The following is a 120297-nucleotide window of genomic DNA, read 5'->3' as shown; positions in this document are numbered from 1 at the left end:
GTGTGTGTGTGTGTGTGTGTGCGCGCGCCCCTATGTGCATGCACACTTGTCTGTTTCTACAATTTTTATTTTTATTGTTTCATAGGTTATTGGCATACAGGTGGTGTTTGGTTACATGAGTTAGTTCTTTGGTAGTGATTTATTTTATGAGATTTTGGTGCACCCATCACCCGAGCAGCATACACTGCACCCTATTTGTAGGCTTTTATCCCTTGCTTCCCTCCCATTCTTCCCCCCAAGTTGCCAAAGTCCATTGTATTGTTCTTATGCCTTTGCATCCTCATAGCTTAGCTCCCACATATCAATGAGAATATACATTTCCATTTCTGAGTTACTTCACATAGAACAATAGTCTTTAAACTAATCCAGGTCACTGAGAATGCCCTTAATTTATTCCTTTTTGTGGCTGAGTAGTATTCCATCTTACATATATATACCACAGTTTCTTTATACACTTGTTGGTCAATGGGTGTTTGTGTTGGTTCCATGATTTTGCAATTGTAAATTGTGCTTCTATTAAATTCTTTTTTTTCTGGAGAGATACCTAGTAGTGGGATTGATGGATCAAATGGTAGTTCTACTTTCAGTTCTTTGAGAAATCTCCACACTGTTTTCCATAGTGGTTGTACTAGTTTACATTCCCACCAGCAGTGTACAAGTGTCCCCTGATCACTGCATGTATGCCAGCTGTGTTTTGATTTTTTGATTATGGCCATTCTTGCAGGAGTAAGGTGGTATCACATTGTGGTTTTGATTTGCAGTTCCCTGATCATTAATGATGTTGAGCATTTTTTCATGTTTGTCAGCCATTTGTATATCTTCATTTGAGAATTTTCTATTCATTTCTTTAGCCCACTTTTTGATGGGATTTTGTTTTCTTGATGATTTGTTTGAGTTCATTGTAGATTCTGGATATTAGTCATTTGACAGATATATAGATTGTGAAGATTTTCTCCCACTCTGTGGGTTGTCTGTTTACTCTGCTGACTGTTCCTTTTGCCATGTAAGTGCTCTTTAGATTAATAAAGTCCCAGCTATTTATCTTTGTTTTTATTGCATTTGCTTTGGGGTCCTTTGTCATAAAATCCTTGCCTAAACCAATGCCTAGAAGGGTTTTTCCAATGTTATCTTGTGTTTATTTTTTATAAGGTGAACGATGAGGCTCCAGTTTTATTCTCCTACATATGGCAAACCAATTATCTTAGCACCATTTTTTGAGAAGGGTGTCCTTTTCCCACTTTGTGTTTTTGTTTGCATTGTCAAAGATTGGTAGGCTGTAAGTATTTGGATTTATTTCTGGTTTCTCTATTCTGTTCCATTGATCTGTGAGCCTATTTTTATACCAGTACCATGCTGTTTGGGTGACTATGGCCTTATAATGTAGTTTGAAATCAGGTAGTGTGACGATGCCATATTTGTTCTTTTTGCTTAGTCTTGCTTTTGCTATGCAGATTCTTTTTTGGTTCCATATGAATTTTAAAATTGTTTTTTTCTAATTCTTTGAAGAATGATGGTGGTATTTTGATGGGGTTGTGTTGGATTTGTAGATTGCTTTTGAAAGTATGGTCATTTTTCAATATTGATTCTACCCATCCATGAGCATGGGATGTGTTTCCATTTGTTTTTGTCATCTATGATTTCTTTCAGCAGTGTTTTGTAGTTTTTCTTGTAGATGTCTTTCACCTCCTGGGTTAGGTATATATCTAAGTATTTTTTTTTTTTGCATCTGTTGTAAAAGGGGTTGAGTTGTTGATTTGATTTTCAGCTTGGTCGCCGTTGGTGTGTAGAAGAGCTGATTTGTCTGCATTAATCTTGTATTTGGAAACTTTGCTAAATTATTTCATCAGTTCTAGGAGCTTTCTGGAGGAGGCTTTAAAGTTTTTGAGATTAACAGTTGTATTGTTGGCAAACAGTGACAGTTTGACATCCTCTTTACCAATTTGGAAGCTCTTTATTTATTTCTCTTGTGTCTTGTCTGATTGCTATGGCTAGGACTTCCAGTACTATGTTGAAGAGGGATGGTGAGAGTTGGCATCCTTCTGTTGTTCCAGTTCTCAGAGGGAATATTTTCAAATTTACCCCAATCAGTATTATGTTTGCTGTGGATTTGTCATAGATGGATTTTATTACATTAAGGTATGTCCCTTGTGTGCTGATTTTGCTGAGAGTTTTAATCATTAAAGGATGCTAGATTTCATTGAATGCTTTTTCTGCATCTATTGAGATAATCATGTGATTTTTTAAAAATTCTGTTTATGTGGTGTATCACATTTATTGACTTGTGTATGGTAAACCATCCCTGTATCTCTTGTATGAAACCCACTTGATCATGGTGGATTATCTTTGATATATTGTTAGATTTGGTTAGTTAGTATTTTGGTAAGGATGTTAGTGTCTATATTCATCAGGGATATTGGTCTGTAGTTTTCTTTTTTGTCCTTTCCTTGTTTTGGTATTAGGATGATGCTGGCTTCATAGAATGAATTAGGGAGGGTTCCCTATTCTCTGTCTTGCAGACTAGTGTTCAAAGAATTGGTACCAATTCTTCTTTGAATATCTGGTAGAATTCTGTTGTGAATCCATCTGGTCCTGAACTTTTTTTGTTGGTAATTTTAAAATTACCATTTCAAACTCACTGCTTGTTATTGGTCTGTTCAGGGTATCTAATTATTCCTGATTTAAACTAGGAGGGTTGTACATTTTCAGTAATTTATCATTCTCTTCTGGGTTTTCTAGTTTATATACATAAATGTGTTCATAGCAGCCTTGAATGATCTTTTGTATTTCTGTGGTGTCAGTTGTAATATATCCAATTTCATTTCTTATTGAGGTTATTTGGATTTTCTCTCTTCTTTTCATGGTTAATCTTGCTAATGGTCAATTTTATTTATGTTTTCAAAGAACCAGTTTTTGTTTCATTTATCTTTTGTTTTTGTTTCAATTTCATTTAGTTCTGCTCTGATCTTGGTTATTTCCTTTCTTCTGCTGGTTTCGGTTTGGTTTGTTCTTGTTTCTCTAGTTCATTGAGGTGTGACCTTAGAATGTCAGTTTGTGTTCTTTCAGTTTATTTGATGTAGGTGTTTAGGGCTGTGAACTTCCCTCTTAGCACCGCCTTTGATGTATCCCAGAGGTTTTGATAGGTTGTGTCACTATTGTCATTCAGCTTGAAGAATTTTTTAATTTACGTCTTTATTTTGTTTTTGACTCAATGATTATTCAGGATCAGGTTATTTAATTTCTATACATTTGCATGGTTTTGTGGGTTCCTTTTGGAGTTGATTTCCAGTTTTATCCTCAGAGAGTGCTTGATATAATTTCAATTTTCTTAAATTTATTGAGGCTTGTTGTGTGACCTATCATATGGTCTATCTTGGAAAAAGTTCTATGCACTGTTGAGTAGAATGTTTATTCTGCAGTTGTTGGATGAAATGTTCTGTTCATGTCTGTTAAGTCCATTTGTTCCAAGCTATAGTTTGAATCCATTGTTTCTTTGTTGACTTTCTGTCTTGATGGCCTGAGTGGTGCTGTCAGTGGAGTACTGAAGTCCCCCACTATTATTGTGTTGCTGTATATCTCATTTCTTAGGTCTATTAGTAATTGTTTAATAGATTTGGGAGCTCCAGTGTTAGGTGCATATATGTTTAGGATTATGACATTATGCTGTTGGACAATGCCCTTTACCATTATATAATATCTCCATTTGTCTTTCTTAATGGCTGTTGCTTTAAGGTTTGTTTTGTCTTATATAAAAAATAGCTATCTCTGGCCGGGCGCTGTGGCTCACGCCTGTAATCCCAGCACTTTGGGAGGATCACGAGGTCAGGAGATGGAGACCATCCTGGCTAACACAGTGAAACCCTGTCTCTACTAAAAATGCAAAAAATTAGCTGGGCACAGTGGTGGGCGCCTGTAGTCCCAGCTACTCAGGAGGTTGAGGCAGGAGATCCAGCCTGGGTGACAGAGTGAGACTCTGTCTCAAAAAAAAAAGAAAAAAATAGCTATCGCTGCTCACTTTTGGTGCCTATTTGCATGAAATGCCTTTTTCCACCTCTTAGCTTTAAGTTTATGTGAGTTCTTATGTTAAGTGAGTCTCTTGAAGGCAGTAGATACTTGGTCTGTGAATTCTTATACATTCTGCAGCTCTGTATCTTTTAAGTGGAGAATTTAGGCCATTTACATTCAATGTTAGTATTGAGATGTGAGGTACCATTCCATTCATTGTGCTATTTATTGCCTGTGTACCTTTGTTTTTGGTTTTTGTTTTTTTCTTTTTAAATTGTATTTTTGTTTTATAGGTTCTCTGAGATTTTTGCTTTGAAGAGGTTCTGTTTTGATGTGTCTCCAGAATTTGTTTCAAGATTTAGAGCTCCTTTTAGTAGCTATTGTAGCGGTGACCTGGTAGTGGTGATCTGGCACTGGTGAATTTTCTCAGCATTTGTTTGTCTGAAAAAGATTGTATCTTTCCCTCATATATAATGGTTAGGTTCACTGGATACAAAATTCTTGGCTGATAATCATTTTATTTGAGGAGACTAAAATAAGACCCTAATTCTTTCTAGCTTATAGGGTTTCTGCTGAGAAATCTGCTGTTAATAAGATAGATTTTCCTTTATAGATTGCCTGGGGCTTTTGTCTCACAGCTCTTAATATTCTTTCCTTCATTTTAATGTTTGTGGAATTTGTAGTGGTATCCCATCTGTTATTTCTAATAATAGTAATTAGTGTTTTTTCTCTCTTTTTTCCTTAGTTAACCTGGTTAGAAGCCTAGCAATTTTATGGACCTTTGTAAAGAACCAGTCTTCAGTTGTGTATATTTTCTCTATTGAATTCCTGTTTTGTTGTTGTTGTTGTTGTTGTTGTTGTTGTTGTTGTTTCACTCTGTCACCCAGACTGGAGTGCAGTGGCACGATCTCGGCTCACTGTAAGCTCCATCTCCCAGGTTCACACCATTCTCCTGCCTCAGCCTCCCAAGTCGCTGGGACTACAGGCACCTGCCACCATGCCCGGCTAATTTTTTGTATTTTTAGTAGAGACGGGGTTTCACTGTGTTAGCCATGATGGTCTCTATCTCCCTGCCTCGTGATCCACCCGCCTCAGCCTCCCAAAGTGCTGGGATTACACGCATGAGCCACCACACCCAGCCCTTGAATTCCTGTTTTTAATGTCATTGATTTGTGTTCTAATTTTTATTATTTCTTTACTTCTTGCTTTGAATTTCATTTGGTCTTCTTTTTCAAGTTTCCTAAGGTGAAACTTAGACAGTGATTTCAGATCTTTCCTCTTTTCTCATATATGCATTCAGTGCGGTAAACTTCCCTCTAAGCATTGCTTTTGTGACCTCTCACACATTTTGATGAATTGTGTTTTTATTTTTATTTAGTCAGACTATTTAAAAATTTATCTTGAGATTTCCTTTGACCTATGTGTTATTTAAAAATGTGTTTTTTAATCTCCACATATTTGTGGATTTTCCAGTTATCCTTCTGTTACTGATTCTAGTTTAATTCCATTGTGGTCTGAGAACAAATGTTATAACATCTTTTTTTTTTTAATAAGATATATTTTATGACTTAGAATGTGGTCTCTTTTGGTGAACCTTCCATGTGAGCTTAAGAAGAATATCTATTCTACTGCTGTTACTGAAGTAATATACAGATGTTTATTATATCCAGTTGATTAAAGGTGTTGTTAAAGTCATCTGTGTTCTATCTGTTTCTGCCTGCTGGATCTGCCCATTTCTCTTAGAGGAGTGTTGATGTCTCCAACCATGATAGTGTATTCATCCATTTCTCCTTGCAGTTCTACTTCCCAGAGTTTGATGATCTATTGTTGGGTGCATATATGTTAAGGAGTATTGTATATTTTTTGAGAACTGATCTTCTTATCGTAATGTAATATCTCCCACCCCCTTTTTTTAACTTCTTATAACTTTTCTTGCTTTGAGGTTTGCTCTATCTGAAATTAGTTTTGCTGCTTCTGATTTCCTGTGACTATTGTTAGCATGGAATATTCTTCTCCATCTATGTACTTTTAATCTATATGTGTTTTTATATTCAAAGTGAGTGTCATGTACACAACATATAGTAAGCTCTTGTTATTTGATCTACTGTGATGCTCTCAATCTTTAAATTGCTGCATTCAGATCATTGATGTTAACATTCATTACTAATACACAGTCATGTGACATTTAATGACAGAAATGCATTCTGAGAAGTGCATTGTTAGTCTTTATTTTTCAATTTTTCACACATCATAAAGTGTACTTACATAAACCTAGTAAGTATATCCTACTACACAATTAGGCTATATGGCATAGCCTATTGCTTTGAGGCTACAAACCTGTACAGCACGTTACTGTACTAAATACTGCAGGAATTGTAACACAATGGTATGTATTTTTGTATCTAAACATAGAAAAGGTATAGTAAAATATAGTGTTATAAGCTAATGGGACCACTATCATATATGCAGTCCATTGATGACTAAAATGTCATTATGTGGTGGTTAACTGTAGTTGAATTAATAGCTGCCATATTTCTTACTGTATTTTTATCTGTTCTTGATCTTTGTTTCTATATTTGTCTTCCACTATTTTTGAGCTTTTTGTGGTTTTTTTTTTTTTTTTTTTTTTTTTGGTTGTCTGTGCCTGGCTTTTTTCTTTTTTTTTTATTTATTTATGTATTATTATTATACTTTAAGTTTTAGGGTACATGTGCACAATGTGCAGGTTAGTTACATATGTATACACGTGCCATGTTGGTGCGCTGCACCCACTAACTCGTCATCTAGCATTAGGTATATCTCCCGATGCTATCCCTCCCCCCTCCCCCCACCCCACAACAGTCCCCAGAGTGTGATGTTCCCCTTCCTGTGTCCATGTGTTCTCATTGTTCAATTCCCACCTATGAGTGAGAATATACAGTGTTTGAAGAAATGTAATGAATATGCCAAGAAAGGAGAAAATATAGTATCATATAAAATGCTTTTTGTCATTTTAAAGGAGCATTTTATATGATACTATATTTTCTCCTTTCTTGGCATATTCATTACATTTCTTTGACTTGTATAGTAGTTGCCCTGATGTTTCCAATATACATTTACAACTAATTCAAGTCTACTTTCACATAACAGCATACTGCTTCATGGGTAGTGTGAGTAGCTTATAAAAACAAATTATTAACCAGATGTGGTAGCTCACACCTTTAATCTCAGCACTTTATGAGGCTGAGACGGGTGGATTACTTGAGGCCAGGAGTTTGAGACCAGCCTGGTCCACTAAAAATACAAAAATTAGCCAGGTATGGAGGTACATGCTTGTAATCTCAGCTACTCAGGAAGTTGAGGCATAAGAATTGCTGGAACCCCAAAGGCAGAGTTTTCAGTGAGCCAAGATCATGCCACGAAACTCCAGCCTAGGTGACAGATTCTGTCTCAAAATAACAAACAAACAAAAAAGGATTCTATTCTTCTATTCTTCTCTCCCATTTATTGTACCATTGTTACATTTTTAAAATTTATATGTAAGCATGCATAATCAAATACATTGTAGAATTATTATTTTAAATAACTATTTCTTAGATCAATTATATATAAGAATAATACTTTTTATTTTACCTTAACTTATTTTTCTGCCATATCTCCCTTTAATTGTGAAGTTCTGAGTTTTTGATCTATAGTATTTTCTTTCTCTAAAAAAACTTCTTTCAACATCTTGCCAGGCAAATAAACTGACAAAAAACTTCTTTAATTTTTGTTGTCTGAGAAATCCTTATTTCTCCTTCATGTTAGAGGATAATTACACAGGGCTTATAATTTTTTCTTTTCTATCAATGCTTTACATATTTTATTCCACTTTTTGTGCGGCCATGGCTCCTGAGAAGTCAGATGCAGTTTCTTATATTTGTTCTTATATAGGTAGGCATTTCTTCCCCTCTAGCTTTATTTGGATTTTTTTCCTTTGTCTGCTTATTTTCTGTAGTTTGAAAATGATATTAATAGGCAGGTTATTTTTGGGCATTTATCCTGCTTGTTTTTCTATGAACTTCCATGATCTGTTGCTTATTATGTCTGACATAAATTTGGGGAAATAGTCAGTTATTATTGAATCAATTATTTCTTCTGTTTCCTGTTTTCTTTTTTCTTTACTGAGTGTGCCCATTATATGTATGTTGCTCCTTTAATAGTTATCCCTCAGCTTCTGGATATTTTGGTTGGATTATTTTCTGTCTTTACTCTTTTTGCTTTTTAGTTTTGAAGAGTTTAACTGATACATCCTGAAGATCATATATTCTTTTGTGAGGCATGTCGAGTATACTAATATGCTTATCAAAGGAATTCTTCATTTCTGCCACAATGTTTTGGTCTCTAACATTTGTTTCCAGTTCTTTTTTTAGAAATTTTATCTTATCTCTGCTTAAATTGCTTAACTGTTCTTACATGCTGTCTTTTTTCTTTTTTTTCTTTTCTTTTTTTTTTTTTTTTTTTTTTTTTTACTGTTACAGCCCTTAGCATATTGCTCACAGTTGTCTTAAAATCCCAGTCTGATAATTCCAACCTCTCTGCCATACCTGAGTTTGGTCCTGATTCTTGCTCTCTCTCTTCTAATTGTGTTATTTGCCTTTCAGGTGACTTGTAATATTTTCTTGATAGCGAGCCAGAATGTATTGGGTTTTAAAAACCTGATATGCATAGGCCTTTAATAATGTCTTGGTAAGGCATGGTCAGGAGAGGAGGCATCCTATAATTCTGTGCTTAGGTATCAATATTTGAATAAACCTGTACCTTTGGACTGTAAATTTCACAAATGCTTCTCGTGGTTTTTTTTTTGTTAGTTTGTTTTAATTTTTCCTTCTTAGGCAGAACAGAATGGCTATACTGGGCTGGAACTGAGTATTTTTCTCTCTCATACGGAAGTCTAGGACTGGCTGAAGTTGGATATTTCCTTTACCTCAGGTCACTTAGGCTCAGATAACACCAGAGCTTATGCGATTCCAATTAACTAACTTCTCCTGAAGGCAAGTCATGTAATCCCTATTAACAACCGCATGCTCTTGCCTTCACACAGATGGAACGAGAGAATTTTTTCTCCAATATTTACTATAGGATCCAAGTTGGGGTCTTGGGGAGAACATTCATAAAAAGTGGGGTCGTCGACTGAGTCCCCCTGGAGTGTTTAGCCCTCAGACTTGTTCACAACTGAGACTCCAGCAATTCAATTATAGTGCAGAATTTCTTTTTTTTTTTTTTTTTTTTTTTTTTTTGCCTTCGCATTGTTTACTTTGTTGTTTCTGTTTATGAGTTTCTGCTCCAGGAAGTCAGCTTATAACTCCCTGTACATGGTTGGTCTCTTCAATCTTGGAGACAGTGGTTTGCTATATGTCATCACCTCTTTTATGGATCCAGGAAGAGTTGTTGCTTTTCAGTCAATTTAGTGTTTTTTCTTGTTGTTAGGACAAAATGGCACCCTCCAACTTCCTTGTCTGCAGAACTGGAAACCAGAAGTCCCAACATATTTTTTTAAATAGTATTCACTTATCTCATGCCTTATTGGTTCTAAACTTTTACTTAAAATTTTATTATAATTTCTTAATTAATGCACAAATTATTAAAAATAAGATTTTCCTTCAAATATATGGGGATTTTTCTTTAGAAATGTTTTCTACTAGTGTTTGCCATAGTTGCATTGTGGCAGATATTGTCTGTATGACACCTACTTTTTGAAATTTGTTGAAATTCTTTTTTTCTAACTTTTATTTTAGGTTCAGTGGGTACATGTGCAGGTTTGTTGCATAGGTAAATTGTGTGTCATGAGAGTTTGGTGGACAGATTACTTTAATACTCAGGTAATATGCACAGTAACCAATAGGTAGTTGATCAGTTCTCAACATCCCTGTACCTTCCACCCTTAAGTAGGCCTCGGCATCTATTGTTCACTTCTTTGTGTCCATGTGTACTGTTGAGACTTTTTTATGTCCAAATATATCATCAATTTTTGTAATTCTCCCTTAGGTACTTGAGAAAAATGCATGTCTTTTGAATTGTTGGATGTAGAATTTTATATGTGTCTAAGTTGTCAGTCTTGTTAATTGTGTTATTTAGGTCTTCTATGTCCTTGCTAATATTTTGACTAGTGACCTATTATAACTGAGAAAACAGACACATTGAAATTTCCTCTAATTACAATAATTCTATTGACTTTTGTTTAATATTTTGCAGCAATTAAGTCGATTATTTTATAATTTTATCCTTCAGGGTGATTTACATATATCAGTATGTAGACACCTCTATCCATTATGATGTTTCTATAAGTCTGGGCTATTATTTATACAGCTATAAGATTTTCTTTTAATTGTTACATTTCTTATTCCTTTAGCATCATCAACACTTCCTCACAATTTAGAATTACCTCTTATAAAGAGCACATATTTAGATTTTTTTGGAAAATATTCAAACTGAAAAATCTCTAGCTTTAAACTAGCAATTTTGTCCATTTATGTTTATTGTATTTTATATAGTCAGATTTTTCTATCTTGGAATATTATGCCAATTTACTCCCTTCTGAGTTGACTTTTAATATTTTCTTATGCTGTTTGAATTGATATATCTATTTTTATAACAAGGCAAACTGTACCATATTGCTATGGTCTGAATATTGTGCCCTCCCCCCATTCAAATGTAGGGATATTGGCAATTGATTAGGTCATGAAATGAGACCCCTCATTAATTGGCTTAGTGTCATTATAAAAGAGGCCCCAGAGAGCTCTTTTTCCCCTTCCAGCATGTGAGATTACAGTGAGAAGATGACCCTCTCCCCAGCTACCAAATCTGCTGGTGCCATGATCACAGACTTTTCAGCCTCTAAAAATGTGACAAGTAAATTGCTGCTGTTTATAACAGTCCCAGTTTCGTTATATGCCATATTTTGCTGTGTTTTCAGTAGAAGTCCCAAACAGACTAAAACATAAGTTCTTAAGTTCTTTGGTATGCCTTCTTAACCTCTATACTCTCTAATACTATCTGGATTTTCAATCTAAATTTTTAAATTTTGGATACTATATCTATTTTCCCTTCTTTTCTATTTTTGGTCTTATTTTTTTAAAGCCAATAACAAAATTACCAAGTATTTTATTCACCTTGTTTTACAAATCTCACACAATATCATCTGTATTTGATTCTTGTTTTATTTAAATATTTCTTCCAAAATGGATTTCAGTGTGAATCTTTTCATGCCAAACTTTTGAGACCTTATATGCTTGATAATATGTTTTCTTATAGTTGAATGACTATTTGGCTAAATACAAAATTATGGATTTCATGTTCTCTTACTTCAATACTGTAAGAGTATTATTAATCTTTTGTATATACACACTTGCTATTAAAAAGTAAAATGCTTTCTTTCCTTAAATATTTCAACATTTTTTATTGCCATTGATATTATTATGTTTTACTAAACTTTCTCCATATATGTATGTGTTCTTGCTTACATCTTTCACTGGGTTTTCAATGGGCAATCTCATCCTGAGGTTTTTACATTTTTGTTCAATATTGGGAAATTAGCAATTATTATTTCTTTCAATATTTATCCTCTTTAATTAATTTGTTTCTTTTTAAGGAATTCATTATTAATTGTTAATTTTAATTAAAATCTTTATATACTTTACACTTTCATGTATATGTATGTATTTCCAAATTTTTAAAATAAAATTCTGTTCCATTTTCTAACTCATACTTTCTTGTTTTTATCCATATATTATTTTAAACTATTACATATTTTGTACTTCATGTTTTACACTTGTACTTTTTAAATCTTATTTTAAGTTTATTCATTTTCCTAATATTTTTCCTTATATTCTTTGTGTATTTATTATATTTACTTTAAATTCCTGTTGTCTTCTAAAACATCTACTTCTATAACGTCTGCATACCAGTTATTTTCTCTCTGTCTCTCTCTTTTGAAGGGATTTGTTTTCCTCAATATTCTTGATATTTTGTCCTGTGTGTTCACATTTACCTAGTTGTGATACTCACTCTTTATAGTAGTGAGCACAGGGGAGGACTGCCTGCCTTTGCGTCCTTACGAATCTCAGTTATTGTAAACCCCAGAAGGTCAGAAAGAGGGGAAGAAGATGAACCTGAAAATGAAAACCAGCTACCAGTAAACCATATTGCTCTGTGGTTTGCCAAACATTATTTTAATCCATGACTTCCTCAGCCACTGAGTGAGAAACTGATTTGGGGGAGATTATGATCCAGTACTGTGGGGATATTGAGGGAATTACCTTTGGAAGAGAATGCCCAAGGCTAATAAGCTCTACATTTTTTACTCAGCTGCTCTGTTGAGCAGGACTTTGGAGCTTCTCTAACTTTACACTGGAGGACACATGGAATGGAAGGCTGAACTGTTATCCCAAATCCATACATTGAGATAGAAAGCAGTGATTACCAGAGGCTGACCTGGATCATGTAACTGCATTGAAGGCAACAAAAATTAGTCTAATAGCTGTGAATTTTAATTTATTTTTGAGATTTTTTAAATTTCATTAGCTTCTGGGATACAAGTTTTGTTGTTGTTGTTGTTGTTACATGGATGAATTATATAGTGGTGAATTCTGAGGTTTCAGTGCAGTTGCTCACCTAGTGTACATTTTACACTAGTTGTACCCTCCCCTTCCAACCTCACCCTTTTCAGTCTCCAAAGTTTATTATCTAACTCTGCCTGACATTGTGTATTAATGCCTGCATCTCCCAGATATAAATGAGAATGTATGGTGTCTGGTTTTTCATTTGTGAGTTACTTCACTTAGATTAACAGCCTCCAGCTCCATTCAAGTTGCTGCAAAAAGATATTATCTTGTTCCTTTTAAGGGCTGAGTAGTATTCCATGGTGCATATATACCACATTTTCTTTATTCATTCATTAGTCTATGAGCACTTATGTTGTTTCCACATCTTTGCAACTATGAATTGTGTTGCTATAAACATATGTGTTCATGTGTGTTTTTCAAATAATGACCTCTTTTCTTTTGGGTATATACCCAATAGTGGGATTGCTGGATCAAATAATAGATATCCTTTTAGTTTTTTAAGGAATCTCCATACTGTTTTCCACAGAGGTTGTACTAATTTACATCCTCACCAGCACATAAGCATTCCCCTTTCATGACATCCACATTGACATGTATTGTTTTTTGACTTTTTAATAATGGACATTCCTGCAGTAGTAACATTGTATTTCATTGGGATTTAATTTGCATTTCCCTCAGGATTAGTGATTTTGAGCATTTTTTCATATGTTTGTTCTCCATTTGCATATTTTTTTGAGAAATGTCTGTTCATGTCATTTTCCCACTTTTCAATGGGATTATTTGGTGTTTTTTTACTTGTTTGAGTTCCTTATAGATTGTGAATACTAGTCCTTTGTCAGGTGCATAGTTTGTAAATATTTTCTTCCATTTTGGTAGGTTGTCTGTTTACTCTGATGAATTTTTTTCTTGTGCAGAGGCATTTTAGTTTAATTAGGTCTCATTTATTTATTGTTTTTGTTGCATTTACTTTAGGGGTTATAGTCATGAATTCTTCACTTAGACCAATGTCTGGAAGAGTTTCCTGAAGTTATCTTCTAGAATTTTTATGGAGGCAGGTCTTAGATTTAAGTCTCTAATTTTTCTTGTGTTGATGTTTGTGTGGGGTAAGGAATAGGGATCTGGTTTTATTCTTCTACATGTGGCTAGCCAGTTTTCCTAGCATCAATTATTAAGTAGGGTGTACTTTCACCAATATATGTGCTTGTATGCTTTGTTGAAGATCAGTTGATATTAAGTATTTGACTTTATTTCTGGGTTCTCTATTCTGTTCCATTTTCTGTAGGCTTACTTTTATACCAGTGTCAAGCTGTTTTGGTAATTACTGACTTGTAGTATAACTTGAAGTCTGGTAATATGATGCCTCCAGATTTCTTCTGTTTGCTTAGGATCGCCTTGGCTATTTGAGCTCTTTTTTGATTCCATGTGAATTTTGAGATTGCTTTTTCTAATTCTGTGAAAAATGATGCTAGCATTTTGTTGGAAACTGCATTGAATCTGCAGATTGCTTTGGGCAGTAAGGTCATTTTTAGAATACTAATTCTTCCAATCCATGAGCATGGAATGTATATGTGTCATCTATGATTTCTTTAAGAAGTGTTTTGTAGTTCTCCTTGTAGAGATCTTTACTTCCTTGGTTAAGTATATTCTTAGATTATATATATGTGTGTGTGTGTGTGTGTGTATATATATGTGTGTGTATATATATATACACACACACTATGTATATGTGTGTGTATATATATATATATATTTGCAGCTGTTGTAAAAGTGATTAATTCTTGCTTTGATTCTCAGCTTAGTCCTTGTTGATGTATAGCACTGCTACCGGTTTGCATACATTGATTTTGTAATCTGAGACTTGACTGAATTGTTTTATCAAGTCTGGGGGTTTTTTGGAGGAGACTTTAGAGTTTTCCTAGGTATACAATCATATCACCAGTGAAGAGTGATAGTTTGACTTCCTCTTTTCCAACCTGGTTCTCCTTTATTTCTTTCTCTGGCCTAATTGCTCTGGCTAGGACTTTCAGAAATATATCAAATAGGACTGGTTATTGTGGGCATCCTTGTCGTCTTTCTCTTGTTAGGGGGAAAGCTTTTGAATTTTCCCCATTCAATACGATGTTGGCTATTGGTTTGTGATATATGGATTTTATTATTTTGAGGCAAGTCCCTTCTACATGTAGTTTGTCTAGGGTTTTTATCATAAAGGAATGGTGAATTTTATCAAATGCTCTTTCTGCATCTATTGAGATAAATTATATGATATTTATTTTTAATTCAGTTAATGTGATATATCACATTTATTGACTTGGTATGTTAAATCATCCCTGCATTTCTGGGATGAAACCCACATAATCATGGTGTATTATCTTTTTGATCTTCTGTTGCATCCAATTAGCTACTATTTTGTTGAGAATTTTTACATCTATATTCATCAGGGATACTGGTATGTAGTTTTCTTTTTTCATTATATAATTTCCTGATTTTGGTGTAAGGGTGACACTGGCTTCACAGAATGATTTAAGGAGAATTTATTCTTTTGTCAGTCTTTTGGAATTGTTTCAGTAGGGTTTATACCAATCCTTATTTGAATATCTGGTAGAATTCAGCTGTGAATTTATCTGGCCCTGGTCTTTTTTTGTTGGTAATTTTTTAAATTACTGATTCAATCTTGTTGCTTGTTATTAATGTGTTCAGGGTTTGTATTTTATCCTGATTTAATCTAGGATGGTTGTATTTTTTCTGGAATTTATCCATTTTCTCTAGGTTTTCTAGTTTGTGTGCATAGAGGTGCTTATAGTAGCCTTGCATGATCTTTTGTATTTCTGTGGTATTGATTGTAATGTCTCCAGTTTCACTTCTAATGGAGCTAATTTGAATCTTCTGTCTTCCTTTCTTGTTTAATCCAGTTAATGTTCTATCAAATTTGTTTATCTTTTCAAAGAACCATCCTTTCGTTTCACTGATCTTTTATATTTTTTTTGTTTCCATTTTATTTAGTCCTGCTTTTATCTTTGTTTTTGTTTTTTTTTCTTCTGCCAGCTTTGGGTTCAGTTTGTTCTTGTTTCTGTAGTTCCTTGAGGTGTGACATTAGGTTGTCTTTTTGTGATTTTTTTATTTTTATTTTTATTCTTATTTATTTATTGTGTCAGAGACTCGCTCCGTTGCTCAGACTGGAGTGCAATGGCACCATCTTGGCTCACTGCAATGTACGCCTCTTTGATTCAAGCAATTCTCCTGCCTCAGCCTCCTGATTACCTGGGATTACAGGCACCTGCCACCTCACTGGACTAACTTTTGTATTTTGAGTAGATACAGGGTTTTACCACATTGGCCAGGCTTGTCTCAAACTCCCTGTCTCAAGGGATCCACCTGCCTCAATCTCCCGTAGTGCTGGGATTAACAGGGAAGAGTCACTGCACCCAGCCAATTTGTGATCTTTCAGACTTTTAATGTAGGAATGTAGTATTATAAGCTTTTCTGTTAGAGCTCCTTTTGCTGTATCCATGGGGTTTTGATAATTTGTATTATCTGACATATTATCGTTTACGTAGTAACTGACGTATTATCGTTTATTTCAAAGAAGTTTAATTTCCACCTTGATTTCATTGTTAACCCAAAAATTATTCCAGAGCATATTGTCTAATTTTCATGTATTTGTATAATTTGGGGGATTCCTTATGGAGTTCATTTCTAGTTTTATTCCACTGTGGTCTGAGAAAATATTTGATATGATTTTGAGTTTCCAAATATTTATTGAGGCTTGTTTTCTGTCTTACTGTATTATCTATGTTGGAGAATGTTCCAAGTGCTGATGACAAGAATGTTATTCCGCAGTTCTTGGACAAAATGTTTTGTAAGATTCATGTGTATCTGTTAGGTTCATTTGTTCTAGAATGTAGTTTAAGTCCATTTTTTATTGCTTTTCTGGCTAGATAATCTGTCTAGTGCTGTCAGTGATGTTTTCAAGCCATCCACTATTATTGTGTTGCTGTCTATCTCATTTCTTAGGTCCAGTAGTAATTGTTTTATGAATCTAGGTGCTCCATTGTTTGGTGCATATAAATTTAATATCTTCTTGTTGGATTGATCCTTCTTTCATTATATAATAATCTTCTATGTCTTTTTTACTGCTGTTGCTTTAAAGTCTGATTTATTTGATATAAGAATAGCTACTTCTGCTGACTTTTGATTTCCATTTCCATGAAATATCTTTTTTCACCCCTTTACCTTGAGTTTTATGAATCCTTATGTATTATGTGAGTCATGTGAAGAAAGTTGATATTTGGTTTGTGATTCTTTATACATTCTGTTGATCAGTATCTCTTAAGTGAAGCATGGACACTTACATTCAACATTAATATTTAGATGTAAGGTATTTTCCCGCTCATCATTTGAATTGTTACTTGGATACTTTTTTTTAAATTGTGTAATTCTTTTAGAGGCCCTTTGAGTTTTATGCTTTCAAATTCTGTTTTGGTGCATATCAAGCTTTTGTTTCAAGATTTAAAACCCTTTTCAGAAATTTTTGTAAGGCTGGTCTGGTAGTAACAAATTCTCTCATCATTTGTTTGTCTAAAAATGACTTTATTTCTCCTTCGTTTATATAACTTAGTTTTACCAGATACAAAATTTCTGCCTGACAGTTATTCTGTGTAAGGAGCCTGAAGATAGGACTCTCATCCCTTCTGGCTAGTAAGGTTTGTGCTGAGAAGTCTGCTGTTAGTCTTATAGGTTTTCCTTTATAGGTACCTAATGCTTTTGACTTAGAGCTCTCAGAAGTCTTTTTTCATACAGACTTTATGTAGCCTGATGACTACATACCTTGGTGATGACCTTTTTGCAGTGAATCTCCAGGAATTGTTTGAGCTTCTCATATTTGAATATCTAAATTTATTGCGAGGCCAGGGAAGTTTTCCTCAATTATTCCCTGAAATATGCTTCCAAGACTTTTTTGTTTTCTCCCTCAGGAACACCAATTATTCTTAGGTTTGGCCCTTTTCCATAATCCCATAGATCTTGAAAACTTCATTTATTTTTATTCTTTTCCTTTATTTTTGTCTGTTTGGGTAAATTTAAAAGCCTAGTCTTTGAGCTTTGATTTTTTTTTTCTTCTACATGTTCTAGTCTATTGTGGAAACTTTTCACTGCATTTTGTAATTTCTAAATTTGTCTTTCATTTCCAAAAGTTCTGATTGGTTTATCTTTAAGATATCTATCACTTTTTAAAATGTTTCCTTCATATCCTGAATTTTTTTTTCATTTCTTAATGTAGGTTTTCACCTTTTTCAAGTATCTCTTTGAGTAGCTTTATAATCAACCTATTAAATTCTTTATTTTGTATTCCAAAGATTTCATCTCGGTTTGGATCAATTGCTGGAGTGCTAGTATAATCTTTTGGGGTGTTACAGAACCCTATTTTGTCATATTAACAAAATCGTCTTTCGGTTTGTTTTTCTCTCATTTGGGTAGAGTATTTCTTCTAATTATTCTTTTTGTTTTTTTTCCGGAGTTTTGCTCTGTCACCAGGCTAAAGTGCAGTGGCACGATGTCGGTTCACTGCAACCTCCGCCTCCTGGGTTCAAGCGATTCTCCTACCTCAGTCTCCCAAGTAGCTGGGATTATAGGTGCTCGCCACCACGCCCAGCTAATTTTTCTATTTTCAGCGGAGGCGGGGTTTCACCATGTTGGCCGGGATGGTTTCGATCTCCTGACCTCATGATCCGCCCGCCTTGGCCTCCCAAAGTGCTGGGACTACAGGTGTGAGCCACTGCACCCGGCCTAATTATTCTTAAATTCATTTTTAATTTGACTTTTTAAAAAAATTTTCTTTCCCCCCTCCAAGTATGTGACTTTAATGTTTGTAGTTTACTGTGGCTTAATTTGGCTCTTTGTACTTTAATGGGTAAAAACTCTGTATGAATTCCTTGGTTATAGAGAGTCTTTGTATGATGGCTTTCTCTGATGCTAGTTGTAGTAGCAATGTGCCCAGTGTGTAAGCAAGTTCACAATCTCCTATAGAGTCGGAATGACAGAGGTCTCTTGAAGCTTATCTCATTCCACTCTGGTGTGTACTTTTTTGTTTATTTTTTCCTATGTATTTTAGTTACTGGGTTAAATAGTTCAGGCTGTAGTCCAGTGTGGGAGGTGTCCATGTTTAAAAACCAGCTGTGGCTAAATTGGGTGGGTAATTGCGATACCCGATGGTAGGCAGAGGTCCTATTCTTGACAAAGGTGGATGAGGGTGATCTCAGTGAAATTCACTGAGGTCTTAACAGAGAGAAGGACCATATCCACCTCAGCAGCTCTCTCAGGTCTACAGGAAAGCTATTCCCATTCCAGACACACCCTTGACCCAATGTTATGGCTATTTATATCAGACAGGTACCTCTTCTCATCTGCAAGAATGTTGATGTTCTACGTAGAGAAGAATTGTGACTCTACCTCTTGTGCAAACCTGTGCCTGGAGGTGTTCCTCCTGTGGGGATGCAATCACCCTGAAGTGTTCCACAAAGGCTGTCTATAGGTGTATCCATACCAAGCTCCTGTGGTAACAGCCCTAGCTATATCTGCAGTAGTGGATGAGAGGCAAAAGAAGTCCCTTCTCCAAGATTCTTCACAAGTACCAGGACTTCCTGACTGTTGGGTTAGAGCTGCAGACTTTCTCTGCCGAGCCATGCACTGCAAATGTTCTGCTGCTGAACAAAACTTCCCAACAGTTGAAAGATCTGGGACTCAAGGCCTGCTGTCTGGGTTCTTTTGTCCCACGGGGTGTTCCCTTGATGTGGTGCACTGCCCCTCGCCTAGGAGGAGTGCTTGAGAGACAGACTATGGTGAATGCTGTAACTCCTCTGGGTCTAGCCACCCAGTGGAGCTCTCATACTCCAGGCTGGTGCTGCAGAATGTCTGCAAGGGAACCAGCAATGTGACCTGCCTCTCAGCAGTGGATCCCAGCACCAGCTCTGATGGGAGTGCAGGGAAATAACATAGACTCTGTGATATTCCTTGGTTATAAGTAGTCTTACTGTGTTGGCTTTCTCAAATGCAGGTTGTAGTAGTAAAAAGCTGGCCACATGGACAGACTCGCCCTCTTGGTTAGCCAGGGTGGTGCAGAAAATGGTGATAGCTGAGGTCATGCACAAGTTTTCTCCTTCCTGGGTGCAGTGCTATTCTGCCTGGAGATGCTGTAAGGGACTATGTTGGTTGGCTTCCAGTCAGGAGGTGGCACTTAGAAACAAGCACTAGCTATGCTAGTGGTGGTGGGATTTGTACTTGCCTTATGTTACTGAGGGAAGGTACTCTGGTTTCTTATGTGATAGGCGAGGCCATAAAGCTCTCAAAAGTGCCTATTCTTTGTGTTAAGCTACCAAGGTGAGTGGAGGGGCCAAGCAAGGTAGGGGCTGATTGGGGCAGGTTAACACTCCGGCTCTTGGTGTGTTAGGCAAGCAGCAGCCATTGTAAGAGTAAGAGGGTGGTTCCTTGGCCACTCGGATAATGTTCCAGAGAGGAGTGTAGCTGCCTCTGCTGCACAGAAGAGTTTGCAAAGCTAGCAGGGTGTAGCAGGCAGGGCAGCAGTAATCTCCACCCTGCTTCCAGGCACTTGGTAAGGCAGATTTCACACCAAAAGTTTTCTGCTGATAGCAGAAATTAAGGCCGTCTTGTCAAAACTGCCTCCAACCATAAACTTTCCCCACAGAGATAGCAACTGAAGCTTTCGGGCCATGCCCCTCCCAGTCTGTCCACACAGCTAGGGAGCCCAGCTCCCTTGCTCATGGCTGCATCACACTTCCAACTTGCCCCCACCCCTGCCGCCCAATTCCGGCCCAGGGAGTTCTCCACTTGAGGGTATATCACAAAATTCATTTGGGAGCTTCTTTCAACCTGTGACCACTGGCTGGATTAGTTAAGAGACTTCCACAGGGTCCCCTGTGAGGCACAATATGGGATGGCTTCCTTAGTACACACTGGATACTGGGAATGCATGCAAGGCACTTTCCACTGCCACTCCTACTTTTCTATTTCTCATTGCTCCCTAAATCAATTCCAGTGCTGTGTAGAGTTATGATCTTCCTGCATGCCCTGAATTTCTAGGTTCCCCGGTGGGAGTGTATACACTGCAGGCAGTGTCACTCTGGGGACTTACAGATTTTTACCTGGCCCAGGCTGCATGCTGCAGCCTGCTGCTGCTTTCAAAGGGTCTGTGGATTTCATTTTCCTCTTAAGTTCCTGAGTTGCTTTTTGGGAAAAAAAAATCGCAGTGTGAATCTCCATACACTATTTTTTCTTTCCAAGTGGTAGAGACGTGCTAACACTGCCTTTAATCTGCCATCTTGGGGAAGAAAAAAAGCTTTGGGGAAAAAAATGTGAATTTTAATAGAATGAATATATAATAGCTGAAGAGGGATACCAAGACTAATACCAGAAGTATTGGTTCCAAGAGACAAAAGTAAAGTTGAAGACATGTTTGTGAAGATTTCAGGTCAGAGTGCTTTGAGTGCTAGGAGCTTACACCTCACGTCTTTAAGCACAGTACAGGTGACTGATTTAAAAATTATGTCAAAGTCTACCATTTTGAAAACTCTAGTGTACTTTAAAACAATGTATTATAATAATTTAAGAAAACAACTTATAACCAAAGAGTGTATTTTTTAAATAAAGCACTTTAAACTTTGTCAGCAACTAAGTCTAATGACACAGACAACTGCTAGGATATCACAAAAGGATGGGATTATGACAGTAAATTTGATCCTAATAAATCAAATTAAAAAGCACAGAAAATACAAATGACAAACACTGTAAAAATGTAAAAGGAATTAAACATAAGAAATTTATTTTGCCAGAGTGACTACTGACAGGCATATAATTGTCATTAGCTAATACAGAAAAAAAAAATCAAAAATTTTATAAAGTGGTTGTCATAATGTAATAAAATGATGTAAAGTAAAATTAAATAAAACCAATGTAGATTTACAAAAACAAGAACTTTAATTTTTAAAGGAACAAGGCTAATAGTTAAACACAGATTTAAATCTTTGTGCAAGGGTACGCAATCCAGTTTTTGTACCAGAAAACTGATTTATAATATTTCACTCTATAATGCATAAATGTAAACTCAGCCTTAATGTATCTTACAGAAACAGCGGGAAGAGCCTTGGCCCTTAATTCTGTTCCTGCTCTTCCTGAAGTGACAAGAAAAAAAAATGTGTAAATGGAGAGTGTGAATAGGGTTCAATTAGTTGATGAACAAATACTTCAAAAAATTTTCTAAACTCAATTATTTTTTACCACATATTTTGCTTTAAAAATTGTTCCAGTCTATATCATAAATTAGTATCTCTTGGCAGAAACCTTATAAGCCAGAAGAGAGTGGGAGCCAATATTGAACATTCTTAAATAAAAGAATTTTCAACCCAAAATTTCATATCCAGCCAAACTAAGCTTCATAAGCAAAGGAGAAACAAAATCCTTTACAGACCAGCAAATGCTGAGAGATTTTGTAATCACCAGGCCTGCCTTACAAGAGCTCCTGAAGGAAGCACTAAATATGGAAAGGAAAAACTGGTACCAGCCACTGCAAAAAAAAAAAAAAAAAAAATTGTAAAGACCATTGACACTATGAAGAAACTGCATCAACTAAAGGGCAAATTAACCAGCTATCATCATAATGAAAGGATCAAATTCACACATAACAAAACTAACCTTAAATGTAAACAGGCTAAATGCCCCAATGAAAGACGCAGACTGGCAAATTGGTTGAAGAGTCAAGACCCATTGGTGTGCTGGATTTGGTCGACCCATCTCATGTGCAAAGACACACATAGGCTCAAAATAAAGGGATGGAGGAATATTTACCAACTAATGGAAAGCAGGGGTTGCAGTCCTAGTCTCTGATAAAACAGACTTTAAACCAACAAAGATCAAAAGAGACAAATAAGGGCATTACATATTGGTAAAGGAATCAATGCAACAAGAAGAGCTAACTGTCCTAAATGTATATGCACCTAATACAGGAACACCCAGATTCGTAAAGCAAGTTCTTAAAGACCTACAAAGAGACTTAGCCTCCCACACAATAATAGTGGTAGACTTTAACACCCCACTGTCAATATTAGACAGATCAATGAGACAGAAAATTAACAAAGATATTCAGGACATGAACTCAGCTCTGGACCAAGCAGACCTAATAAACATCTACAGAACTCTTCACCCCAAATCAACAGAATATACATTCTTCTCAGCACCACATCACACTTATTCTAAAATTGACCACATAAGAAGTAAAACACTCCTTGGCAAATGCAAAAGAACAGAAATCATAACAAACAGTCTCTCAGACCACAGTGCAATCAAATTAGAACTCAGGATTAAGAAACTCACTCAAAACTCCACAACTATATGGAAACTGAACAACCTGCTCCTGAATAACTGCTGGGTAAGTAACAAGATCAAAGCAGGAATAATTTCTTTGAAGCCAATGAGAACAAAGACACAATGTACCAGAATCTCTGGGACACAGCTAGAGCAGTGTGTAGAGGGAAACTTATAGCACTAAATGTCCACAGGAGAAAGCAGGAAAGATCTAAAATCGACATCCTAACATCGCAATTAAAAGAACTAGAGAAGCAAGAGCAAACAAATTCAAAACTTAACAGAAGACAAGACATAACTAATATCAGAGCAGAACTGAAGGAGATAGAAACACAAAAAACCCTTCAAAAAAATCAGTGAATCCAGGAGCTGGTTTTTTGAAAGGATTAACAAAATAGATAGACCGCTAGCCAGACTAATAAGAAAAGAGAGAAGAATCAAATAGACATCATAAAAAATGTTAAATGAGATACCACCACTGATCCCACAGAAATACAAACTACCATCAAAGAACACTATAAACACCTCTATGCAAATAAACTAGAAAATCTAGACAAAGTGGATAAATTCCTGGACACATAAACCCTCTCAAGACTAAGCCAGGAAGAAGTTGAATCCCTGAATAGAACAATAACAAGTTCTGAAATTGAGGAAGTAATTAATAGCCTACCAACCAAAAAAAGCTCAGGACCAGAACAGATTCACAGCTGAATTCTACCAGAGGTAAAAAGAGGAGCTGGTACCATTTCTTCTGAAACTATTCCAAACAATAGAAAAAGAGGGAATCCTTCCTAACTCATTTTATGAGGCCAGCAATATCTTGATACCAAAGCCCGGCAGAGACACAACAAAAAAGAAAATTTCAGGCCAATATCCCTGACAAACGTTGATATGAAAATCCTCAATAAAATACTGGCAAACCGAATCCAGCAGCACATCAAAAAGCTTATCAACCACGATCAAGTTGGCTTCATCCCTGGGATGCAAGGCTGGTTCAACATACGTGAATCAATAAACATAATCCATCACATAAATGGAACCAATGACAAAAAACATATGATTATCTCGATAGATGCAGTAAAGGCCTTCAATAAAATTCAACACCACTTCATGCTAAAAGCTTTCAATAAACTAGGTATTGATGGAACATATCTCAAAATAATAAGATGTTATTTGTGACAAACCTACAGCCAATATCATACTGAATGGGCAAAAACTGGAAGCATTCTCTTTGAAGACCCGCACAAGACAAGCATGTCCTCTCTCACCATTCCTATTCAACATAGTATTGGAAGTTCTTGTCAAGGCAATCGGGCAAGAGAAAGAAATAAAGGGTATTCAAATATAAAGAGAGGAAGTCAAATTGTCTATGTTTGCAGATGACATGATTGAATATTTAGAAAACCCCATCATCTCAGCCCAAAATCTCCTTAAGCTGATAAGCAACTTTAGCAGTCTCAGGACACAAAATCAATGTGCAAAAATCACAAGCATTCCTATACACCAATAATAGACAAACAGAGAGCCAAATCATGAGTGAACTTCCATTCACAATTGCTACAAAGAGAATAAAATACCTAGGAGTACAACTTACAAGGGATGTGAAGGACATCTTCAAGAAGAACTACAAACCACTGCTTAAGGAAATAAGAAAGGACACAAACAAATAGAAAAACATTTCATGTTCATGGATAGGAAGACTCAATATTGTGAAAATGGCCATACTGACCAAAGTAATCTACAGATTCAATGCTATCTCCATCAAGCTACCATTGACTTTCTTCACAGAATTAGAAAACACTACTTTAAATTTCATATAGAACCAAAAAAGAGCTTGTACAGCCAAGAAAAACTAAGCAAAAAGAACAAAGCTGGAGGCATCATGCTACCTGACTTCAAACTATACTACAAGGCTACAGTAACCAAAAACAGCATGGTACTGGTACCAAAACAGATGTATAGACTAATGGAACAGAATAGAGGCCTCAGAAATAATGTCGCTTATCTATGACCATCTGATCTTTGACAAACCTGACAAAAACAAGCAATGGGGAAAGAATTCCCTGTTTAATAAATGACATGGACAAAACTGGCTAGCCGTGTGCAGAAAACTGAAATGAGACTCCTTCCTTATGCCTTATACAAAAATTAACTCAAGATTGATTTAAGACCTAAATGTAAGACCTAAAACTATAAAAACCCTAGAAGAAAACCTAGGCAATACCATTCAGGACATAGGCATGGGCATAGACTTTATGACTAAAATACAAAAGCAATGGCAACAAAAGCCAAAATTAACAAATGGAATTTAATTAAACTAAAGAGCTTCTGCACAGCAAAAGAAACTATCATCAGAAACTATCAACAGGAAACCTACAGAATGGGAGAAAATGTTTGCAATGTATTCATCTGACAAAGGGCTAATATCCAGAATCTACAAAGAACTTAAACAGATTTACAAGAAAAAAAGAAACAACCCTATCAAAAAGCAGGTGAAGGATATGAACAGACATGTCTCAAAAGAAGACATTTATGTGGCCAAAAAACATATGAAAAAATGCTCATCATCACCGGTCGTTAGAGAAATGCAAATCAAAAGCACAGTGAGATACCATTTCACGCCAGTTAGAATGATGATCATTAAAAAGTCAGGAAACAACAGATGCTGGAGAGGATGTGGAGAAATGGAAATGCTTTTACATGTTGGTGGGAGTGTAAATTAGTCCAACCATTGTGGGAGATAGTGTGGCAATTCCTCAAGGATCTAGAACCAGAAATACCATTTGACCCAGCAATCCCATTACTGGATATATACTCGAAGGATTATAAACCATTCCACTAAAAGACACTGCACATGCATGTTTATTGCAGCACTATTCACAATAGCAGAGACTTGGAACCAACCCAAATGCCCATCAATGATAGACTGGATAAAGAAAATGTGACACATATACACAGTAGAATACTATGCAGTCATAAAAAAGGATGAGTTCATGTCCTTTGCAGGGAAATGGATGAAGCTAGAAACCGTCATTCTCAGCAAACTAACACAGGAACAGAAAACCAAACACCACATGTTCTCACTCATAAGTGGGAGTTAGACAATGAGAACACATGGACAGTGGTAGTGGAACACCACACACTGGTGCCTGTTGGGGGAGTGGGGGACTAGGGGAGGGATAGCATTAGGAGAAATACCTAATGTAGATGATAGGTTGGTGGGTGCAGCAAACCACCATGGCACGTGTATACCTATGTAACAAATCTGTACATTCTGCACATGTATCCCTAAACTTAACATTTAATAATAATAAAAACAGAAACTGCCAGAGAGCTAACTTTTTCCTCCCTGTGAAGATACAAGGAGAAGTTAGCTGCCTGTGACCTAAAAGAGGGCCTTCATCAGAACTCAATTATGTTTGCACCCTGATCTCAGACATCCCAGCTTTCAAAACTATGAGAAATACGTGTTTGTTTTTCAAGCCATCCAGTCTATGGTAATCTGTTACAGCAGCCTGAACTGACCAAGACAAGAGTTCAGTGGAAAATTTAAGCAGGCAGAACACAGAATCATCAAACTTTAAGATAGGCCAACTGAACATTTCAGTCTGATAAGTAGAAAAAGAAATATATGAAGAAAAATAAACAAAACTTAAGCACCTGTGATATACCATCAAGTGAACTAACACACAAATTCTAGGAATTCCATAAGAAGAATAGAGAGAGGACAGGGAAATAATATTTGAAAAACGGAATGCTGAAGTGGGTACTAAAAGTTGAAGGAAAAGGATGATAAACAGCAAACACAAAAAATAATCAAACAAAAATGTGTATTGTTGATCTGTAGGATTTTCCCACAACAGTTCACTAAATATATTATCTCATTCGCTTGTATCCTGAAAGAATTCTTGTAAGAAATCTGCTGATACTCTACAAGAAGCTTTTTTTTTTTTTTTTTTTTGAGACGGAGTCTCGCTTCGGCCAGGCTGGAGTGCAGTGGCGTGATCTCGGCTCACTGCAAGCTCCACCTCCCGGGTTCATGCCATTCTCCTGCCTCAGCCTCCCGAGTAGCTGGGACTACAGGTGCCCGCCACCACGCCCAGCTAATTTTTTTTTTTGTTTTTTTTTTAGTAGAGACGGGGTTTCACCATGATAGCCAGGATGGTCTCGATCTCCTGACCTCGTGATCTGCCCGCCTCGGCCTCCCAAAGTGCTGGGATTACAGGCGTGAGCCACCACACCTGGCAAGAAGCTTCTTATACTTCATAGGTAGCTTTTCTGTTGCTGCTTTTAAGATTCTGTTTGTCTGTGACTTTCGACAGTTTGACAACAAAATGTCTTGATGTGGATCTCATTAGATTTATCCTATTTGGAATTTTTTGAGATTCTTAAATTTTTAGGTTCATTACTTTCCTCAGATTGGAAAAATTTGGGGATGTAATTTATTCAAATAAATTCTCTGCACCTTTTTTTTTCTTCTCCTCTAATACTCTCATAATGCATGTGTTGTTCTGATCAATGGTGTTCCATCATTCCTTTAGTTCTTCACATGTTTTTTTTTTTTCTTCTCTGCCACAGTAATTTTCAAAGTTTTTTCTTTGGTTTCACTGATTCTTATATTTGGTCAAGTCTTTTGTTTAAGCCTCTAGTGGATTTTTCAATTCATTTATTTTATTTTTGATTCCAGAGTTTCTGTTTGGTTCTTTGTAGTTACCATATCTTTGTTGATATTCTCATTTTGTTTATTGGTTATTTTTCTAATTTCATTTAGTTGTCTATATGTGCTCTCTTGTAATTTATTGAGCATACTTGACAGTAATTTTGAATTTGTCATATGGCAATTTCTGTATCTTCATTTCTTTCAGGTCATTTTCTGAAGATTTAATTTACTCCTTTGAATTTGTTGGGGGCGTCTCTCTTTATATGCCTTGTTATTTTTTCATGAAAAAAGTCTGCATTTGATAAATCCAACAACTTTTCAGACTTTGTAGTCCAGTTTTCCATAGGGAGAACTTTTTCCATTCTACATGGCTAGAGAGATTCTGGAGCCCTCTCAGGTTTGTCTGGGTATGCATTCCTCTCTCTGTGCTTTGGCTCATACATCATCTTCTATTTGAAAAGGTTTGCTGGTTTCTATTCAAGACCCTCTCTCTGGCCGGGAGAGGTGGCTCACTCCTGTAATCCCAGCACTTCTGGAGGTCGAGGCTGGCAGATCACCTGAGGTTAGGAGTTCAAGACCAGCCTGGCCAATATGGTGAAAGCCCGTCTCTACTAAAAAAACACACACAAAAATTAGCCAGGCGTGGTGGCAGACACCTGTAGTCCCAGCTACTCGGGAGGCTGAGGCAGGAGAATGGCGTGAACCCGGGAGGCGGAGCTTGCAATGAGCCGAGATCGCGCCGCTGCACTCCAGCCTGGGTGACAGAGCGAGACTCCGTCTTAAAAAAACAAAAACAAAAACAAAAAAACAAAAAACAAAACAAAAAAAACCTTCTCTCATCTCTCTGATGTCTGTGATACTGTGACCTCTTTAGTGTCACAGTAAATTATGGTACTGGCTTTGCACCTAGTCTTTCTGTGGTAGTGCAGATTCTGATGCACATTTATTGTCTTTGTTCTGAGAGATACTCATCGTGCTTCTTCATTTCTATCAGTACTTGAATATAGGCAAGACAGAGACTAGGCCTCTGGCAGTCACCCTAAAGGTGAAAACATTGGACATAGGAAATTTAGATGCTTCATCCCCACTGCATGGAACAGTGTGAGATGGGAGGGTCTCTAGTGAGACAGAATAATGAGAATCATGATGTTTCTTTCCATGTTGTATTTATGCTTATTGGTGCAGAAACCTTGTAATTGGTTTCTGGAGTTCCCACAAAGGCATTTAGTTTATTTGTTGTTAAATCTGTCTTATGGGAGAATGAGGGTCCCAGGCTTATTATTCTGTCATTTGGCTGAAATCACTCCCTCCCACATTTTTTCCTTTTTTTTTTTTCATAAGTTTTTTTTTTTAACGTTTATACTAAGTTTGTGTGTACATACACGGCTTACCTTCACGGGTAAATTGCATGTTCCTGGGGTTTGATATACAAATGATTTCATTACCCAGGTAGTGAGCACAGTACTCCATAGGTGGTAGCTTTTAACCCTCACTTTCCTCCCAACTTCCAGCCTCAAGTAGGCCCTGGTGACTATGGTTTCCCTCTTTGCATCCATGTGTACTTAATGTTTAGCACCACTTGTAAGTGAGGGCATGCAGCATTTGTTTTTCTGTTGCTGCATTAATTTGCTTAGGATAATGACCTCCAGTTCAATCCACATTGCTGCAAATAAAATTGTTTTATTTATTATGGCTACATAGTATTTCATAGTATGTCTGTACCATATTTTCTTTATCCAGTCCACCCCTGATGGACTTCTAGGTCCTATATATTTGCTATTGTGAATATAGCTGCAATGAACATACAAATACATACATCATTTGAGTAGAATAATTCATATTTCTCTGGGTATATACCCAATCATGGGATTGCTGAGTCAAATGCTAGTTCTGTTTTAAGTTGTTTGAGAAATCTCTAAACCGTATTCCACAGTGGAAGAACTAATTTACATACTCACCAGCAGTGTATAAGTGTTCCCTTTTCTCGACAACGTAGCGAGCATCCATTTTATCATCGCATGGGTTAGGAAGGAGTCCCTGCTCCTCAATTTTTGGGAATAATTTTAGTAGGATTGGTACCTGCTCTTTTTTATACATTTGATAGAAGTTGACTGTGAATCTCTCTGGTCCAGTTTTTATTTTAGATTGCAGGATTTTTATTAATAATTTAATATTTGCCATGTTATTGGTCTATTTAGGATTTCTCCTGGTTCAATGTTGGGAGGTTGTGTATTTCCAGGAATCCATCCTTTTTTTTTTTTTTTTTTTTTTTTTTTTTTTTTTGGTTTTCTAGTTTGTGTGAAAAGAGGTGCTCATAATAGTCTCTGAGGCTTTTTTGTTTTTCTCTGGGGTTGGTGTCATTTGTCATTTCCTATTGTGTTTATTTGGATCTTCCCTCTTAGCTTTTTTTATTAATCTAGCTAGTTGTCTATCAGTCTTATTTAATATTTCAGGGCCAGGCGTGGTGGCTCATACCTGTAATCCCAGTACTTTGGGAGGCTGAGGCAGGTGGATCATGAGGTCAGAAGTTCGAGACCAGCCTGCCCAATAAGGTGAAACCCCGTCTCTACTAAAAATACAAAAACTAGACGGGCGTGGTGGCACATGCCTATAATCCCAGCTACTCAGGAGGCTGAGGCAGGAGAATTGCTTGAACCCAGGAGGTGGAGGTTCAGGAGCTGAGATCGTGCCATTGCACTCCAGCCTGGGCAACACAGCGAGACCCCATCTCAAAAAAAAAAAAAGGATTTCAATTTATTTCTGGTTTAATGTTGGGAGGTTGTATATTTCCAGGAATCCATCTGTTTTGTTTTTTTTTTTTTTTTTGATTTTCTAGTTTGTATGAAAAGAGGTGCCCATAATAGTCTCTGAAATGATTATGATTGAACAATTTTCATTACTATTCTCTGACACAAAGACTGTATGTACTTCTGTATGTACAAGCTGTCAGAATTGACTCCTCTCAGATGAGAAGATAGATTATTCATGGTCTTGTAGGTCATTGGAAAGGCTTGATATTGCTATAAGGCACATGGGAAGACACTGAGTGGTAGCATGATCTATTTATTTTTAAATTATTTTGAAAGGATTTCTTTAGCTACTGTTTTGAGAAGATGCCATTGGGCAGACTTGTGCAGAACTAGAAAGATGTATCAAGAGGCTATTGCAGTAATTGAGGCAAGACGTGGTGGTGCAAACCACTGGGAATATAGAAGGTGATAAGAAAGGGTCTCTTAATTTAGAAAGGTGGAATAGCAAAGATTGGTAACTAAAGAACAGAACTTTATTTCTCACATTTCTGAAGGCTGGGAAGTCTGAGATCAGGGTGCCAGCATAACTGAATTCTGATGAGGGCCTCTTTCTGGTTTGCAGATGGCTATCTTCTCACTGTGTCCTCATATGGCATAGAGAGAGGGCGAGAATCTCTCATTTCTCTTATTATTAGGGTGTTCTACTCTTGTGACCAAGTACCCCTAAAATGCTCCATCTCCAATTATCACCACACTGGAAATTTGGGTTTCAACATAAAAATTTGGGGGGAACACAAACCTGCAGTTCAGAAGCGGGTAATAGTTTAATAGTAGGGCTAAAGGAATAGCTTAAGGATGTAGATGTGAGCTTTAAGAGAAAGGATGAATCAATACATTTTGTTAAAATAAAATTGGAAATGAAAACATCTATAACCACTACATCTCACATTGATACAGTCACTTCTGTTGGTCATAAAATTCCTCTTTGCCTCCACAAAGTTCAATATTTTAGCTGGCTCCTGGAAATGCTACCTTTGCGAATGTACCACCACCCCCCTCCCAGTTAGCCTATGCTATTCACATGGAAATAAAAAATAGCTCACCATTGTGGCCATCTGAGAACAGTGTCTAGCTTCCTATAAATCAGTTAATGATATTAATTTAAAAATAACAACCCTGATTATACTCCTCTAACAATCGAATACTGTAACCAAGTTAGAAAATCATGCTTTACTAGTGTAATGATAATACTGTTATAGGATATTAGACATTTGTCAGATTGGCAGATTGCAAAAATGTACAACAAAAAATAACCCATCAAAAAGTGAGCAAAGAATATGAAAGACACTTCTCAAAAGAAAACATTTATATGGCCAAGAAACGTGATAAAAAGCTCAACATCACTGATCATTAGAGAAATGCATATCAAAACCACAATGAGATACCATTTCATGCCAGTCAGAATGGCGATTATTAAAAAGTCAAGAAACAAAAGATGTGAGGCTGTGGAGAAATAGGAACGCTTTTATACTGTTGATAGGAAAGTAAATTACTTCAATCATTGTGGGAGACAGTATGACAATTCCTCAAGGATCTAGAATCAGAAATACCATTTGACCCAGCAATCCCATTACTGATTATATACCCAAAGTATTATAAATCATTCTACTCTAAAGACACATGCACAAGTATGTTTATTACAACACTATTTACAATGGGAAAGTCATGGAACCGACCCAAATGCCCATCAATGTTAGACTGGATAAAGAAAATGTGGTACATATACATCATGGAATACTACACAGCCATAAAAAGGAATGAGATCATGTCCTTTGCAGGGACATGGATGAAGCTGGAAGCCATCATCCTCAGCAAACTAACACAGGAACAGAAAACCAAGCACTGTATATTCTCACTCGTAAGTGGGAGGTGAGCAGTGAGAACACATGGACACAGTGAGGGGAACAACACATACCAGGGCCTGTTGGGAGTTGGGGGGCGAGGGGAGAGAACTGAGAGGATGGGTCAATAGGTGCAGCAAACCACCATGGAACACATATACCTATGTAACAAACCTGCATTTTCTGCACATGTATCCTGGAACTTAAAGTAAAATAAAAAATAAATAATAAAAATAAAAACAAGAAAAGAAAATGTGGCATATATACACCTTGGAATACTACTCAGCCATAAAAAGGAATGACATAATGTCTTTTGCAGCAACTTGGATGGAACTGGAGACCATTATTCTAAGTGAAGTAACTCAGGAATGGGAAACCAAATATTGTATGTTCTCAGTTATAACAGGGAGCTAAGCAATGAGGATGCAAAGGCATAGTAGTGGTATAATGGACTCTGGGGACTCGGGGGAATGGTTGGGAGGGGAATGAGGGTGATACTACATATGGGGTACAGTGTACACTGCTTGGGTGACAAGTGTACTAAAATCTCAGAAATCACCACTAAAGAACCTCTCCGTGTAACCAAAACCACCTGTACCCCCAAAACTCATGAACTAAAAAAATCACTAAAAAAAAAGTTATAGGGCTGACAAGTTCCAACTTGTATAGGAAAAAAGATGAGTATGCTTTTTAAGATAAAAATAATGTTTGTAAGTAAAGAAAAAAACTATTTTAATTCCACGTACCTATAAACATTATATAGTTCTTTAATTAATCAATTTTCTCTTTTCTTTCTGCTGTTTTTCAGATCTTCTTGACACTCCTGTCATTCAGCTATGTTGCTAAAGCACTAGCTGGAATTTTTATGAAAATATCAAGCACTCAAATAGAAAGGAGATTTGAGATATCCTCTTCTCTTGCTGGTTTAATTGATGGAAGCTTCGAAATAGGTAGCTTTTTATTTTCTATTTTAGTAACCATACTTGCATATGTTAAAAAAACAAACTGTTTTTAACACTTGGCTCTCAGCCAGGTGTAAATTTGTCCCTCATGAGCAATTTGGCAATATCTGAAGGCATTTTTAGTTGCCATAAATAAGCTGAGGAAGGGAGGATGCTACTGGTACCCAGGGGTAGAGGCCAGGGATGCTGCTAAACATTGTGCAATGCACTGGACAGACTTACCAACAAAGAACAATCCTTCCCAAAATGTCTATAGTGATGATGTTGAAAAACTCTAATCCTACACAAACTCATTGTTTGCAAATTAATGCCTTGTGAAGCTTTACCTCCCTTGCCTCAAGGTGCCCCTGTGTGAAGAAAGGCTGAGGGAGGACTATAATTCTTATGGTTTTAGGAGGGAGGGACTGTATAGGAGCAACCTACACTAGATTCTAGTGTTTAACGGGGTACACAATTGAGGGGTTAAAGTCTTTTTGGGGGAACATTGAAGATATTGCTTTGTTGCCTTCATTTTAATTTGTATTTCTGCAACAATAGTGAAGTTTTAAATAATAATTGAAATTTTTTTCTTATGTATTGCTAGCTCACAGTCTCTGCTAAATTTACCTCTTCTTTTCACTTTCTAATTATTTAGAGGGACCTCCCAATTGTCTGTTACATAAACTGCAAATATTTTATACGATTTTTGTTTCTAATGTAACTGTATTTACAATATGCTTAACTAAATAATATTTAAAAAGTAATTGTCAAAGGAAGACATCTCTTTAAATCAATTCAAAATATTTGTGATTCAAAGATATTACACGTTACATGTCCTTCACTCTTTCACCTCTCAGGCTCAATGAAATCATCAAGGATTTTAGAATTAGAATGTTATTAGTTTTAAAGTTTAATTCACTGAATGTCTCCTTTTGTTAAGAAATTGATCCTTCATATTTTTGTTAAACTTTGCACCTGTTTAACAGCACTTATTTGAACATCATTATCAGTTTTGTTTCTTTGCTTACCTCTGTTTCTTGAATCTTGTGACTTCAAATCTCATCTTTAGTCTTTCTGGAATATAGCTTCATGTGTAGATGACCTTCTGTATACACAGTTCCCACATCCATGGATTCAGCCAACCGTGGATGCAAGATATATTCAAAAAATATAAAAATTAAAAAGTAGCAATACAATTGTAAAAATAATACAAATAAAAGCAACACAGAATAACAACTATTTACATAGTATTTACATTATATTAAGTATTAGACGTTATCTAGATTTGATATAAAGTATATAAGAGGGTATGGATAGGGGATAGGTTATATGCAGTATTACACCTTTTTACTTAAGGAACTTGAACATCCACAAATCTTGGTATCTACAGAGCATCCTAGAAGCAATACCCCATGGACACTAAGGGATGACTGTAATTATTTTTTTAGGAAGAATTTAAAATGTAGCATATTTTCTTGGAAAATGTGCTTATTTGACTACCACATTTAAGTGATAAATTGTCTGGATATGGAATTAAACATTCAAAATCCCTTTTTCTCAAAACGTTTAAATTATTTATCTACTGTTTTATAACATTCAGTGTTGTATATAAGAAATTAATGCCATTGTAATTTTTATGCACTGATATGAATCTCTTATCTCTAAATCTCTGAAAATATACCAGCATATATCTGAGACTGTCTCTTTCTATATTAATTCTGCTGGACAAAAGCAGAAACTTTCATCTTAAGTCTTCCTCTAACACAGGGAATTTCTTCTCTTTTTCTTTTTTTTTTTTTTTTTTTTTTTTTTTTTTTTTTTTTTTTTTGAGACAGAGTCTCGCTCTGTCGCCCAGGCTGGAGTGCAGTGGCGCGATCTCGGCTGACTGCAAGCTCGCCTTCCTGGTTCATGCCATTCTCCTGCCTCAGCCTCCCTAGTAGCTGGGACTACAGGCGCCCGTCACCACGCACGGCTAATTTTATTGTTGTTGTTGTGTTTTTAGTAGAGACGGGGTTTCACCGTGGTCTCGACCTCCTGACCTCGTGATCCACCCGCCTTGGCCTCCCAATGTTTTCTTTCTTTTCTTTTTTTTTGCGGGGGGAGGAGGGGAAACAGTTTTTCGCTCTTGCTACCCAGGCTGCAGTGCAATGGCGTGATCTCAGCTCACTACAACCTCCGCCTCCCGGGTTCAAGAGATTCTCCTGCCTCAGTCTCCCAAGTAGCTGGAATTACAGGCATGTGCCAGCATGCCCGGTTAATTTTGTATTTTTAGTAGAGACGGGGTTTCACCATGTTGTCCAGGATGCTCTCGAACTCCTGACCTCAGATTATCCACCCGCCTTGGCCTCCCAAAGTGCTGGGATTATAGGCGTTAGCCATCTCACCAGACCAGCGAGTTTATTTTCTGTTTTCTGTTTGTTTTTTTCTATTTTATTCTGTAACATATATGATGTAAATAATATATTTTCTGGGTATTTTTGCTTTTAAATTTTTTTCTTCTAAATTTCTACCTATTTTCCTTATGTTTCATCAATCTTCTCTGATGCCATCTTATTATATCAAGTTCTAATTTGTAAATTTTTAATAATATTTTAAATTTATAACAATACTTTATCATTCTTTTGTTACTTTTAGTCTGCCATTCTGATTTTATGGATGCTACATGCCCTTGTACCTCTAAATATGCTAACAGAATTTTTAAAAAAATGTTTTTACTGTTTTTAGTTTAATCTTGTTTAAGTACTTATGCTTATGTTGCTTTATCTGCTGGTCTGTTTTGATGCTCTTCTTTCATGCTACTATTTTCAATCAATGTTCAATAATTATTGTTTGTTGTCTGTTAATTGTTATATATCAGGCTACAGATAAATCTGAATTGGTCTGCTCTGATTGCTCTTCTTCCACGTTTTAATCTAAATAATTTATACTCAACATTAAATCTCAAATGACGTCTCCTCCAGGAGATTTTCACAAAGCCCCTAATTTAAGCTATTTCCGTAACCTAATAGTACCTCTATTCATCTGTTTTATTTTATTACTAATGTGTTTCTAGAGAACAGGTACCATGGTTTATTCTTTTTTTATATTTCTGACTCTGAGCACCATGGTAGGTATATAGTATAAATTTAAAGAATGCTGAAAATAAATTTTAATAATGCCTGAATGATGATAAAAAGATTTCTCAGATTAGGAAGACATTTTTCCATCCCAACGCAATGCAGTAATCTCCAAACTTTCAAGAACATTTTGCTTCTCTCATATTGCCAAATTACCTAAGTGTTTTGTTTGCATATAAAATCTATTCTACTTATCATTAGTACTATACAAATTTCAATTAGTGGTTTAATGCAGGAGAGCTCATCTTCACAATTAAATTACATTGTCTTTGAGGGAAGGTATGATGTCTTGGACTTTATTTGCAGTCGTTCTGGGGCATTCAGTTCTATCAGATACAAAATTGAACTAAGTCATGTCAACATAATTTTGTTCTCTTTCTAGGAAATTTGTTTGTGATTGTATTTGTAAGTTACTTTGGATCTAAACTACACAGACCGAAGTTAATTGGAATTGGTTGTTTTCTTATGGGAACTGGAAGTATTTTGATGGCTTTACCACATTTCTTCATGGGATAGTAAGTGTTAAACAGCACTGAGCGATTCATTATCAGCAACTTGTAAATTAGCAGTAGAATTTTATTTTTATCCTTTAAATAGTTATCTTTTGAGAATATTCACCAAGTATGTCTAGAAATGGAGTATATTTCTTTTATATGATAGTTAGTATATTGCTTTATTCATCATGGCTTTCATAGACTTTGAAATAAGAATAATATTACATAAGGTGTAAAGTTTCAAATGAAATAAATGAGCTATTTATTACATGAAGTATAACACGTGTACTTCATGTCTTTGCCTGTAAGATTTTAATAATAGTAAGACTTCACAGCTTCATCCGCTGCATATAAGTTTGCCCAACAGCATTACACCAAAGTTGTTCTTTCTAAGGTAACTGCATAGTTATGATTAGAGGAAGGTGTTCATAAGAGAAAACTGGAAATAGCTAAAACTTAAATAAGACAGAGCTTATTTTTTACATAAAAGTTAATATAGTTAGTCCAAGGATGATATGATTCTATTCTTTTCATCATAGTGCTATGCCTTGCATGGCCTTGGCCTCATGGTACAAATTGTGGCAATGTATTTTCTGGCAGCAGGATAGAAGAAGGGAAGAAGAACAAGGAGAAGAACCAAAAATGCACACAGACTGAGGCTTAAGGAGCATTTTCAGAAGCAAAATGTTTCCACTGGCTTCACATTTACCAGAAATTGGTTACATTTTACACATAGATATATAGATACTGGGGGGAAAAAGGCTTTATTCCAGGACGCGATTTCCAGCTAAAAATCCCAACTTCTTTTACTATGGAAGGAGAAAAAAAAGGATACCGAGAGACAATGAGCAGTCCCTGTTAGAGATGCCAATTACTTACTCATTGCCGTATCCAGCAATCATGCCTTTTGGTCATCATATTAATTCTGTTCTTTTCCTACATTTGACCCTTATAAGAACTTTCTTCTTGATGGTACTGCTCTAATACTCATCATAGTCCATATCTTGATTCATTTTTCTACCTTTGTGGCCTCTTCATCATGCCCGTCCTTTTTCTCTACTTCTGACACCATAATTTCAGTGTCCCATAATTCCTTCTAATCTTCTTACTATCTTATTCTTCATGATTTTTAAGGAGAACATGCTTAGATGCAACCACCACAGCTTCATCTTGCATTGCTCCCCACATTTGAGGACCACATTCCAGGCTTACAGTTCTCTAAATGTGCCAGAGTATGTCATCTCTTTGCACCTGTTGTTTCTACAGCCTTGAATACTTTTCTTCCTTTGTCTACCAGTTAAACTTCTATCCATCTTCAATATTCATTTTATCTGTTACTCACATTGCGAAGTCTTCTTTGATCTACCCACTACCTCCAAGCAAAGCTGATCATCTCTTCTGTGTGTGTATGTGACAACTTGGGACTTTGCATATTAAACTTATTGTGTCTTTGATCATATGCTTTTATCTCAGAGAGTGTGAAAATCTCTAAAGTACAAAAATTGAGCTTTATTTCTAGTTCATTGAAGCTGAACATAATACCTGGCACACTATGAGCTGCCCTCAGAGCTCACAGAGCTCCTTAGTACTTTTGGATATCAGCATCTGTCTCTAATTCAGCACCATCTCTTTTGTCCTTATTAAGTTCTTCCTCATAAAGTTAAAATAGGTTAGAAATTTTTAATTGAGTTTTGAAGAGTCAAGCATTAGTGTGTGTGTGTCCATGAAAGAAAATCAGACAGACTTACTATCTTTGGCGATAACTCAAAGGGATAAATAGATATAGTTAACAGACTAAAAAAAAAAAAACAGGTGAAACAGGATATTTTACATCTTGACCAGAATATAAGCACTCCTAGGATTATAGGAAAGTGATAACCCACTTTATCCATGGTGTGTTGAATTATCTGTCTTAGTAGATGCTCCCATTCCCGCCCCACCCCCACCCCCACTTATCACCTCCTCTTCTGACATACATGCTGCGAAATTGACAAAGAGAAGTCCGGTAATTCGAAGACAGTGTCAATAAAGGGGAAAATTTTTCTGCATTTTTGGGAAAGGTGAAAATATTCAGCAGATAAGCAAAATGTTCAATCCAGTGTTACTCTTATAGTTACAGGTATTCTAAAGAAACCAATATTGATCCATCAGAAAATTCAACATCAAACTTACCAAACTGTTTAATTAATCAAATGTTATCACTCAATAGAACACCACCTGAGATAATAGAAAGAGGTAAGAATTAATACTGACAGTTAAAAAGTATAAAATTTGTATATCTAATTACATCTATAAAATGTGATTTTTTAGCAAAATTGATTTAAGAACAGATAGGAAAAATATTTAACCGTTACATACAGACAAAATCATACTGTTAATATACACAGTTGACCCATGAACAACGTAGATTGTAGTTGCATCTGTTCACTTATATGTGGCTTTTGTCCAACCAAACAGAAGGAGAAACCCACCCATATGGAGATCTTACTTCTATAGGTAGTTTCCACAGGGCCAACCAGAGGAATTAAGTATGCATGAATTTGGGTACACATGAGTTGTCCTGGAACAAACATCCTACTATATATGTCAAGGGATGACTGTAATATATACGAAGGATATATTTAGGTAGATGAGAAAAGAGAAAAAATTTAATCGGTAACTGGCAAAAAACGTACACATTTAAAATTTAAAAAGCAGGAAGTGGCAGAAATATGTGAATAGTGTAACTTTGCTCTTCATAAAAAATGCAAAATATTATAGCATTTGAAGATTTTGTGCCTATTATAACACAAATAATAAATTATAATTATAACCCAAAAGTTTAATGAAAAGAAATGGAAAGGAGGAAATATAAGATTTCACATTTTATATACTTCTGGAAGTGTGTAAATTTGTAACTTTTTCTGGAGATTAATTTTTAATATATATTAAAGAACAAAAATATACTTGCCTACTTTAGTGATAAATCTTAAGAAAATAATCAGGAATGTGTACAAGGACTTATTTACAATTATAGCCATGACATCTGTGTTTAACAGAATAAAAAATGGAAATATTTTGTAACTAAAAAAGAAGAGATTGTTTAAACAAATGAGGGAATTGTTACTCAACGCACTACTGTACAGTCATTAACATTTTCACATAGAAGAAATCTTAACAACATGGGGAAATTGTGATAATATAGCGATAACTATGTATGCAGCTTAAAAATAACCTAGATATTTAATTATATATTGTACATAATGAATATTATGCATATTTTGTGCACCAAAAATGTAGAAGATCTAGAGTAACATTTGCAATGATCTTCTTTGTGTAGTGTGATTATAGATATTTTTTACTTGTTTTCTTTGTGCCCTTCCTTATTTTCAAACTTTGCAAAGTGAATATGGATCACTTGTAATTAGAAAAAAATAGAATAGCAAAGGGCTTAAAGTAGTTAAATTTCTAATAAGAATGTTAAAAATAATGTTTAAAATAAAACACTCTCTTGTCTCGATAGGTTGTGTGAAGGAATCTGGGTCACACATGTGGATCTATGTCTTCATGGGTAATATGCTTCGTGGCATAGGGGAAACCCCCGTAGTACCATTGGGGATTTCTTACATTGATGATTTTGCAAAGGAAGGACATTCTTCCTTGTATTTAGGTAATAAACAGAACATATTAAATTGCATGGTTAATCCTTAGGTCTACCTTTGGAATAATAGTATCATTAATTGTATTCTTTATTAGAAAAAATATTTGGAGAAATGTATTGTGTAATATTACTTTTAAAAACATGTTGAATAAAAACCAAGTATTTGCGGTATCTGATTAAATTGTTTTGTAATACCGACAGGTACTGTGAATGCAATGGGAATGACTGGTCTAGTTTTTGCCTTTATGCTGGGATCTCTGTTTGCTAAAATGTATGTGGATATCGGATATGTGGATCTGAGTAAGTACAATCGGAACGAGGTACCATGATAGTGCTTTTTAAGTGCAGGACACCATTCTTCCAAATAATTAAATTTACTTTTTTCAATAGTACTTTGCTTACTATTTTCCAAAAGTCACAGGTAGGAAATAAATGCATTAATAATCAGAATAAAAATGAAATTCAGCTCCTTTTTATACTTTGCTTATAAAACTACATGTAAATAGAGATTTTTAACAAACTTATTTTAGATTACTTAAAATGTCCCTCTCTGAAAACTGACTGCCAAGTCCAGTACATTTTATTTTTCAGTTGATGATGACTTGGTTGATGTGTAGAACTCAGAGTTTGCTTTGCTAACATCTCCTTGTGGCTGCTTTATTGGCTTATGGCGTGGGTGGTTTAAGAGACAACAGAGTGCACTTTGGTTATGATCATTTTTCCTGGCTTTCACTCATGGCTTGGCCTACGGCAACATTTAATGAGTGCTTGTAGAATAAATGAATGAAGGAGAGGACACGTAAATAAAATTTATGACTTTTGTCTTCACTCTCGGAGCATGCTTTATTTCTCCTCTCATAGAAGAATGAGAGCCCATGTTGTAATATCTGCCTTGACTTCATGCCCTCCTTCCTACAGATGTACCTGTACTATATCAATATTTATCTTGTTTTACCCATACTTATGAAAAAGTATCTATCTTTAGCTAATATTAATCAATCCAACTGGGGTTTAGATTTCATCTTTCTGCCTCTTGTTCATCTGCATCCTCTCTTTTCCTCAGCAAACACTCTCAAGTCTCTCCCATCTACTTACATATATACATTTTTTATATCCCCAAATGACTTCCCAGTTGATTAACTGTTTCCCCAATTCATCTTCAAAGCCAAGTACCTAGAAAAAAATCATCTAAGTGCCTCATCGTCTCATCTCCCATGTACTTCTCATCTACTATAATCTGCTTCTTACACTAATGGAACACAAAAAAATTCTATGTAATTTACTAACTAATGGATATTTTTCTATAATTTGTTTAAATATATACTTCTACTATTTATTCATTTTTTTCTTAGATTTTTTAAAATAACTACCTAAAACTCAACCTGTCAAATGCTGGTCTTATCATCTTATTTCCAAACCCACTTTGTTCCCTATATTCCTTCTCTTGCTGAGTATCTGTACCTTAATTCAATGATTGACTGAATTTCTGTACCCTGTAATCTCACACTCCCCTTTATTTAAAATTGGAAAAACTTTTCTCTCTTTTATTTTCATAGTTCTTAAAGTCTCTTTCAACGTGTGGCTTTCCTCAGATAACCCTTACTTAATCATTTTCCATTGGTCTCAAATTCGGTGCCCCTATTAATGACCAAGAGCATGTCTTTATTGTAGCCCTTCTCACAACAATCTGTAAATATGTGTGTACTTACCCACCATCTCTTTGAGAACATGACAGAATGTTGTCTGTCTTAACAAATAATAACTGATTAGTGTTTGTGAATAAACGAATATGATTTTCTATCTCACCAGGACTTAAATAGATCTGTCCAATGAGACCAAAGGATTCATTCTGAGAGGAATAGACATCACAGTAGGCCAACAAATTTGAAAGTGCTTTCTAATATAAAACGAAAGCAAACACTTGATGATGATTTATATCTTCCGTTTTAGAAATGTGACTTACTGTAGCTACACATTATATATTATATTTAGTCATTTGATTCCAGTTTCATAATTGCTTTTATCACTGAGTACAAAATAAGTGGTGAAGGGCTTTAGGTCTTTAGGGTAATAGTTTTGCAGTCTCTCTACTCTATTCAGAAATAATTACAGCATTTTAGAATTCATGGTTATTCAATTTCTACTCCTGGCCGTTCAAATATTATCACATCTTCTCTACTCAGTGAGAAGCATGAAGTGCACTTATTATAAAGTATACTTTGGCAAACTTCAACTCCTACACAAGCCAAAGAGATAACACAAATAAGTAAAGAATGTCAAAGACCGGAAATTAGGGTTTGATGGTTAGAATGGGAGGGGTTGTTGTTGGTAAACTGCTATCGCCACACACCCAAAAGCTCAGGCGCCGCCCAGCTCTGGCCTGTACTTTTCAAGCAGAATTTTGGACCCAGCATTGAAAAGACCTCCTGCTTGGTTTTCTAGAACATCCAGAAACTAACATTTTTTTTTTTTTTGGTAGAATTTTCCACCTTTTAACACGGTATGTTACCCAACGGAAACACTGTCAGACAATATCTAGCTAGGTTATGTTCTTTAGTTCCTATACAAAGACCAGTGAAAGAACCAAAAAAGTCCTCAAAATTACATTTCTGGCAGGTGATAAATAAATACTTAGCATGTATATGGAGTTACTGATTTAACCAATCATTTCCTGAATTCAGTCTGTGTTGTTGATTATAAAACAATATGATTATAAAACAATATGATCACATAAATCAATTTTAGAGACAGATTCATTATGGAAAATAATTTATTTCTAGATAGTTTTAAATCAAGACAATATTTTCTTATGTCAATATTTTCTTATGTCAATGAGTTTCCTTATAGATCAGAGTAATGGCATCATTTAATTGTGCTCTGAAGTTTTATGGTGTGTGTTTTTCCGTGTGTGTGTTTTCTCAATTCTTATTATTTTATTATTTTATTGTGGTAAGAACAGCTAAATTAAAATCTACCTTCTTAACAGATTTTTAAAAGTAGAGTTGACCTTTGAACAGCACAGGTTTGAACTGTGCAGATCCACTTACACATAGATCTTTCAATAAATGTATTAGAAGTATTTTTTGAGATTTGTGACAATATGAAGAAACCTGCAGATAAACTACACAGCTTAGAAATTAGAAAATGTTAAGATACAGATATATCATGAATAAGTAAAATATATATAGATGCTAAACTATTTTATAATTTGCTATAATAAAATATGCACAAAATCTATTATTAAAAGTTAAAATTTGTCCAACTTTATACAGAAAAACTCTTATAGATTTTACATGATGCCATTTGCAGTCAAGAGAAATGCAACCAAATATAACCATACAGTATTAAGTCATAACTGAATAAAATTAACTGTAGTGCATATTTTACTGCTGTAAAAATTATGTAACCATCTCCTGTTGTAATTGCAGTTAGCTCAAGTGTTGAGAGTATTTACTTAAAATGTCACATGTCGTTCATCATCTCCATGTGAGTAGTTTTCATCACTCTCCAGTAAGTGATGAATCACTTTAAAAAGTGAACTCCTGTGGCTCCTGTGTATTTTTCATTTTGTTTAGTACAATACCATCAACCTTAAATAACACTGTGTGAGCCATATGAAGTGCTGGAAGTGCTCCCAGAAGCACAGAAAAGTCATGACATTACAAGAAAAAGTCAAGTTGTTTAATATGTACCGTAGTTTGAGCTCTGCAGCTGGCCACTGTTTCAATATAAATGTATCCAGTAGAAGGACCATTGTAAACACACACACACACACACACACACACACACACACACACACACACACACACACAGAGAGAGAGAGAGAGAGAGAGAGAGAGAAATGGAGCAACATGAAGCCTCACTGCAGCTACACCAGTGGGCACAAAACCTGTGCTTTTAGTGAAATAGTTTTTATCTCATATTGAAAATGCAGCTTTTATGTAGGTGCAACACTGCTATTAAATTAAAGACAAGGAATCATCCCAAATGCAGATCAAGGATAGACTGGATAAAGAAAATGTGCTATATATACACCATGGAATACTATGCAGCCATAAAAAGGAAAGAGATCATGTCCTTTGCAGGGATGTGGATGAAGCTAGAAGCCATTATCCTCAACAAACTAACAGGAAGAGAAAACCAAACACTACATGTTCTCACTCATAAGTGGGTACCGAAAAATGAGAATATGTGGACACAGGGAGGGGAACAACACATACTGAGGCCTGTCAGGGAGTGGGCACAGCAGGAGGGAGAGCATCAGGAAAAATAGCTGATGCATGTTGGGAGTAATACCTAGGTGATGGGTTGATAGGTGCAGCAAACCACCCTGGCACACGTTTACCTATGTAACAAATCTGCACACCCTGCCCATGTATCCTGGAACTTAAATAAAAAATTTTTAAAAAGCATACCTGTAAGACTCAAACATGATTTGAGAAAAAGTGAAGTCATTATATGACAACTTAAAGCAAAAGGAAAATGAAGGATTTAAAGCTGGAGAATTTAATGTCACTAAAGGATAATTTGAAAATTTTAGAAAGAGATTTGCCTCAGAAAAGTGTCAAGATAACTGGAGAAGCAGCTTCTGCTAATCAGGAGGCAACAGAAATAGTGTTCTAGATAGCATTAAGAAAATCACTGAGAAGAAAGGACATCTACCCGAACAGGTTTTTAATTAGATGAAAGTTCCCTATTCTGGAAAAAAATGCCACAAAGTACGCTTATTAATAAGGAAGACACGTGAGCACCAGGATTTAAGGCAGAAAGGGATAGGCTAACTCTGATGTTCTACGCAAATGCAGTGGGGTTTAGGATCAGAACTGTTCTTACCTATACAACTGCTAATCCCTAAGCCTTAAAGGGGAAAGATAAAAAACACTTTTAGTGTTTTGGTTGTACAACAAGAAGGACTGAACAATAAGAACATTTTTTTACTAAAAAGTTCTGACAGTTTCCATTGATAGTTTGTTCCCCAAGACAAGGAATATGGCGGCAGAAAGGGTTTGCTTTTTAAAAGTTCTTTTGGTAATAGACAATGCTCTTGGTCATCCAGAACTCCATGAATTGAATACTGAAGGTGCTGAAGTGGTCTGCTTTATCCCAAACACAATGTCTCTAATTCAGCCTATAGATCTGAGGTTATAAGGACATTTAAGGCTCATTGCATGTTACGCTATAGAAAGGATTGTCATTAAAGTATAATAATAATAAAATAAAATAAAAAAATAAAATTTGTTTTATGTAAACCACAAAAAAAAGGATTGTCAATACTGTAGAAGAGAACCCCTATAGAGAGAACATTATAAAAGTCTGAAAGGATTACACCGTTGAAGTTGCCATCATCTTTATAGAAAAAGCCACAAAAAGCCGTCAAGCAGGAAACAAATTTCTACTGGAGAAAACTGTCCTGATGTAGTGCATAACTTCACAGGATTCACAACATGGTCATTCAAGGAAATTACGAAGAGATTGCGGATATGGCAAACAAAGATGCGAAGAATTTCAAAATATGGATCTTGGAGACATTCAAGAGCTAATTGGCACCACATCAGAGGAGTCAGCAGAAGACAACTTGATGAAGATAAGTGCTGAACCAGTCTCAGATGATGAGGAAAAAACATAGAAGAATCAGTGTCAGAAACAAATTGACATTAGACAATCTGGCAGAAGTGTTCTGATTATTCAAGACTGTTTTGGTATATTTTACAACGTGGAACCTTCTGTAATGTGGGCACTGAAACAAAAGCAAACAGTGGAAGAAGGATTGGTATCATATAGAAACATTTTTAGAGAAATGATTAAACATCAAAGTCAAATAGCAATTTTGATGTATTTCTGTAAAGGTGCACTGTGTGTACCTGCCTTTCCTGTCTTCCTTTTTACCCCATCCACTGCCTCCACCTCTACTACCCTACAGAAAGCAAGAACAATGCCTTCCCTCCCTCCTCCACCTACTCAATGTGAAGAGATGAGGATGAAAAACTTTATGAGACCCACTTCTATTTAATGAATAGTAAATATATTTCCATGTGATTTTCTAAACATCATTTTCTCTAGCTTACTTTATAGTAAGAATACAGTCTATAATACATATAACATGGAAAATATATGTTGACCATTTATGCTATTGGTAAGGTTTCTGGTCAACAGTAGGCTATCAGTAGTTATGTTTTGGGGGAACCAAAAGTTATACACAGATTGTCAACTGTGTGAGGGGTCAGCCACCCTAAATCTCATGTTATTCAAAGGTCAACTGTACAACACAGTATTATTAACTATAGGCACAATGTTGTACAGCAGATCTCTAGAACTTATTCATTTTGTATAACTGAAACTTTATACCCATTGACTAGCAACTCCCTATTTCCCCTGTTACTCAACCACTGTAAATCACCATTCTACTTTCTGCTTTCATGAGTTTGACTCTTTTATATGCCTCACATAAATATAATCACTCAGTATTTATTCTTCTGTAATGGGCTTATTTCACTTAGCATAATGTCAGCAAAGTTCATACATGTTATCACATGTTGCAGAATTTCTTTTCTTTTTAAGACTGAATAGTATTCCATTGTTCATATTTATCATATTTTCTTAATTCATCTTTCAGTAGTCATTAGGTTGTTTTCACATCAAGGCTATCGTGAAGAGAGTTGCAATGAACATGCAAGTGCAAATATCTCTGAGATCCTGATTTTGATTCTTTTGAATTAATTCTACACCCAGAAGTGAGGTTGCTGCATCATGTGGTAGTTCTATATTTAATTTTTTCAGGAATCTTCATACTGTTTTTTATACTAGGTGCATCATTTTGCATTCTACCAACAGTTTGTAAGTGTTCAGATATTTCCACATCCATGCCAACATTTTTCTTGTTCTTTTTTTTGATAACACCTATCCTAACGGGTGTATGGGGATATGTAATTGTGTTTTTGATTTTCATTACCATGATAATAAGTGATGTTGAACATCTTTTCATATACCTGTTGTTATTTCTGTGTCTTCTTGGGAGAAATTTCTATTCAGGTCTTTAGCCTATTCTTAAAGCAGATTATTTTAATTTTTTTGCTATGGAGTTATAAGCATGTCTTGTATCTTTTAGAAATTAACCCCTTATCACATAAATGCTTTACAAATAAATTTTCATGTATTCTGTATGCCTTTTCACTCTATTGATTGTTTCTTTTGCTGGGCAGAAGCTTTTTAGTTTGATGGAGTTCCATTAGTTTAATTTTGCCTCTGTTGCCTGTGCTTTTGGTGTTATATCCATGAAATTATTGTCATGACCAATTTAATGAAGCACTTTCCCTAGATTTTATTCTAGGAGTTTTAAAGTTTCTGGTTTTAAATTTTGGTCTTCAAAACAGTCTGAGTTAATTTTTTTGTTATATGTAAGATAATACTATAAATTCATGTAAATATCCAATTTTCTCAACACCATTTGTTGGAGAAACAATCATTTCACCATTGTAGCCCCTTGACAAAGATCAGATGACTGTATATATTTATGTGAGCTCTCTCTTCTGTTCTACTGGTTTCTATATCCAGCTTTGTGCCAGTACCATAGTGTATTAATTACTTTAGCTTTGGAAAATATTTATAATCAGGAAGTGTGAGCTATCAGCTTTCTTCCTTCTCAAGGTTGCTTGGCTATTTGATGTCATTTTTTGGTTTACATGAACTTTAGGATTATTTTTTATATTTTTGTAAAAGTGTCATTGGGATTTTGATAGGTATTGCATTGAATCTATAGATGTATTTAGGTAGTATGGACATTTAACATTATTAGATTCATTAATCCATGGACACAGGATATATCTTTCTAACTGTTTGTGGCTTTTTCAATTTGTTTCATCAGTGTTTTGAAGTATTCAGTGTACAAGTCTTTCACCTGCTTAAATTTATCATGTTTTATTTCTTTTTATTTAATTGTGAATGGGATTGTTTTCCCAATTGCCTTTTCAGATAGTTATTTGTTAGTGAATAGAAAGGCAAACATTTCTTATGAATTTTTTATCCTGCAACTTTCCAGAACTTGTTCATTTAATTTAACAGATGTGTATGTGTGTGTGTGTGTGTGTGTGTGTGTGTGTGTGTGTGAAGTCTAGGGTTTTCTATGTATAAGGTCATATCATCTGCAAATGGAGATAATTTTACTTCTTCCTTTCTAGTTTGATGCATTTTATTATTATTTTTTCTTGACTAATAGCTCTGGCATACAATTCCAGGGCTATATTGAATATAATTGGTGAGAATAGTCATCCTTTCCCTTTTCCTAAAAGCTTTCCTTTTTTCACTCTTGAATTTGATGTTCGCTATGGGTTTCTCATGTATGGCCATGATTATGTTGAGCAAATTTCCCTTTATTTGTAGCTTGTTGGAAGTTTTTGTCATGAGAGTGTTGAATTTTATCAAGTGCTTTTTTGAAATTTACTGATATGATTGTGTAATTTTGTCTTTTATTTTGTTAATGTGGTTTATTACACTGATTGATTTTTGTATGTTGAACTTTGCATTTCAGGTATAAATCCCACTTGGTTATGGCATAATATCCTTTTAATGTGCTCTTAAATTATGTTTGGTAGTATTTTGTTGAGGATTCTTTGCATCTGTATTCATCAGGGATATTGGCTTGTAGGTTTCTTTTGATGATTTTGTCTGGCTTTGATATCAGGGTAATGCTGGTCTCATAAAATGAGTTTGAAGCTGTTCCTTCCTCTTCAATTTTTGGCAAGAGGTTGAGAAGGATTGTCATTAATTTTTTCTTTAAAAGTTTTCTAACACCAGTAAAGCCATCTGATCCTCAGCTCTTTGTTGTTTAGAGGTTGTTGATTAGTGATTTCATCTTTTTACTGTTAGTAGGTCTATTCAGACTTTCTTCATGAATTAGTCACGGTGGATTTTTTTTTTTTTGTATCTAGGAATTTATTCATTCCTTCCCAGTTATTTAATTTTTTATGTATAATTGTGCATAGTAATCTCTTATGATTATTTTATTTCTGTGGTATTAGTTATAATTTCTCTGCTTTCTTTTCTTACTTTAGTTGAAACTTCTCTCTTAGTCTAGATTAAAGTTCATCAATTTTGTTCACTTTTCGAAAAACATCTCAACTCTTAGTTGTGTTGATTTTTTTCTATTCTTTATTTTATTTGTTTGTTTTCTAACCTTTTCTTTCTGCTAACTTTGGGCTCAATTTGGTTTGCTTTTTATATTTTCTTGAAGTGTAAAGTTGTGTTTATTTGACATCATTCTTTTCTTACTGCTATAATTATGTAAAATGTATTGGTGTTTATTGACAATAAACAATTTCTCAGATGCTTCTAGTGACCAGAAATTCGAGAAGTTAACCTCTGATTATAGTCTACAGGAATAAAACTCACCCTATTAACGTAGGATTTATCATTATAAACTTCCCTCTTACTGCTACTCTTGTTGCATCTCATGTTTTCTAATGCTCTGTTTTCAGTCTCGTTTGTCTCAAAATATTTTCTAAATACACTTTTGGTTGATTTGAACAATCAATTTTTCAAAGATGTGTTGTTTAATATGCACATTCATGTGAACTTTCCAGTTTTGCTTCTGCTATTGATTTCTAGTTTTATTCCATTGTGGTTGCAAAAGATAATTAGTATGATTTTAATCTGAAATTTGTTAATACTTGTTGTGTGTTGTAACATGTGATCTATCTTAAAAATTGTTCCATTTCTGTTAGAGAAGAATATGTATTCTACTGTTAATGAATAAAGTGCTCACCGACAATTGGGTCCAGTTGATCTGTAATGTTCTCCATTTCCTCATTGATATTCTCTCTGGTTGTTCTATTATAACTAAAAGTGGACATATTAAGGTCCCCTACTATTACAGTCAGCCTATTATGGAGGGCCACTGCATGTCACCATTTTATATAAGGGACGTGAGCGTCTTTGTGTTTTGGTATCCATGGAAGGTACTGGAACCAATCCCTTGCAGGTACCAAGAGATGACTGTATTTTATTCCTCTGTATGTTTTCCTTCAGTTCTGTCTATGTTTGCTTCATATATTTATATTCTCTGAGGTTGAGTCTATAATATATCCATAATTGTATCTTGTTGGTGAATGAACTTTTAAAAATCATTTTATAATGTCATTTTTTGTCTCTTGAGACAGTTTTGATGTAAAGTTTATTTTGTCTAATATATGTATACCTACCCTTGTTTTATTTTGGTTACCATTTGTATTGAATACCTTTTTCCAACTCTTCATTTTCAGCCTATGTGTGTTATTAGATCTAAAGTGAGTCTCTTATAGACAGCAGGTAGTTTTATCCAATCAGCAACTCTGTATCTTTTGTTTGGAGATTTAATCCATTTATATTTAGGGTAGTTATTGACAAAGAAGGATTAACTTTGCTATTTTTAAGCTGTTTTCCTATGTCTTGCAGTGATTTTCCCCTCTTTTCCTGTGGTGCTGTTTTTCTTTATGGTTTGTTGATTTTTGTAATATGTTTATTTATTTTTCCTTTTTTGCTACTTCTATAAACATTTTCTGGGTATCATGGGACTTACATAAAATATAAAAGTCTCTTTTAAGCTGATAATAAATTAACTTCCATTACATAGAAAAATTCTACATTGATTAGCCTGCTCACACTTTATCTTAATGAAGTCACAGTTTACATCTGTTTATATTGTATATCCATAAATATATTTTAGATATACTTATTTTAATGCTTTTGTCACTTAAATTTTTATAATTTAATTAAAATAACTTACCCACAATTGATATACTAATATATTAATCTGTAGTTGTCTATGTATTTGCATTTACCAATGACTTTTGTCCTTTTAATGCCATTATATTGCTATTTGGCATCATTTTGTATTAAGTAGAAAATTTTCCTTTATTTTATTTATTTATTTTTACACAGGTTTATGGGTTTAGTATTCCCTCAACTTTTGTTTGTCTGGGGCTTTTATGTCTCTTTTTTTTATTGCACAGGTACGTATTGTTTTTATTTTTTAAATTTTAAATTCTTAATTTTCATGGGTACATAGTAGGTGTACATATTTATGGGCACATGAGATATTTTGATAAAGACATGTAATGTGTAATAATCACATCATATAAAATGGGGTATCCATCCCCTCAAGCATTTTATCTTTGTGTTATAAACAATTCAGTTATATTATTTTAGTTATTTTAATATGTACAATTTATTGTTAACTGTAGTCACCCAGCTGTGCCATCAATAAATCTTATTCATCCATTCTAAATACTATTTTTGTACCCATTAACCATCCCCACTTTCCCCCCAAACCCCTACTGCACTTACCACCCTGTGGTAACCATTCTTCTACTCTCTATCTCCATGAATTGAATTGTTTTGATGTTGAGATCCCACAAATAAGTGAGAAAATGTGATATTTGACTTTCTGTCCCTGGCGTATTTTACTTAATGTAATGACCTCTAGTTCCATCCATTGTGTTGCAAATGACTGGATCTCATTCATATTTATGGCTGAATAGCCCTCCATTGTGTATATGTGTAATATTTTCACTTCATCTGGTGTTAGACGCAGGTTGCTTCCAAATCTTGGCTATTGTAAATAGTGCTAAATCAAATGTAGGAGTGCAGATATCTCTCCAATATATTGATTCTTTTCTTTGGGGTATATTCTAAGCAACGGAATTGCTGGATTGTATGGTAGCTTTATTTTTAGTTTTTTGAGGAACCTCCAAACACTTCTCCAGCATGGTTATACTAATTTACATTCCCACCAACAGTGTGCCTTTTTTCCACATGCTCATCAGCAGTTGTTATTGCCTTTCTTTGGATATAAGCCATTTTAACTTCTGTGAGATATCTTATTGTAGTTTTAATTTTCATTTATCTGATGATCAGTGATGTTGAGTACCTTTTCGTATGTTTGTTTATCATTTGTATGCCTTCTTTTGAGAAATGTCCATTCAAACATTTAAAAATTGGCCCATTTTTAAATGGATTATTAAATTTTTTCCTATAGCATTGTTTGAACTTCTTATATATTCTGGTGATTAATCTTTTGCCAGATGGGTAGTGTACAAATATTTTTTCTTATTCTGTGGGTTGTCTCTTTACTTTATTGATAGTTTTCTTTGCTTTACAGATGCTTTTAACTAGATAGAATCCCATTTGGCCATTTTTGCTTGTATTTCCTGTGCTTGTGAAGTATTACTCAAAAATGTTTTGCCCAGCCTAATGTTCTGAAGATTGTCCTTAAGATTTTCTTGTAATAGTTTCACAGTTTGAGGTCTTAGATTTACATCTTTAATGCATTTTGATTTGATTTTTTAATATGGCAAGAAATAGGGGTTTAGTTTCATTCTTCCGCATATAGATATGCAGTTTTCCTAGCACCATTATTGAAGAGCCTATCTTTTTCCCAGTGTGTGTTCTTTGGCACCTTTGTCAAAAATGAGTTTGCTCTATGTGTCTGGATTTGTTTCGGGGTTATCTATTCTTTTCCATTGGTCTATGTATCTGTTTTTATGGCCAGTACCATGCTGTTTTGGTTAGTGTAGCTCTGTAAAATAATTTGAAGTGAGATAATGTGATTCCTTCAGTTTTGTTCTTTTCTGCTCAAGACAGCTTTGCCTATTCTGTGTCTTTTGTGATTCCATGCAAATTTTAAGATTTTTTTTTCTGTTTCTGTGAAGAATGTCATCGGCATTATAATAGAGATTACATTGAATCTGTAGATTGTTTTGGGTAGTATGGACATTTTAACCACATTGAATCTTCCAATCCATGAACATGGAATATAATTCCATTTTTGTGTCTTGATTTCAATTTCTATCCTCAGTGTTTTGAAGTTTTCATTATTGATATCTTTCCCTTCTTTAGTTAAGTTGACCTCCACACATTTAATTTTTTTGTGGCCACTGTAAATGGGATTTAATTATTTTATTCAGATTGTTCACTATTGACATATAGAAATGGTACTAATTTTTATATGTTGATTTTGTATCCTGCAATTTGACTAAATTTGTTTAACAGTTCTAGTAGTTTTCTTTTTTTTGGTGGGGTCTTAGGTTTTTCTGAATATGTGATTATATCACCTGTAAACAAGGATAATTTGACTTCCTTTCCTTTTGGATGCCCTTTATATCTTTCACTTGTCTAATTGCTCTAGCTAGGTCTTCCACTACTATCTTGAATAACAGTGGTGAAACTGGGTGTCCTGGTCATATTCCAGATATTAGAAGAAAGATTTCAGTTTTTGCCCACTCGGTATGCTACTAGCTCTGTGGGCCTCTTATAAGTGGCTTTTATTACATTTGGGTATATTCCTTGTATACCCAGCTTTTTTATGTTTTTTACCATGAAGCATTGTTGAATTTTATCAAATGATTTTTTTAGCTTTAATCGAAATGATTATATGGATTTTATCCTTCATTCTGTTGATATCTGTGTCTTGATTGATTTGCATGTGTTAAACCATTCTTACGTCCCTGGGATAAATCCAACTTGGTTATGATGAGTGATCTTTTTAATGTATTATTTAATTTGGTTTGCTAGTACCACGTTGAGGACTTCTGAATCAATATTCATCAGAGATACTGGCTTGTAGTTTTCTTTTTTTGATGTATGTTTGTCTGGTTTGCATAGCAGGATAATTCCGACCTTGTCTTAGGTTGGTTTTGCCATTAAAACCAATGGCAAATACTGCAATTACTTTTGCACCAACCTAATAGAATGAGTTTAGAAATATTTTCTCCTTATCTACATTTTAGAATAGTTTGAGCAGGATTGATATTAATTCTTCTTTAAATGTTTGGTAGAATTCAGCAGTGAACCCAGCAGGTCCTTGGCTTTTCTTTCCTGGGAGACTTTTAATTACAGCTTCAATTTCATTAGTTGTTATTGGTCTGTTCAGGTCTTGGATCTCAGTTCAATCTTATATATTTAGGAATTTATTCATTTCCTCTTGATTTTCCAATTTATTGACATATGTTTGCTCATAGTAGCCTCTAGTGGACCTTTAAATTTCAGCAATATCATTCGTAATGTATTCTTTTTCATCTCTGGTTTTACATATCTGGGTCTTTTCTCTTCACATTAGTCTGGATAAATTTCTGTCAATTGTATTTATGTTTTCAAAAAACAGATTGTATTATTCATCTTTTGCACTGTTTTATCTCAGATTTATTTATTTCTTCTTTCATCTTTATTATTTATTCTACTAATTTTGGGTTTAGTTTGTTCTTGTTTCTCTAGTTCTTTAAAGTGTATCATTAGATTACTTATTTGAAGTTTTTCTTCTTTTCGACGTGAGCACTTAAAGCTATGAATTTCCCTCTTGGTACTACTTTTACTGTATCTTATCTCATAGGTTTTGGTATGTGCTTCCATTTTCATTCATTTCAGGAAAATTTTCAATTTGCTTTCTAATTTGTTCATTGACCCACTGGTCATTCAGGGGCATATTGTTCAATTTCCATGTGTTTGGATAGTTTCCAAAATTCCTCTATTATTGATTTCTAGTTTTATTCCATTGTGGCCAGAGAAGATGCTTGATATGATTTCTTTTTTTTTCTTAATGTTTTAAGACTTCTTTTGTGACCTAATATATCATCTGTCTTTAAGAATGATTCACATGCTGATGAGAGAAAATGTTTATTCTGGAGCCCTTGAATAAAATATTCTGTAAATATATATTAGGTCCACTTGTTCCATAGCTCAGGTTAAGTCTTTCTCTTTCTTGATTTTCTGTCTAATAGGTTTTTTCAATGCTGAAAGTGAGTTGTTGATATTTCCAGCTATTATTGTATTGAAGTCTGTCTCTCTTTTTCCCTCTAATAATATTTGCTTTATATTTCTTGGTGCTTCAGTGTTGGGTGCAAATGTATTCACAATCCTTTTATTCCCTTGCCGAATTGAACCATTTGTTATTACATAATGACATTATTTGTCTCTTCTTTCAGTTTTTGTCTTGAAATCTATTTTGTCTGATGTAAGTATAGTAACTCCTTTTGGTTTCATTGGCATGTAATAATATCTTTTGCTGTCCCTTCATTTTCAGCCTGTGTTTATCTTTATGGGGAATTGCGTTTCTTGTAGGCAACAGATCATTAGGTCTTGTTTTATCACCCATTCAGACACTCTATCTCTTTTGATTGGTGACTGTAGTTGACTTACATTCAATGTTATTAATAGGTAGGGACTTACTCCTGCCATCTTGTTATTTGTTTTCTTGTGGTGTTGGGGTCTTCTCTTCTCCCTTCTTGTCTGTCTTTTAGTGAAGGTCATTTTCTCTAATGGAATAATTTAATTTCTTCCTTTTATTTTTTAGTTTTTGGTCTGTCATATGTATTTTGACTTGAGATTACCATGAGGCTTGCACATACTTACTTATAACCCACTATTTTAAACTGGTAACAACTTAAAATGATTGCATAAAAAAATAAATATGCAGAAAGAAAACTAACAGGCTGGGCACAGTGGCTCATGCCTGTAATCCTAGCACTTTGGGAGGCAGAGGCAGGTGGGTGATCAGAGGTCAAAAGTTCAAGACCAGCCTTGCCAACATGGTGAAATCTCATCTCTACTAAAAATACCAAAATTAGCCAAGTGTGGGGGCAGGCGCCTGTAGTCCCAGCTACTCGGGAGGCTGAGTCAGGAGAATCTCGTGAAGGTGGAGGTTACAGTGAGCTGAGATTGTGCCACTGTACTCTAGCCTTGGTGATAAGAGCAAGACTATGTCTCAAAAAAAAAGAAAAAAGAAAAAAGAAAAGAAAACTGATAAAACCTCTGTACTGCAACATCATCTTCTTATGTTTAAATATTTTTTCCCTTTTATCTTATTTACTGTGTATGTCTCAAAAAGTTATTGCAGTTATTATTTTTTATTGTTTCATCATTTAGTCTTTCTACTTAAGAGTAGTTTGCACACCACAATTACAGTATTATAATATTTGGTATTTTTCTGTGTGCCTACTATTGACACTGAGTTTTTTTAACTTTGGATGATTTCTTCTTGCTCAGTAACATTATTTTCTTTCAGATTTTAGAACTCCCCTTAGCATTTCTTATAGGACAGTCCTGGTGTAAATAAAATCCCCCAGTTTTTTTTTTTTAATCTGGGAAGGTCTTTATTTCTTATTTATCTTTGAATTATATTTTTGCTGGACATAATATTCTAGGGAAAAAGTTTTTTTCTTTATCCTTCACCTTTGAGTGTTGGGTTATTAAGTGCCTTGAGGTACTTTTCTTCAGGTTATATTTGCTTGGTTTTCATTAACATTCTTGTACTTGAATGTTGATATTTTCTCTAGGTTTGAAAAGTTCTGTAATATTATCCCTTTCAATAAACTTTCTACCCTTTCTCTATCTCCCTTTTAAGGCAAATAACTCTTAGTTTTGCCCTTTTGAGGTTATTTTCTGTATCTTTTAGGTGTGCATCGTTCTTTATTCTTTTGTCTCTTGTGACTGTGCAGTTTCAAACAGCCTATCTTCAAGCACATTATTCTTTCTTTTGCTTGATCAGTTCTGCTCATAAGAGACTCTGAAGCATTCTTTAGTATGTCAGCTGAATTTTTCAACTCTTAAATTTCTGCTTGATGGATTTTAATAATTTTAGTCTCTTTGCTTTGTTTTTAAGATTTTTTTATTTTTAATTTTTATGAGTATATAATAGGTGTATGTATTTATGGGGTACATAAGATGTTTTGATACAGGCATGCAATATGAAATAAACACATCATGGATAATGGGGTATTAACCCCTCAAGCATTTATTCTTTGAGATACAAATAATCTAATTACATTCTTTAAGGTATTTTAAAATATACGATTAATTTATTATTTACTATAGTCACCCTATTGCACTATCAAATAGTAGGTCTTATTCTTTCTATTTTTTTTGTATGCATTAACTGTCCCCACCTCCCACCTCCAATCCTCTACTACCCTTCCCAGCCTCTGGCAACGTCCTTCTTCTCATTATGCCTACAAGTTCAATTGATTTGATTTTTAGATCCCCCAAATAAGTGAGAACATGTGATGTTTGTCTTTCTGTACCTGGCTTACTTCGCTTAACACAATAATCTCCAGTTCTCTCCATGTTGGATCTGGATCTCATTCTTTGAGAATGACTGGATCTCATTCTTTTTTATGGCTGTATAGTATTCCATATGTACCAAATCTTTTTTATGAATTCATCTATTGATGGACACTTAGGTTCCTTCCCAATCACAGCTATTGTAAACAGTGCTACAACAAACATAGAAGTGCAGATATGTCTTAAATAGACTGATTCCCTTTCTTTTGGGTATATACCCAGCAGTGGGATTGTTAAATCATATGGTAACTCAATTTTGAGTATTTTGAGGAAACTCCAAACTGTTATCCATAGTGGTTGCACTAGTTTACATTCACACCAACAGTGTATGAAGGTTCTCACCAGTGTTTGTTATTGCTTGTCTTTGGGATAAAAGCCATTTTAACGGGGTGAGATATATCATTCATCAGATATCTCATTGTAGTTTTGAATTGCATTTCTCTAATGATTAACAATGTTGAGCACCTTTTCATTTGCATGTTTGTCATTTATTTGTCTCCTTTTGGGAAATGTCTATTCAAGTGTTTTGCCCTTGTTTTGATCAGATTATTAGATTTTTTTCTATAGAGTTGTTTGAGCTCTTTATATATTCAGGTTATTAATCTGTTGTCAGAGGGGGAGTTTGGAAATACTTTCTCCCATTGCATAAGTTGTCTCCTCACTTTGCTCATTGTATTTTTTGCTGTGTGAAGCTTTTTAACTTGATGTGATCCCATTTGTGTATTTTTACTTTGGTTGCTTGTGTTTGTCAGGTATTGCTCAATATTTTTTTTTCACCCAGACTAATGTCCTGATGATTTTCACCAATATTTTCTTGTAGTAGTTTCATAGTTTGAAGTCTTAGATGTATGTCTTTAATCACTTTTGATTTGATTTTTGCATACGGTGAGAGACAGGGGCCTGGTTTTATTCTTCTGCATATGGATATCCTGTTTTCTCAGCACCATTTATTAAACAGACTGTCTTTTCCTCAGTGCATGCTTTTGGCACCTTTGTCTAAAATGAGTTCACTGTAGTTGTATGGATTCTGGGTTCTCTATTTTGTTCCATTGGTCTATGTGTCTGTTTCTATGCCCGTAGCATACTGCATGTTGTTTTGGTCTCTATGGCTCTGTAGTAAAATTTGAAGTCAGGTAATAGGATTCCTCCAGCTTTTTTTTTTTTTTCCTTAGGATAGCTTTGGCTATTCTGTGTCGTTGTGTTGCATATGAACTTCTGGTTTGATTTTTCTATTTCTATGAAGAATATTATTGTTATTTTGATAGAGATTGCATTGAATCAGTAGATTGCTTTGGGTAGTATGGACGTTGAAACAACATTAATCTTCCAATCCATGGACATAGAATATTTTTTCAATTTTTGTTGCCCTCCTCAATTTCTTTCATCAATGTTTTAAAATTTTCACTATAGAGATCTTTCACTTATTTTGTTAATTCCAAGGTATTTGCGGCTATTGTAAATGGGATTACTTTTTTATTTCTTTTTCAAATTGTTCACTGTTAGCATATAGAAATGGTACTGGTTTCTATGTTGTTTTTGTACTGTGCAACTTAACTAAATTTGTTTATCAGGTTGAGTAGCTTCCTTGTAGCATCTTTAGGTTTTTCTACATATTAGATCATATCATATACAAACAACTATAATTTGACTTCTTCCTTTCCAATTTGGATGCCTTTTGTATCTTCGTTGTCTGATTGATCCAGCTAGGACTTCCAGTACTACGTTGAATAAAAATGGTGACAATGTCCATCCTGGTAGTATTACAGATTATAGAGGAAAGGCTTTCAGTTTTCGCCTTTCAGTATGATACTAGCTGTAGGTCTGTCATATATGGCTTTTATTTAAAGCCATATATGGCTGTAGGTCTGTCATATATGGCTTTTATATAAGAGGATAATGAAGATACAAAAATGGTACAATAGTAACAGTGTCTATGTTGGGCTATGTTTCTTCTATCCCCAGTTTTTTAAAGTTTTTTTTTTTTATTATGGAGGAATGTTAAATTTTATCAAATGTTTTTTCATCAATTGAAATGACCACATGATTTTTATATTTTATTCCATTGATACAATGTGTTCAGTTGATTTATTTCCATATATTGAACCATCCTTGCCTTCCTGGGATAAATCCCACTTGATCATGGTGAATGATTATTCTAATATATTGTTGAATTTGGTTTGTTAGGATTTTGTTGAGGATTTTTGCATAATTACTCATCACAGATATTGGCCTGTCGTTTTCCTTTCTTGATGTGTGTTTGTCTGGTCATGGTATGAGGGTGATACTGGCCTCATAGAATGAATTTCGAAGTATTCCCTCTTCCTCTATCTTTTGGAATAGTTTGAGTAGTGTTGGTATTCATTATTTTATTCTCTTTGTTAAATTTATCTGATAGAATTCTGAATTCATTCTGTGTCATCTTGAATTTCTTTCAGTTTCCTCAGAACAGCTATGTTGAAATCTGTCTGAAAGAACACATATGTCTGTTTCACCAGGATTGGTTCCTAGTGCCTTATTTAATTTATTTGATGAGGTCATGTTTTTCTGGCTGACTTTGGTGCCAATAAATATTCATTGTTGTCTGGGCCTTGATGAGTTAGATATTTATTGTAGTTTTTGCAGTCTGGGTTTGCTTTTACCCATCAATCTTGAATATGCTTCCTAGTTGTTTGAAGTGACTTATGCCCCATGATGATTAATACTGTGGTTTGTGCAGTGTTATAGAGGTACTGTCTTGGTGGCCTCAGATAAGATCCAGAAGAATTTTCTCGATTACTAGACAAAGACTCTTGTTCTTTTGCCCTACATTGTCCAAAACAATGGAATCTCTCTCTTTCTGTACTGAGCTACCTAGAATTTGAGGTTCAGTGATGCAAGCACCCTTGTGCCCACCACATTTTCAGACAACAATGAGGATTCATATTTTTTCCATGAGTAGTTATTAAATGGTCTATGGGGTTAAGACTCCAATGGTGACAGCTCTCCTGTCATGAAACCTGAAAAAACACCAAGTGCACACAAGCTCCAGAAATGAGAACAACGTCATGACTGATTTCTGGCCTACAGCAACTGCAAGATGTCATCAAATGTTAGACTGATTCTAGTTTCAAAGATAACAAAATATGAAAAGAAGAAAATAGTGTCTTAGAATTTATGACATATACTTTACTTTATTCATCTGTGGAGGACTGCAATCATTATCATTATTTCCCAGAAACTACTGTATTTCAAAATGATTTTTGACTGGCTTCTTTTATTTATTCTAGGCACTATCAGGATAACTCCTAAGGACTCTCGTTGGGTTGGAGCTTGGTGGCTTGGTTTCCTTGTGTCTGGAATAGTATCCATTATTTCTTCTATACCATTCTTTTTCTTGCCTCTAAATCCAAATAAACCACAGAAAGAAAGGAAAGTTTCACTATTTTTGCATGTGCTAAAAACTAATGATAAAAGGAATCAAATAGCTAATTTGACCAACCGAAGAAAATATATTACCAAAAATGTGACTGGTAAGTATTTTACATTCATTGTCAACTTGGAGTTGTTAATTTCAGTGAAAGGGAGTGATGAGTATTCCGAAATATAAACCATACTCAACTCATCAAGAGTTAGCTTCCTTCTGCACTAAATGTAGCTGAATTATTTTTCTAAAAGTCATACTAAAGTTAACAAATATTTCTTGAGCACATAACAAGCAGAAGTGGATTAGGATTTTGCTCTTTAGCAGGCAGAAACCAATCAAAGGCTACAAATAAAACATTTGTTCCTTATAAGCCAAAGAGTATGTATTCACTTTAATATTATATAGTGTAAACTGTGAAGGTTAAAAAGATTATAATATGTCATTCATTCACTTATTCAACAAAAGGTACCAGCCACCACACTATGCCCTGGTGACAGAACATCACTTTTATTTTTCAAAAACCTAGTGGATAATATTGAGAAGTATATAGATCATTGTAGTAAAGTATCTTAAATAGTGGTAAGGTTATACTTAACTATTCTCAAGTGTAGAGATAGAATAAGGAGAAGGAATTCAGGAGAGGTTTCTCTGTAGATAATTGGAGTAAGATTATTTTTCTTGGTAATTAAAATTATATATAATTTTAATAAGATTATATATAATTTTAATAAGATTATATATATAATTTTAATATGTATATAATTATAGCTTACCTAAGTATTCAAAAATGAAGTGGAAACAATAGCTGTTATTAAAGTAATTGAAGTCAGTAATGTGAATTAGGATCCTTTACCACTTGATAGTGACTCTTCTTTTGAATATAAGCCCTGGAGGGCTAATGGAGAACCATGGAGAAGCAGTAATTGAGAGAATGATCTGACAGCAGTCAGAGCAAAATATTTGAAATGGTAAGGTATTGACAGCAGTTTTCAGATTGGGACAAAATGGTGAAATCGTAAAACCTGAAGTAGTGCAACCAACACCTAAACTCAGCAAATGTTTCAAGTTTTTATTGAAGTAAGGTTACAAATTTCCCAGGGTAACCCATGCTCTCCTCATCAATTCTTTCACTTCCCATTTGTTGTTGTTATTATTTTCTCCTCTCCACCACACTAACCCAAGAGCAATGGGATGGATGATGGAGCCTTGTGTATTCACTTATGAGAGTGGATTGTTCAATTTCAACTGCATTGGTAGCTTGAAATTGTCCATGGTAGGAGAATTTACCACCATACGTTACCATGGAAATTGAGAAATCCTACAAATCAGGTTTCCCAACCAACAAATCAGTTGTTAAACATTTACCAGCACACCACTGTTTTAAAAGTTTTTTAGTAAGCATTCTAAAAATAGCATATCAAGGAATTTTTGTTTTGTGTATGCCATGTTTCTGCTTTATCTAATCAAATCCATAATAATTAATGGATTTTCAAACCTATAAGAGTCAGAGTTGACTGTGAATCCAGAAATAATAAAGAGGATAATGAAGATACAAAAATGGTACAATAGTAACATTGTCTATATAATGAGCTGGTCTTCGGGGGAGTTAGTGACGTGAATAGTAAAGAGAATCTTAATTATTAATAAGTGCCTGTTAAGAATGGATAACATACCTAAATACCTATAGTCAGGAGAAAAGACATATTGGATTTATTCTCTATGTTCTTGTTGAAAACTAAGACTAATTGGTTAGAAAGAAAGGAAAATTTCAGTTCATTACAAAGACAAAGACAATTTTTAAACAATGAGAACTGTTCAAAAGTTGAGCAAATTGCTCTCAGGTAGTCAGCTTCATGTCACTTGAGTTGTTTATTGATCTGTTTATTAAAAATAAGTAATACGTCACAATTGTATAGAAGTTCAGACCAGATGACATCCAAATTGCTATCTGCCACAAAAATTTAACAGTTTGGTTAATCTACACGTTTCATTCCTTTTGACCAAAGATCACGACTCTCTTAGAATGCCTCACAAATCAGTGGTGGTTCTTACTCACAGGGGAGACCAATAGAGGGAAGTTTAGCACTTTGGCCTAACAATTTTAAATATTGTTTATTCTTACTATACATTTTCTTACCTCTTTTCTGTTCTGTGCCATTTCTCAAAATGTATTTTGTTTTATTATAATCAGAGGAAACTATTTTTTAAAGAAACTACTGTTAGTACTGTTCATATCTAATGAAAATCTTTAGAGGCCTATAGAGAACAAGATCTTTCAAAGCCCATATCATCCATCTCTCAATAGCCATTTCTGGGCCTGTCTTGCTGTACTCTAAAACTTCCTTTTGTTCTAAGTAGTTCCTTCCACTTTTAACTTCTATTATAGTTGATTGACCTGGCAATCACAGACCCAGAATATAAAATTTCTGCCATGGACAGAAGTTAGAAATTTGTTATCACACCTATTTGTAGGCATAGGTTGTTGTACTATTACTGTCATAATGTCCCTTGGGACCAACATTTTTATCCCCTGCCTCTCCTTCTTGCGTCTTAACACAGGTGATTTATAATACTGCCAGATTTACTGAGGCAGTATTTTATGGTACAAAAGCTGTATACCAGGGAAAAAATAAGTCTGAGCCCTCATACTAATTTTGTCTTTAAAATTTTTGAACATCAGAGATTTTATTTCTGTATCTCAGATTATGCTGTCTTTAATTTAAATTTATATTAACAATTTAATGTAATAATTATATTATTAAGTGCCGATACATAAGGGACATCACATTTCTTTTCTTTTCTTCTTCTTCCCCTCCTTCTCCTTCTTGCTTCTTCTCCTTCTCCTTTTCCTTCTTCCTCTTCCTCCTACTCTTCCTCTTCTTCTCCTTCACTGTGACAGGGTCTGGCTCCGTCCCCTAGGCTAAAACGCAGTGGCATGTATATGACTTGCTGCAGCCTCGATTTCCCAGGCTCAAGTTATTCTCCCTCATCAGCCCTCCAAGTAGCTGAAGTGATGGGAGCATGCCACCATGCCAGTCTAATTTTTGTATATCTTGTAGAGGGGTGATTTTGCCGTGTTTCCCAGTCTGGTCTCTAACTTCTGGGCTCAAGCAATCTGCGTGCCTCTGCCACTCAAAGTGTAGGGATTACAGACATTAGCCACTGCACCCTGTGAACATCACATTTCTGATTCAGTTTTTTTTTTTTTTTTTCTGGGACGCTTAGTATATTGCCTAGTACCCAATTGAAAACCAAACATTTGTGGAATGAATAAATAATTAATCTGTATGTAATAGTATGGTAGAGTGCCAAGGATAATAAAATGTTAAGTGAACAAAGTAAGTTACAAAACAGCATTTATGCATGATCCTATTTGGAAGTAAAATGAACTAAACCAATAAATAATAATATGCATATGAAAAATATTGAAGGAATGTAGTTAAACTGTTAATAGTAGGATTGAAGGGTGCTCTTTCTGTGTTATGTAGTTTTGTAATTTTAAATCTTATAAAACTTATATTTTCAAAATTCAGATATTAATGTATTTTAATTACATTGAAATATTTTGTTTACTTTGATAATTCTGCAGGCTTTTTCCAGTCTTTGAAAAGCATCCTTACCAATCCCCTGTATGTTATATTTGTAATTTTTACATTGTTACACATGAGCAGCTACATTGCTTCTCTTACTTATATCATTAAAATGGCGGAGCAACAGTATGGTTGGTCTGCATCTAAGACTAACTTCTTGTTGGGTAAGACATACTTTTTTGTGTTTACTTGATAAATGCAGCATTACTGAGTATTTGTGTTAAAAGACAGATTTTATCGTGAAGGTTATTTCACATTTTACTAAATATACTTTTATTATCTCTCTAACTTTGTAACATTTGTCAATATTGTGATATAACCATTGTTCTGCATTTGAAGTTGCATCTCATGTTAGGTGAGTTCTAAAACCAAAGTTGCTTTTGAATAAAACATTTAGAGGTAGTATCTGCATAATTGGATCTTATAGTGCTGAGATCCTGAGACTAGCCCTTTTGTAATATAACCATTATAAACCTATAATTCATGGACCGAAATAAGGCTTCAGCCACTGACAAAACATATGATATTGGCGTTTTTTAAAAAAGAATCAATTTAAATGCCTCACAAAATATGTATGATTCAAAAAAAATCATAGAGAGTATTTTTTTCTACAGTATCTATTTTCAGTGTCATATTGAGACCTGCCCATCAAGAAGTTATAACACTTTGTAGTAACTATTCTACAAATCTATCTATTGTACAAAACTATCTATCAATTTGTAGAAAGATGGTAGAAATTTGATAAATATGTGATGAGTTAAAAAATTTATCAAGTGGTATGTGACTAGGTCATGAGTACATGAGAAAATAATAATTAGAAAATGAATGTACAGAAGCACTAGACCAGGCACCTGGATGATCTTCCTGTTGAACCTAAAAGTTTAAACTTAAAAGTTAAATTTTGGCTCCCAATAACTTGATCTGAAGTTTTTGTTAGAGGAAACTTCATCTTTAATAACTCTTACAGGACAATGAAATGGTAAAATTGTAGGAGGAATTAACCATTTTTAATCCTGTATATTGATCTTTTTTTATTATAGCAGGGTATATATGTTTTGATGAATAAGGATGAGATATTACTTCAGGAATTCAATTCTAAATCTCTGGGAAAATTTGAAGTAAGCTACTGAGGTTTGGAACTCTACTGTGAGAGATGTAAAGGATTTTAGATGGCAGGCTCAAAATCTCATAGGAAAAAAGATTTTGTTTTGTTGTTGTTGATTTCTAGAAAAAAAGAACGTGCTACATAGAAATAATCTGTTCAGACGTACAAATATTCTTAGCCATTGCCTTTTGCTCTTGAAGAAACCAAACCCTCATAACTGGGAGGAAGAAATTATTTTTGTCTCTCTTACATGGTACACTGGTCCCCTACCTCTACCTTAGTCTGCCACCCTCCTTTTAAAGAAGTGATAAGATGGGATGAATTTGGTTCACCCAACCTCATACTGTGTTTCATATAAAAACACATATCCGAAAAAAACATATATATATTTATATATATATATTTATTTAAATATATATTTAAATATGCGTATATATTTATATATATATTTAAATGTGTATATATATTTAAATATATATATTTAAATGTGTGTGTGTGTGTGTGTGTGTATATATATATATATTTACAGCTTTTTTCTCTTCTTTTATTTCTAGGAGTCCTCGCCCTACCTGCTGTTGCAATTGGCATGTTTTCAGGAGGATATATCATTAAAAAATTCAAATTGTCTTTAGTTGGACTTGCCAAATTGGCATTTTGTTCTGCAACAGTGCATCTCTTATCTCAAGTTTTATATTTCTTTCTAATCTGTGAAAGCAAATCAGTTGCCGGCCTAACCTTGACCTATGATGGGTTTGTATATATAATTGCATAATATGTTAACCATCCAATTAAAAGACTATGTGTAAGGAAAATAGGGTAGAAAGCAATTGTAATTAAATTTTCTTTTCACTGAGAGAAATTTCATTTTTGAAATTCTTAAAATGTTCACTCCTTAAGACCTTAAAGTTATTTTATTCCTTCATTAAAGAAAAGCAACATATGTTGAAGTAATAATACCTACAATTTATGGGTAATTATAATGAGTGGTGGGTACTTTTACCCACATTTTATAAATGAGAAAGTAAAATTTAGAGAAATAGATAAATTATATGGCTAGCAATATTAAGATTCTGACTCAAATTTTGGGGTTTTGACTCTAAAACTCTTAGTCTTAACCATTAACATTTTAGATGGATCATAATAGTAATATAAATTACCTTCTCCAAAAGTGACTGAATAACCTTCATCTACAGTTCTTTTTGATATTAACAACTGTCTTTATGAAATAATACTTTTTCACATTGTACTTAATTCTCCTTTTTTGCAAGCTAATATTTTTTTCTTCTGGTAGTCTACAATGGAAATAGCATTAAGATATATTCTGTTTATAATTGTAGGTTAGACCTTGGGATATCTTTACTTTTCCATTATTATCATGTTTTGTCAAGTATTTTTAGTACTACAGTCTCTACCCCAAATTGAGAGCAAGATTCCTACACAGACTTTTAATAATCACTTCAATATAGCCAACAATGTAAGTTTAGGAAGGTTCACAGTCAAGCAACAAGCAAAGATGCTCAGATTACAGTTCAATAACCATGTTCTTTAGTGCTGTTACTATTGGCTCTGAGCTTTCAAAATCTGGATTCTATGAGGTGTTGATTTTAATTTGTCAAATATTCTCATTTTCTTATCTAAATAACATCCTGTTCTTGGAGGCTTGTTAAACTAATCATGAATTATTTTCCTGCATGCTTCTAAATCTAAACTGTTTTTGATCTTTCCTATCAACTATCACCTACTTTGGTAAGTCAATACACATTGTACCTAGAATACTGGATTTTAGAGGTAAGAGAACCTTAGAGATCATGCAGCCCAACTTTCATATATCACTTCCTTTATTATATGAGACCTACAGAATTATGACTTGCTTAAAGACACACAACCACTCCCTATTGATCTTATATCACACCATTAGTTTCAAAGGCTTCCTGTTTTTCAGGGCAGGCTTTAGCATAAAGCTAGTTTCCTGAAAACAAGTATAGTAACTGTGCCGTCTATTGAAAAGATGGAAGCAAGAGTTATACAGGAGTTGTTTAATTTAATTAAATTTACTGAGTCCTTCCTGAAAGGTGATTATTTGTGGGAAACATCAATTCCCTCATGGAACTCATAATCTAATGATAGCAAATAATAAAATCAATGTATTCAACATTTATGAAATCTTAGTCACTAGGACTTGTTTTACAAGTAAAATTAGTGCAGAGGTCTCTGAATTATCCCTGATTATCTCTAAGGGTCCTTGAGACTTTATCAAGGGGTCCACAAATTCTAACCTATTTTTATAATGATACAAAGACTTTGCCTTTTTTATTCACATTATCTCATGAAGGTATAGTGATATTTTTAAGACTATATGATATGTGTTGATGCCACCAGTCTTACAGCTAAAAATATGTGTGCTTATGTATTAAAATGTATTAATATTAATTTCTAATAGAGTGTCTATAGATATAACTAATTAAAACAAAAAACTGTGGGTCCTTCAATGCTTTTTAAGACTCTGAAGGACTCCTAAGAAAAAATATGTTTGAAAACTGTCCCAAAATTATTTTTCCCCAAAAGTCTCTATGATGTTGACATTTTTTACAAAGAGTAGTCACATTGGTAAGGTATGGCAGAACTAATCTGAACACAGGAGGAACTGATTGCAATTTCTAGACTGGGTCATTATCTTAGTCCATTCGAGCTGCTATAACAAAATCTTGTGTAGTTTGTAGATACACAGAAATGTATCTCTCACAGTTCTGGAGGCTGGAACATACAAGATCAAGGTGCTGGGAGATTTGGTATCTGGTAAAGGCACACTTCCTAGTTCATAGATTGTGCCTTCTAGCTGTGTTTAGTCATGGTGGAATATGCAAGGGGTCATTAACTCCATTCAGGAAGTTCATCCTCATGACCAGATCACATCCTGATAGCCCTATCTCTTAATACCTTCACATAGGAGATTAGATTTCAATCTATGAATTTGGGGGTGCACAAATATTTAGACCATAGTGATCATAAACCATTCTCCATAACTACTCCCAGTAGGATGTCCTCAAGCAGAATAAAGAATTAGATGAATTTAAATAAAATTATTAATAATGTGTTTTCTAAATTACCGATCTACTTTTTTCTTAATTTAAATGACATACTCATTCAAAGGTACTTCATCAATCCTCAATCATTAACAAATTTTTGCAAAACAAAGTAGCTTTTAAAATCTTGAAGCAGAAAATTTATACAAATAATATGCTTTATAATTTTAGCCATGATTAAAATTATATTTAACAATTTATAGCCATATTATAAAGTAAATCAGTTTAAAAACATTGTATTGTCACTTAAAAAATATACAGAACTTTTCTAGCCCTTTTCAACTGATTCTATTATTTTTTGCTTTTCATTCTTCAGAGGTTCAGCTCTAATCACAATGAATTCTTATTTTATGTACTTAAGATACAGATTTTAAACTTCAACCACATTAACTAGCATCCATAGATTCACAGAACTTTATAGTGACCTGAGAGGAACTTCAATCTAACGCCATTACCTCACCAAAGAAAAACAAAGTTACTTTTCTAATGTGAACCTTCTTGATGGAATCATAACAACCTCTTGTCTAAGTCTTATCTAATCTCTTATTTCTTTTTTAAGTTTTACTTTTTCTAAGTAACAAATCACGTTTTGGTAAAGAAGGAGAGTTACAAGCATTAAAAAAATTAAAAGCATTTTTAAAAGCCTATTTTGGCATCATCAGATCAAATTTCTTGATCTAATTGAAGAAAATCCTTTATTTCATTTCTCTTTTCTTTCCCTCACCTTCCCTCCTCCTTTATTTCCCTTCTACTTCCCCCTTGTCTCTCTCCTCCTCTTCCTTCTTTTCTTCCTCTCTCTTCTCTTTCTCTCTTTTTGATATATGTCTATCATATATTTTCAGAAATAGTCCAGTAAGATCTCATGTAGATGTACCACTTTCTTATTGCAACTCAGAGTGCAATTGTGATGAAAGTCAATGGGAACCAGTCTGTGGAAACAATGGAATAACTTACCTGTCACCTTGTCTAGCAGGATGCAAATCTTCAAGTGGTAATAAAGAGCCCATAGTGAGTATTTGTTTTTGTTTTTCCTTCTCTCCTTAATCAAAATCACAGATTTGATTTTTTAATAATTGTTTATCACATCTTCCTATAGCTAAGGTATCTAGTATAAAGATAAAAGATTCCGGTATTATCTGTCATTGTGATGGCTGTGAAGTATAAACAAAGCTTCATATAAAGTCCTGCTTAGGACACAACCAAGTTTTTCTGTTATTTGAATTTTAATTTGAGATTACCCCACTTTTTTCTTGAGAGTGTAGGAATATGACCTATTAGAATTTAATCCACTTAGGATTTCTGAGAAGCATCTGATTTGATGGAAGCACAAGATTTCAATTAATTTGGAATTAATTTATCCATCAGAAGTTAGGGGAAAGTCCTGATTAACCTGTTGTCAGAACTACCTACTTTACTAGGACAACGATCTATGTGCATTTTTATATATACCTCCTGATGAGTTTAACTAGGGGCTCACTGGGGCTTTTGACTTTCCAATAAATTAATCAAGGATTCATGCTCACTTGACTGCCAAATTCTCAATTTCCTATGTTGATTTCCTCACAGCTGGCACTTCTCTTACCCAGGATAATTTAGTATCCTGCCCAATTATTCCCAACATATCCATTTGAAATTCCATTTTTTTCTTCACTCAAATGGGTTTTTTTCCATGTGAGCCATGGGTTTTTCCTAATATCCTGGGTAACTCCCAATAGTTGGAAATTGGGTATGCTATTCCCCATACCTACCATTCACTCAGCATCTCACAAAGTTGTGTATTCATCTTTCAGGCCATTTTCCTATTACCAACATTAGCAACATAGTCAGCTATGGTGATTACTCTCTACCACACTCTTCTGTGTTTCATTTTTAAACATTTTTCATCTTTCCCTTGCCCATTGTCATACCGATATATTATGGAAAGGCATGGAGAAATTTGACGAACAAAGCATCCTAGGTTCCTTGAAGATAGGCCATAACTTTAATAAACTTGCACAACATATATGGCCCACAGACTATACTTAAAAGCCCACATCTCATATTCATCTGCTATAATATCCTTCAGTAAGGGTGCCCTCATTTAATCCCTGGTTTCACTTTGCCCAGTAGTGAAGATCTGAAAGAAACGTAATATTAGAATCCTAAAAAGAGCTCTGTCTACATGGAGACATCTTCTTAATGTGAACAATGGCTATACCATCTGGGGGCTACTGCAAAATTCCTTTACTAAATCCTCAGTAAAAAAGAAATCTCTTTTTAAAATAATGTTCTCTGTATCAAAGTTTGGTTTTATTGGCCAGTGTGCTTTCTCCATAAAAGATTGTTCCATATTATTCTTAGTGAAAAAAGGAGGATAAAAGGAAGCTTGGTGGAACCATAAAAGTATAGATTTAAATTCTTTTAAAATTCTTCCTTCAATAATTAGTCTTTAGCACTAGTAGGTTAAAGGCAAACTTCCCTTAAACTTTTATTTAGCCTAGAATCAGAATAGATTTTTTTTAAAGCCACCTACCTACAAACACTGCCTGATTAAATCTCTCAAATCATTTGATCCTAATGTTCGCCTCCTGTACTGTTACCATTAGTCAGGACATTCTGTTGTGTTGGACCTCTCTGGTAATAATATTATCTATTTTATTATCTGTCATTATGGTCTTGAATGCTGCTTTTGCCTGCCTAAATAGAATTCTGGCATCCATGCCCATCTCTATTTCTTCTGTACTCTGTCCTATTTTCAAGAGTGGCTCTAGTTCCAGATTTTGGCCCCTTTCAAACTGCTGTCTTTTCTGAAGTTTTGGGGTAATCCTTCCCCAGGGCATGTCCCTAATACTTAGTAGAGATTGTCAAAGTGAGTAAAAATGCATATTTTAGGAAGTAACTGTGGGTGAAAGAGCAGTATTGAAAACAATTTATATTAATGAGAAAATTATATACACTTTCATACACTAATTTCTTAAATTATTTCCCAATTTTAAAATTAAGAATTTATTAAATGTTAATATTCAATAACATTATCTTATACAGAAAGTAATTCAGGAAGCAATTTTGCCTTTCATTATTAAGCAACTGTATTTTCATAATATTTTTAAAACTGTAAATATTTTAGTTTGAGACTTCTTTAAATATAATGGAATGTATTCATAGCCCAGTTGCATGTGGCAAATGTATTTGGTAATATTTCAAAAATTATTTTTAGGTGTTTTATAACTGTAGCTGTGTGGAAGTAATTGGTCTCCAGAACAAAAATTACTCAGCGCACTTGGGTGAATGCCCAAGAGATGATGCTTGTACAAGGAAATCTTACGTTTATTTTGTAATTCAAGTCTTAGATGCTTTCCTCTGTGCAGTTGGACTTACCTCATATTCCGTGCTGGTGATTAGGTAAGTATGATGTTTTAAAACATTATCATGTATATTAAACTAAAAACACACCCAATGATATGCATATTTTCTGTATTTAGCTCAAATTCATATTTTGTTATATTTTAATTTTCTGGGAATTCATTTTCTTAGAATTATTATGGTATTTCAATGCTATCATTAATAATATAATTTTGTCTCTAATACTTCCATTGTGAAATCTAGGCTCTATACATTCATCTTTTATTAAGAATCTTAAGATACACACTGATTGACAATTGCCTCAATTGTAAAGGAATCTCTATATGATTCAAAAAGAACTTTTAATTTTGAGTTGCCTTGGATCCTAATGGGCCAGTTAGAGAAAATCATCTGTTGATTTCATTGAAAGAAAAAGTTTTGCAACAAGATATAAATATAAACTTCAGTGTGTAATGAAATTCTAATGCTGTAAATTCACCCACAGCATGGCTTCTGACCTAGTATCCCTTAATACCATTGTAGACAGAAGAAAAGTATATGTAAAGAATTCATTCCTTTCTTCACTCATTAAACAGATATTTAGACAGCATGTGATGCTTAATGAAGAATATTTCTTGGTAAATAAAACCAATAAGGTACTTGTTGTCTCATAGCTTTGAAAAACGACGAGTGACATGAGACAAATAAGTTTAAAAATGAACACATAATTACAAATTGCTCTTAGTCTTAATAAGGAAAAAGACTGCTAATAAAGGGAATAAAAAGAGAAACGAAATTTGGGAGTGAAATGAGGGTATATGAGGGAAAGGACTTACAAAGCGCATCTTAAAAGAAGTGATATTTTATCTAAGGGCATACAGAAAAAGCCAAATGAAGGGCTTTCAAGGAGAGGGTCTAAGTGCTGCTTCCTTAAGACAGGAAAGCGCTGGTGTGTTTGAAGACTAAAAAGAATCCAGTTCATTGGAACATACTGAGTGACAGGGGTGTGGTATAAGAGAAGTTTGGAAAATTAGGGAGGAAGCAGATAATGTGTGCCCTACTGGCCAATATAATAATTCAATCACCTAAAACTGTAAACATGTAAAGACAGGCAAGTAGATGTTAAAAATATACATGATAAGTAGAATGACCTGGGTTAACATCTAATTATACTTTTAAAACATACTACTTGATCACAGTCATGGTCAGCCAACAGCATGACGTGGTAGAAAAAAAAATGTGTTTTTAAATTTTGTTAACATGAAAATAAACCTGTAAACTAAATTTACAGTTGTTAAATTTTGACTCTGACTGCAAGTTTTATCAAATTATTTATAGTAAATATTCCACAAATATGTCTTCATCTTCAATATAAAATGTCTACTCAGAGGGAGAAGCATATATTTGCTAAATTACAGATTCATTAACATAAAAATTCACCTCAAAATATCATACCAGTTTACATCTCAATGTGTTTCAGCTTCTTAATTGAAACTTTTTCGTAAGGAGAGTTTTAAAAATACTGTTTCATCCTTGATGATGGTTATGATTTATCTAATTAAGAAAGTTATGAAATCAACATTACTACTTGTCAAAAGCGTTTATTAATCTCTCACCAGCCTTTAATTTTCTTTGAAGAAAAGTTTTGTGAAGCTGACAAGAGAATACAAATATAAAATATGAACTTCATTCTATTAATGATTTTCTAAAGTTTATATCATAAGGCTATTGCTAAAACTAGACTAAGCAGGAGTGTAGGCATTTACTCATCCAGTACATATTCATTATGTGTGTCAGCCACAGGTCCATGCAATGAGGATGCAAATGTGAATGAAAGTGATAAAACTTCATTGGCATCCAGTGGGGATGGGAAATGGGGGGTGGATTGGCATAGGAGAAGAACTAATAAACAAATAAGTAAGTAAATATGTAAAATAGGGTAAGTGTGCAACACTAGAAAGAAGAATCTGAGTAACAAAATAGAAAAAGTAGGGATAGGTAAGAGACACTAGTTCAGACATTGTGCACTGGAAATCATATGATAAGAGACCTAAATGAAGAGATGAAGAGTGAAACTACAAGCCATGCTAAATGGGGTCAGGGAAGGAACAATCGAGGCAAGGTAGAGCAAAGGTAAAGGCCCTGGTGTGGAACATACTTAACATATACATGGTCAGAAAAAAGTGTGTAAGGAACAGAGAGGTATGAAGTACAATGACAGAGCTAGCATGATCCAGATTATATTGTTGCAGGAAAGTCTTTGGAACTTATTCTAAACGTGTTCAGATGCCCTAGAGGGTTTAAGCGTTAGTATTACCTAAAGCTTATGGCTTACCTAACGAAAAGAACACTCTAATTGTGCATGGAGATGGAGTGTGTTTTTGGAAGACAAGAATGAAATCATGGAAAACATAAGGCTATGATCATTCTTCACAAGATGGGGTCTTGATTGAGCATGGTTATGATAAAGGAAGTGGGAAGCGACTTGAGTCTCAGTCTTTGTTTTGTTTTTAAGGCAAAGCCAATATGATTTGCTGCTCAACTGAATACAGCAGGTGAGAGAGAGAATTTAAGGATGATCTGAAAGTTCTGGTCTGAGTTCTAGAAAAATGATAGTACTATCGAACAATATGGGAAAGACTAAGGAAGAGAAGTTTTGGGAAAGTGGACAAGTAAGACTTCTTGTGTCTCTAAAACTGAGCTGCCTGTTAGATATCTACCAACAATGTCATATGCAGAATCCACTATTCAGGAGAAACACTAAAGTTAGAAACATAAATTTTAGAGTTAGCAACATACAGATGCTATTTAAATTCAATGTACTGTTGAGATATTCTAGGGACTCAGTATAGATAGAAACTAGATCCTAGGACCAACACCTAGCACTCTAACTTTAGAGATCAATAATAGAAGAAGCCAGTGAAGGAAACTGAGGAAGTCCCATGAGTTACGAGAAAAACTGAGAAAAGATCATGTTCTTGAAGCATAATGAAGATTATATGAAGTAGTGAGTAAGGCAACTATGTCAAGGGCCGCTGAGAGTTCACAGGAGTTAGGGACTAGAAAGTGACCATTGGATTTCATTATAAGCTGATCACTGTTAGCCCAAACAAAACTGGTGCATGAAGAAGGAAGGGAAAAATAAGGCTGTTTTGGTTATTAAAAAGTGTTTCATTTTTATGGATTTAGGGGTACAAGTGCAGTTGTGAAACATGGATATATTGTGCAGTGAAGTATGGGGTTTTGTGTTCTCATCATCCGAATAGTGTACATTGTATCCGATAGATAGTATTTCATCCCTCCCACCCTCCCATCCCATCCCATCCCTGCCACCCTCTCCCAACCTCCCACACTTTAGTCTCTAATTGTCTATTATTTCACTCTGTATGTCCTTGCGTACTCACTATTTAGCTCTCACATCAAAGTGAGTACATGCATTTTTTAACTTTCTGTTTCTGCCTCATTTCACTAAGGATAATGGCCTGCAGTGCTACCCATAATGCTGCAAATGACTTGACTTCATTTTTTTATGGCTGACTAGTATTCCATGGTATATACATATATATCAAATTCTTAATCTAACTATCAGTTAATGGACATTTAGATTAATTCTACGACTTTGCTTTTGTCATTAGAGCTGTGATAAGCATACAAGTGCAGGTACTTTTTGCTTGTTTGTTTGTTTTTGTTTTGAGAGAGAGTCTCACTTTTTTTGCCAAGACTGGAGTGCAGTGTCAGGATCTTGTCTCACTGCAACCTCCGCCTCCCAGGTTCAAGCAATTCTCCTGCCTCAGCCTTCTGAGTAGCTGGGATTTCAGTCACCCACCACCATACCTGGCTGATTTTTTTTGTATGTTATGTTATGTTATGTTATGTTATGTTATGTTATGTTATGTTATGTTATGTTTATTTTTAGTGGAGATGGGGTTTCACCATGTCAGCCAAACTGGTCTCAAACTCTTAACTTCAGGTGATCTGCCTGCCTTGGCCTCCTGAAGTGCTGGGATTGCAGGCGTGAGCCACTTCACCCAGCCACAGGTTGTCTTTTTAATAAAATCATTTCTTTTTCTTTAGGTAGACATCCAGTACTGGGATTACCAGATTGAATGGTAGTTCAATTTTTAGAAAACAGTAAATCTCTATACTGTTTTCCATAGAGGTTGTACTAATTTACATTCCCACCAACAGTGTATAAGCATTCTCTTTTCTCCTCATCTTCACCAACATCTCCTGTTTTTTTGACTTTGTAATAATAGCTATCATAAGGATATAAGATGATGCTATGATTTTAATTTTAATATCTCTGATGATTAGTGATGTTGGGGATTTTTTATATGTTTATTGAACACTTCCTTTGAAAAATGTCTTCCTTTGAAAAATGTCTGTTCATGTCCTTTGCCCACTTTTTAATGAGGTTCTTTCTTTTTTTTTTTCATTGAGTTGAGTTCCTCATATATTATGGATATTAGCACTTTATCAGAGCCATTGTTTACAAATATTTTCTCCCATTCGGTGGGTTGTCTGTGTCCTCTGTTGATTATTTCTTTTACTTAGCAGAAGTTTTTAAGTTTAATTAAGTTCCATTGGTGTATATTTGTTGTTGCTGTTGTATTTCCTTTTGAGGACGTAATCATAAATCCTTTGCCTAGACCAACGTCCAGGAGAGTTTTTCCTAGGTTTTCCCCTAAGATTTTTTATAGTTTCAGGACCTACATTTAAGTCTTTAATCAATTTTGAGTTAATTTTTATATATGGTGAGAGATAGAGATTCAATTTTATGTCTGCATATATGACTCTCCAATTTTCCCAGTACCATTTATTGAATAGGGTGTCCTTTCCTCAGTGTATATATGTTTTGGCCTTTGTCAAAGATCAGTATGTTGTAGGTATGTGGTTTTATCTCTAGCTTCTGTAGTCTGTTGCATTAATCTATGCATTTATTTTTATGCTATTACTATTTATACTGGCTTATAGACTTGAAGTATAATATAAAGTCAGGTAAGGTAATAACTTCAGCTTATTTTTTGCTTAGGATGAATTTGCTCTTTGGGATCTTTTTTGGTTCCATATGAATTTTAGGATTTTTTTTTCTAATTCTATAAAAAATGATATTGATAATTTAATGGAAATTGCATTGAATATAGGTTGCTTTGGGCAGGATGGTCATTTTACATAATATTAATTATTTCAATTTATGAGTGTGGGAAGTTTCTCCATTCAATTTTGTCATATATGACTTTTTTCATCAGTTCTTTTTGTAGAGATTTTTTACCTCTTAGGTTAAATGTATTCCTATTTATTTTATTTTTTATCTATTATATGTATCAGTAAAAAAATCTTGTTATAGACAACTATATTATCTATCAGTTATCTATCAGATAGATAACTGTATTGGGATTCATTTGTTGATTTGGTTCTCAGCTAGATCATTATTGGTGTATGGAAATTATACTGGTTTTTGAACATTGGTTTTATATCCTGAAACTTTACTGGAGTAGTTTATCAAGTCTAGGAGACTTTCAGAGGAGTCTTTAGGATTTTCTAGGTATAAGATTATATCATAAATAAACAGAAATAATTTGAACACTTGTTTTACAATTTGGATACCTTTTATTCCTTTTTTTCGTCTGATTGCTCTAGATAGAACTTCCAGTACTATGTTGAACAGGAGTGCTGAAAGTAGGCATCCTCACTTTGTTCTCATTCTTAGAAGTAATGGTTACAATTTTCCCTCCCTCAGTATGTTGTTGGCTGTGCTTTGCATTTTATGGCTTTCATTATTTTGAGGTATATTTCTTCTATGCCTAGTTTAGTAATGGTTTTTATCATAAAGGAATGCTTGATTTTATGAAGTGCTTTTTTTCTATCAGTTGATTTTATATGCTTTTTGGTTTTAATTATGTTAATTTGATGAATCACATATATTGATTTGCATATGTTGAACCATCTTTGCATTTCAGGAATAAAGACCACTTCATCCTTGTGATGAACCTTTTGATGTGCTACTAATTTTTTGATGTGCTTTTAATTTTCTACTGTTTTGTTGAGGATATTTTGATCTATGTTCATCAGGAATATTGATCTGTAGTTTTTTTTATTTATTGTTTACTTGCCTAGTTTTGGTGTCAGGGTGATGCTGACTTCATAGTATGAGTTAGGGAGGATTCCTTCCTTCCTGATTTTTTGGAACAGTTTTGGTAGAATTGGTATCATTTCTTCCTTGTTTCTTTGGTAGAATTTGGCTGTGATGCCAACTGTTCTTGCACTTTTTATAGTTGTTAGGAGATTTCTTTTTTATTACTGATTCAATTTCATTACTCATTATTTGTTCAGTATTTCTATTTTTTCTTGGTTCAAATTCGGGAGGTTGTATGTTTCCAGGAATTTATCAATTTTCTCTAGGTTTTCTAGTTTGTGTATGCAGAGAGGTACATAGTAGTCTCTGGTGATCTTTTGTATTTCTGTGGTAATAGTTTTAATGTCACCTTTATCATTTCTGATTGTGCTTATTTGAATCTTCTTCCTTTTAATGGTTAATCTACTAGCAGTCTAGCAATCTTGTTTATATTTTCAGATAACCAACTTTTTTTTCACTGATCCTTTGTGAACTTTTTTGCCCACATTTCATTTAATTTTGTTCTTTGTTATTACTTTATTCTGCCAGTTTAGGGTATGGGTTGTTCTTGATTTTCTAGTTCCATAAGGCATAATATTAGATAGCCATTTAATGCTACAAACTTCCCTCTTAGCACTGATTTGCTGCATCTCAGAGGTTTTGACATGCTGTCTTTATTTTCATTCATTTCGATTTTTAAAAATAATTCTGCCTTGATTTCATCATTGACCCAATAATTGTTCAGGAACAAGTTATTTAATTTCCATGTATTTGTATAGTGTCGAGAATTCCTCTATGTGCTAATTTCTATTTTTATTTCACTGTGTTCTGAAAAGGTACTTGAGGTAACTTTGATTTTTAAAAAAAATGTATTCACTCTTGCCTGTGGCATGGCATATGGTCAATTTTTTAGCATGTTTCACATGCATCTGTGAAGAATCTATATTCTGTGGTAGTAATATAAGATGTTCTGCAAATATTTGTTAGGTTCATTCGGTCTAGTGTTCAATTTACCAGCTTTCTTTGTTGATTTTTAGCCTCCATGATCTTCCTGTTGCTGTCAGTGGGTTATTTATGGACCCTACTAATGTTGTATTGGCATTTCTCTCTTTTCTTCAGTCAAGTAGTATTTGTTTTATGAATCTGAGTGCTACGATGTTCGATGCATACTTTTAGAATTGTTATATCTTCTTGTTGAATTGAGCCTTTATAAAATATAATAACCTTTTTCATTTTTTGACTGTTTTTGATTGGAAGTTTGTTTGATCTAACACAAGTATAGCTATAGTTGGTTTATGTTATCATGGGATATCTTTTTGCACCCCTTTACTTTGACGCTGAAAGTGTCTATACCAGTTAGTTCAGTTAGGTGGGTTTCTTGTATGTAGCATAAAGTTGTATCTTTTTTTTTAAACATTCTGCCAGCCTATATTTTTTAAGTGGAGGATTTAGTCTGTTTACATTTAAGGTCAGTATTGATTTTTGAGGTTTTGTTTCCATAATATTGTTAATTAGTTCTTAATTGCTTTGGGGCATCAATTAGGTAATTTCTTTATAAGATCTGTGTGTTTTATGCTTTTGTGTGTTTCCATAATGATTAGTATTGCTCTTTCATTTCTGTGTTTAGAACACCTTTGAGTATTTCTTGTAATGCCAGTCTGTGACAAATATGTTTAGTGTTTGCTTATTATCTAGGAAATACCTTATTTCTCTTTGAATTATGAATCTTAGTTAAGGGGGATAAAAAAAATTCTTGTCTGGCCTTATTTTGTAAGAAGACTCAAAATAGGACCCCAGTTTATTTTGGCTTGTTAAGGTTCCTGCTTACAAGGTTCCTGCAAACTCTGGTACGAGTTTGATGAGATTTCTTTTATAGATGATTAGACACTTCTCTCTTGCCTCTTTTATGTTGACTTTGGATAGTCTGAGGACTATATGTTTTTCTTAGGTTATTCTTGAAATACATATCCCAGGAATCATCTCAGATTTTTATATCTGGATGTCTAGGTCTGCAGCAAGACCCAGGAAGTTTTCCTGAGTTATTTATTCAAACAAGTTACCCACACTTTTTACTTTCTCTTCTTCTCCCCCTGGAATACCTATAATTCATAAGTTTGGATGCTTTCCATGATAACCTTTACATGATGACAAAGTGCTTGAAGGCATCGTTAAGTTTCGCAATTTAATTTTCTATATTTGTCTTACTGGGTTTACTTAAAAGACCTGTTTTCCAGCTCTTAAATGGTTTATGCTGCTTGTTCAGCCCATTGTTAAAGCTTTCAAAACCATTTTGCAATTCCATCAAAATATTTTTCATTTTCAGAAGTCATGTCTGTTTTTCTCAATAAAATCTATATTTTATTTTATATGCTACATCATTTTTCTGGTGTATTTGTGATGGCTTTCAACTTTGGATCTCAACCTTTATATAATCCTGTATTTCTTAAAGGCCTTATTTCTTGGAGGCTTCTTTAGAATTCTTTAGAATCAATATTTTGGACTTTTTTTTTTTTTTTGAGTTGGAGTCTCACTCTGTCACCAGGCTGGAGTGCAGTGGCGCCATCTCGGCTCACTGCAACCTCCACCTTCTGGCTTCAAGCGATTCTCCTACCTCAGCCTCCTGAGTAGCTGAGACTACAGGTGTGCGTTCTACATTGACTATATAAAAGATTTTATTGTGTTTAGAATCCACTGCTGGAGGTTAGTGTGGTCCTTTGGAGATGTTGTAACACTCTTTCTTCTTTATACTTCCAGAGTTGTTTATCTGGTTCTTCCTCATTTGAATAAGCTATCTCTCCTTATCTTGAATTTATTTTGTTTTAACAGGATTTTTCTCCCTTTGAAACTGTGACTATAATGTGTGCTGCATAGAATCTGAAAGGCTATATTGAAGAGGATCAAGAAAAAATGCTAGAAAGGAAAGTGTAACAGTCAGTATGGAAAGTTCTTTTCAGGAGAAGTGTTATAAGAAGAAGCAGAGAAAAGATGTGGTAGTTAGCATGATTGTGTCATCAAGAGTTCTGTTTATGTTCAATGCTAGAAATCATACCATGCTTGCATAGTAATGAGAATTAGCAGTACAGATGAAGGAAACTGATAATGCAGGAGAGAGGGAAAGTAATTACAGAGGAAGATGAAAAGATGTTAACAAGGACACAGAGTTTTTCTCTGTAGAAGGGAAAATTGTCTATGTGGGTAAGAAGCCGGTAAATGTGTACCTGTAGTGATAAAGAGTATTAAACTTTTTTTATCTAATTGCTTCTACTTTCTCTGTTATAAAAAAGCAATGTAATCAGATGAGAAGGAAGATAAAGAAAAGAAAGAGTGTTCATATCAGAAAATGTTACCTAGTAATCTTGAAGATTGGAGAAATATACTGACTGGCAAAATGGACTAGTAAAATATTGGACAATTGCACTGGAGGTCCCCTGAATATTTTGGCTTATGAATTTAAAGTGAGCCCAACCAGCATGGTTGAATTATTTCCTCCAGCCATGCAGCACACTACATAGGTGTAGAGAAGGCAGAGGTTTAGATAAAAGCATTTTTGCTTGTCCAATACAATAAAGGATGAGATAGACAAAATGTTCAAGATATATGCAAAGGATTGATTATAACAAAAGATCATGATGAGAGAGGACATGAAGAGGTGAAACTAGGGATGGCCTGTGAAGAGGTCAGAGGAGTCATAAGCCTGAAGAGCTAGGGCTGGGGTATATTGCAGCAGACGTATGAAACGGAGTAATTTTAAAATTTGAGAGGTGGTCATGAGGAGTGGGATGCTCAAAATGGAGAATTTTAAAAGTGGGTACTGATGAACTGATTGTGGGTGAAAGAAATACGACTTTCCAGAGAAAAGGCCAAGAAACTGGAAGGGCAGAGCATTGGGAGCATAATCTATATGAATATTAAAATAACTAAGAAAAGGGGCAGAAATCATTTTGACAAAAACGACAGAGAGCCTAGAATGAAAATTGTCAAGAAATGATGAGAGTTGTGGTGTGCCAGTCTACAGCTAACTTCAACAAGGAGGTTAGAGAATAGTATATTAGGGTGGTGCACCTCTTACTGGGATCTAGAGGTCTTTCAGAGGAGATACTCAGGTATGGAAGTGGTAAAAACAAAAGATCAGTAAGGACTTCCACATTTCAGGCCCACTGATATGGAGGCGGTGGAAGGAAAACTTGATAGAGTTGCAAGGAAAGAGTGTTAATGGGAGTTAGATTTCATTTAGAACAAGAAAGTAAAAGAGCTAAAAAGAATGTAGGAAGTTGGCCAGGCACGGTGGCTCATGCCTATAATTCTAACACTTTGGGAAGCCGAGGCAAGCGGATCACTTGAGGTCAGGAGTTCAAAACCAGCTGGCCAACATGGTGAAGCCCCATCTCTACTAAAAATACAAACAAATTAGCTAGTCGTGGTGGTGGGCGCCTGTAATCCCAGCTACTGGGGAGGCTGAGGCAGGAGAATTGCTTGAACCCAGGAGGTGGAGGTTGCAGTGAGCTGAGGTCACAGCACTGAACTCCAACCTGGGCCACAGAATGAGAATCCATCTGGAAAAAAAAAAAAAAAAAAGTAAACATTTTGCTGGTAAGAAACAAGAGTTTCCATGGGCAAAATAACAGGGTTTGAGTGATGGGAAAAGAGTAGGAGAGTGAGTTGGATTAAGGAATGTGTATTAAACCAAGTAGAATGAGAGTCTTGGTACCTAGAGAAGATCTAAAAATCTTGGCATTCTGCTGGTGACAACGGTGTGAGGCATGATGTAAGCTGATGACAAACAAAGCATCAACCTACAGTGAAAAATATCTTTCATGATAACAGTGTGTGTGTGCATGCAAGTGAGCATGTGAGTATGAGCATGCAAGGAGTAGTGTGAATGTGCATGCATGTAAATGTAGGAGTGAGTGTATATGATTGTTATTGTATGTGTATATAACTATATCACACACATCCATCATTTCCACTGAATTGAAGATTTCAGGCCCACTCTTAGGAAAATATTCACCCTATCTGCAAGTCCCCCAATTCTCCTGCATGCTAACCCTTTCCCTGGTAAAATACAAGTTGATAACAAATGTCAGTTTGCCTTGTGCGTATAGTATACAAACTGCAACTTTCGAAAACGAATTACAGTGAAAAATGCCTGTCAGGCAATTGTCAGAGAACTCAACCAGGGGTGAAGTGCAATCTCTCGCTTCCCCAAATCTCCTTTGAGAAATCTGATATTTGAGAGTAACATCTCCATAGAAAAGCTAACCTACCCTTCCTGGTGATTTTCTCCTGACCATCTCTTTATGAAATAAATTTCCTCCTTATATAGCAGACATGGATTCATTGTCCTCAGTGTGGTTGTTGTGTCCTCAACTGGGCTAACAAAGTACTGCTGTACTTGGTGAAAGGAGAGCCAAAACACACTTTCCACTTATTGTCTCTCCTAATATATAACTATCTTATGTTTAGCTTTTAATATATTATGTTTAATTTAACTTTTGCCTTTTAAAAGTTTATAAATTCTGTTGAATTCTTTTCAGAATCTCAATAAATGGTAGCTGTTTTGTAAAGTATAGAGGTAATTATGTGTAAATTAAATTGAAGTTTAGAGTGCTAGCTCATTTTATTGGATTCTTATAACATGAGATATGCATTATTATCCTCACTTAACCAACAAGGAAACTAAGGCTAAGAGAAATTAAGTGATATACTTCTCCAAGTCACTTAGATGAGAAGAAGCATAATTTGTCTATTTACTCCCAAGAATATTAACTAGCATAATATCTCTTATTAGGTGCTCAGTGAATGTTTGTTGATTGATGACAGCTACATAGCTCTCTGAAAGAATAATCATCCAAGAGTTCAAGAAAAAAACAACTTTTTCATCAGTTAATTTACTCTTTCAGTCAAACTGGGTTTTTTGAGCCGCAGTCATCCTCCCTTATCCCAATCCACCCCCTCCACTAATGCAAAATAATTTTATTTCACTTGATATATACTAAGTTATCACAGGGTTGGTAGTGTAATCAGTTTATTGAACACAGAAAAATGGAATTGGGGAAATGCAAGAGTGAGTTAGTTTCTAAGTGAGGATACAAGTATAGTCTTACCTTCAGTATGACAGTTAAATACACAAGACACTAGAATACAGAAAAGTTTTTTGACCCTTCTGGTTGTATTATATAATTTATGAATCATATTAGTAAACTACCGTGTTAACACTGATGACAGAAATAAGATGGAAAAAAGAGGACTGCTAAGAATTACTTTTGGATAAAGGTATATAATATTTTCATATGAGCTACCTAAATAGTCCACACAAAATCATTTTCTTCATAAACGTGGCAAGTCTGTTCATCACCTTTTTATAGGATTTTCATAAGGATCAAATATGAAAATATTTGTTAAACTGTCCTGAAATCATAAAGCATAGAATAAATAAGAAATGAAAATAATTATTACTACCACCCAGGTGTTTGCCTTTTAAAACAATTGAAAATATAACTATATTTAATGTGGGCCATTCACTTAAGGGTTCTCATTCTATCATGAAGAAAAATGATACTGATAAATGTTTTGATATTAACTCAGTTTGATATTTTAATGATGTGTATTGTTTCTTTGCTTTAATCATATTACAGGATTGTTCAACCTGAATTGAAAGCACTTGCAATCGGCTTCCATTCAATGATTATGCGATCGCTAGGTATGATAAATATACAGATTAGAAATTTAACATGTAAATATTCATGTTAAGGCTTAAAGACAATGTAATTAATTTTCAACTATGAGAATGTATAAAAAAGGAATAAGTAAGAATCATTTCCATTGTTGTGATAAATGAAAATAATAAGAGGAAAACTGAGTGGCCTAGCAGAGAATTTGATTGTTAATTCTTGTTAAAGCCAATCTGTTAAGAGCAAGGAATCATCATATTTATATTATACTTTTTCTAACAGAAAGATAGGTAGTATTTGAAATTTTCCTTCTTTCAGAAAAATAAGAATATTTCTTCCAGGTATAGGCAGAGTGGAGAGTCTTCCTTCTAAATGGAGGCATTATTTAGGACAGGCCTCAATTAGCTTAGGAGCCCTAGGAATCTGGTCAGGCTGAAGTTGTATAAAACAACAGGAGATAACATGTAACTGGGCCACTTCTCACTACCTGGTCCTGTAAGGCTGACCAACTAACCACTAGCAGAAGTTAATGCAAAAGGGAATGAGAATTCAGACTCTAGAACTGGACATCTTAGATTAAGAGCGTGCACTGAATAAAAGAAAGATCAGAAAATTGTGGTTTATTATTGGCGAAGAGTAAGATTATAGACTCCAGAGGCTAAAGGCCTTTTTAAATTGTTTTTAAATTTATTTTTTGTTATTTCAGTAGGTTTTTGGGAAATAGGTGATGTTTGGTTACATGAATAAATTCTCAGTAGTGATTTCTGAGATTTTGGTGCACCCATCAACCAAACAGCGTGCACCGTACCCAATGTGTAGTCATTTATCTGTTACCCACCTCCCACCCTTTCCCCTGAGTCCCCTAAGTCTACTGTATCATTCTTATGCCTTTACATCCTCATATCTCCCAATTATGAGTGTGAACATGTGGTGTTTGGTTTTCCATTCCTGAGTTACTTCTCTTAGCATAGTAGTGTCCAATTCCATCCAGGTTGCTGTGAATACCATTATTTCATTCATTTTTATGGCTGGGTAGTTTTCCATGATATACACAGACCACATTTCCTTTAGCCACTTATTGATTGATGGGCATTTGGGCTGGCTCCATATTTTTGCAATTGCAAATTGTGCTACTATAAACATGCATGTGCAAGTATCTTTTTCATATAATTACTTCTTTTTCTCTGGCTATATACCTAGTATGGGATTGCTGGATCAAATGGTAGATCTACTTTTATTTCTTTAAGAAATCTCCACATTGTTTTCCATAGTGGTTGTACTAGTGTACCTTCCCTCAAGCAGTGTAAAAGTGTTCCCTTTTCACCATATCCACATCAACATTTATTATGTTTTAATTTTTTGATTATGGCCATTCTTGGAGGAGTGAGGTGGTATCGCATTGTGGTTTTGATTTGCACTTCCCTGATAATTAGTGATGTTGAGCATTTTTTCATATGCTTGTTGGCCATTTGTGTATCTTCTTTTGAGAATTGTCTATGCATGTCCTTAGCCCACTTTTTGATGAGATTGTTTGGTTTTTGTGTTGCTGATTTGTTTGAGTTGTTTGTAGGTTCAGAATATTAGTCCTTTGTCAGATGTATAGATTGTGAAGATTTTCTGCTATTGTGTGGATTGGCTATTAACTCTGCTGATTATTTCTTTTGCTGTGCAAAAGCTTTTAAGTTTAATTAACTCCCATCTGTTTATCTTTGTTTTTGTTGTATTTGCTTTTGGGTTCTTGGTCATGAAGTCTTTGCTGAAGCCAATGTCTACAATGGTTTTTCTGATGTTATCTTCTAGAACTTTTATGATTTCAGGTCTTGTATTTAAGTCTTTGATTCGTCTTGAGTTGATTTTCATATAAGGTGGGAGATGAGGATCCAGTTTCATTCTTCTACATGTGACTTGCCAATTATCCCAGCACAATTTGTTGACTAGGGTATTCTTTCTCCACTTTATATTTTTGTTTGCTTTGTCAAAGATCAGTTGGCTGTTAGTATTTGGCTTTATATCTGGGTTCTCTATTTTGTTCTATTGATCTATGTGCCTATTTTTATACCAGTACCATGCTGTTTTAGTGACTATGGCCTTATAGTATAGTTTGAAGTCAGGTAATGTGATGCCTCCAGATTTTTTCATTTTGCTTAGTCTTGCTTTGGCTATGCAGGCTCTTACGTGGCTCCACTTGAATTTTAAGATTATTTTTTCTAGTTCTATGAAGAATGATGGTGGTATTTTGACAGGAATTGCATTGAATTTGTAGCTTGCTTGTGACAGTATGGTTATTTTCACAATATTGATTCTACCCATCCCTGAGCATGGGATGTGTTTCCATTTGTTTTTGTCATCTATGATTTCTTTCAGCAGTGTTTTGTAGTTTTTCTTTTAGAGGTCTTTCACCTCCTTTGTTAGGTATATTCCTAAGGATTATTTTATATTTTTGCAGCTATTGTGAAAGGGGTTGAGTTCTTCATTTGATTCTCCACTTAGTCACTGCTGGTGTATAGCAGAGCTACTGATTTGTATACATTGATTTTTGTATCCTGAAACTTTGCTGAATTCATTCACCAGCTCTAGGGGCTTTTTGGATGAGTCCTTAGGGCTTTCTATGTTTACAATCATATCATCACCAGTGACAGTTTGGCTTCCTTTTTACCAATTTGGATGCCCTTGATTTTTTTCTCTTGTCTGATTGCTCTGGCTAGGACTTCCAGTACTATGTTTAATGGAAGTGGTGAAAGTAGGCATCCTTATCTTGTTTCAGTTTTCAGGGGGAATGCTTTCAACTTTTCCTCATTCAGTAAAATATTAGCTGTGGGTTTGCCATAGATGGCTTTTGTTACCTTAAGGCGTGTCTCTTCTATGCCAGTTTTACTGAGGGTTTTAATCATAAAATGATGCCTGATTTTGTCAAATGCTTTTTCTGCATCTATTGAGATGATCATGTGATTTTTGTTTTTAATTCTGTTTTTGTGGTGTATCGTGGTGTATTGACTGGTGGATGTTAAATCATCGCTACATCCCTGGTATGAAACCCACTTGATCATGGTGTATTATCTGTTTGATCTTCTGTTAGATTGAGTTAGCTAGTATTTTGCTGAGGGTTTTTGCTTCTATGTTCATCAGGGATATCGGTCTGTAGTTTTCTTTTTTGTTATGTCCTTTCTTGGTTTGGGTATTAGGGTGATAGTGGCTCTATAGAAAATTTAGGAGGAATACCTTCCTTCTCTATCCTGTGGAATAGTGTCAATAGGATTGATAACAACTCTTTTTTGAATTCCTGATAGAATTCAGCTGTGAATCTGTCTGGTTCTGGACTTTTTTTGTTGTTGTTGTTGGCAGTTTTTAGATTACCATTTCAATCTCACTGGTTTTTATTGGTCTGTTCAGAGTTTCTATTTATTCCTGGTTGTTTATTTCCAGGAATTTATCCATCACCTTTAGATTTTCTAGTTTATGCACTTAAAAGTGTTCATAGTAGCCTCAAATAATCTTTTGTATTTCTGTGGTATCAGTAGTAATATCTCCCATTTAGTTTCTAATTGAGCTTATTTTGATCTTCTCTCTTCTTTTCTTGGTTAAGCTTGCTAATGGTCTATCAATTTCATTTACCATTTCAAAGAACCAGATTTTTGTTTCATTTATATTTTGTATTTTGTTGTTGTTGTTGTTTCAATTTCACTTAGTTCTGCCCTGATCTTTGTTATTTCTTTTCTTCAATTGGCTTTGGGTTTGGATTGTTCTTGTTTCTCTAGTTCCATAAGATGTGACCTTATGTTGTCTATTTGTGCTCTTTCAGACTTTTTGATATAGGCATTTAAAGCTATGAACTTTCCTCTTAGCACCACTTTTGCTGTATCCCAGAAATTTTGATAAGTTTTGTCACATTTTTGTTCCGTTCAAAACTTTTTTAAATTTCCATTTTGATTTCATTGTTGACCCAACAATCATTCAGGAGACAGTTATATAATTTCCATGTATTTTCATGGTTTTTGGTGTTCCTTTTTCTGCTAATTTCCAATTTTCTTTCACTGTGAGTACTTGATGTAATTTCCACTTTCTTAAATTTACTGAAACATGTTTTGTGGCCTATCATATGGTCTATCTTGGACAATGTTCCATGTGCTGATGAATAGAATGTATATTCTACAGTCATTGGGTAGAATGTTCAGTAAGTATCTGTTAAGCTCATTTATTCTAGGGTGTAGTTAAGTCTATTGTTTCTTTGCTAACTTTCTCTCTTGATGACCTATCTAGCACTGTGAGTGGAGTATTAAAGTCCCCCACTATTATTGAGTTGCTGTCTATCTCATTTCTTAGGTCTAGTAGTAAGTTTTTTATATAAATTTGGGAGCTCCAGTGTTAGGTGCATATATATTTAAGATTCTGATATGTTCCTATAGGACTAGTTCTTTTATCATTATATAATGTGCCCCTTTGTCTTTTTAAACTGCTGTTGCTTTAAAGTTTGTTTTGTCTAATATAAGAATAGCTACTCTTGCTCACTTCTAGTGTCCATTTATGTGGAATATCTATTTCCACTCCTTTAAGTTTATGTGAATCCTTATGTGTTAGGTGAGTCTCTCCTGAAGACAGCAGAAACTTCGTTAGTGAATTCTTATCCATTCTGCCATTCTATATATTTTAAGTGGGGCATTTAAGTCAGTTACATTCAACGTTAGTATTGAGATGTGAGGTACTATTCTATTCATCGTGCTAGCTGCCAGAATACCTTGGGTTGTGTGTGTGTGTGTGTGTGTGTGTGTGTGTGTGTGTGTGTGTGTTATTGTTATACAGGTCCTGTGAGATTTATGCTTCAAGGAAGTTCCATTTTGGTGTCTTTTGAGGATTTGTTTCAAGATTTAAAGCTCTTTTAGCAGTTCTTGTAGTGCTGGCTTGGTAGTGGCAAATTCTCTCAGCATTTGTTTGTCTGGAAAATACTGTATCTTTCCTTCATTTATGAAGCTTAGTTTTGCTGGGGACAAAATTCTTGCCGATAACTTTCCTGTTTAAGGAGGCTAAAAATAGGAACTCAATCCCTCCTGGCTTGTACAGTTTCTGCTGAGAAATCTGCTGGGATTCTGATAGGTTTTCCTTTATAGGTTACCTGATGCTGATGTTTTTGCCTCACAGCTCCTAAGATTCTTTCCTTCATCGTGACTTTAAATAACTTGATGAATACGTGCCTAGGTGATAATCTTTTTGTGATGAATTTCCCAGGTGTTCTTTGAGCTTCTTGTATTTGGATGTCTGGATCTGTAGTAAGGCTGGGAAAGTTTTCCTTGTTTATTCCCTTAAATACGCTTTCCAGATTTTTAGATTTCTCTTCTTCCTTAGGAACACCAATTATTCTTAGGTTTGGATGCTTAACCTAGTCTCAAACTTTCTGGAGGCTTTGTTTATTTTTTAAAATTCTTCTTTCTTTCTCTTTGATGAATTGATTTGGTTTGAAAGCCTTGTCTTCCAGCTCTGAAGGTCTTTCTTCTGCTAGTTAGATTCTATTGCTGAGACTTTCCAGGGCATTTTGCATTTCTCTAAGTGTGTCCTTGACTTCCAGAAGTTGCGATTGTTTTTGATTTAGCTTATCTATTTCACTGAGAAATTTTCCTTTCATATCTTGTATCATGTTTTTTATTTCCTTAAGTTGGACTTCACCTTTCTGTGGCGCCTCATTGACTAGCTTAATAATGGACCTTCTGAATTATTTTCCTGGCAATTCAGAGGTTTTGTCTGGTTTAGATCCATTGCTAGTGAACTGGTGTGACTCTTGAGGGTGTTAAAGAACTTTGTTTTGTTATATTATCAGAATTGTTTTTATTGTTCCTGCTCATTTTGTAGATTATGACAGAGGGAAGATCTGGGGCTCAAGGGCTGCTGTTCAGATTTTTTTGTCCCATAGGGTGCTCCTTTGATGTGGCATTCTACCCATTCCCCTAGGGGTGGGGCTTCCTGATAGTTGAACTGCAGTTGTTGTTTTTACTCTTTTGGGTCTAGCCACCCAGTGGAGCTACTGGGCTCTGGATTGGTACTAGGGAGTGTCTGCAAAGAGTCCCTGTGATGTGATCCATCTTCAGGTCTTTCAGCCATAGATACCAGCATTTGCTCTGGTGGAGGTAGCAGGAGGTTGAAGTGGACTGTGATAGGGTCCTTGGTTGTATTTTTGTTTAGTTCACCGGTTTTGTGTTGGTTGGCCTCCAGCCAGGCAGTGGTGCTTTCAAGAGTACATCAGCCGCAGTACTATAGAGAGGAAGCAAACTTGCCCTAGGATCACCTGGTTAAGTATTCAGGTTTCTCAGTTGGTGGGCAAGGCCATAGAGCTCCTAAGAGATTATGTTCTTGTCATCGGCAACCAGAGCAGGTAGAGAAAGATCATCAGGTGGGGGCAGAGGTAGGCATGTCTGAGCTCAGACTCTCTTTGGGTAGGGCTTGCTGTGGCTGCTGTGGGGGATGAGGGTGTGGTTCCCAGGCCAATGAAGTTATGTTCCCAAGGGAATTATGGCTGCCTCTGCTGAGTCACACAGATTTCAAAAGAAGTAGTGGGGGGCCAGGTGAGCGGCAGGGGGGCGTGGAAGGACTGGCAGTAACAGGCCTTACCCTGCTTCTATCTAGCATGCAGTCCTACAGGCTGATCTCACTGCCACTGTGACCCCCAACAGCACTGAGTCTATTACCGGCTATTTGGTGACGAAGGCTAAAAACTTGCCCCTAACCACCAGCCTCCCTGCTGAGAAAGGAAGCTGACTCCGTTTTTTGGCATCTCAGGGAGCCTGCAGCTGGTGATACGTTTCTTCAAAGGGTTTGTGGATTCTCTCAGCTTTCCCACTATGTTGCTATGGTAGTTCTTGGAGAAAAAGTTTGCAGTGTGAGTCTCCACATGCTGCTCTGTTTGTCCAAGTGAGAGCTGCAAGCTAGTCCTGCCTCCTATCGGCCACCTTTTAGAGGCCTATATTTTAAATATTCAAAGTTGATTAGAAAAGATTTAGAAAATTACCCTTTCTCCCTTGTTGCCATTTGCCCTCTTTACTGCACAGCTGCCTGTTGTTAAACAATGTCTAGCCTAACCCCTGTGAGTGCTCCTTCGTAAGAACTGTAAACCTTATATGCTTATTCCTGGGAAGTAGCAAAAGGGCATCATTCATCTAGGGATTGGTGCAGAGGACTGATTATGGCCCATAGGTAACCACTGATGGCAGAAGGAAAAGGAAGTGGGAGGGGTCAGTTTCTGGGACCCTTGCAAGCAAAGGAAAAAGTATGGCCAAATTACAATGGAGTTGTCATGAAGTGTAGTTGGTGAGAAGGTCACAGATCCTGAAAGGTAAAAAGAAGTGCAAAGGGAATAGGAGAGAGAAGATGGAGATGCTGCAGGGTTACATCGGTTCTCTTCCCAGTATTCCCTTTCTGTGTCCCTAATCTTCCAGCCTCTGTAATCTTGGCAGTTCTCTACCTTCAGATTCAGTGAAGATACCTCACTCCTGGAACTTGAACACAGAGGCTGAAAATAGTTCTGGGTAGTTAGTATTTCTTCTGATATGTTGAAATGAGACTGAAAATAGAAATTATTTTAGCAACATAAAATAGAAAAAAATAAATCTGGCCATCCTAATTGTGAACATCCAATTTCGATGTGTCCACCATATGCCACAATGAAGCTCAAATGCCTCTATGGGAAAAATGCACACTTAGTACCAAACTTCCAATTCACAAACAATCGTCTTAAATATGGTATGTCTGTAAATTGTGGAAGGCCTATTATAATATAGAGTGTATTAAATTGAAAAAGTTATTTAGAAAATAGGTCATCAGAGGTTTCTAATTCCAGTAATTAAGTGTTAGTTAACACATTTACTTCATAAAATTTGTTTAAACCCAGTGGCATAATGTGAAGAAAATAAATTGTTGACATCTATTTTTTATTTTTCAAAGGTGCTCCTGAGTTTTTGAAATCTGCAAATTTCTCACCCATTTTGTCAGCACTAGATTGCCTTAGATACATTGGCCTCAGACACCATTCCCTTGTCATTCTAATATTTCTTACTGTCAGAAATTGAGAATGATTAAAAATAAGCAGAATCAGTAAACTGCCATATATAAATCACTGTCATGTTTTGTGACAAAATCTGAAAAGTATGAGTCACAAAAAAGAACAAGAACAAACTAAAATCTTGTATGCTTCAGTTCTAACATCTGAAGGATAGCTCTCTACTACGATGTCCTTCAAAATTTTGACCAAATTACCTATGCTTAAAACTAGGAGTTAATCTCAGAATGTATACTTCTCCTATAAACAATGTATGTATTCCTGGAATGCTGTACCTTCCGTGAAACCATGCACTACAGATAAAAATTGACTCAGAGACAGACCACTGAAATGTATGCACCGTTGTGATAAGACCACTAACAGAAACAAAATTTATCAGCGACCCTAACCTGTACAGCCTAGGCTGCTTTAGGAGATATTAAGAAAAGCATTAAATCAATGGAAAGAAAATGCTGGACTGTGGTCTTTAAGAGCACCAAGAAGGAGGAAATGGGGTTCTGAGCCCAGAAAGAAGTAAAACTGGCCAATAGCTGAGCACTCTTTGAAACCAGGCCTGAACATCTCTGGGGGAGGGAATCCTGATGTAAGCATTCACTTTTTAATTTTCTTAAAATAGTATTAAAAATCTTTGACTTTACAGCAGTTGAGGTGAGAGCTTTTTCCTTTTCCCATAAGGTTGTAATTTGACTCCCAGTAATCCAGTCTTTCTCGCCTAAGAAAAATTGTATATGAATCAATATGATTTCCATGTTTCACGAATAACGTTCCCCTTTTACCAATCAGGTTTAAGTTAATCGATGTTATAGGAAGAACAGAGTATATAGGTATATAGTCCTCCTTCTTCCCTATGAATATAGGGAGGGAAGAGTAGATCAAATATGTCTATGACATTACCATATGACTTAAGCCTTTGAGCTTCCTAATAATTTTGATTCTTGGGTAGATGTAGGCCAAAACAATGGAATAATTTTCCAAAATTGTAAACTTTTTTAACTCAAAATATATCAGTGTAGAATATCACCCAGTTGTATCTGAAACATTTTCCTTGGATTGATATCTTCTTATCTCATGTTGCAGGAGGTATTCTAGTTCCAATATATTTTGGGGCTCTGATTGATACAATGTGTATGAAGTGGTCCACCAACAGCTGTGGAGCACGAGGGGCTTGTAGGATATATAATTCCACATATTTGGGGTAAGTTGTCATAAATATATTTTATTAATAGATTTTTTCTCTGACTATGTTAATTCCTAAGTCTATTATTTTAGTGTGATTATAATATTAATAATGATAGCTACCATATAGTGAACCCTTGCTTTGTATTTAGTATTGTTTCAGGCATTCTGGTATCTCATTTTAATAATCATAGAAACTGTAGAAAATCACTATTTTCTCCTTCTTTAAATATGAAGAAAATAGGTTTCAAGAATAATGAATAACTTGTCCAAAATAGCATAACTAAAAGAAATACAGCTGGGATCTGTACTTGAATCTCTTTTTATTACAAAATTCTCCTCCTCTGGCTTCTCCAGGAAGATGTAGAATGACCAGCTGGGCTCTGGTTATATGGTCATTGAGGAAAATATGGGAAAAAATGTTTCAATACTCTTCATAGGCAAAGGTATTCTCTTAGTGACATTAAGATAGCTGGATGATCATCTGGAGGAAAACAAGCTGCTGCAATTGTACCTTACTAATTATAGAAACATTAATTTGAAATTTATATATTGACCAAATACACAAATTTTACATGTGAAATTATAAGTATTAGAACTACTCACATAGGATTTCTTTTAATTATCTAGGAAGAAAAAAATGTGTTTCTAAGTGTATTAATCGATTCTCACACTGCTAATAAAGACATACTCGAGACTGGGTAATTTATAAATGAAAGAGGTTTAATTGACTGACAGTTCTTCAGGTCTGGGGAGGCCTCAGGAAACTTACAATTATGGCAGAAAGGGAAGCCAACACATCTTTCTTTACATGGCAGCAGCAAGGAGAAGTGCAGAGTGAAGGAAAAGAAGAGCCCCTTATAAAACCATCAGATCTCATGAGAACTCATTCACTTTCATGAGAAGAGCATGGAGGTAACCATCTCCATGATTCAATTACCTCCCAATGGGTCCCTGCCATGACACATGGGGATTATGGGAACTGCAGTTCAAGATGAGATTTGGGTGAGGACACAGCCAAACCATATCATTCTGTCCCTGGCCCCTCTCCAATCTCATGTCCTCACATTTCAAAACACAATTATGCCTTCCCACCAGGCCCCTAAAGTCTTAACTCATTTCAGCATTAACTCAAAAGTCCAAGTCCAAAGTCTCGTTTGAGACAAAGCAAGTACCTTCTGCCTATGAGCTGGTAAAATCAAAGCAGATAAGTTGCTTCCTAGGTACAATGGGGAGTACAGGCATTGGGTTAATACACCCATTCCAAATGGGAGAAATTGGCCAAAACAAAGGGGCTACAGGCCCCATGCAAGCCGAAAATCTAATAGGGCAGTCTTTAAACCTTATTGTTCCAAAATGACCTCCTTTGGCTCCATGTCTCACGTCCAGGTTACACAGATGCAAGAGGTGGGCTCCCATGGTCTTAGGCAGCTCTACCACTGTGGCTTTGCAGGATACAGCTCCCCTTCAGGCTGCTTTTAAGGGCTGGCATTGTGTCTGCAGCTTTTTCAGGCACACAAAGCAAGGTGTTGGTAGGTCTACCATTCTGGGGTATAGAGGATGGTGGGCATCTTCTAACAGCCACACTAGGGAGTGCCCCAGTGGGGACTCTGTGTGGGGGTTCCAACCCTACATTTCCCTTCCACACTGTCCCAGCAGAGGTTCTGCATAAGGGCCCCATCTCTGCAGCAAGCTTCTGCCTAGAAAGTTCCATACATGTTCTGAAATCTTAGCGGAGGTTCCCAAACCTCAATTCTTTACTTCTGTGCATCTACAGGTTCAACACCACATGGAAGCTACCAAGGCTCGCGGCTTGCAACCTCTAAAGCCATGGGCCAAGCTGTACCATGGCCTCTTTTAAAAATGGCTGGAGTGGCTGGGACTTGTAGCACCAAGTTTCTGGGCTACACACAGCAGGGGTCCCTGGGCCCAGCCCACAAAACCAGTACTTCTCTTAGGCCTCTTGTTTTGTGATGGGAGGGGCTGCCACAAAGGTCTCTGACATTCCCTGGAGACATTCTCCCCATTATCTTGGCAATTACATTTGTCTTCTCATTACTTATGTAAATTTCTGCAGCTGGCTTGAATTTCTCCCCAGAATATGGGTTTCTTTTCTACTGTATCATCAGCCTGCAAATTTTTCAAACTTTTATGCGCCACTTCTTCTTGAACACTTTGCCAGTGGAAATTTCTTCCACCAGATACCCTAAATTATCTTTCTCAAGTTCAAAGTTCCACAGATCTCCAGGGTAGGGGCAAAATGTCACCCAACTCTTTGTATAGCAACAGTGACCTTTACTCCAGCTCCCAACAAGTTCCTCATCTCCATCTGAGACCATGTCAGCCTGGACTTTATCATCCATATCACTATCAGCATTTTGTTCAAAGCTATTCAACAAGACTCTTGAAAGTTTCAAACTTTCCCACATCTTCCTATTTTCTGAGCCCTCCAAGTCTCTAGGAAGTTCCAAAGTTTCCCACATTTTTCTTTCTTCTTCTGAGCCATCCAAACAATTCCAACCTCTGCCTGTTACCAAATTCCAAGGTTGCTTCCCCATTTTGGGATATCTTTACAGCAGTGCCCCCTTACCTGGTACCTATTTACTGTAATAGTCCAGTCTCACACTGCTAATAAAGACATACTCAAGACTGGTAATTTATAAAGGAAAGAGGTTTAATTGACCTGCAGTTCTGGAGGGCTGGGGAGGCCTCGGGAAACTTAAAATCACAGCAGAAGGGAAAGCAAACACATCCTTCTGCACATGGCAGCAGCAAGAAGAAGTGCCAAGCAAAGAGGGAGAAAAGCACCTTATAAAACCATCAGATCTCATGAGAACTCACTCACTACGAGAACAGTGTGGAGATAACCATCCCCATAATTCAGTTACCTCTCACTGGGTCCCTTCCACGACATTTGGGGATGATGGGAACTATAGTTTAAGATGAGATTTGGCTGGGGACACAACCAACCCATAACACTAAGTATGACCCAAATGCCCCAAATGATAATTAAAAAAAAAATGGTGGAAGGATTTTTATTGCTTTGGGTTTATACCCAGTAATACAATTAATGGGCTGAATGGTAATTTTGTTTTACATTCTCTGATAAACCACCAGACTGCTTTCTACAATGGCAGAACTAATTTACAATCCCACCAGTAATGTATAAGTGTTCCCTTTTTTTCACCACCTTGTCAGTATCTGTTATTTTTTTACTTGTTAACAATAGCCATTCTAACTGGTGTGAGATGGTGTCTCATTGTAGTTTTGATTTGTATTTCTCTAATAATTAGTGATGTTGAATCATAAGTGAGCCTATGGAACAGAAAATCAAATACCACACGTTCTCTCTTTTAAGTGGGAGCTAAACATTGAGTACATATGGACACAAATAAGGGAACAAGAGACACTGGGGTCTGCTTGTGGGTGGAGGGTGAGAGGAGGGTGAAGATACAAAGCTACCTATAAGTGACTATGATTATTACCTGGGTGACAATAAGTCTGTACACCAAACCTGCATAGCATACAATTTACCTATATAACAAACCTGCACATGTACCCATGAACCTAAAATAAATGTTAAAACAAAGAAGATAAAGAAAAGGAATAAAATATTTTAAAAACCGCATCCCCAAAACTTATTTTAAGTGAAATTCAACAACAAAAGATAAATTAGAAGAATTTCTAAGTCAGACACAGACATAGGCAAATGTCCTATGTATATAAAAAGCTCTTAAAAATTAACAAAAACACCACCAAATGCTGGCAAGAATGAGATAACAGGAATTTTCTTTCATTGCTGGAGGTAATATAAAATGGTACAGCCATGTTGGAAGACAGAGTCAAAGTTTTTTAAAAGCAAAAGATAGATTTACTGTATGATTAAGCAATCATGCTCCCAGATATTTACCTAAATTAATTGGAAACATGTCCACAAAAAAAACCCCCTGCATTTGAATGTTAAAAAGTGGAAGCATTTAAGATGTCCTTTAATAGGTAAACAAATAATTGAACTGTGGTACATTCATACAATGGAATATTAGTCATCAATGTATTAGTCCATTCTCAGGATGCTATAAAGAACTACCTGAGACTGGGTAATTTATGAAGAAAACAGGATTAATTCATTCACAGTTCAACAGGCTTTAGAGGAAGCATGACTGGGAGGCCTCAGGAAACTTACAATCATGGCAGAAGGCAAAGGGGAAACAAAGCGTATCTTCTCATGGCAACAGGAGAGAAAGAGAGAGAGCGCGCAAAAGTGGAAGTACCACACACTTCTAAACTATCAGATCTCATAACTCACTCACTATCTTGAGACCAGAAAGGGGGAAATCCACCCACATAATCCAGTCATCTCCCACCAGGCCCCTCTTCCAATTTGGCATGATATTTGGGCAAAGACACAAATCCAAATCACATCAATCAATTAAAAAAAAATGAGCTATCAATCTACAAAAAGAAAGAAAGGAAAATTAAATGTGTAAATAAAAGAAGGCAGCCTACAAAGCTTCAGATTGTATAATTTTAACTGTATAACTTTGTAGAAAAGGCAAAATAATGGGCAATGAAAAGATCAGTTGTTTCTTGGGGCTCAGTGGGGAGAAGGAATGGATGAATAGGTCTGAATAGGTCTGACACAAGACATTTTTTGGGCTAGTGAAACTATTCTATATGATATTATAATGTTGCATCATAATATGCATTTGCCAAACCTTTGGAAATTTACAACATAGAAAGTGAACTCTAATGTAAAATATGGACTTAATAATGTATCGGTATTCTTTCATCATTTGGAACAAATGTGCTGTACTAATACAAGGGGTTAATGATAGGAGAAACTGTGCGTATGTTGGGCAGGGAGCCCTCCATACTTTCTGTACAGTTTTCTGTAAAACTAAAATTGCTATAAGATATAGGAACTAGTAAAGAAAAAAAATCATCAAACATTTTCCAAAACAGTCACTAGAGGTTATGAAACATGAAAATATGAACATCATTTTTTTATTCATTGACAATAAGAGAACTGCAATTGAAAGTCACCCAGATTGTCAACAAAGGTGTTGATTGGAGATTGTGTTTGCAAAGTAAATGACTTTGAGCCAGTGGGAGTACTTCTAGGAATTTAACCTCTAGCAAGCTATATTCCCAAAATACTGAAAACAATGTAAATATCAATCAATAAGTTATCAAATAATGACACATGCAGGCAAATGAATATTCTGAGTTCTTAAAAAAAGAAGAAACGAGATATGTATTTTCTAATATGGACCCTATTCACAATATATTGTTACATTAAAAAAAAGACAAAGGAAGAATATGTGGAGCATGCTATTGTTTATGTAAAGTGGGGAATGTTTCTTAGTTCAGGTGAAATCCCTGGAGAAAACGCCCTGGGTCAAATTTACTAGAACCTTCTCTCACTTAATGTGTAAATTCACTATCAAACATTCCCAACAAGTAATGATCCAGCTTTTCCTGGAATTGTAGTAAAGCAGCATTCACTACCCCACATTCTCCTAACTTAAGTCTTATTATATAAAATGTCTTCCTAAATGGTAGATTTTATTTCCATGAATAAAAGTATGGAAAGAAATAAAAAAGCAACACTTACTAAATTTACTTTAATGACATTATGTTAAGAAAGTGTTTATTTTTGTTTGTTTGTTTGCTTTTTGAGACTGAGTCTCGCTCTGTTGGCCAGGCTGGAGTGCAGTGGCACAATCTCAGCTCACTGCAAGCTAGGCCTCCAGGATTCACACCATTCTCCTGCCTCAGCCTCCCAAGTAGCTGGGACTACAGGCGCCTGCCACCAGGCCCGGCTAATTTTTTGTATTTTTAGTAGAGACGGGGTTTCACCGTGTTAGCCAGGATGGTCTCAATCTCCTGACCTCGTGATACACCCGCCTAGGCCTCCCAGAGTGCTGGGATTAGAGGCGTGAGCCACTGTGCCCGGCCGAAAGTGTTTATTTTTATTTGGAATTGTAACTCATTTTAGGACAACTGTCAAGATGCTCCTCAGAATCTCCCCAAAGCAATGATCACCAAGTCCAAGCATTAACATCACATTTTAGGATAGCATTACTTTAGTTACTTTAGTTTCAGTATGAAAAGACTTCTAAAACAATTTTTTTTAAAACCCATATTAGTTTCTTTTCCTTTAGTGAAGGTTTTGGTAGAACTAATAGGAAATGTGTGTGTGTGTGTGTGTTGTGTACACCCACACATATATATGTATGTGTGTATGTAAGTGGGAAGCAACAGAAGAGGTCAGAGGGATGTGATGTGAGAATGACTATGCATATTGTTGCCGGTTTTGAAGTTGGAGGAAACGGCCCAGAAGCCAAGGAATGTAGGTCGCCTCTAGAAGTGGGAAAAGACAAGGAAACAGGTTGTAGAGCTTACAGAAAAAAAATGCAGGGCTAGGCGTGGTGGCTTATACCTGTAATCCCAGCACTTTGGGAGGCCAAGGAAGGTGGATCACTTGAGGTCAGGAGTTAGAGACCAGCTAGGCCAACATGGTGAGACCCCGTCTCTACTAAAAAATACAAAAATTAGCCTGGCATGGTGGCAGGTGCCTGTAATCCCAACTACTCAGGATGCTGAGGTAGGAGAATCACGGGAACCTGGGAGGTGGACGTAGCAGTGAGCCAAGATCTTGCCACTGTAGTCTAGCATGGGCAACAGAGTGAGACTCCATCTCAAAAATAAATAAACAATAAAATAAAATAAAAAGATGCAGCTCTATCAATACCTTGATTTTAGCCAATTAAGGCAAGTGTTAGGCTTCTGACATCCAGTGCATGCTTCAAGCTTATCTCATACACCCTTTCTTCAAAAGTTTGCACCACTTCAGCCAGCTAGAAATAACCATCCCTCTTTACAACTCTCCTGGCATATTGTAGCTGACACATGGCCCTTACTACTTTTATTTTAGTCACCTGTGTTCACTGCTGGATTGTTTAAAGTGGACATTTTTAAAAGAGCAGTTATTTGCCAATTAATACAGTTAAATGGTTATCTTATGATTATTAAAGGACTTTATTTTTTAGAATAGTTTTAGAATCGCAGTACAATTGAGGAGAAAGCACAGAGATTTCCCATATCCTGCCTGCTCCCACACATGCATAGCCTTGCCCGTTATCAACATCTCCCATCAGGGTGGTAGATTTGTTACAATTGACAACCCATATTGACATATCTTTATCACTCATGATCTGTTCCATTGGTCTATATCTCTGTTTTGGTACCAGTACCATGCTGTTTTGGTTACTGTAGCCTTGTAGTATAGTTTGAAGTCAGGTAGGGTGATGCCTCCAGCTTTGTTCTTTTGGCTTAGGATTGACTTGGTATGCAGGCTCTTTTTTGGTTCCAAATGAACTTTAAAGTAGTTTTTTCCAATTCTGTGAAGAAAGTCATTGGTAGCTTGATGGGGATGGCATTGAATCTATAAATTACCTGGGGCAGTATGGCCATTTTCACGATATTGATTCTTCCTACCCATAAGCAGGGAATGTTCTTCCATTTGTTTGTATCCACTTGTATTTCATTGAGCAGTGGTTTGTAGTTCTCCTTGAAGAGGTCCTTCACATCCCTTGTAAGTTGGATTCCTAGGTATTTTATTCTCTTTGAAGCAATTGTGAATGGGAGTTCACTCATCATTTGGCTCTCTGTTTGTCTGTTATTGGTGTATAAGAATGCTTGTGATTTTTGTACATTGATTTTGTATCCTGAGACTTTGCTGAAGTTGCTTATCAGCTTGAGGAGATTTTGGGCTGAGACAATGGGGTTTTCTAGATATACAATCATGTCTTCTGCAAACAGAGACAAATTGACTTCCTCTTTTCCTAATTGAATACCCTTTATTACCTTCTCCTGCCTGATTGCCCTGGCCAGAACTTCCAACACTATGTTGAATAAGAGTGGTGAGAGAGGGCATTCCTGTCTTGTGCCAGTTTTCAAAGGGAATGCTTCCAGTTTTTACCCATTCAGTATGATATTGGCTGTGGGTTTGTCATAGATAGCTCTTATTATTTTCAGATATGTCCCATCAATACCTAATTTATTGAGAGTTTTTAGCATGAAGGGTTGTTGAATTTTGTCAAAGGCTTTTTCTGCATCTATTGAGATAATCATGTGGTTTTTGTCTTTGGTTCTGTTTATATGCTGGATTACATTTATTGATTTGTGTATATTGAACCAGCCTTGCATCCCAGGGATGAAGCCCACTTGATCATGGTGGATAAGCTTTTGGATGTGCTGCTGGATTCGGTTTGCCAGTATTTTATTGAGGATTTTTGCATCAATGTTCATCAAGGATATTGGTCTAAAATTCTCTTTTTTGGTTGTGTCTCTGCCTGGCTTTGGTATCAGGATGATGCTGGCCTCATAAAATGAGTTAGGGAGGATTCCCTGTTTTTCTATTGATTGGAATAGTTTCAGAAGGAATGGTACCAGTTCCTCCTTGTACCTCTGGTAGAATTCAGCTGTAAATCCATCTGGTCCTGGACTCTTTTTGGTTGCTAAGCTATTGATTATTGCCACAATTTCAGAGCCTGTTATTGGTCTATTCAGAGATTCAACTTCTTCCTGGTTTAGTTTTGGGAGAGTGTATGTGTCGAGGAATTTATCCATTTCTTCTAGATTTTCTAGTTTATTTGCGTAGAGGTGTTTGTAGTATTCTCTGATGGTAGTTTTATTTCTGTGGGATTGGTGGTGAGATCCCCTTTATCACTTTTTATTACGTCTATTTGATTCTTCTCTCTTTTTTTCTTTATTAGTCTTGCTAGCCGTCTATCAATTTTGTTGATCCTTTCAAAAAACCAGCTCCTGGGTTCATTAATTTTTTGAAGGGTTTTTTGTGTCTCTATTTCCTTCAGTTCTGCTCTGATTTTAGTTATTTCTTGCCTTCTGCTAGCTTTTGAATGTGTTTGCTCTTGCTTTTCTAGTTCTTTTAATTGTGATGTTAGGGTGTCAGTTTTGGATCTTTCCTGCTTTCTCTTGTGGGCATTTAGTGCTATAAATTTCCCTCTACACACTGCTTTGAATGTGTCCCAGAGATTCTGGTATGTTGTGTCTTTGTTCTCGTTGGTTTCAAAGAACGTCTTTATTTCTGCCTTCATTTCGTTATGTACCCAGTAGTCATTCAGGAGCAGGTTGTTCAGTTTCCATGTAGTTGAGCGGTTTTGAGTGAGTTTCTTAATCATGAGTTCTAGTTTGACTGCACTGTGGTCTGAGAGACAGTTTGTTATAATTTCTGTCCTTTTCCATTTGCTGAGGAGAGCTTTACTTCCAAGTATGTGGTCAATTTTGGAATAGGTGTGGTGTGGTGCTGAAAAAAATGTATATTCTGTTGATTTGGGGTGGAGAGTTCTGTAGATGTCTATTAGGTTCGCTTGGTGCAGAGCTGAGTTCAATTCCTGGGTATCCTTGTTGACTTTCTGTCTCGTTGATCTGTCTAATGTTGACAGTGGGGTGTTAAAGTCTCCCATCAGTATTGTGTGGGAGTCTAAGTCTCTTTGTAGGTCACTCAGGACTTGCTTTATGAATCTGGGTGCTCATGTATTGGGTGCATATATATTTAAGATAGTTAGCTCTTCTTGTTGAATTGATCCCTTTACCATTATGTAATGGCCTTCTTTGTCTCTTTTGATCTGTGTTGGTTTAAAGTCTGTTTTATCAGAGACTAGGATTGCAACCCCTGCCTTTTTTTGTTTTCCATTTGCTTGGTAGATCTTCCTCCATCCCTTTATTTTGAGCCTATGTGTGTCTCTGCATGTGAGATGGGTTTCCTGAATACCACACACTGATTGGTCTTGACTCTTTATCCAATTTGCCAGTCTGTGTCTTTTAATTGGAGCATTTAGTCCATTTACATTTAAAGTTAATATTGTTATGTGTGAATTTGATCCTGTCATTGTGATGTTAGCTGGTTATTTTGCTCATTAGTTGATGCAGTTTCTTCCTAGCCTCGATGGTCTTTACAATTTGGCATGACTTTTCAGTGGCTGGTACTGGTTGTTCCTTTCCATGTTTAGTGCTTCCTTCAGGAGCTCTTTTAGGGCAGGCCTGGTGGTGACAAAATCTCTCAGCATTTGCTTATCTGTAAAGTATTTTATTTCTCCTTCACTTATGAAGCTTAGTTTGGCTGGATATGAAATTCTGGGTTGAAAATTCTTTTCTTTAAGAATGTTGAATATTGGCCCCCATGCTCTTCTGGCTTGTAGAGTTTCTGCTGAGAGATCAGCTGTTAGTCTGATGGGTAACCTGACCCTGTTCCCTTTGTGGGTAACCTGACCTTTCTCTCTGGCTGCCCTTAACATTTTTTCCTTCATTTCACCTTTGGTAAATCTGACAATTATGTGTCTTGGAGTTGCTCTTCTCGAGGAGTATCTTTGTGGCGTTCTCTGTATTTCCTGAATCTGAATGTTGGCCTGCCTTGCTAGATTGGGGAAGTTCTCCTGGATAACATCTTGCAGAGTGTTTTCCAACTTGGTTCCATTCTCCCCGTCACTTTCAGGTACACCAATCAGACGTAGATTTGGTCTTTTCACATAGTCCCATATTTCTTGGAGGCTTTGTTCGTTTCTTTTTATTCTTTTTTCTCTAAACTTCCCTTCTCGCTTCATTTCATTCCTTTCATCTTTCATCACTGATACCCTTTTTTCCAGTTGATCGCATCAGCTCCTGAGGCTTCTGCATTCTTCACGTAGTTCTCGAGCCTTGGCTTTCAGCTCCATCAGCTCCTTTAAGCACTTCTCTGTATTGGTTATTCTAGTTATACATTCTTCTAAATTTTTTTCAAAGTTTTCAACTTCTTTGCCTTTGGTTTGAATTTCCTCCTGTAGCTCAGAGTAGTTTGATCGTCTGAAGCCTTCTTCTCTCAACTCGTTGAAGTCATTCTCCATCCAGCTTTGTTCCGTTGCTGGTGAGGAACTGCGTTCCTTTGGAGGAGGATTGGCGCTCTGCTTTTTAGAGTTTCCAGTTTGTCTGCTCTGTTTTTTCCTCATCTTTGTGGTTTTATCTACTTTTGGTCTTTGCTGATGGTGATGTACAGATGGGTTTTTGGTGTGGATGTCCTTTCTGTTTGTTAGTTTTCCTTCTAACAGACAGGACCCTCAGCTGCAGGTCTGTTGGAGTTTGCTAGAGGTCCACTCCAGACCCTGTTTACCTGGGTATCAGCAGCGGTGGCTGCAGAAGAGCAGATTTTCGTGAACCGAGAATGCTGCTGTCTGATCATTCCTCTGGAAGTTTTGTCTCAGAGGAGTACCCGGCCGTGTGAAGTGTCAGTCTTCCCCTACAGGGAGTGCCTCCCAGTTAGGCTGCTCAGGGGTCAGGGGTCAGGGACCCACTTGAGGAGGCAGTCTGCCTGTTCTCAGATCTCCAGCTGCATGCTGGGAGAACCACTGCTCTCTTCAAAGCTGTCAGACAGGGACATTTAAGTCTGCAGAGGTTACTGCTGTCTTTTTGTTTGTCTGTGCTGTGCCCCCAGAGGTGGAGCCTACAGAGGCAAGCAGGCCTCCTTGAGCTGTGGTGGGCTCCACCCAGTTCGAGCTTCCCAGCTGCTTTGTTTACCTAAGCAAGCCTGGGCAATGGCGGACGCCCCTCCTCCAGCCTTGCTGCCGCCTTGCAGTTTGATCTCAGACTGTTGTGCTAGCAATCAGTGAGACTCTGTGGGTGTAGAACCCTCCGAGCCATGTGTGGGATATAATCTCCTGGTGCGCCGTTTTTTAAGCCTGTCAGAAAAGCACAGTATTCAGGTGGGAGTGACCCGATTTTCCAGGTGCCGTCTGTCACCCCTTTCTTTGACTAGGAAAGGGAGCTCCCTGATCCCTTGCCCTTCCCGAGTGAGGCAATGCCTCACCCTGCTTTGGCTCACGCACGGTGTGCTGCACCCACTGTCCTGTGCCCACTGTCTGGCACTCCCTAGTGAGATGAACCCGGTACCTCAGATGGAAATGCAGAAATCACCAGTCTTCTGCGTCGCTCAGGCTGGGAGCTGTAGACCGGAGCTGTTCCTATTCGGCCATCTTGGCTGCCCCTCCGACGATGTCTTTATTTCAACTTGACTTTTGAGAGATAATTGCACAGGTATAGAATTGTAAGTTGGAGGTGTTTTTCTCTCAACACTTTGAATATTTCAGTCCACTCTCTTCTGGAGTGCATGGTTTCTGAAGAGAAGTCTGATGTAATCTTTTGCTCCTCTATACATAAGGTTTGTTTTTTTTTCTGGCTTCTTACAGTATGTTTTCTTCATCTTTGATTTTCTACAGTCTGAAAATAACAAACCTATGCATAATTTTTCTGGCAATTTTCCTTCTTGGTGTTTTCTGAGCTTCCTGGGTCTGTAGTTTAGTGTCTGACATTCATTCAAGAAAAGTTTTCAGTGCTTTTTAGTTCAAATATTTATTTTGTTCCTTTCTTTCTCCCTTTCAAGTATTTCCATTATACACACGTAGTTATCACAAAGTTCTTGGCTATCCTTTTTTTTTTTTTTTCCTCTAGTCTTACTTTTCTTTGCTTTTAATTTTGGAGGTTTGTATTGGAATATACTTAGAGATAGTTTCCTCAGCTGTAATCTACCTAACAATAAAATAATTAAGGTATTTGTCATATCTGTTACAGTATTTTTTAATCTTTAGTGATTCTTTTTGGCTCTTAGAATTTTTATCTCCTTGCTTACATTGCTCCCCTGTTCTTGCATGCTCTCTACATTATTCATTAGAGCCCTTAGCAAATTAATAATAGTTGTTTTAAATTTCCATTTTGATAATTCCATCGTCCGTTATATACCTGGATCTGGCTTTAAGTCTTATTCTTTTCAGACTGTGTTTATTGCCTTTTAGTATGAGACTTGCAATTTTTTCTTGACAGCCAGACAAAATGTACTGGGTAAAAGGAACGGCTGTATTTAAGGGTTTATTAATGTGGTGTAAGGTGCTGGAGAAAAAGTAGCATTCAACAGTTCTATGATAAGGTCTCAATCTTTTAGCGAGCCTGTACCTGTGGATTGTGAACTTCGAACTTCCTTCTCAGTTTCTGTCTCCTGCCCTTATGTAGAACGAGAGGGTTTGAGGGGGCTGGAGATGTATATTTTTCTCCATCCCAGAGGAAGGCTAGAGAAAGCCGGAGTTTAGTTTCTGTAGCTTTGTATTTAAAAAAAAAAAAAAAATAGGAAAGTTTTTTATTCCCCAATGAAAAGAATAAACAGAATTGCTTTCTTAATATTTGTATGTATAACTTCTGTTTTTTTTTTCTTTTAAGGTCTGCATACTGGGGAGAAAAAAATGTAAAATATTTTACACAATTTAATAATCTATTTTCTTTATTCTCTTTTCACAGAAGAGCCTTCTTCGGCTTGAAAGTAGCCCTAATATTCCCAGTACTTGTTTTACTTACTGTATTTATTTTTGTTGTAAAGAAAAAATTCCATGGAAAGGATACCAAAGTATCAGAAAATGAAAGACAAGTAATGGATGAAGCAAACTTAGAATTCTTAAATGACAGTGAACATTTTGTACCTTCTGCTGAAGAACAGTAAAGCATGTAATTAAGAGGAGGAAAAAAATAATTTTGCTGCTGTTTCCAACTAATGTATTGATTCCGTAAGACGTTATTTTTGTGGTGTTCTGAGTCTTTTCACTGAGAATTCCCACATTCTTCACTTATGATGCAACAATGAATAAGCCTATGAATTTATAATGAAACAAACTATAAAAAATGGTACCCATGGTTAGGACATAGCTACACAAGCATTTGTAGTTTAGAATATATAATTCATAAAAATTTGAAGTGAGAGGAATAGTTAATATGTAATAGAAGAAAAAGTACTTGCTCAGGTAGTTGTAACTCTTAATAAAACCAATGACTAGAATACAAGTGGAAGTAAAAAGGCGGAGATAGATTAATAGCCTAAATAAGGAGAGAACCTTATGCCTTTTTTAAAACAAAACAAAACCATTGAGACATTTTACTTAGGCCTAAAATCTAGCCTGGATTTATGCTATAATGATATCTATTTTTCATGTTAAATTGTACATTACTCAGAAATTATAAATATTATTACTTTATAATTTGAAATTGTGTTTGCTAGCCACCTTGATGTATTTTCTTCCAAACTCCCACTAAGATACTATTGAAAAAATAGAAATAGTCAAATATTTGCAAGGTATAATTGTTAGGCAACATATTATAGCATGTGTTAAGTTTCTGCTAGGCCTATGGAAATTTTTTTTTTTTGATTTTTGATTCCATTTTTACTCACTTTGAGGAAGTGTTGCCTTTTTTTGATGTACTTAAATGGCTAAAATAAAAAAGACAATCACAAGAAAAAAAGAAGAAAAAATAAAAATAAAATATCCATCAATTTTAATTTCACTCCAGTTAGAGAAAGTAAAAGCTCTGGTCTTAGATACATCTCTTGTATTTCATCTGTAGTGAGAAGAAAGAACACTCTTCATTGGCAATTATCAGATTATTTGTTTGAATAGCATTTTTCCACATTCAGCTCCCCATCTTCTTGCATAAGGAAATGGTTTAAGAAAAGCTGACTTTGACTTGAGAAACAAAATCCATTGATAAGATGTGTCTTCATTGCATCTGTCTGTTCTCTGGGAGAAATAAAATCTGTGTCACTCTCTTGCATACTTGTTTGTTGGTTCATCATGCACAAAAAGATATCTTCCAGATCTCTACAAGCCAGGCAAGAAATAGGGAAAATGAGATCAAATATTTAAATATTGCATTTTCTAGTAGGAACAACTCTACTGTAATGAATGCTAGAGGTTGTAGTTTCTTATTCTTAATTGATTTAAATTTTTTTTGTATCAGAGTCAAGTGTAAAAATATATTTCAACAAATATAATTATAGACCTACTTTAGAGATTCTGAATTCAAGCATTTGTGATATAGCTTGGACAGCTATAAAAAATTCCGCATGATGCTCGTATTCCTTGATAGACAGAAAGCCATGTGATAAGACAAGGTATGCCTGAGTATAGCAAAGTCACACAAAATAAATATTACTAGAATCTTGGAAATGGCCTGAAAGTTATATATATACATACTCAAATACCTATATATGTAATTTCCTATATATATACACACACACATAAATGTAACTTCATATATATACACACACATATATATACACACACACATATATATGTAACTTCCAGTGTGTGTGTCTATGTATAGATACACACACACATATACATACACACTTATATAAAAAAGTATTAATATATATAATTAATATATGTATTAATGTTTCCCCAGTCTGTAAACTAGAGAAAAGATACATTAATTACACAAACAGAAACTTGAGGAAAACCACACATTTGCTAGGTTTGTAGGTGTCATATAAAAAATCTGATGGGATCATACACATGCACACATAAACACACATACACATATAATTGTACATATTTATGGAATACAATGTGATGTTTCAGTACATGTATACACTGTGTAATGATCAAATAATGGTTATTAGCATATTGATTACCTTACACATTTATCATTTCTTTATTGTGAGTACATTCAAAATCCTCTCTTCTAGCTTTTTGAAAGGTACATTATTGTCAGCTATAGTCACCCTACTATACAGCAACTTATTCCTCCTACCTAACTTTAACATTTTACCATTTAAAAACCTCTCCCCATCTTCCACTTCCCGTTTTTCCCATCTTTGATAACCACTATTCCATTCTCAATGCCTTCGAGATCAATTTGTTTAGATTCTTCACATGAATGATACCATGCAGTATTTTTCTTTCTATACCTAGCTTATTTCCCTTGACACAATGTTCTCCAGGCTCAACTATTTTATTGAAAATGACAGGATTTCATCTTTTTTTGTGGCCGAATGGAGTTCATTATGCATATCTACCTCACATTTCCTTTATCCTTTTCCCTGTTGATGACATTTAGGTTGATTCCATGCCTTGGATAATATGAATACATGCCTTGGATAATATGAATACATGCCTTGGATAATATGAACAGTGCTGCAATAAACATGAAAGTGCAGAATGACTCTTCAACATATTTATTTCATTTTCTTTGGCCATATACCCAGTAGTGGGATTGCTGGATCATATGATAGATCTATTTTTAAATTTTTGAGGAACTTCCATACTGTTTTTCATAACCCTTGTACTAATTTCCATTAACAACAGTGTATAAAACTTTCCCATTCTCCACAGTATTGCCAGCATTTTTTTTTTTTTTTTGCCTTTTTGATGCTATCCATTCTATCTGGGATGAGGTGATATCTCATTTTGGCTTCTATTTGCATTTTGCTGATTGTTAGTGATATTGAGCATTTTTTTCATATAACTGTTGGCCATTTCTATATCTTCCTTGGAAAAATGTCTTTGCCCATTTTTAAATTAGGTTTTTCTTATTGAATTGTTTGAGTTCCTTATAAATTCTTTATATTAATCTCTTGTCAGATGTAAAATTTGCAAATATTTTCTCCCATTCTGTAGGTTTTCTCCTTAGTCTGTTGATTGCTTCCTTTGCCATGCAGAAATTTTTTAGTTTGATGTAATTACTCTATTTTTGCTTTTGTTGCCTGTGTTTTTGAGATCTCGCCTAATAAATCCTTGCCAAGACTGAAGTTATGTAGCATTTCTTCTTGTATTATTCTAGTACTTTCATAGTTTCATATCTTACATTTAACTCTTTAGTCTATTTTGAATGGAATTTTGTATGTGGTGAGAAATAGAGGTCTAGCTTTATTCTATTGTATGTGGATATTCAGTTTTCCTAACACCATTTGTTGAAGAGACTGAGCTTTCTTCAATTTGTGTTTTTGGCATCTTTTTTGAATCTTGGTTGTCAGTGCGTTAATTTATTTCTGGGATCTCTGTTTGGTTACACTGAACTTTTTGTCTTTTCTAATTTTTTTTGGCCAATAAAATGCTGTTTTGATTACTATAGCTTTGTAGTATATTTTTAAGGCAAGTAGTGTGATGTCTCTAGCTTTATCCTTTTGCTCAGAATTACTTTAGTTATTCAGAGTCTTTTGTGGACCTCCAGTAATATGTTGAGTAGGTCCGGTAAGAGTGGGGAGCTTCACATTGTTTCCTTAGAGGAAAACCTTTCAACAACTCATTCAGCATTACGCTGCCTGTGGATTTGTCATATATGGCCTTTGTTATGTTGAAGTATGTTATTTCTGTACCTAATTGGTTGAGAGTTTTTATTATGAAGAGGTGTTCAATTTTGTCAAATGCATCTGCATTTATTGAAATGATCATATAATTTTTATCTGATTCTATTGATGCAATGTATCATGCTTATTGATTCACATATGTTGAAATATCATGGCATCTCTGATATGAATCCCACTGAATTTTTTTAATATGTTAAACTTGGTTTACTAGTATTTTGTTGACAATTTCTACATTTAAATTCATCATGGATATTGACCTCAAGTATTTGTATTGCTGTTATGTCTTTTTCTGGTTTTGGAATCAGTGTAATTATGGCTTCATATAATAAGTTTGAAAGAGTTCCCGCCTTTTCAATTTTTTGGAACAGTTTGTGAAAAATTGTATTAGTTCTTTTAAAAATATTTTCTAGAATTTAGCAATGACACCATCATGTCCTGGACTTTCTTTTCATGGAAGAGTTTATTACTGCTTCAAATCTCATTACTCATTATTTGTTTGTTCATATTTTCTACTTCTTAATGCAATCTTGGCAGGTTTGATAAATTGCTTGCATTTCTATAGTTTTTGGGTTACAGGCAGATTTTGGTTACATGGATAATTTCTTTAGTGATGATTTCTGAGATTTTCATGTACCTGTCACCTGAGTTGTGTATACTGTACCCAATATGTAGTCTTTATCTCTCACCCCTCCTCCCAACCTGCCCCACCCTTGGTAGGTTTTTGTGATTAGGAACTTATTCATTTCTTCTAGATTTTTCATATTGTTGGCATATCATAGTAGTTTCTTATGATCTTTTGTATTTCTGTGGTATCAGATGTAATGCCTTCTTTTTTATCTCTGCTTTTATTTATTTTACTCCTCTCTTTTTTTCTTGGTTAGTCTTGCTAAAAGTTTGTCGATTTCATTTATCTTTTCATAAAATCAGCTTTCTATTTTGTTTATCTTTTCTATTGTTTTTAAGTCTCTATTGTACTCTGATCTTTATTATATCTTTTCTTCTCCTAATTGTGAGTGTAGTCTATTCTTGCTTTTCTATCCTTGAGATCCCTCATTTGGTGGTTCATTTGAGAGCTTTTTTCTTTTTTTGATGTAGATATCTATTGCTATAGACCTCCTTCTAATGACTGCTTTTGCTGTATTTCATAAGTTTTAGTATTTTGTGTTTTTATTTTCTTCTGTCTCTAGAAATTTTTTAAATTTTTCTTTCAATTTGTTCATCAATTTATTGGTTGTTTAGAAGCATGTTGTTTAATTTCCATGTATATGTAGCATTTCAGATCTCCTCCTATTGTTGATTCCTCGTTTACTTCATTTTCATGAAAAATGATATTTGATATGATTTTAATTTCTTGAATTTGTTAAGACTTTTTTAGTAGACTAAAATATGATCTGTCCTGTAGAAAATACCACGTCCAGTATAGAAGAATGTGTATTCTTCAGCTGTTGGATGGAATGTTCTTTTAATGTCTGTTAGGTCCATTTGGTCTAGAGTGCAGTTTAAATCTGATGTTTTCTTCTTGGTTTTCTGTAAATAATCTGTCCATTGCAGAAAGCAGGGTGTTGAAATTCCCTACTGTTATTGTATTACTGTGTATCTCTCCCTTTAGATTGATTAATGTATCCTTCATGTATTTAAATGCTTTGATGGATGTTGGTTGTGTATGGATTCATGATTGTTATATGCTTTTATTAATCCTTTTATCATTATATAGTAGCCTTGTTTGTCTGTTTATATATTTTTTACTTGAGATTTATTTTATCTGTTATAAGTATAGCTACTCTTGCTTTGTTTTGGTTTTTATTTGTATGAGTATGTTTTTTTCACTCATTCACTTTCAGTATATGCATGTCTGTACAGGTGAAATGAGTGTCTTGTAGGGAAAATATAGTTGAGCCTTGTTATTTTTATCCACTCCATCAAATTTATGTCTTTCAACTGCAGAATTCAGTCTATATATATTCAATGTGATTATTGAAAGTAAGACCCTACTACTGCCAGTTTGCTGCTCCTTTTTGAGCTGTAATTTTGTATATTTTAATAAATCTCCTCCTATTCCTCCTTTCTCCTTACCCTTTCCAGTCTAGTATCCTCTTTTTTACTTTTTACTTTTATGAGATCAACTTTTTTAAGCTTTTACATATGAGTGAAAACATGTGGTGCAAAACATTCTGCTCCTGGCTTACTTCATTTAATACAATGTTGTCCAATTCCATTTGTGTTGCTGTGAATGACAAGATTTCATTCTTTATTATAGCTAAATAGTATTCTCTACATCTCTCTAAATATGCAGATTTTTTCTTTCTTTCTTTCTTTCTTCCTTCCTTCCTTCCTTCCTTCTTTCTTTATATATATATTTTTTATTATGCTTTAAGTTCTAGGGTACATGTGCACAAAGTGCAGGTTTGTTACATATGTATACATGTGCCATGTTGGTGTGCTGCACCCATTAACTTGTCATTTACATTAGGTATATCTCCTAATGCTATCCCTCCCCCCTCCCCCCACCCCACAACAGGCCCTGGTGTGCGATGTTCCCCTTCCCGTGTCCAAGTCTTCTCATTGTTCAATTCCCACCTATGATTGAGGACATGCAGTGTTTGGTTTTTTGTCTTTGCGATAGTTTGCTGAGAATGATGGTTTCCAGCTTCATCCATGTCCCTACAAAGGACATGAACTCATCATTTTTTATGGCTGCATAGTATTCCATGGTGTATATGTGCCACATTTTCTTAATCCACTCTATCATTGATGGATATTTGGGTTGGTTCCTTTGCTATTGTGAATAGTGCCACAATAAACATATGTGTGCATGTGTCTTTATAGCAGCATGATTTATATTCCTTTGGGTATATACCCAGTAATGGGATGGCTGGGTCAAATGGTATTTCTAGTTCTAGATCCCTGAGGAATCACCACACTGTCTTCCACAATGGTTGAACTAGTTTACAGTCCCATCAACAGTGTAAAAGTGTTCCTATTTCTCCACATCCTCTCCAGCACCTGTTGTTTCCTGACTTTTTAATGATCACCATTCTAACTGGTGTGAGATGATATCTCATTGTGGTTTTGATTTGCATTTCTCAATGGCCAGTGATGATGAGCATTTTTTCATGTGTCTGTTGGCACATAAATGTCTTCATTTGAGAAGAGTCTGTTCATATCCTTTGCCCGCTTGTCGATGGGGTTGTTTATTTTTTTCTTGTAAATTTGTTTGAGTTCTTTGTAGATTCTGGATATTAGCCCTTTGTCAAATGAGTAGATTGCCAAAATTTTCTCCCATTCTGTAGATTGCCTGTTCACTCTGATGGTAGTTTCTTTTGCTGTGCAGAAGCTCTTTAGTTTAATTAGTTCCCATTTGTCAATTTTGACTTTTGTTGCCATTGCTTTTGGTGTTTTAGTCATGAAGTCCTTGCCCATGCCTATGGCCTGAATGGCATTGCCTAGGTTTTCTTCTAGGGTTTTTATGATTTTAGGTCTAACATTTAAGTCTTTAATCCATCGTGAATTAATTTTTGTATAAGGTGTAAGGAAGGGATCCAGTTTCAGCTTTCTACATATGGCTTGCCAGTTTTCCCAGCATCATTTATTAAATAGGGAATCCTTTCCCCACTGCTTGTTTTTGTCAGGTTTGTCAAAGATCAGATAGTTGTAGATATGCGGCACTATTTCTGAGGGCTCTGTTCTGTTCCATTGGTCTATATCTCTGTTTTGGTACCAGTACCATGCTGTTTTGGTTACTGTAGCCTTATAGTATAGTTTGAAGTCAGGTAGGGTGATGCCTCCAGCTTTGTTCTTTTGGCTTAGGATTGACTTGGTGATGCGGGCTCTTTTTTGGTTCCTTATGAACTTTAAAGTAGTTTTTTCCAATTCTGTAAAGAAAGTCATTGTAGCTTGATGGGGATGGCATTGAATCTATAAATTACCTTGGGCAGTATGGCCATTTTCACGATATTGATTCTTCCCATCCATGGGATGCAAGGCTGGTTCAACATACGCAAATCAATAAACGTAATCCAGCATATAAACAGAACCAAAGACAAAAACTACATGATTATCTCAATAGATGCAGAAAAGGCCTTCGACACAATTCAACAGCCCTTCATGCTAAAAACTCTCTATAAATTAGGTATTGATGGGACGTATCTAAAAATAATAGCTATTTATGACAAACCCACAGCCAATGTCATACTGAATGGGCAAAAACTGGAAGCATTCCCTTTGAAAACTGGCATAAGACAGGGTTGCCCTCTCTCACCACTCCTATTCAACAGAGTGTTGGAAGTTCTGGCCAGAGCAATCAGTCAGGAGAAAGAAATCAAGGGTATTCAATTAGGAAAAGAGGAAGTCAAATTGTCTCTGTTTGCAGATGACATGATTGTATATCTAGAAAACCGCATTGTCTCAGCCCAAAATCTCCTCAAGCTGATAAGCAACTTCAGCAAAGTCTCAGGATACAAAATCAATGTGCAAAAATCACAAGCATTCCTATACACCAATAACAGACAAACAGAGAGCCAAATGATGAGTGAACTCCCATTCACAATTACTTCAAAGAGAATAAAATACCTAGGAATCCAACTTACAAGGGATGTGAAGGACCTCCTCAAGGAGAACTACAAACCACTGCTCAACGAAATGAAAGAGGACCCAAACAAATGGAAGAACATTCTTTTCTTTCTTTCTTTCTTTCTTTTTCTTTCTTTCTTTCTGTTTCTTTCTTACTTTCTTTCTCTTTCTTTCTTAATTTCTTTCTTTCTTTTTCTTTCTTTCTGTTTCTTTCTTACTTTCTTTCTCTTTCTTTCTTTCTTTCTTTTTCTTTCTTTCTATCTTACATTTTCTTTATCTGTTCATCTATTGTCGAACACTGAGGTTGATGCCATATTTTGGCTATTATGAATAGGAATAAGATAAATATCAAGGTGCAGATGTCTCCTCAACATTGTGATTTCATTTTCTTTGGATAAATTCCCAGTAGGGGCGTTGCTAGATCATAAGTTTTTTCCGTTGTAGTTTATTGAGGAACCTCCATACTGTTCCCTTTGTGGCTGTGTTAGTTTACATTACTATCAATAGTGTGTAAAAATTCTCTTTACTCTGCATACCTGCCAGCATTTTTTTTTTTTGCGTGTTTTTTTTTTATGATAGCCATTCTAACTAGAGTGAGATGTTACCTCTGGGTGTTTTTTATTTGCACATCTCTTTTAAGTAGTGATGTTGATCATTTAAAAGATATATTTGTTAGCCATTTGTATGTCTTCTTTTGAGCAATGTCTGTACAAACTCTTTGCCCCCTTTTTAAAATTAAATTGCTTGTCTGTGCTGTTGAGCTGTTTGAGTTCCTTGTATATTCTGGATAATAACCACCTGTTGAATCAGTAGCCTGAAAATATTTTCTCACATTTTGTAGACTGGCTCTTTACCCTGTTGATTATTTCGTTTGCTGTATAGAAGCTTTTTAGTTTGTTATAATCTCATTTATTCATTTTTGCTTTTGTTGCCTGTGCTTTAAAAGTCTTACTCATAAAATCTTTCCCAGACCAATGTCCTGAAAAATTTCCCCCATGATTTCTTATAGTAGTTTTGTTCCTTCAGGTATAACATTTAGTACTATGACCCATTCTTAATTGATTTTTGTATAAAGTAAGAGATGGGAGCCCTGTTTCATTATTCTGCATATGTATATTCAGTTTTATCAGCACTATTATCTAACAGACTAACCTTGCCACAATGAATGTTCTTGGCATCTTTGTAAAAAAAACAGTTGGCTTTAAATATGTGAATTAATTTCTGGATTTTGTATTCGGTTTCACTGGCCTGTGTATCGTGCTGTTTTGATTACCACAGCTTTATAGTATATTTTGAGGTATGATAGTTTAATGACTCTAGCTTTGTACTTTTTGCACAATACTGCTTTGATGATTTGAGGACTTTGTGATTCTGTAAAAATTTTAGAATTTTTTTCCATTTCTGTGAAGAATGTTGTTGGTATTTTGATATAAATTGCATTAATCTGAAGACCGCTTTGGGTAGTAGTGTCATTTTAACAATATTGATTCTTCTGATTTATGAACACAGAATGTCTATTTATTTGTATCCTCTTCAATATTTTTCATCAGCATTTTGCACTTTTTCCTGTAGAGGTTTTCACTTCTTTGCCAAAATTTATTCATAGGTCTTTTTTTGAGCTATAGTAAATAGGTTTATCTTTTTTATTTCTTTTTCAGCTAGAAATTCATGTATAGAAATGCCACTAATTTTTTGTATATTAATTTTGTGTAGAGTCTCTAGATTATCTATATATGAGATCAGGTCATCTGCAAAAATGGACAACTTGACTTCCTCTCTTCCAATTTAAATGCCCTTCTTTTTCTTTTGCTTATTTGCTCTGGCTAGAAATTCCAGTATTGTGTTGATTAAGAATGGTGAGAGTGGACATACTCGTTCCATTGCTTAGAGAAAAATCTCCCAGATTTCTATTACTTAGGAAATAGTTAGATGTGGGTTTTTCATATATGACCTTTAGTATATTGATGTATTTTTCTTCTACACATAATTTATTAGGAATTTTTATCATGAAGGAATATTGAATTTAGTCAACAGCATTTTCTGTATTAAGATGATCACATGATTTTCGTTCTACTGATAAGACCTTATTGATTCACATATTTTGAATCATCCTTGCATTCCTTTGATAAATCTCACACAGTCATTTTATATTATTTTTCGATGTGTTGTTGAATTAAGTTTTGTAGTATTTTATTGAGTATTTCTGCATCTATGTTTGTCAGGAATACTAGCCTGTAGTTTCCTTATTTCCTGGTGTCCTGATTGGGTTTTGATTACAGTGTTATGCTGACCTCGTAGAATGAGTTAGGAAAAATTCCTTCGGCTTCACATTTTTATAATAGTTTGATAATAATGAGTTAATTCTTCTTAAAAAGAATGGTACCAGTAGAACCAGTAGAATTCAACAGTGAAGCTATACAGTCCTCAACTTGTATTTGTTGAAAGTCTTTTTATTACTAATTCAACCATGTTACTTGCTTTTGGCCTGTCAGATTTTCTATTCCTTCTTCATTCAATCATGATAGGTTGTGAGTGAAAAATTTATCAATTTTCTCTGGGTTTTCAAATTTATTGGAAATAAATAGTGCTTCAGAGTATCTTCTAATGATTCTTCATATTTCTATGGTAGCTGTTATAAAGTTTCCTTGTTTATTTCTGATTTTATTTATTTGGGTCTTTTTTTCTTAATTTAGTTAATGGTTTGTCAATTTTCATTTTCTTTTTATAGAACCAGCATTTTTATGTTAATCTTTTCTATTTTTTTTACACTCTTTGTCAATTAGTTCTGCTCTGATCTTAATTATTTCTTTTCTTCTATTAATTTTGGGTGTGGTTGGATTTTTTTTTGAGTTGATTGAGGTGTACACTCAGGTTTTTATTTGAAATCTTTCTAGGTTTTTGATGTAGGCCTTTATTGCAACTTGCCTTTTAATGCCGATTATACTGTGTCTCATAGATTTTGGTATATTGTGTTTCTATTTTCATTTGTTTTAAAGAATTTTTAAAATTTTATTAATTTCTTCACTCATTGGTCATTCAAGAACATGCTGTTTACTTTCCACTTATTGTACAGTTTTTAATATTACTCTTGTTATAATGTTAGTTTTATTTTATATGGTCGGATAAGATACCTAACATGAATTTGATTTTTTGTAATTTTTGAGACTTGTTTTGTGTCCTAACATATTTCTATCCTGGAGATTTTTCCATGCACTGATTAAAAGAATATGCATTCTTCAACTATTGGGTAAAGTTTTTTGTAAATATCTAGTAGGACCATTTATTTATGATGAAATTTATTTATTTTAATTTCCTTTTGAAATTTTAGATTCAGAGGTACATGTGTAGGTTTGCTACAAGAGTGTATTATCTGGTGCTGAGGGTTGGGCTTCTATAGATTCTGTCACCCAGATAAAGAAAATATTATCCCAAAGGAAGATTTTTTGTCCCTTGTCCCCATCTGTCTCTCCCTCTGCTTGGAGTCCCCACTGTCTATTTTTCTCATGTTTATGTCTGTGGAAATGTAAGATTTAGCTCCCACTTATAAGTGGAAACATGTGTTTCTTACTTAGTTTGCTTAGGATAATAGCCTCCAGCTGCACCCATATTGCTACTCAGTACATGATTTTATTCTTTCATATGTCGTGTAGTATTCCATAATATATTCATACCATATTTTCTTTATCCAATCCACCATTGATGGACACCTAAGTTCATTCCATTCTCTGCTATTGTGAATAGTTCTGCAAGGAACATGAGTGCCTGTGTCTTTTTGATAGAATGATTTATTTTCCTTTGAATATATACCTAGTAATGGGATCACTGGGCCAATTGGTAGTTCTTTAAGAAATACTCGATCTGCTTTCCACAGAGGCTGCACTAATTTGCAATCCCAACAACAATGTGTAAGTGTTCCCTTCTTCCATAACCTCACCAAAGCCTGATATTTTTTGACTTTTAAATAATAATAATTCTGACAGGTGTGAAATGATATCTCCTTGTGGTTGTGATTTTCATCTCTCTGGCAATTAGTTATAATTTTTTATTTTTTTATTTTTAGTGGCTGCTTCTATGTCTTCTTTAGAAAAATGTCTGCTCATATCCTTTGCTCACTTTTCAGTTGGGTTTTTGTGTTGTGATTTATTTAAGTTGCTAATAAACACTGAATATTAGTCCTTTGTTGGATGTGTAGTATGGAGATTTTTTTTCGTATCTTGTGGGTTGCCTGTTTGCTCCATATACAGTTTCTTTTACTGTTTAGGAGCTCTTTGGCTTAAATTCTAATTGTTTATTTTTTATTTTGTTGCACTTGCTTTTGGGATCTTTATCATAAATTATTTTCCTATCCAGTATCTAGATAAATACTTCCTAGGTTTTCTTCTAGAATATTTTAAGTTTGAGGTCTTGCATTTAATTATTTAATTCATCTTGAGTTTACTTTTATATATACTGAGAGGTAGGGGTCCGATACTATTCTTTTGCATCTGATTAGCCAATTTTCCCAGCACCAT

General features: G+C 35.1%; 1 protein-coding gene across 1 annotated transcript; it reads left to right on the top strand.

Annotated features, from left to right (window-relative positions):
* Positions 1 to 33075: 33075 nt before the first annotated feature.
* On the top strand, positions 33076 to 108342 carry LOC134807488 (putative solute carrier organic anion transporter family member 1B7). Its single transcript, XM_063785884.1, has 13 exons — positions 33076 to 33213; positions 36703 to 36835; positions 38928 to 39049; positions 40317 to 40463; positions 40656 to 40754; positions 60803 to 61045; positions 64529 to 64693; positions 66189 to 66384; positions 69560 to 69725; positions 71914 to 72098; positions 84789 to 84853; positions 93940 to 94057; positions 107380 to 108342. Exons 1-13 carry the CDS (start codon positions 33129 to 33131, stop codon positions 107576 to 107578), a joined length of 1923 nt encoding a protein of 640 aa, XP_063641954.1. The 5' UTR covers positions 33076 to 33128; the 3' UTR covers positions 107579 to 108342.
* Positions 108343 to 120297: the final 11955 nt, after the last annotated feature.

This window comes from Pan troglodytes, chromosome 10 (assembly GCF_028858775.2).
Source record: "Pan troglodytes isolate AG18354 chromosome 10, NHGRI_mPanTro3-v2.0_pri, whole genome shotgun sequence".
NCBI lineage: Eukaryota > Metazoa > Chordata > Mammalia > Primates > Hominidae > Pan > Pan troglodytes.
This window is presented reverse-complemented; position numbering and strand designations above follow the sequence as displayed.

What these genes read in the sequence shown, in the direction of transcription:
- LOC134807488 (XM_063785884.1), top strand. Translation starts at nt 33,129, where the DNA reads ATGAAAATATCAAGCACTCAAATAGAAAGGAGATTTGAGATATCCTCT. An exon ending in ACATTCTTCCTTGTATTTAG is followed by an intron (nt 40,464 to 40,655) that starts GTAATAAACAGA and finishes TAATACCGACAG; the next exon opens with GTACTGTGAATGCAATGGGA. An exon ending in TATTACCAAAAATGTGACTG is followed by an intron (nt 61,046 to 64,528) that starts GTAAGTATTTTA and finishes ATAATTCTGCAG; the next exon opens with GCTTTTTCCAGTCTTTGAAA.